This window comes from Sminthopsis crassicaudata, chromosome 2, assembly GCF_048593235.1.
Source record: "Sminthopsis crassicaudata isolate SCR6 chromosome 2, ASM4859323v1, whole genome shotgun sequence".
NCBI classification, from domain to species: Eukaryota; Metazoa; Chordata; class Mammalia; order Dasyuromorphia; family Dasyuridae; genus Sminthopsis; species Sminthopsis crassicaudata.
The window spans coordinates 206,947,286-207,091,464 of record NC_133618.1 but is presented as its reverse complement, the minus strand read 5'-3'; the positions used below and the strand labels follow the sequence as shown (position 1 = coordinate 207,091,464).

Here is a 144,179-nt window from a genome sequence, read left to right as displayed (position 1 = left end):
CCGAATAACGTGAGCTGCTAGCTCCCAGACTTCCTCCGTGAAGTTCACTTTCATTTATCTACGCAACCCAACACAGATGCCTGTTCCTTTCATCCACCAGGCCCCCAGGTGATTCTCCCCTATTTCTCAAAGAAAGACTCCACCTTTCCCAGAAACTCCAATACTTGCCGTCATTAGGGGTCTTATCTATATCCATAAAGAAAACTGGTTGGATTCCCAGTTACTTTACCTCTCGCAACATCTAACCTCACCCCCACTCTAGTTATACCTCACATTTCTTCAGGATCCTTTCCCTTTCTGATTGGGCCCTTTGACTAAAAGGCAGGGCCTTGGACTTTTATTTAGAGAGGGTCTCCCGCAGCCCCATTTCCTTTGAGCTGAGCTGCTTCTTCATTTCTCTGGCACTCCCTCTCACGCCTCCAAGCTAAGCACCTAACCCCACTGACTTTTCAGCTTCCTTTTGTGTGTAGTCTTTCCCCATTAGCTTGTAAACGCCTTCAAGTCTGGACTGTCTGTTTTTATGTGGTTTCATATCTTGTTTTTGCTCCTGGTTTATTGTAAGCGCTTTATAAATGTTTATTGTCTGACCTCCCTTCTATAGGTTCCCATAGGAATGATCACTGGGAGGAGCATCTCTCCAAGCTGATGCTCCTTCACAACCAAATTCTCCTGTTCTTTCAGCTTTTCTCTCTGATCTCTCTCTATCTGATCCCTTTCTAATGTGAAACCAAGTTTCTTTAAAAAAAAAAAAAAAAAGATTGCATTTTTTCCTAGTTGTACATATATAATAGCTTTTAAAATACACATTTCTTTTCGAATCATGTGGGGGGGAAATCAGAACAAAGGGGGAAAAAAAAACCACAAGAGAGAAAAAAACAAAAACAAAATGAACATGGCCTGTGTTGATTTCCATTCAGTCTCCATAATTCTCTTTGGCAAAATGCCGATGGCATTTCTATGCAAAGTTTAACAGTATGAAGAGCACACAGATTTAGAACATGTTAGAGAGGAAGAAACTGAGGCTCTGAGAGAGGGGAAATGAATAGTCCAAGATTATGGGGATCACGGGGCAGAGTCAAAGATGCAGGTCCAATGCCTTAGATCACTGACCAGCTGGAAAGAGTCATGCCTTTCATAATTGATCATCACGCAATCTTGCTGTTGCTATGTACAATATATTCCTAGTTCTGCTCGTTTCACTAAGCATCAGTTCATGTAAATCTTTCCAGGCCTTTTAAAAATCAACTTGTTCATCATTTTTAATAGAATAATATTTCATTACTTTCATATACCATAACTTATCAGCCATTTCCCAATTGATGGGCATCCACTCATTTTCCAACTCTTTGCCACGACAAAAAGCTGCTACAAACATTTTTGCACATATGGGTCCTTTTCCCATCTTCATGATTTCCTTGGGATGTAGACTCAGTAATGGCCCTGCTGAGTCAAAGGGCATGCACAGTTTTATAGCCCTTTGGGCGAAGTTACAAATTGCTCTCCAGAATGGCTGGATCATTTCACAACTCTACCAAGAATGCATTAATGTCCCAGTTTTCCCACATCCCCGCCAATATTTATCATTATCTTTTTCTGTCATTTTAGCCAATCTGACAGGTGTGAGGTGGTATTTCAGAGTTGCTTTAATTTGCTTTTCTCTGATCAATAGTGATTTAGAGCTTTTTTTATATGAGTATAGGTGGTTTTAATTTCATCATCTGAAAATTGTTCATATCCTTTGACCATCTATCAAATGGGGAATGACTGAACAAGTTTCTTCTTGATTAAATTAGCTGGGATTTATCTGGTGGCCCCTATATTTACAGTCAAACAATTCCTGATCTGACTTTATGTTGTTTCCAGAAGGTGTGCACCCTGAGGTCAAGGATTATTTTGTTTTTATTTTTGGATCCAGAGCTGCTGGTGTTACAGCTGGCGGCTAGCTCTGGTAAAATAGGCAATTACTAAATGCTTCCAGAATTGAAAGGAAAAGTGACAAGATTAAGGTTATAAAGTAAAGTATAAATTTGAAGCCAGATCTCCCAACTCTGCCCAGGACTCTTCAAAGTAAGGATACTTGTGAGCTCTTCTTTTAACACCTAGAAATATTCATCTGGGGCAGCTATAGGTGACACAGGGAATAGTACCTGGCCTGGACTCAGCAAAGCTCATTGTGAGTTCAAATTTGGCCTCAGACACTTACTAGCTGTGTCATCCTGGGCAAGTCATTAGCCCTTTTGGCTCAGTTTCTTCATCTGTAAAATAAGCTGGAGAAGGAAATGGCAAACTACTCTGGGATCTTTGTTAAGAGAACTCCAACTGGGGTCATGAGGAATGGGACATTGACTAAACAACACTCATTTACCCAAAAGCTTTTCATGCAAAGGAAAAGAACCTTGTATTAGGAGTCAGGAGTTAATGAATTCCAGTTCTGCCTTTGCCATTTATTGACTTGGACAAGTCAATTACCCTCTTTTTGCCTCAGTTTATTCACTTATTAGATGAAGAAAGGAAGAGATTGGATCAGATCTTCCTAGAAGCTTACTGTACATTCTGCAATCAAAAATGTGTTGTATCTAATCATTCCCCAAGGAAGAATTGTAAAATTATTTCCTCTTCAGACACATTTTTTTTTCCCTGTGGTAGCATATATAGGATTGGCAGAAACAACCACAGTAGAAACCTTTCTGAACACTTGGTAAGAGCTATTAAAGAAATGTAAATCACTTCAGATGCTGAAAGTGAAAGGAAGACTTTCAGAATTCCTAACACTAATTCATTGCTCAGTACAAGCCTCCAGAGACTCTGAGATGGGAGAAATTATAAGAGTCCAGATTCAGTAATTTTGGACTTGGAATCATTTTTCTGGACCTAATCCAAACAAAATCTGCCACAGAAATTCTCTTTCCTTCCCTGGAGCAGAGTTTTTAAAACCATCTGTAGAATAGGAGGTAGCAGAACTGCTGTGGATCTGAGCTTCATAAAAAGCATGCTCACCCAGTTAATAGGAGTAGCCAAGAGATATCAATTCCCCTTAACTAAATGCCCTTCCACCCAACCTTCCCTATATTTTCCTTTTATCCTGTTATTGGTAATAAGTATTTGCCAAAAAAGGAGAATTGTATACACAATTGTAATTGCATAATTTCGTAATCATACTGATTTAGATCTGGAAGGAATCTTAAGAAATCATCTTGTCTAACCCTATAAGTATACAGATGATGAAATTGAGGTATAAAGTTGAAAGTAATTTGTCTGTAGTCATCACTGCCTCCATCTGCTGCTGTCTCTGGGGCATGTGGAACCATTCTCTAGGAACTTCTTGGACATTCCTTTTATATACCTGACATCACAGGTGCTGAGAGGTGCTGGGAGGGCTGCATAAATGTGCCAGTTTCACATCTCTGCCTAGGACCAGAATTTGTCCTCTCTGTATGTCTTCCTGACTCCATGCTCAGCAGTTCATCCATCGGGCCACCCAGGTGTGTATGTGTGTATGTGTGTGTGTGTGTGTAGGATTTCACAAAATATTTACAAACAGTATGTAATCTATTTCGAGTAATCCTGAGTCTCATTGAGGGGGCCTTTTAGTAATCTGCAGAATAATGTAATCAGTCCTTAGTTGCAGGGAGGAAACTCTAGAGAACCTCCCCCCATAAGTGTTTCTTAAGGTAGGGCTCCCAAACTCCAAAAAGTCCATGAACAGGTTTCAGGGTGTCCTTTATTTTCACTAGCCTTTAACTAAAACTTAGCATTTCCTTAATTATGAACATTTTAAAAAGATTATCCTGAGAAGAGATCTGTTCACCAGACTGCCAAAAGTATACACAAAAAAATTAAGAAACCCTGCCTTATGGGACATCCCTATTCTGTTTGGATTTTTACTGAGCCTTTCTTTTTCACAGTATTTAACTGAAAACCTTGGTGAGTATCTATCTTCCAGTTTTATGCTATTATTGATATTTATAATCAAAAAGCATTAAATAAAGTTGCCTCTCTGGTTGCATTGATCCTACTATCTTATATGAGATAGTAGTAATATATGTATGGAAGAAGACATTTTGTTATATAAGAGCCGTTAAAGCTGTATTTTGTTCTACTGAGTCAATAGATTTTTAAAAAAATATTTATTTACATAATCAACAAAAAATAAACACAATGAGCTCTTGCATTCCTTATATCTCTCAGTCATTAGGTTATGATTATGCAGATGTATATGTAGAAAGATGTCTGTAAAAGCTCACCCATTGTTGTCTCATATTTTTGTTAAAATGTCTTTAAATTCCCTCTTTATAGAAAATAGCAGCTATAACATAAAAATGTAATAAAAAATGCCCATCAATACACAAAAAGCCCAAGAAAAACAGGCAGTATTTGGAAGAAAATCTGTGACCTCATATATACCTAAATACAAATATACAAAATATAGATAAATAAGCAAAATTAACTCAACACTCTAATGTTCTGGAGTAAATCTGACACTAGGTATCAAACACTGAGACAAAGTGGTTCAGTGGAAGGGGCACTGAACATGACATTGTGGGAACTGAATTTGAATCCTAAAGGCTCTTTGTTGTGGAAGAACCATGAATTCAGGACACTGCCTGTTTTTAATCCTGATTCTGACACTAGCTACGTGATTTGGAGTTTGTGGGGTATTCAGGGAGAACTAGCGCCTTTCATGTAAGGACTTGCCAAGACTTTGAAAATGAAGGGCAAATAACTGCATTTTTCTGGGTCTCAGTTTCCTCATTTGCAAAATCAGAAGATTGAACTAATAATTATACAGTGTTTACTATGTGCTAAGCATTGTACACTTATCTTCTTTGATGCTCAAAACAAAATAGACTTAAGTGCTATCATTATTTTCTTTTACAAATGAAGAAAGTGACTTTGCCACAACTAAATGACATCTCAGGTCTGTTCCAGTTCTAGATTTATCATCCTAAGAATGTGCCCCTATTCAAAAGGAACAAAATAGATAAAAGGAAGGGAAATGCTGCATTGCATACAGTAGTGATAAGATTTTCATGAGGAAATTCAAGAGAACATCTGGGCAAAGATCAGAAGGAGAGACAGAAGCAATGTTGTCATGGAGTATACTACAGGTTACCTGGACAGAAAATAAATGAGGCATTCAAGAAACACATCATAATTGTGGCAAGGAGACATAATATGGAGATCTTTAACCATCTAGCCATCTGCTAGAACATTCTGTGTACCAAAAGTAGAACAGCTAATGGTCTTGGATAACCTCAGGATAATTTCATTCTTCAGAAGATAAAAGAATCAAGTAAGGAAGCTACTATTCTAAGTTGATTCTTACTGGGGCAGCTAGGTGGCACACCAGCCCTGAAGTCAGGAAGATCTGAGTTCGAATCTGTTTCGGACATTTAACACTTCCTGGCTGTGTGACCCTGGGCAAGTCACTTAACCCCAATTGCCTCAGGAAAAAATAAATTGATTCTGGCATATTACCTAGAGCTAGAGAGAACAAATTTTAAAAGGTTCCTAAGAAGACGAGGTGATATGTCAGACCCCAAAATTCAACAAAATAATTTAATATAAGCAAGAAATAGCATGAGGCATTCTCAAAAATTATCTGAAGATACACAGTGAAGTATTTCCGATGAGTGAGTCTATTGTCTTACAGAGATTAATGTGGATGTTCAGGGAAATCATCAATGAACTTAGATTTATTTATTTATTTATTTTTGAGGCTGGGGTTAAGTGACTTGCCCAGGGTCACACAGCTAGGAAATATTAAGTGTCTGAGATTAGATTTGAACTCAGGTCCTCCTGAATTCAGGGCTGGTGCTCTATCCACTGCGCCACCTAGCTGCCCCTATTTTTATATTTTAACTTATTTACTTTGTCCCCCCAAATCAAAGAATAAACAAAATAAAACAAAAAGCAACCCCAAAACATACCAACACTTAAGCCCAAGTCCAACCTTTCACTGTAAACTATTGAGCAAAAAATATTTTTAAAATTGGTTTCAAATGATTTTTCCTGAGATTATAGTAACCTTTTGTCATTTACTGGTGAATTACAAAATTGAAGACTGTATCCATTAATTTTAATATGATAGTGAATGAGATGAGGTGAGATCTTTCAAGACAGTTGTGAAAATTGAGTAAGGCTTCATCTACTTCAGAGTTCGAGTAGGCCTGAAGGACTCTGAAGGGCATTGCCTTCCCCTCCTATGACATCTCCCTATTTCATCCAAATATGGGCAACTATGTACTTATTGGTCAAGTTCAATTTCATGGATAGATCTCGCGTTTAGAATGTAAGACTCTCAGCCAATGAGGATGAGGGTCAGTGGTGGGAGGGGGCGTTTTGCGTTAGGGATTAAAGGTGCTGTCCTGCCCACAGGAGGCGCTTCCTCTCTTCGATAGTCTACTCGAAGAGTGGGACACCCTTCTCGTGAGAATGTACAATAAACTTTGCTTTTCTCTAGAGCTCTCTCCAGCTTTTTTATTAAATGGTGTTCCCTCACCATTTCCGTACCACACAATAGCACTAACATGATCCATTCTGGCGTAGATTTTTGAAAGGTGTGTACAGATTCTTGAAGCAGAATTGGACAGGAAACAGGCAGTAAAGTCGAAGGAGGTGAAGGGATAGGGGGAAAGGTGTTTAACAGAAACCAGGTTAAAAAGCATAGTATAGTCCCATACTATATACACTAATAGTGTCCAGAGTCTTAAAAGTCAGAATGAGCTGAGGGTAAAAAAAAATGTGCAACTTTTTTTTTTTTTTTTTTGTCTTTTTAAAAGATATACTAGAGAAACAAGATGGAGCAAAGTAAGGAAAGGACCCATTATTCAGTGCAAATGGAATAATTATGAATGATAGAGAAAAGGCAAGCTGACTCAAATCTGATTTCATTTGTTTTCTTTGCCAAGGAGAGTGATCTTTGGACTGAAAATCGACCTTTTCCCTTTCCTCTCAGATGTCTTAACTCTCTACAATCTAGTTTCCTGTATCTCAGCATCCAAATTGCTCACTCCAGAATTACCAAAGATCTCTTAATTATAACTCTAACGGTCTTTTATGAACCCTCATTCTTCTTGACTACATACAACTTTTGACACTGATTACTCTCATTCTGTGTCCCCTTCACCCTAGGTTTCCATGTTACTACTCTGTCCTTGTTCTCCTCAACTTGTCTGACTACTCCTGTCTCCCTTGCTGGATCTTCTGGCTCTGTCCAGTTGGGATTGCTAAGCCAGTCAATAATCTATGGAAGAGATGGGGTAGAAATGGAGAAAGGCAATTGTCCTGATTTCCTCTCTTTCCCCCCCCCCAAACTTTCCCACAAAAAGGGTTCCTAAACTAAAGGTTGTTGAGATTGATTTTGAATCTTGGCACAATTCTAAGGCATATTATTAAAGGAATGATCTGGAGAACAACAAAGGCTTTAAAACTATGTTTACCCTTTGATACAGCATACCACTACTAAGTCTGCATACCAAAGAGATCATTAAAAAAAAGAAAATGATATGTACAAAAATATTTATAGCTGCTCTTCTTATGGTGAGAGAGAATTGGACATTGAGGGGAGTTCCCATGTGGTATATGAATGTAATGGAATATTATTGAGCTATAAAAAACAACCAGCAGGATGGTTTCAGAAAAATCTGGAGAGACTTAATGAACTGATGCTGAGTGAAATGAGCAGAACCAGGAAAATATTGTACACAGTAACAGCAACATTGTGTGATGATCAAAGATTGTAGACTTATTTCTTTTGAGCAAGACAATTCCAAGGGACTTGTGATGGAAAATACTGACCACATCTAAAGAAATAATTATGGAATCTGAATAAAAGTCAAAGCATACTATTTTTGCTTTTTTTCTTTCTCATGTTTTTTCCATTTTGTTCTGTGTCTTCTTTTACAATATGGTTAGTGTAGAAATATATTTAACATGATTGTATATGTATAACTGTATAACCTATATCAGATTGCTTGCTTTCTTAGAGAGGAGAGAAAAATTTGGAGCTCCAACTCTTACAAAGACCGATATCTTTATAAGTAATTGAAAAGAACAAAATTATCTTAAGTTTAAAAAGGGGGTTGCATACGGTCATTGCACATCTGGAAAAGGAAGCAATGAGCACAAAGAACCTGTAGGGTTTCATTAAAATAGTTTACACAAAACTAACCTCATTTCCACTTTTGAGAAAAGGTTACGTGATCTGTAAGTCATGGGAATGTCATAGATGTAGTTTAATTAGTTTTCATCAAAGTCTTTGACAGTATCTCTAGTTCTCTTAATGGACAAAATGAGAGATTCGGGTAGGTAGTAGTATATATAACCAGATAGATCTGAAATTAGCATAAAGTGTGGTTACAAAATGTAACCTAAAGGGCCAAAGGTGGGAAAAGTGTCAATAAAGAGCTCTAGAATTAAAATTAGGGCTGGGATTGTGTTTTTTAACATTTTTAGAAAAAACTTGGTTAGATAGATGAGGCCATTTTCAACAATGAGATGAACCAAATCAGTTCCAACAGAGCAGTAATGAACTGAACCAACTACACCCAGGGAAAGAACTCTGGGAGACGACTATGAACCCAATTCCCCTATTTTTGTCCCTGCATTTTTGATTTCCTTCACAGGTTAATTGCACACTATTTCAAAGTCTGATTCTTTTTGTACAGCAAAACAACTGTTTGGACATGTATACATATATTGTATTTAACTTATTCTTTAACATATTTAACATGTATTGGTCAACTTACCATGGGGGGGAGGGGAAAATTGGAACAAAAGGTTTGGCAATTGTCAATGTTGTAAAATTACCCATGCATATATCTGGTAAATAAAAACTATTAATTAATTAAAGAAAAAACTTGGTTAAAAGTCTGGATGACATGCTGTGAAGTTTTGGGATGATATAAATTTGAGAGAGTAACTATCTACTGCATGAGAGAATCAAGACTGAAAAGATTAGCCAGGATAGAATTATGACTAAAGCTAATGAGATGAAATAACAGGGATAACATTTAAAGATTGGGTTTAAAAATTAACTTCCCAAGGATAACAAAAGGAAAACATGATGAAACAGCATTTGTTCTGAGGTTTAATCATTTTAGAAGACAATAAGTTAATATGAGTCCATATTACTGTACCTTCATGGTACTCATTTCTTTAAAATAGAACAATTAAAAGGCATTCAGTAATTTAACTTATAACTATAATTACCCTCATCTGGAAAGCTGGCATTTAAGGCAGTTAGGTTGTGCAGGGGAGAGAGTACCAGGCCTGGAATCGGAAAGACCTTGGTTCAAATTCTGACCAAAATACTGACATATGAACCTGAGCAAGTCCCTTAACCTATCTTCCTCAGCTGTTAAATGGGGACAAGAATAGCATTTACCTCCCAAAGTTGTTGTGAGGATAAAATGAAATAATATTTGTAAAGTGCTTGGCACAGCACCCGGCATATAGTGGGCACTTAATGAATGCTTGTTCTCTTCCCCTCTCTCTTTTTAACAAAACATAACTGCTTGAAAGGTGGCCAATTAGCTGATTAACATTTCATTTCAGTGGCATTTTCTGATTAGCTCCTGGGATTAGCCTGTATTGGTGAAACAGCCAAGCGGGCTGGTTCCCTTTCCAGTTGACTCTCCAACATATTCACAATCTTTGCTGCCATTGCCATGCTTTTGGATACGCTGCACCATCATGCAGAGGGATCAGGCCATTCCTGCCACTGCAGACCTCCACAGGCACCTACTTAGGAGAGAAGGGAGACGGGCTGCCAAGATCCAGGTGCAAACTCTCCTAATTGTGGGTGCATACAGACTGTTCCAGTGGGCAGAACTCTCATGACATTGAAGATAAAATACCTCCTCCTTCCTCATTTCTGATTAGAGTCACCTCTTGTCACCTTGGGAGATGAATCCTAGAGGCCCCAGCCAGAAACTGCCTCTTGTTCCAAAAGGTGCCCTGGCTCATCCGTTCTTCTGACTCAGCAAGTGATCCAGCATCGACCTGCATGCCCCCCTGAGTTCGCTGGGGGCCGGAGTGGCACAAGGGGATCTGTGCATGCTCCCCTTAAGCATCGTTACATCCAATCCCAGCACGTTTCACACCTGTTACACTGGCCAAAGACCTTCTCTCTCACAGCCACCAGCTGAGACAGGTAGTGTAAATTTTATTCTCACATCTATAAAGGAGGCACAGATAGGACCTTACGGCTCCTATGAGAGTGTTGGCTCTAGGAGCCAGGGCATCTACTTTTGAGTCTCCCAATTCTTTCCATTACAGCTTGCTTCTTCTCAGATAAAATCAATGTTAATTGATCAGCTAATCAAACATTATTTGAACCCTTTGTTAAGTGTTGAGGACTCTGCAAATCATTAAACTGCCTTCTAAGAGTTTATAATCCCCTTAGGAAGGAAACAAGCATTTATTAAGTGCCTACTATGCGCTATATACCATGCTTAGTGTTTTACAAACATTTTCTCATTTGATCCTCACATCAACCCTGGGAGGTAAATGTTATTGTCCTCATTTATAGATGAGGGAAATAAGTGCCTTGCCTAGGGTCACACATTGCACTAAAATCAGGGTAGAATTTGAACTCAGGTCATTCTGAATCCAACCACTGTGCTACCTAGCTGCCTCAGGGAAACTCAGCAGCTATCAATAAAATATGAAAAGCAACAACAGAGTGTAGTGGAAAGTGATAGATTTGGATTCAGAAGACCTGGATTTCAGTGTACTTTCTGATACTTGCTTTGCTGTAGTTCACTCATTCTTCAGTCCCTCTAACTCTCCATGACCCCCACCCCCACCCCCTTGGAGTTTTCTTGGCAAAGATACTGGACTGGCTTGCCATTTCCTTCTCCAGCTCATTTTACAGATGAGGAAATTGAGGCACACAGGGTTAAGTGACTTGCTCAATAACCCAACTATTAAGTGTTTTAGGAGGGACTTGAACTCAGGCCTGGCACTCTATCCACTTTAACATGTAGCTGTGGTAAATCTCTTAATATTAGCTGCCTTTATAGGAAATATTTTAAGAGTTACAAAATGCTTTATAAATTGTTGGATACAACTCCTTGAAGTAGGTACTTCATGTATAATTATCACCTTTTTACAGGAGAGAAAATTGAGGCACCCAGAAATCAAGTGCCTCAGGTCATACAACTAATAAATGTTAGACAGGATGTGACATAAGGTCTTCCTACCTCTATACCTAGTACTTGGGCTACATGGCCACACATGTGACCGACCCCTCTAACTTTAAATTTCTTCAAATATAAATTAAATTATAGTTCTTCAAATGAAAGAACTGGACTATGTTTGTTGATCCATTCCAATTCAGAATCCAATGATCCTGTCTATGAACTTCACTACATCTCCTTCTTATTCATTCAGCTCCTACTGAGTCTGAAGAGTTCCCATAGTTTCCATCTGTTCATTTACTCTTCTTAGATCAGTTATCATCCTCCATTTTCCAGATTTCTTTTTCACCACAAATACTGGGGAATTCCAAGGACTTAGAGAAGGCCACAAGTGTCCTTGGTCAAGTTGTTCTTGCACTATGTCTAATAAGGCCTGAATTTTATCACTTCTTAAGGGCCACTGTTCTACCCACACTGGTGAATCAGTCTTCCACTGAATAGGAACCAGTGAAAGTGCAGGTAGGCCTTCAACAGCAGCCCTGCCTAAAAAGCCGAAGTGCTTATTTGTAATCCTATCTGCTGTAAAATGTCTCTTCCCCACAGATTGATGGGGATTTTTTCAACCACAAAAGGAGTAAAAGCTCCTGTTTCTCCTTCAAATACCCATCTCAAAGGCCTAGCACTAACTTCTGCTGCTATTGATCCTCCCATCCCAGACATATAGGTGTCTGCTTTAATCTTTGGCCAGTGACTGGGCCAGTTGGCACCTCTAATAACTGTACGATCTGCACCCGTGTCTACCAATCCTTCAAATGGTATTCCGTTTATATAAATAGTAAGCATAGGTCGGTCAGCTGTCACAGCTGCTGTCCAATATATTCCTGGATTTTGTTCATTGGAGTCAAAATCTAGGCGACTATCACGAGGTTGCTTATTAGGGGTACGTAACAATAAGCCTGATGCTACTACTTCTCCTGGTTGATAAAAAAAAAATCTGTTGGAGAGATTTGAGTAGAAGACACAGCAGATCTCTTCCCAGAGAGTGATCCGGCAGCTTCTAGAGACGACAGCTCGCTACAATTGGCGACAATTACTCACCTAGTAATCCCAACATCAGTCCACTCCAGCTTGCTCCCTTCTTGAAGTAGTTTGTACAACTCTGCAACTTGATCCCCTTTGGCAAAGTGCCCTGATGCTAGAGTCCCTAGAAAACCGCTTGGAGGATGAGGAATTTAGGGGCCATAAAGGCACAATGCAGCCTGAACGGAGTTGGAATCTTTGCTATCTGTCTGGGGACAGTGACCTTGGGACTAGTTTTCCTACCCAAATGCCTGAGCTAAGCAGTTCTGCTCACTTTCCAGGAAGATTTCCCTGGGTGACCCAGCCAAGGTGGCTGGCACCAAGCCCTGGAGAAACTGTGAATTAAATACGCAAATAGATTTGTGAGCATGAGTAGGAGGAAATCACTGTGTAAACCTGGAACCATTGTATAAAAATTGTTGTTATAACAAGCCTTCACCCATTCATAGACAGGCTTCATGAATTTCTGTGGTCCCCAAATATGTCCTCTGGTTGCCAACCCTTCAGGATTCATCTCTCTGTACTGAAGCAGGCTATCAATAGCTGAGGCATGCTATCACCATGTCCAATCTTGAAGCTGGATGGCACAATACAGCGTGGGCCAAAGTCATGAAGACATGTTCAAACCCAGCCTCGGATACTTAATAGCTGTGTGGCCCTAGCAAGTCATTTAATTTCTTGGTTTCTTTGTTTTCTCCTCTGTAAAATAACTATGACCTTTGCAAAGGAGCAAGAGGAGATGTTTTCAAATATTTCTTCTTTAGTTGAGAGCAGGGACTGCTTCTTTACCTGTATTTATCATGTTCATCATTTCCTATAACATAGTAACATCTCATCATATTCACGTTTAGCCTTTCCCCAAACAATGAGCAGCTATCAGCAATGAACACTCCCTTTTCTTTTTCAGAGTACCTCGGCAGTTCGCTTTAATTTACCATGCTGTTCGCCCTTTGTACTCAGAGGACCAATATCATCACGATGTCAGGGTCAAGGTACAGTGTGTTCAACTGCAGTTTATTGGCCCATTACAAGCTCAGGAAGCTTTATTACAGGTCAGGCACAAATTACACATTTGAATATTTGGGATGTAGACGTCCCTGGATTTGCTCATCTCACAGTTCCTCTGTGCTGCTACTATACTGAGGTATGTGGAGTTTTCAGGGAGGACCAACATCTCTGGACTTGCCAAGGGCTGCTCATCCTCCTGAGGTGTTCACTTGATTTATAGACTCTCACCTGTGGCTGCACAGAAGCTGCAGCAGCCACACCCCTGTAAATGAATGTAAATACAAATGAATGTAAAACATTCATGCAGCATGTGAAAACTTCCTCTGCTGGACTAGAAGGATGAAAGAGATTTGTTCCATTGGCCACAGAGGTACCTGAAGCAGGTATCATGGAGTATTTAGAGCTTGATCAGAAATCTAAGATGCCAAAGTCTCCCACTGTATCCTCGACCCATACCCCATCATCCTGACATTTGTTTTGCTACTGGACTTCTTGACTCTAGAAGAAAGAATGAGACTGAGGACTTGAACATCTTAAATGCCTCTCTTAAAACTAATTCACAGCAAGTCAAGACATTATCCATCATCCACCATGCAACTACCACTTAAAAGGAAATTCTGTTTGGAGGCTCAGTCTGGCATGGATATCTCCCTCTGAACAGTTTGGCTAAAGCCACAGCATTTTCACAGTCCTTATCATTCTTGATGTCTTTAAGGTATTCAACACTGCTGACCAGCACATTCTTTTGTTGTTATTTGTTTGTTTGTTTAGGGATTTATTTTGGGTGTGTTTTTTTTTAAGTTTTTTATTTTTCAAAACATATGCATGGACAATTCTCCAATATTAGCCCTTGCAAAACCCTGTGTTCCAATTTTCCTCCCTTCCCCCTGCCCTCCCCTAGATGCCAAGTAGTCCAATATATGTTAAACATGGTAGAAGTATTAAATCCAATATTTGTATACATATTTATATAATTATCTTGCTTCACAAGAAAAAAAGAAAAGCAAAATAAGATGCAAGGAAACAAGAAGAAGAGTGAAAATGCTATGTTGTGAACCACACACACTTCCCACAGTCCTCTCTCTGGGTGTAGCTGGTTCTGTTCATTATTGATCAGATGGAACTGATTTGGATCCTCTCATTGTTGTAGAGAGCCGTGTCCATTAGAATTGATCATTTAGTCTTCTTGTTGCCGTGTATCATGATCTCCTGGTCCTGCCCATTTCACTTAGCATCAGTTCATGTAAGTCTCTCCAGGCCTCTCTGAAATATCCTGCTGGTCATTTCTTATAGAACAGTAATATTCCATAATTTTCATATAACCACAATTTATTCAGCCATTATCCAATTGATGGGCATTCACTCAGTTTCCAGTTTCTGGCCACTACAAAGAGGCTGCCACAAACATTCTTGCACATACAGGTCCCTTTCCCCTCTTTAGTATTTCTTTGGGATATAAGCCCAGTAGTAGCGCTGCTGGATCAAAGGGTATGCACAGTTTAATAACTCTTTGAGCATAGTTCCAAATTGCTCTCCAGAATGGCTGGATATATTCACAATTCCACCAACAATGTATCAGTGTACCTGTTTTCCCACATCCCTCCAACATTCTGCATTACGTTTCCCTGTCATTTTAGCCAATCTGACAGGTGTAGTCATATCTCAGAGTTGTCTTAATTTGCATCTCTGATTAATAATGACTTGGAGCATCTTTTCATATGTCTAGAAATAGTTTCAATTTCTTCATCTGAAAATAGTCTGTTCCTATCCTTTGACCATTAATCAATTGGAGAATGGCTTGATTTCTTATAGAGTCAATTCTCTGTATATTTTGGAGATGAGGCCTTTATCAGAACTTTTGACTGTAAAAATGTTTTCCCAATTTGGTCCTTCCCTTCTAATCTTGTCTGCATTAGTTTTGTTTGTACAAAAACTTTTTAACTTAATATAATCAAAGTTTTCTATTTTATGATCTGTAAAGGGCTAGAACTGAGCAAATGCATTTGGATAATGGAGCAAGTGAGACTAATTGCCAATCGGACAATTCTCTTTTAATAAGTTTGAAGGATGACCCTCCCCAACTATTGGGTGCTGGCTGGCTGGATGGGTGTGGACAAAGAAGGGGAAGTGACATGAGTGGGTGGAGTAGGAGGAGGGGATTGATTCATTCTCCTGCTGGTGGGGAGAGAGGAAGGAGGTGTGGAGATTGCTGGATCTGATCCCCTGACCTCGACTGCAAAAGACCAAGAATAAAGACTTAATTATCCTGACTCTGGCTGATTCTAAGAGATCCAGGGTCCCAACAATGATAAGTAATAATCTCTAGTTCTTCTTTGGTTACAAATTCCTTCCTCTTCCCCAAGTCTGAGAGGTAAACTGTCTTATGTTCTTCTAATTTGTTTGTAATATCATTCTTTATGTCTGGATCATGAACCCATTTCTACCTGATGTTGGTGTACGGTATTAGGTGTGTGATCAGCACCTTCCTTGGTGGGTTTCTGCAACACAGTTCTCTCTTGATTTTCCTCCTATCCATCTGACCATTTCATCTAAGTCAACTTTTCTGACTCTAATGGCTGTGTGTGGATGGACCCGGGGCTCTGTTTGGGGCAGCACTAATTATTAGAAAAGCTTTCCTGACGCCAAGCCTACATCTGCTTCTTTGTAACTTCTACTCTGATTGTCTCTAGATCAAAACAGATCTACTCCTGCTGCTGTTGTAGCCTTTAAAAGTTTGGACTGCTTTTGAGAGAATTCTCTTGGAGTTCAATATGCTCAGTTCTTTTAATCATTCCTTATATTATCATCACCATCATCCTGGCTGCCCTACTCTGGACACTTTCCAGGTTATCTGTGTCTTTCTTAAACCCCAAACTGAACACGTCCCGTGAAGAGGACAGAGCACATTACCTGCCAGTCCCTAGAAAGATCAGTGAGGTAACACAGTGGGTAGAATTGGGGGCCCCAGATACCAGCTATACAACACTGGGCAAGTCATAACTCAGTTTGCCTCAGTTTTTCTCATCTGTCAAATGAACCATAGAAGGAAATGACAAATCACTCCAGTGTCTGTGCAGGACAACTCCCTAAAAGGGGTCATGAGTCAGACATGACCCCCAAAAAACTAAACAACAATTCTTAGAAGCTATACTTCTAACATTGTTCCAAATCATGTTAACTTTGTTTAGCTGCTGTCTTCCACATTGTTGACTTGTATTGGGCTTTGCAATTCACTCATTTTCCAGAATAGCTGCAAACTACCATGCCTCTGCCACCTTGTATTTGGTAAGTTGATCCAAGTACTAGACTTTACATTTATTCCTACTGAGTTGCACCATAGTAGAAGGCAACTAGGTGACCCAGTGAATTGAGGATAGGGCTTGGGAGTCCCTGAGATGGGGGCTTTTCGTAAATGCTGTCTGTTAGTATCATTGTATCAGATTCAGATCAATAATCTACCTTTTCAGCATTCTTTGTCATCTAGTATGTTTGCTATCCCTCTCAGCGTGGTGGTTTCTGAGAAGTCAGGGGATGCACCACTTATACCTTTATCCGATTCATTGATAAAAATATTAAACATCAAAGGGCAGAGAAGAGATTCTTAGGATACTATAATGCCGGAGAAACTGAGGCAAGATGGAGATTAGAGAGTTTTAATGTTTTGTTTGAAAGGGAGAGATTTGCTGGGACCAAATGGATCCATGGTTTGTCCCAGGTCGGAATGAGTTCTCAATAGATACACACACATGTGTCTCCCAGCTCCCGGGGGGTAGACTGAGGCAGGGGCGGAGAGCAGGAAGGGGTGGGGGAGGCTCGGGGACATCTGATAAATTGGGATTACAGAATGGGGAGACACCCAGCATTCGGATGGTGTCCGGGAGAGAAGGTCTTTCTCCTTATCTGGATCATCCTGATTAGGAGGGAGGGGTGGTGTTGCAGGGTGGAGCAGAACAATTAGGAACTGAGGCAAACAATTCCGGGAAACTGAACCAGGACAATAAAAGGGAGCTTGGTACAGAGACGCTATAAAGATTTTTAGCTTTACTAGGACTTTAACTCCTTCTCTTTGCATCTAGATATCGAACTGATCCATCTAATGTTGTAATTTTCTAATCCACAAGTCCCACAAGAATAATTTGAGAAATTTCCTCAAATCTAAGTGAATGCTATCTATAGCACTCTCATCTCTTATTTCAGGAATTCTTTAAAAAAGGAAATGACATTAGTCTACACTGGCCCTTTCTTGAAGAAAGCCTGTGAAGCATCTGATGCTCTGGCTGTTTACTAAGCATCTCTTTGATTGAATGAGCCATTCTAGAATTTCCCCAGGAATTGATGTCAAGTTCATTCACCAATAGTTTGCAGACTCTTTTCTCTTTCCTTTTTTTTTTTGAAAACTGAGGTGATGTTTGCCCTTCTCCAATCTTGTGGCCCTCTTACGTTTTCCAGGACCTTCCAAAGATCATTGCCAACAGCTCTGCAGTTACATCTGCCCATTCTTGTAGGTCTCAACAATTGCTACTGAGCTTCAGTCCCTGAATGGGTGCAGCCTCCCTCAAACTGAGGCCTGTTGAAGGGCTCAGGAAGGCCAAGTTCTCCCCCTGCTTCCAGGCCGCCTCCAGCCCGCCTGATCTGTACCTGGCCACTGGGCCCAGGTGGCTCCGAGGCCTTGCACAGCCTCCCTCCCTTAATCCAATCCCCTTGCCGGTCAGGGCACCACCTCCCCGGTACAGGATTCTGCAGTGGAGCTGCTCTGGACCTAGTGACTTGATTTCATCAAGAGCAGTTGGGTAGTCTCTCAAGATCTCCTAGTTTATTTTATCAATTTCCGGATAGGCTTTTTTTTTTTTTCTACTCTCATTTTCAGGGCAAAGGTCATTCTCTAGGGCAGGAAAAAAGCAGAAAAGAGAGAATTAAGCAATTTTGACTTGTCTCTTTTTTATATAGATGACACACACATATATATGAATATGCATTTGTGTGCATACATACATACACATACTAATATATATAAATGTTTATACATTTGTATAAAGCACTTGGCAAACCTTAGAGTACAGTGTCGTCATCATCATCATCACTGATAGGGTGAACAAGGCCCCAGTAAAAGGCCAGAGGGAGGGGCATTGACAGGATTATCTTGACACCCCTCCCCCTAGTTACTGTATCCAATCAGAAGGCCAAGCTACAGCTGTCAATACCCAGGGTTATTTCTACTGCATAAGGCCCTCTCCTCCCCCTTCTTAATTGGAAGATCATTAGGAAACTAGCCTGCCTTATGGCATCTTTCCCTTTGTTAATTTAGCGCTCCTGTAGGGAACTTAGCCCACTAACAACATGTGATAAAATCTTTGTCTCTTGATTTGGAGATGGTCTAACTCACTCTAAACCTACAAGTTATTTTGATACAGCCCCTTTGGGGGTTCAACACCTGCCTCATCATCATTAACAAAAGATATCACCATCATCATCGTCTTCTTCAATTGTCAACTTTCCCCCCTTTATCCAAATGGCTGCCCCTTACAGTTAAATCCAGCCCCACAGCTTCTGGCCCCTGCTCTTCCTTCTCAGGGCCATTACCTTTAGTTCACCTTTGACATGGAATAATTAATGTAGGATCTCCTAATTGACATCCACATCCTTTCTCTAATCTAGTATTCATAGAGTTTCCAAACTGATGTTAAAATTATAGATATGAACATGTCACTTCTCTGCTCAAGAAGTATCGATGCACCCTCTTGCTTCTAGGAAAAAATTAAAACTCCTCTATTTGATATTTAAAACCCTGAATATCTGGTTCCAGTCCATCTTTCCAGGCTTATTGCATATTACTTCCTGGCCCTCCATTTACATTTTAACCAAACTGACCTGCCAGCTGTTCCCCTCTTGCTTCTCTGCCTCTGTAGGCACTGATCTCCATACCTGGAATGCTTTCTCTCCTTACATTTTCTTTGAATTCCCAAGGCTCAGCTCCAAGCCCTCTCCTTCAAAAGGACTTTCTTCATCTCTCCAGTTTGGAGCACCCTCCTCCCCTGAATATTTTGTAAATACTTTGCTGTGTCCGTGTAGTTTTTCCATAGTGGGACAGAGGTGCTCTTCACATAATGACTATCTTAACATATCTGGAGAACTATCCTGTGGAAGAAGAATCAGGTGCGGCCATAGAGAGCAGAATTGGGAATATTGGCAATCATTGCAGAGAAGATTTTTGCATCCATGTAATGAAGGATCCATTCTAATTGTCTACACAATTGCCCCCATTCTAATGAGCTGTTTTAGCCATGGAACTTTCTGTTTAATACCTGATTTAATTTATAAGTTTGTGTTGGTTTTTTGTTGTTGTTGTTTGTTTGTTTGTTTTAATTTAAATGAATGACTGAGGTGGGATTAGGTTCCAGGGCTCTCCCGAAAGGGAACTGTTTTTGTTTATTCGTTCAATTATTCTTCAATGACTTTCAAGAATTACAGAATCTCTTGGCTTGAAGATTTAACTGAAGCCAACGGATCCAACCTTCACTTGATAAAAAAAATTCCCTCATTACCTCCAACAAATGGCCACCTGGATTTGCCTTGAAGAGTTCTTGAAAAGGGAAGTCCCTGCCTCCCCAAAAAGCCTATTTCACTTTTTGATAGCCCTAATTTTTAGAGTCTTTGCATAAAGAGATTAGATCTGCCTCTTTATAATTTATATCTATTACTCCTACTTCTATCTGGGAGCTAAGGAGAATATATTTGATCTGTTTTAATGAAAAACTTTCAAATGCTTGAGGATAATCTTTATATCCATCTTAAGTCTTCTTTTATCAGGTCCAAACATCCTCAGTTTCCTCAAATGATTTCCATATTTAATAATCTCAGGGCCTTCAACATTCAGGTGGCTATTCCTGGACTCTCGATTTATGAGTGTCCTTCCTAAAACATTACCCAGAACTAAACACAATACAACAGACATGGTCTGACTAGGGCAAAGTACACCGGAACTATCACCCCAGTGACATGTAAGATTACAGTAATTTAAAGATTACTAAATGAAACCAAATAACTGAAAAGCTAGTAATGATCCTAGAGATAATTAAACACTTCCCTTGCTAGGGGATTATAGGAGCAGAATGGCGCCCATGTTATCAAAATTAGCCACTGTGTGGGTTGTTTATTTAGCTGTATTTCTTTGTTACTGAAAGTTTCAATCTGAGTAGGGGAATATTCAGAATGTGACTTAAAAACAAAAAGTTAAAGAAGAAGGAAAGGAAGAAAGGAAGGAAGGGAAGAAGGAAAAAGAAAGGAAGGAAGGGAAGGAAAGAGTAAGAAAGGAAGAATTGAAGAAAATAAGGGAGATACAGAGAAAGAAGGAAAGGAGGAAGGGAGAAAAAGAAAAGATGAGGAAGAAGGGAGGGAAAGAAGGAGGGAGAAAGGGAAAGGAGAAAGGGAACCAGGGAGAGAGGAAGAAAAGGAGGGAAAGAAAGAAGTAAAGAAGAAAGGACGGAAGCTAAATTTGTAAATAGCATCAAAATAATAGACATTGTTTCCTCAGATTAAAACAACAAAAACCAGTGTAACATAAGGTGGGAGGCCCATCGTGCCAGGATGCTCAAGAGTTAATCTCAAAGCAAAGATACCCAGAGCAGGAAGGGCAGAGATATCATTATTTTGGCCTTGCACTAAAGGGAATCACAGACATTGCTTCCGAGTTTCAGAACTCCCAGCTACAAAAGCCCTGTCCCGTCTTAACGACAAACATAAGAACATTTACCGCTTTTCTAGAAAGGTAGCCAGAAAATGAGGGACTGTATAGGCAAAAAGATAAAATGTCGTGTCAGAGAGAGAGCAAGGCGCATGCATACTGATTCTTGGCTAGTAGTCTTTCCATAATGATTTCCGAGTTAACAACTATCGATCTTCTGGTTCTGCTCACTCAGCATCAGTTGATGTAAGTCTTTCCTAGCTTCTCTATATTCCTCCTGCTGGTCATTTCTTACAGAGCAATAATATTCCATAACCTTCATATACCATAATTCACCCAACCATTCTCCATTTGATGGACATCCATTCCACTTCCAGTTTCTGGCCACCACAAAAAGGGCTGCCACAAACATTTGCACATATGGGTCCCTTTCCCTTCTTTAATAACTCTTTGAAATATAAGCCCAGTAGTAACACCGCTTGGTCAAAGGGTATGCACAGTTTGATAGCCCTTTGGGTATAGTTCCAAATTGTTTTTCATAATTGTTGGATCAGTTCACAACTCCATCAACAATGTATTAGTGTTCCAATTTTCCCACATCTCCTCCAACATTTATTATTACTTTTTCCTGTCATTTTAGCCTAACCGAGGTGTGTGATGCTACATCAGAGTTGTGTTACTTTGCATTCTAAGAACTTTTAACCCACTGGAAAAAAGAAGAATGTAACCACGGGGGTAACTGCCATTGACCCCTGAGGCAAGAGGTCACCAATGTTCCCATTTTTCCAAGAAAGAAGAGAATAGATCTCAGATGTCAGGGCCTCTCAGTGACTGACGTGTTGACTGCTCTTTTTGGACCTGGTTTGATTTCTAAGTTCCCCAAAACCAATCTGGTTTTGTTTGTTGTTATTTTTAAAACCAGAACATTGCTGGACTCTACCTGACATTTTTCTGCCCTCATTTCTGCCTTCACATACTTCAATTTTTCCTAAATGTACAGAACCCAGGAACCAGATAGTCCTGATTTTGCTCTCTTCCCTTCCTTTTCCTTTTCTTTCTTCCATTTCTTTGGTGCCCCTTTCCTTCTTCCTCCCTCCCTTCTTCCTTTCACAGAAATAATTTATTAAATGCTTTTCTGTGCAGAACACAGTTCCAAAGAGACAAAGTATGAGGCACGTTTCTTGTTTTTAGGGTCAAGTTGAGGAAACCAAACATTCACAATTAATTTTAAAAATAAGGCAATATCCTACGTCCCACAGGAGTAGAAGAGGATAATCAGAAGCGATAGAAATTCACAGAAGGAATAGATTTTTTTGCAGATTTAAAATTCTATAATGAGGAAAGGCTTCAGGTAAGAAGCACTTAGCACCTCAGTTTCTGTATAGGAAGTGTGCTCCTGGTAAAGGAAATGGTAGAGACCTGGAAGTGAGAATGTTCTAAGAGTGTCCTGTGGAATGAGGGAACCAGTTTAATTGACAAAAGGATATAAGTAGGGGAATGAGGAGACTTAAGTCTGAAAAGGTATGTGTGGGCAGATTATGGAAAGCCTTCAAGAATGTCTAAGAATTTGGACTTTTTTCTGTAAGCAACAGGGAACTATTTTTGGTCCAGGAAACCATCTAATCTCGCAGAGTATAAATACTGAAAGCGGGACACTGGCATGGGAAAGGAGATGCCTGTTGAGATATGAGAAGAGTTGTGAATAATCCCACACATACGTGGATTCTCAAATGCCCTCTGGATTCTGCGTGAGTACTGCTCTCAGCACTCTGCGAATACATACACAAAGCAAGGAGTACAAGGGCGGAGTTTGTGAAAGAATGGACAAAACCATGTGTAGAGAGCATATAATAAGGGAGGTAGGAGCAGGACTCAGGAAGACAGGACCATCCTCTTGATTTGTTAAAAAAAGAAAACACAGATAAACTGCAAAATGTTTTGATTGGGAAAATTGCCACAGACCAGTTAGACAGGGAGAGGAAATAAGCCTTTGTTAAGTGCTTATTATGTGCCAAGCGTTGTAGGGTCTTACAAGTATATCTCATTTGATTCTCATTATAATCCTATGTAATAGTTGCAGTTATCTTTTTTTTTTTTTTTTTTTTTTTAAGATGAGAAAACCGAGGCTGAAAGAATAGATGAAGTGACTTTTCCAGGCCCTCGCAGCTAGTGAGTGTCTCAACCAGACACGGATTCAGATCTTCCTAACGCCAGATGTAGCCCCTCTAGTGCTCCAGCTAGCTACTTCTAGGTGGATTCCTGGAGTGATTTTACACAAAAACATCTTTTAGAAGGGTAGAATTATCCTGGAAGCTTTAAAAACCCTTTATGCTCTCTTGGTATTAGAAAGAAAGTGGGAGTGTCGGGGATCACCCCCAAGCAGAGGGATTGTTAGGACTTGTCCTCTGTTTCCCAGAGGATCTTGAGCGGGGTGGGATTTAAGTGAGGGAGAAGTGCATAGTCTTCAGCCTCCCTCTGAGGTCCGGTGGCAGGACGCGAGTCTAGATGGCTGGTGATGGCTCACCACCCAGTGGACGACTTTAGTGTCTCAGAAGCCTGGCCAGGCTCCAAAGCACCTTCACAGAACAAACTGTCCTCATCCACCCGTCCTACCAGGGGAAGTCTTCACTTGCTCCAGTAGTCACTTCCTAGCTCCTCAGGGGTTTGAGTCCTGTCTGTGCCCCACCTGCCTTAGCTCACCTGCTGAGGTGGTTTGTGGGGCTGTGACTTGTGTATTCTACAGCTTCCTGGAGCCAAAGTTTGGGGTGAATCAGGTGGACACCAAAGGTGGGCAGTCGTGTGGAAAGCACGGGCTTATTTTTTGCAGCTCTGATGGGCAGAGCTAGTCCCAGTAGATGGAGGTGTCCACCTGAATTAATGAGAAGACAGCCAATATAGCAAAAGTCACCATCTTTTATCTGGGCAAGAAATTGCAATAGGGGTTCCGTGAAGCAGCAAGTGTTAGGAAGCCCAACAGGGGAGCTGCACATATTTGGGCATAGTACAGGTGCCAGGGCGTTGGAACATTCTAGGTTTTACTAAGTTTTGTTTTGCATGACTGCTGAAAAAGAAAGGGAAAGCTAGGGAATTCTGGAGGGGAGAGTTTAGGGCTTTCACAAAATTGTCTGGGAGTGAGGAAGTCTTGTCTGCCTCAGGCAGTCCATGGGTCTGGGGCGGAGGACAAGGTCAGCTTTAGTTAGTAGCATTGGAGGGGGGATGGGGCGACAGACTGAAAAACTTTCTGATCTTAATTAAACTTGCCAAAGGTAAGGGAGCCAGCCCTCTGTTACTGGCATTAGGAAAGCAGGGACTGACTAGACGCCGGGGATCGGGGATGCTGTGGAGGAGGTTTCTGCAGTAAGAGGGGGTATCTGGGCTTCTTTCAGACTCTGGAACGCTATGGTTCTGGGACTCTTAAAGGGCATAGAGAGGTCCCAATCTACTAACGTGCTATATATATTATGCAGTCTGCGTTTGAAGCCCGGAATCCAGGATTCCAAATCCTCCCCGAGCTTCCTCTACACTTTCTTCGTATGTGAAATGGAGGTAACACGCTGGTTACTCGTAATACTTTTTAGACCAGTACTCCCAAGAGGAACATTCAAAATGCATCTTAAACCTTAAAGCCCTTAGGTGAATGTGTAACAAATTTCTGCACTCATTTGGGGGTGGGAAGGAACCAGGAAGATATTTAAAATTTAAATTTGTGTCGCTTAGCCTGAGGTCTGGAAGAGCTGAGTGTAAATCTCTTTTACTTAGGAGGCGTATGTAAAATTTTTTTTAACCTCCAACCAAGTTCACCTCTGCCTCAGTTTACTTGTAACGTTCTCTTCTCCAAATTGTAACCGCGCTCTGGGAGCAGATTTCTTGGGGAGCTTACTGTCTCTTCCCAAATCTCCTCTCCTCCCCTCGGGGCTCGGCTGGCTTTCTGGAGCCTTCCGGATCTTGGTTTCAGAGTTCTCCACAGGGCAGCCGCCACCACTTCTCTGTCTTCTGTTCTTCCCCACTTGTGAATCTTCCTGACCCTGAATCTCCCGAAGCCCTCCTTGGCCCTGAGAGCTTCTTGCTTACATGCTGCACACTGAGCACCCACCAGTCATCACATCTCTAGGAGACGTTATCTGTTGTAGGATTAAATCGGTGCCTTAACCGCTGTCTCCTCAGTTCCACTCAGTACCTTGTCTCAAGTTCTGGCCCATAGCATCTCCTTGTAGGGTCAGAGCAATCATACTGAGCCTCGCTAAACTAGATAATTATTGTCTCCCCATTCCAGTGACAGCTGTAAAACTAGGATGATAACAGTACCTACTTCTCTGGGTTTATTGTGAGGATGATAACGCTTCATGAGCCTTAAAGTGTTATATTTTTGTTCTGTAGTTTGTGTTTTTTTTCCAGTTGTGCCTGCCACATTTGGGTTTTTCTTGGCAAAGATAATGGAGTAGTTTGCCATTTCCTTTTCCATTTCATTTTACAGATGAGGAAACTGAGGCAAATAGGGTTAAAGTGACTTCTTTAGGGTCACACAATTAGTGTCTGAAGCCATGTTTGACTCTGGAAGACAGACCCAGCATTGCATCCGCTGAGCCACACCACTGCTCCAAAGTGCTTTTGGAGACAGACAGCCATTCTGCCTACATCCATTACACGTTTATGTTATACAGCCACAAATGCATCCTCACTGTTGCAAAGCAATCCTTTTACACCTCCCACCCATCACAGCAGCTCTTCCAGATTCTTTCATCTCTCGGCTGAAAAGTTTGCCTCTTATTTTATAGGAAAAAATGGAGTTCACTTACTGACCTCATCTGACACCACCCAGATGCCCTTCCACTACTGCCTCCTCCTTCATCCCTGGGGCTCACGAAGAGGTGACTGTCTTGCCAAGCAAGGAGCCTATTCCCTCTCATCTTTTCCGGCAGACTGCCTCCTGGTTAATCTCACCTGTCTGCTGGTTGCTCTTCTAGCACCTTCAGAAGGGCCTCTCTCCCCCATTCTCAGAAAACTCTCACTGGATCCATGTGTCTCTGATAAACCCGTCCCAGCGTCCCAGAGGTCTCTCGTCTTATGTGGAGAAAGCTATAACTTTCTACTGCCTGCCTTCTAACATCATTACCTGAAATTGCCCTCTCCAAAATATTAATGATCTCTTAGTTGCCCGATATGGGAGCCATCTTTGGTCAGTTCTCGTCCTTCTTGACTCGGCAATCACCCTCTTCTCTCTAGGTTTTCATTGTTTTGCCCTCTCTTGGTCCCCTCCTATCCAGGTCCCCAAGACTCTTTTCTGGGCCTTCTTTTCTCACTCTATGACTGCACTCGGTGAATCTCATAGATTCACTTATCTTTATTCTGATAATTCTCAGACCTCCTAACCTCTCTGTTGATCTCCAAACTCTTACTCCCATTAGACTTGTATAACTGGATACTCCTGTGCATGTCCTAAATTAAAGATGTCTAAAACTCAATTCTCTCTAGTTTCTTCTAGACCTTCCCTGCTGCCAAACTTCTGCTTTACTGCCAGACACCCCTCTGCACCCAGTCACCAGCAGCGTCTTTGCCCCCTCATTGTCTCATATTCCTCTGTCCCCCCACCCCCCACCAATCTGTTGCCATGTCTTACCAATTTTACCTTTGTGAACAGCTGTCATCACATCCCCTTCTTCCCTCTGGCGCAGCCGCCGTCCGGATGCAGGACCCCTTCCCACTATCACAGCAGCCTCCTTATTGATCTGCATGCTACAGTCTCTCTCCACTCCAGGCCATCCCCGCTCAGCTGGCAAAGACCTTCCTAAAGCACAAATCTGTGTCACCTTTATATGCAACACACTCCAGCGGTTCTCTGTTACCTCCGGGATCAAACGGAAAACAGAGCATAGAAAGCCCTTTATAACACACCCTACCTCCCCCTTTGCAATCTTCACCTTAGGCTCCCCACCCCTGCCTAGACTTCTGGGATCCTGAGGAACTAACCTACTTGTTCTTCCTCAAACAAAGCATTGTGAGAAGCACTTGGGCATTTTCACTGACCGAGGCCCCTCCCTGCCATTCTCTGCTTATCTCTGCTTGCCTGCTCCGGCTCCTTCAGTGCCAGCTAAAACCCCACCTTCTAAAAGAACTCTTTTCCAATTCCTGCCAATTCCAGTCCTTTCCCTCTGCTGATTATGTCTAGTTTATCCTGTACGCAGTCTGTATGCAGTTGTTTGCAGGCTGCTTTCCCCATCAGACTTCCAGCTCCTTAGGAAGAGGGACCTTCACCTTTCTTTGTATTCCTGGTGCTCCACACGGTTCCTTAATATCTACTGGCTTACTGACTTTTTTGTCCAGTGTAACAGCAATGAAATGTAACAGAAAGATCCCTGGATGTATTTAGGGGCCACAACTCAGCGTGGTTTGAATCTTGGCTCGCACATACTGCCTGTGTGGGTGGCCTGGAAGAAATCTCTTAATCTGGTCTGCAGTTTTCTCATCAATAAAATGGATTGAACTAAATGATCTTTAAGGTACCTTACAGCCACGAGTCCTGGGTTTTACTGATGCTCTCACATCTTTTTTCATGCATAAATTACCCTCAGAGACTTGCATAGTCAGGGAGAGCATAAGGCAAACTTCAAATATCAAACCTGAAAAAATAACTGGAAACAAAGAAACCCTTTTTAAACCAAGACGAGGCGGTCATTTTCTTGAGAACAGACCAATGCAGAACAGTCAGAATGCCTCACAAAAATTAAACCTGAGACCTGAGAACTCTCAATTTAGTACATTTTTTGGAAAGGATGCCTCATGCACAGTGACAGTCCCACCTGGAGTTGGAGGGTGCGGGAGCTGCGGTTGGAAGCCATTCAAATTCCTAAGCTTCACTGGGCTCCCACCCCCTCGCTTACAAGTGCCGGGAATTGTATTTGTAGCTAGGCAGCACCACCCAGATTGCACGATGTGGGCCCCTGGCCTTCAAAGAGCCCATTGTCTCTTGTCCCCAGTGATTCTCCTAGGTATGTTTTCTGGGGCTGAAAATCGCCTCTCTCCCACCTTCGCTATGGGCATGCCACGGCTTGACTGAAGAAAGCCTGCTGGATGTGCACAGCAATTTCTGGGGCCACCCCGTCCTTTCCCTGGTTTTACAGAGGAGGAAGCTGAGGACATGCAGCTGGTAACTCAAGGTCCTCTGATTCTAAAGCCTCTCCTGACATTGACCCTTAGGAGGAATTCTCTACTCTCACCACTTAAACTCTCTGCGTCTCAGTTTTCTCATCTTCAAAATGGGGATAATTGTAATATTTACATCATAGAGATCCTCTGAGAACGCAGTGAGTTAATGCACTTGAAAATGCCGGGAAGTTGGAAAGCATTGTGTGGCTCAGAAATGGTGAGGGGTCACCATTTAATAAAAAAGCTGCAGAGATCTCTAGAAGCAAAGCAAAGTTTATTATACTTTCTCTCCAGAAGGGCATCCCACCTGGGAGCAGACAATGGAAGGGAGGAAGCACATCCTGGAGGCAGGGTTAACACTTTAATCCCTAACGCAAATGCCCCCTCCCACCACTGACCCTCATCCTCATTGGCTGAGGGTCTCACATTCTAAATTCGAGATCTACCCACGAAATTGAACTTGACCAAAAAGTACATAGTTGCCCGTATTCGACTGAAATAGGGAGGAAATTGTGTCATGGGAGGATAGCAGGAATTATGCCCTTGAATCAATGCTCAAAGTCCTTCAGGCCTACTCCAACTCTGAAGTAGATGAAGCCTTCCTCGATTTTCACAACTGTCTCACTTCATCTCGTTCAGCATTCTGAGAGTTAAATACTCCAGTGCATCTGTGATCTCACCTATGCCGATAACACAGTGATGGAGACTGTAAGGCAGAGATGCCTGTTCATCCTATATAACCTACTGTAAGATCTCTATCAAGGACCCATCCTACAAAGTTATAATTATAAAATTAATTTAAAAAAATATATATATGTATATTTAAATATAATAGAAAAAAAAAAAAGGATCCATCCAAAGTTATGGGGCTTATCTCTCCACTTTCTCCCCTTCCATTCCTTGTTCAGTACTATCAATCAAATCCGTACTACCAGTATTCCTCCCATGGCCTACTGATTGACCTATGGATCAATTTTCCTTCCATTGATTCCCCAGACATTCCCTTCCTGAGTCATCCCCACATAAGGATCATTTCTCTCCGAAGTGTAATCTTCTTTAAGGCAAGGATTAATTAGATTTTTTTGTCCTCAGAATATAGCATCTAATTAATAAATGCTTTTTTGTTCATTCATACATTCTTTATGCTACAAAGATACTAATGGACTACACAGGCTATCTACTGTTAGATCTTGCCAGCGATCAGCCCATTTTCAATGTTCATACTCTTTTTTTTTTTTTTTTTTTTTGATAACATCCTTTATTCTGCTTTTCCTTTAGAATTTCCTTACATAAATCATTGTTATTGTTATTAGAGAGGTTTATCCCATTCATCTTGATAGGAAGGCCTTCAAAAAGGATCTCAGGGGAGTACAAGTTCTGGGAGATCCTGTCAAGGTGAAACACATTTAAGTGCGTCTCCAGTGACTAGCTGTATGTCTGCTGGCCAAGAACTACCCTGATTACATATAATAGGTACATCAAAAACTGGCCACCGGAGAGTTGGATGTTTTTGTTTTTATTTTTAATGGCCACTAGGACTCAATTCAAAAAGGCTCAGTAATCTGATGCTACATTATGAGTGTTCACTACCTTTTCCCCAAACTCCCTGCTTCACCAGGACCCAGAACTGTGGTCCAAAAGCTATCCCAGATGCACAGCCTCCTAAAAAAGCAAGGCAGGGTTAATTAATATTAGCACATGTCTGCTATTCTCTGGGGGTGTTACTATCAAGCAGCTTCTTGATGTAGGAACTTAGGATTGTAGCAGCTTGTTTAAGAAATTTGCTAATCAATTATCTGATGTTACAGGGGCATATGAGTCGATCACAAGAAGGACTTAACTAAGGCCAGTTCCCTGCTTGTTGTTCAATCATTGAAGTCATGTTCCAACTCTCCAAAACTCCCAGCTGTCTTATTGACAAAGATACTAGAGCAGTTTGCCATTTCCTTTTCCAGCTCATTTTGCAGATGAGGAAACTGAGGCAGAATTAAGTGACTTGCCCAGGATGACAATTTATAAGTATCTGAGGCCAGATTTGAACTTGGGAAGATTCAGCTTCCTGAATTCAGACCAGGTACTCTATCCTCCATGTCACCTGCTCCAAGGGCAATGTTCTTTGCCACTATTCCATGTTATCTCATGCAACCACATTAGTTGGAAAATATAATAGGCAGACATGGGTTTCGGGGTTCAGGGTCTTGTCAGCCAGAAGTACCTGGTATTGAATATCTGTCACTTGCAATAAGCCTGAAGCCTATGGCCTGTGGATCCTACGGCTTCATTCTTGACAATAAAGTCAGCTTTACTGGGGACTTCTCATTCCTGGGCAAGCCTCAGGAGAAGCTGCAGCACTTGTAAGAGGAGGAGCTTGCAGCTTTCTGCCATTGAGGGCTGATCCCGCATCTCTGGCCCACCTTCACCAGCTTGGTCCATCAAGCTGCTCTCTCTGTTTCCAGAGAGATTAAAATTCTTTTAATTTTTCACTGTTCTCACCAACCAGCTTCAACTTCTCATATGCCATGTACATCCAGTCAGTTGCCAAAACTTGTCATTTCTAACTATACTGTGTCACCCTTTCTACTTTCACAACTAACCACCCAGACTGAGGATGTCGTTAGCTCTTGCCTCCACTGTCTCTTACCTGGTCTGTTTACCTCAAGCCCCTCTCTAGTCCATCCATTCTTCACACAGCCGTAAAAATGATTTTCCTAAATGTGAGTCTCCGCCATGTTGCTCTACTATCCAATTTACTCCATTACCTCTTGTTCAGTTGTGTCTCAGCTCTTCGTGACTCTGATGGGGTTTTCTTGGCAAAGATACCGGAGTGGCTCGCCATTTTCTCCTCCAACTCATTTCGCAAGATTAAGTGACTTATTTAGGGTCACACAGCTAGTAAGTCTCTGAGGTCAGACTTGCATGCAGATGAATCTTTCCGACTCCAGGTGCTCTACTCACTCTGCCACCTAGCTGCCTCTAGGATCAAGTAACCGGACTCAACCTACCTTTCCAGTCTTGGTATCTGTCACTCCCCTTCATGGACACCGGCCTTCCTAATGCTTCGAATTTCACTCTATCTTCCATCTGAGTGTCTTCACACTGTCTGTCCCCACCTCTACCTCTTAGAATTCCTAATTTCTTTCAATACTAAGCTCAATTACCACTTTCTAAATGAAACCTTTCCCATTTCCCAGACTATTTTCCCTGTTATTATAATATTTGTATACCAAGCACTGGGCTAAATGTTTTACAATTAATATCTCATTTGATCCTCACAACAACCCTGGGAAGTAAGTGCTATTTAGTCAATTGTATAGACAAGGAAACTGAGGCAGACATGGGTGAAATAATTTGTTTAGGGTCACACATCTAGTAGGTGTCTGAGACACAATTTGAATTCAGGTCTTCCTGACTTCAGGCCTAGCATTCTATTCACTGTGGCCCCTGGATAACTGTTGGAATCCCCGGGAGCCACCTGACAGTGGCTGCTGGAGAACCCAGACCTGCAGAATGGATCTGCTCTTGTGAGAGGATGATACAAGGAGACTGAGAGGCAGGTGCTGTTCTCTGACCTCTTCCCTCTGCCTCCAGTTTATCTCATTCCCAGTCCCCAACACGTGTGTCAGCAAAGGCTGCCCTGCAGCTCCTTCAGATGCTGTGATCCACAGCTGTGGAGGCTCTCAGAGAATTGACCTGTCCCTTAACAGATAACCTTACATCCATTTATAAGCTATGAATATTCGATATGAGGCAGCTACTAACTACTCCCAAGGTAGTTGTACGGAGCAAATGAGATATTTGGGCTTAGCCCCAAGGTGGCACATGGTAGGTGCTGAATAAATGTCAGTTTCTTTCCATCTTATATTCTGTCTCCCCCAGTTGGATTGTAAGTTCCTTCAGGTTAAGTACTATTTCCCCTGTGCATTACATAGTACCCTAACAGACTAATGAGTACTTAATAAATAAGTATTTGTGAATTGATTGTCTTTTACCTCCTTGCCCACCGAGACATCTGGGTCAAAAGATAAGATCACTTTAGTGGCTTTTCTCACATAGTTCCAAATTGTTTTTCAGAATGGTTGGATTGATTTACCTGACCTTCAACCGGTGCTATATTAGTATGTACCTCTTTTTCTGTAATCTTTCAAACCCTGCCTTATTTAGCAGATGAGGATCATGTGAGCGACTTTTCCAGTCACACAGACAGTAAATGGGTAAGCTGGGATTCAAACTCAAATTTCCTGAATGAGTCGTCTTCTGTGAGACTTTGGAAAAACTTCCCTCCTCCTCTTTGAGCTTGTTTCTTCATCTGTTAAAAGAAAGGGTAATGATATCTTTATTACGTACTTCCAGTGACCAAAGTGAGAATCAGTCATGAGTATCTGAAGTGCTTAATTTAATTTAATTTAATTTAATAGCAGGGGGATGTGAATGAATGTGAACTGTGATGCTCTACTTCCACTTCAGTCATCCCTCATAGTAGCATGGAGGTGGCCCTGAGTAATACCAGTAGAGGCCAAGTTCTGGTAGGACCTGTCAAGATGAACCGCCTATGGTTTGTTTTTTTTTTTAATATTTTTTTTTATTTTATAATTATAACTTTTTTTTGACAGTACATATGCCTGGGTAATTTTTTTTTTTTTTTTACAACATTATCCCTTGCATTCATTTCTGTTCTGATTTTTCCCTTCCCTCCCACATTTAAGTAAAAGCCAGAGAAGACTCGAGTTCTGACTCAAATAAGGAGATGCTCAGCATCAGAAGATCCTCATCAGAAGGTCCAGCAGCTCACAAAGATTGTCAGGTAAGGCCTGGAAGATGTTATTACTCCACACTGATGGAGTCCTGCTGAGCACTTTGGATAAGTTTACATCTAAGAGTTGTTTCACCTCTGCCAGACCCCGTTGCACCACAACGAGCAGCTATGGTCAATCCAGCCCTCTTCCTCCCGGCCGTGACTGCCATCGAGCACAAGAGGGTGCTCTGAGGTAACAGTTAAGCTCTCTCTGGCTCTCGGGCTGCTGACTGTCTCTTCCCCTTTAATCACTACCAACATTTTCCTTCAGAGTTGCCTCTTCCATTCCCTCCCATACAAAAGTTTTAGGGTGCAAAGTTGGCAGAAGAAGTGTCAACACACTGGCCGACGTCTGTTAGTTAAAGAATGTGAGTTCTGGCTCTGTTTATAGACACCCGGGGACAAAATGTTCAGTGTGTGGTCAGCACAGAGGCACAGGTAATCCCACTGATGACTTTCGCACAGATAAGGAAGCGCCGGGACTGTTTCAGGAGTGCCGTTGTTACCCATGTGGGGGCCTCCTCGTGAGGGGCCAGCGCTGCTCACCGAGAGGTCATTTTGTGCAAGGCCACTGCTCTGCCGCTAAACACAGTCAGCCAGGAACTTTAGGGAAAGATATTTGTGAGGGCCAGACGCTGCAGCCCAGGGTCTTACCGATGGACGGCATGCAACAATTGCATGTTTTTAGTGGAAGGAAGACTAGTCAAAGGACCTGGGTTTAAATCATAGCTTCTGGCCAGACATTCGATTTCTTCTGGATTTAGCTTCCTCATGTGTTAAATAAAAAGTATAAAGTGCTTCTAGAATGAACAGAATATTTAGAGCAGAGTTCTTAACAGAGGGTCCGTGAACTTGTATTTTTAAAATAGATATAGGTATAGATAACTGTATTATTACATAACTGATTTCCTTTGTGACCCTCTGTATTTTATCTTATGAATTTAAAACATTCTTCTGAGAGCTGATAGGCTGTACAAAAGCATCACAGTAGTCCTTAATTCCAAAAACATGAAGAACCCTTAATTCTGAGGTGTAAGAAAGCCTGTTTGTTCCATATTTCCCTTTAAAACAGTAGAAGCCCAAAGAGAAAAGAGGCTGAGAAACTGGAAGTATAATTATGTTTTCAGAAGACTAACAATTAAATAAATGAGCAAACAAACTAAGAGTACATTATGAATAAACGTTGAGGATTAAAATAAACGGAAGCCAAAATGCCAGAACTGAAAGTGTACACAAATTAACACCAATTGTATCACTGGAAATAGCCTTGGAATTATTAGAGGATGATCAAAGTAAAGATTAGTAAACAAATTCTAGCAAAAAAGGAGGGGGGTGGTGGTGGGATTTTTTTGTTAATTGGATTTTTGCAGGTGCAGTGGTGGGTTTGATAAACTATAGAGTCAGAAAACATGACTTTGAATGGAATCTCTGCTGTTTATTTCCTGGATAAGCTCTCTAAATCTCATTTGTAAAATCAGTAAGTTGATAAACTTTGATTAAGCTTCTATCCAATAGCTAAGACGGTGCAGCAGATAGAGCTCTGGACCTGGAGTCAGGAAGCCTGGAGTCAGGAAGCCCGGAGTTCAGTCACCTCAGAGACTTAGCACTTGTGTGACTCTGGTAAATCCTTTAACCTCTGTTGGCCTCAGTTTCCTCAACTGGAAAATGGAGATAATCAAAGTTTATGAGAATCAAATGAAATGTGTTGGTTTTTTAAAAAGCATTTAATTCAGTGGCTAGCATATTGTAGGTGCTAGGTACTTTTTTCTTTCCCCTGTGATATGCCAGGCTCTGGGCTAAGTGCTAAAAATATCAACAGAGGCTTGCATTAAATGGTTTCTAAGTTCTCTTCCAGCATAAATCCCACGATTTTGTGAACAGAGAGGACATTTAAAAATTGAGATTCTAAAAATAATGCATGTCAGATGGAAGAACTCTTCACAGAACTTTTATTTCAATCAAATCGGTTTTGCAACTTTCTGATGTGACGTTTCATATCAGAAAAATCAGCTCCTTTTTGATGAAAAGCTATAGTGAACAGGTTACGGGAATGTTCTGCCAAACTGGAAAGACATCTTTAGAAATGCCCCTGTGGGCCTAAAATAAACAATGAGATTTCACCGGCTTATGCGAAGCCTCCAGGGAAGGGATTAAATAAAACTGGAGAAGGAGAACAATAGGCTAAGGATGATGTGGCACCAGACTGGCCTGCTGGGTAGACTTATTCCCTTCCAACATGGTTTGTTGCTTGATGCTAGAAGGAACTCAGTGAGGATTATCACAGTATCATAGATTGAGATCTGGAAGGGAACATAGAATTGAACATGTCCAACCCCCTCCCTCTAGAGTTCTATTGATGCTAAATTGATGTGTCATTTACTATTCAGGTATTAGAACCTGCATCCTCTAACTGCAAGTCTGCTTGCACCATGCTGACTTGCTTCCATGTAAAGTGACCCCCAATTAGCATTTCACATTAACATGAGGAATATATAATACCGAATGTGCTAAGTCCCTTCTGCTTCTTCTTACAGTGACTGGATGGAGTCGTTTTTGTTCTCTTGTTTCAGTTGTGTCCTTCATGATGCCATCCGAGGTTTTCTTGGCAAAGATACTGGGGTGGTTTGCCATTTCCTTCTCCAGCTTGCCAGGGTCACACAGCTAGTAAATGTCTGAGGCCAGATTTGAACTCAGGAAAAAAAAAGTCTTCCTGACTCCAGGCCCAGCGCTCTATTCACCGTGTCCCTTCTCTGCCCTAACTGGATGAAGGTACTAAGGAAAGGGGAGGGGAGTGGGAGAAAGTCTCGGAGACCATCCTTGGCACTTCAGACAGGAGTAACAAGACCAGGCTTAGCTGCCCATGGTGATTTCAAGTCCCCCAATCCAAACTCTACCCTAGGGTGCTCAGTACTTTAAGATTTAGTAGATTTGCAAATGGTGAATTGGCCAGACCCCAAAGTAGTCATTAATGTAATTTCAAAAGAGATCTCCCAGAGAAGGTCTCTGGCATCTTTCTATCTGAGTTCCTGGGCTATTCTGCTTTCTGGGGCCAAGTAAAACTTCTCCAACTCCCATTTCCTTTGAAAAATTGAAGACAGTTATTAATCTTTCCTAAATTCAATTATTCTTAGTTTCTTTAATCTTCATAAAGCATCTTCAAGTACAGCTTCAACTCCTTCCAGTCCTGAGTGATTCTGAGCTAAATTACTCAAGACCCTGGCTAAGGCAGCTAACTGCTTGAACCCTATTTTTCATCTATAAAATAAATATAATAATACTTAAATGATTTATTTTGAAGGAGCATATCAACAACCTGTTAGCTCTCTCTGAAAAGTGATCATTTGTTCCCATTTCTGTGCCTTTGCACAGATTTCCCCAGGAATGCATCCTGGATATCATAAAATGAAGACTATGATCTTATGATTTCCAGGATCTACCAGTCATCAGTGTGGGGCTTTCTCCATTGATTACAGTCACAATCCTTCTGTGTCTTTAGTAGGCCATGTTAGAATTATCTGTAAAATGAAAGAATTAGATTAATAACATGTCCCTTTTCCTTCTGAGATTCCTTAGTTCTAATGCTATGATTCCATGATTGTACTATTTTGTGATTTTAAGGTTGTAGAATGACTGAGAGAGAGGCTGTTAGGAGCGTCCTGAAGACTTGGGAAAAGTTGCCAAGCTGCCAAGAATGGCATAAAACTAGTTAGCTAAACAGAATGTCTCCCCTACAATGAGATTTGTATGGCCCCTTACTAGAGATAAATACTATTTCTCCCTATTCCCTGATTCTTTCTTCACCCAAGGAAAAGTTAGCCTAGAGACAGCTAACCAAAGTGACAATGGAATTAAAAACATAAGGGAAAAGAAGATGAAACAAAGCACAATGCTTGCAAAAATCAAGTCTGGCTACACTATCCCCGCTCACAGTGAATTCACAGGTCAGGGTGCTGTAGTTCTCCTGTCCCTGTGATTTGAAAGTTCTGTAGTCAAAGTTTCACCATCATACCAGGCTCTCAACAATACATCCTTTTATTATGGACCACTCAGCAGCAACCTGTTAGCTTTCCCTGAGAAGTGATCATTTATTTCCCATCTCTGTGCCTTTGCTAGATGTTCCCCATCCTGGGGGAAAGCATTCCCTCATTCCTTCTTAAAATTACGCATTTTACTCAGAGCTCTCCCCAAATGGTATTTCATAGGCTTCTACGGATTGTACTACGAATTTTCTCTATAATGCCCAGAAGCCCCTCCGTTACAGAAGCAGAAACTGGACTTAGAATTAACACAATGGAAATATCCCCTGTCCCTCGTCTTTTCCAAATAACTGGGTGACTTCTCACAAAACCATTCCTCTCCAGCTTTATGTCTCTGTCATGTCCCTATATGAGATGCCTTCATCCCAGTTCTCCCTCTTTAAAAGCTCCCTGTTATGTGCTGTCTTTTTCCATTAGAATGTGATCTCAAACACTTAACACTTCCTGGCTGTGTGACTCTGCTGAGTCACTTAACCCCAACTGGCTTAGCAAAAAAAAAATACAGATTGGAAGAGGGGTCTAGACTGCTACTGCTGATCTTCTTAGATCCATCACTTGGTCTATGTCTAAGGACATCTTGTAGGATCATTTAAGGGAGTCATATGATATGGGGAATGTACATTATAAATCCTGAAGTGCTATAGGGTCAGATCATGAGATTGTTGAACAGTAGTGTTCCTTAGAGATCATCTAGACCAACCCTTTCCATTATCAGAAGAAAACCTGAGGCACAAAGTGGCTTGTTTCAGGTCACAAAGGTACTAAGGCAAAACGAGGATGGAAACTATTGCTCCGAATCCCAGGGCCCCTATTCCATATGAGCTCTTATCAGCACAATTCTCCATTGCCATGGCACCCTCTCAACCCCCACTTCCCCCCCCCCATCTTCCCCTTGTCTCCCATTTGCACCAACCTCCACCATGCAAATCCTGAGAGAGAAACACCATTAATTCTCCCCAGTCATGGAGATGACTCTTGAGAATTCTTTTCTCTCCAGCTGATCTCTCAGGAGCATTTGTCTCTCTTCACCAAGTCTTCTTTCCTCCAAGAATCTCCAGGAGGGAAGCTATTGCTTCTTGCCAAGGGTGTTATGAGGTCCAAATGAGATAAATGGATGTAAAGCCTTTTACACATTACAAAGTGCTATATAAATATTTATTGTTATTATGATGATAGTGGTAGTGTTGGTGGTTGTCATTAGCCTACCCTAGCCAGACAGACTGTTAGCACCTTAGTTTTGTTTAACTATTTATTATCAATTACTTTAATAAAGAGATAGTTATTTACTTTGAAGATATAGTAAAAATAGGAATATGAGCATTTACCCCCAATCCCACAGGAGCATACTTTTCTCTATCCCCCCTGGTCCCTGGGGGGAATATTCAGACTTAACATGATTTCCACATAGCATTGGTTCTACCAAGTTCATATTAAAATGCAGAATCTGGGATTGAGTCCGTTTTAGCTATCACTTGACTGAGTCCAGAATGCTTTTAGGGCATCAGTGCTGAGATGGCTCCAGCTTAACATGGACTTGGGTCATGAACTCCCGGACCCATCAGTTCTGATGTCTAATATTCCTGACCTTTGAAACTCCCAAGTTTGTAGCCCTTAGCATCCTTCACCTAAATATCAAAGAATAAACACTAAGACAAAGAATTGAAGCCCATATTCATGGATTCAGACTCAGAGGCCTTTCTTCTTATCACATTGTCTCTTAATGGATTCTGCCATGCCAGCAAAGAAGTCAAACTAACAATTTGAACTTGACTAAAACAGCTGAACAAGGACAACAAAAGAGGGGATAGGGAGCCATCGACTTTATTGAGTACTAATGGAGTCAGACTGCCCTTTAGGAAGATCTCTTTGGCAGCTGGGTAAGGATAGAGTGGAGTACGGTAGAGATCTCTAACAGGCAGACTGGCCAGCAGGCTTTTGCAGTAATCCGGGTATGAGATGATAAGGGCCAGTATCAGGGCGGTAACAGTGTCAAGGAGGCACATGTGAGAGATAGCATGGCAAACAGACTGGATGTGGTGGGGTGAGAGAGGGAGGAATCAATGGTGACAGGTAGGTTTCAATCCTGGTTGAATGGGAGATTAGTAGTTCCCTTAAACAATGTAATAGAAGTTAGGAAGAGGAAAGAATTAAACAGGGATCACCAATATCTTCTTCCAAATCCTTATTGACTTGTCTAACTTTTTTTTAACCTATATACCTGGAGTTCCATAAACATTTATTGGGAGAAAAGGAGTTGCAAGTGCAAAAAACTTAAGAAGTTCTGGAATACAAGATCTGAAAGGTCCTACCAAAGTTTTAAGTACCAGTTTAGCAGTGGTCTCTTTTATAGATCAACCTTGCTAATGAGAGAAAGGCTTATGACAGGAAAGTTGTCCACTGGGTGATATATTTTTCTGGCTAGAGAAACTTAGGAAGATTTTCTACATATATGTGGAGAGTTGCTATTCACATTGATGGAACATAGAGCTATACCAATAAAACCATAGATCTTTTGAAATATTCACTAAAGAGTGAATGAATGAATGAATTCTTTCATCTCCTGATCAGATATAGCAGTGTTCTAATTATAGGACCCCATCATTCATTATGTAAATTCATTAAATAAAACTGGACACTAAAGTCTCTCCTCTTTCTACCAACATCATTATTTTTAAAAAATCTACCCATGAAGAATAAAAATATTACTTTCATTATGTAGATCTGACTTCATTTGTATAAAAAGTGTTTTATGTTTATGTTCATATACTTCCTATATCTGTTTAGGCAGGTAACCTCTCAAATATTTTATATTGTCTAGTTATTTTAGATGGTCAAAGACAATATTGAATAATATTGTTAACACATAGTATAGTTTCTCTTTTCTCTTTTCCTACTTTTCTCTTTTGATTAGATCTCTTTCAGCTTTAACTTTGAGATTATGATTACTATTCCTGCTTTTAATGCATTCAGCTCCTCACCTTTATCTTTGGTGTGTAACTCATTTTTTAGTGTTTCCTGAAAGCACCATATTGTTGAATTCAAATCCAGAAATGGATAGTCTGGTTTCGGGTAAATTCATCTCATCCACATTGTAAGCTATAATTACTGGTTTATCTTCCTCCTTCCTGTTTTTCCTCACTATCCTTTTCATCCTTTTCCTATTTCTCTTCACTCCTCTGCTTTATTTTTACTATGCTGAAAGATCATAGACTTAGTGTTATAAAGCAAAACAGGTGGGGTTAGAACCAAGGGAACTTACCCAGAAAAGTTAAGTATAATCCTGGATGGGAAAAAAAAAAAAAAGGACATTTAATGAAGCTACAATAAGGATTACTCACATGACCTCGTAACTATCATAGTAGTTGTTAGGATGTGTGTGTAATCCTTATTGTATCTCCATGATATTTAAAATTTTTTATTATTGTTTCCAATATTTTCTCCTTAACCCAGAAGCTTGAAACTTAACTATGATATTCCTCCAAATTTTTTTCCTGTGATCTCTTTCAGGGTTAGTGGATAATTTTTTTCCTATTTCCTATTCCGTATTTCTGCTTTGCCTTCTTGTAATAGAACTTCCGGGCAATTTTCCTTGTTATTTTCTTATAATATGTATTATAATTCTTTTTTTTAATTTGAATTTTCAGCTAGAGTATTTTATATTATTTCTTTTTGATCTGTTCTTCAGACTGGATCTTTTTCTGAGATGATTCACATTCTGTTCTATTTGTTCATTATTTGAATTTGCTTTATTATATCTTGGTATCTTATGTGTGGGATGGGTACCAGACCCCCTTACCCAAATTGATTACTCAGAGGCCTCTTCAGATACAAAGAGGAAACATGTATTCAGTCCTTGCAAGGAGAAGCCCAAGCACATCTGAGCAGACCTAGAGACCTTCAATTCCCATCTCCCAGCACCATCCATGCCTGGCCTAGTGAACCAGCAATAGTGAATTTAGTTAAATAGCAAAAGACTTGTGTTAAGTGGATGGATTGAAAAGGAAGTAATTATTGACCAATGGTCAGCAATGCTGTCTACTTCCTGTGGGACGTGACTTCCCGAAACTTAGGCCTAGGGTCTGACTTTCCTGCCCTGCAGACCCCTGAGAACAATGATCATGTGACTTCCTGCAATTTAGGCCCACAATCTGACCTTGGTTTCATTCACTTAGAATGTCACTACTTCCCTTTGCCCAATTCTAGTTTTCACAGAATTATTTTCTTCCTTAAGTTTTTGATTCTTATTTCAAGTTAGTTGACTTTTCATAATTTTCTTGATTTTCTTGTTTTGCTTTTACTTTTTCTAATTTTTTTCTTGCTCTCCCTTATTTGATTTTTACAGTTTTTTCAAAGTTCTTCCAAGAACTCTGTGCTTGGGGCCATTTATTTGTTCCTCATTGAAGGAGGAGTGTTGTGGATTGTTTTTTTTAGCTCTATTATCTTCCTTCTGAATATGAACTACCTCTTAAGTAACCCAGAAGAGATATGGACTCCATCCTCTGATTTCTTATACTGAATCATATTATAGAATTAGCATAGAAAAGGACCTTGAACACTAGTCATTTATGAATAAGGATTTTGTTGTTTGGTTTCAGATTCTTCATAACTCCATTTTGGATTTTCTGGGCAAAGATATTGGATTAGTTTGCCATTTCCTTTCCTGGCTCAAGATAGAGTATAAATCAGGATAGATGAGGAAACTGAGGTAAACAGGATTAAGTGATTTGCCCAGGGTCACACAGCTGGTCAGTGTGTGAGGCCAGATTTTTAACACAGGAACATGACTCCACCTGTCACTCTCTCTGCTGACCATCTAGCTGTCCTATGTGCATAAAAGTATATGCAAAATATCTATAAGGTAAGGTGATGAGAGGGAGGGAATAGTAGAATGGGAAGATTCTCTAAGGACCAGTGGTGAGGAGGGAGTTCCTTCCAGGCACGAGGGAGGATGCACACAAAGGGGCAGAGATGGGGGTTAAGGGGAAATGTGGAATGTGGAGTGCTAGGAACAGCAAATAGGCCATTTTGATCATAAATTTCTCTTCTCATCTCTATCCCATGACCTGTTGGTTATGGGTGCACAAATCTCTCTCTTCTGCTATTTCAGAATATTGGTCAATGAATAGCTGAGGGTTCCCACTGAAACCTTAACATGACTGTGGTAAACCCTAGTGAAGTAAATACCGGAACAGCAGCCTTCTGGAGTTGTTAAGCCAGGTGACCCCAGCAGAGCCCTTGAGCCATACATCTCCTAGGCCTTGTGAGTGGTTCCAGCACATTAGTGTGAAGTACCTGTTCTCACGTTCTTGACCCTGAATGGCATGAATGCCAGCCAAGGAACATCAGCACCAACCAGAACCACCTCCCCAGCAGCAGCAGAACAGTAGTAACATTCATTTCTGTAGCATTTTGAAGGTCTGAAGGGGGAAAAAGGCCCTCTGTAATCATCAGTCTTCTAGAAACTGCCCAGAGTGGTATAGACCACGGGGCAGGCAGCAGGAAGCAAGGGGCAAAAAACAACAGCCCTGATGACTTTGGAGCTAGCCCCATCAAGTTAGCACAGGGCTTAGGGGGCCTCTTTCTTCCGCATCAGAAACGTCTGGTGCTGGAGTGGGGAGGGGATTGAGGCGCCAGAAGGGATGGCAGCTTACGGAGGCACTGTTTTGCCAAGGGCCCTTCCGTCAAATCAGGACTTGGCTTGAAAACCGAGCCTATTAAATTTACAAAAAGCATTGAACCTGAGCACCGGCGCTTGAGAATGGGAAGAGAAAGCTACATTTGCTTGCCCTGCAGTCACAGGTGTCATTTCAACCCTAGCCAAGGAAAGCATAGAAATTAAAAAGAAAAAAAGAAGAAAAACCTTTCCAGTTAATTACAATACTATTATTATTACCAATAAAATAGCTCTTAGTCTCTCATGTTATTTTTTATGATTTTCTTCTCCTACACCATGATAATAATAATAGTTCCCAATTCTATTGTGCTCAAAAATTGACAAATTATTTCCTCACCACAATTCTATATAATGATCCAAGTTTTGTCATCCATCTCTCCTCCTTTAACACCTTGGGATATCCCTCAGCTTCTAGAGTGGGTCTTCCAAACAAGGCTCCTCAGATGGCGGGTACCCAGTGGATCCCCATCTACTCAAAACCATCTGTCGTAAGCCCCCCTTTAATATATTTATCTTTAATAACCAGAGAATATACTGTTCAAAGCAAAAGCATTTAAAAATAGCATAATATTAAATATGTGATATATATGTGAGATATGAAATATGTGAGATGAGCTTTTCTACTAACACACACACCACTGGTGGTAAGAATGGCATGTACAAAATAACTATGGTCCAATGCTGTAGGACCACTTATTTTTCACTCTGCTTATTTCTCATTCTGCTAAGTACCTGGTTACCACTAAACAATTCTCCGCTGCCCAACTGGCTGTCTCTGCAGACCAGTCCTGACCAGTCTTAATAACAATGAGCACTTATCAAGCGCTTCCAGGTTTGAAGACAGTTTTACAATATCTCATTTGATCTTCATAATTCCTCTGGCAGGTAGGTGCTATTATTATCTCCATTTCACAGATGAGGAAACTGAGGCAGAAAGAAGTTAATCGACATGCCAGGGATCACACAGCTAAGAAGTGTCTGAAGCCAGATTTTATTCATGTCTTCCTCACTCCAAGTTCAAGACTATTTACTGAAGCTCCTAGCTGCCTCAGGCTTTGCTGGGTATTCTTCACTGGGCGCATGACCATGGAACATGATCTTTGTTTAGTTTCAGCTTCAGTAAAATTCTTTGGTTATAGAGCTACCTCTTCCTCATGAGAACTGTGGACACTACTGTGCCTTTAAAGTCAAAACCGGAGGTTTTTATAGCTCTTTCAGAGACCTATGCTTAAGCACCAGTCTATCTAAATCCAATAAGAAAAATCTTTCTTTTCTACATTTTTTTCTCCTTTCCCTCAAAGAGCTTCTGTTCTTTCCTCATAGTTTCATCTACATTCAATGTTTCTATCCATTCTTTGTGCATTCGGCAGAATGAGAGCTCGGGTTGGAAGAATAAAGCTTATAAATGAATGGGTAAACAAGAGCCAAACTCTGTTCCTTTGCTCCTCTATGCCCTCAAGCACTAACGCTCCTCTCTGCCTCAGACCAAGAACTGAGTGCGGTCAGCAGACTTGCTAGTCAGTACTAGTTGAACCCGGTGCTAGCAAAGGAATCGCTTTCTGACCAGTTCTCCAATCTCCTGCCTCTCTCTGGGCTGAGCACTCCCCACACCGCTGTTGCTGCCGCCGTTGGAACCATCCAAGGCCCACTGCTGGTGCTGATGTCACATGTGCTCCAGGCCAGCCTCCACCATGTGTCACTTATCTCTGCTATTGACCTCCTAAATTGTCTTAGTCTGGGAAAAATATTGTTCTGACATCTTGTTGGCCCTAGTGCTTTAAAATTCAACTTGAGGCATTATTTTTAATTAAAGTTTTTTATTTTCAAAACACATGCATGGATAATTTTTCAACATTGACCCTTGCAATGTGTTCCAAATTTCTTCCCCCTTTCCCCCACCCCTTCCCCTAGATGGCAAATCATTCAGTATGTTAAACATGTTAAACCCAATATATGTATACATATTTATACAATTCTCCTGCTGCATAAGAAAAATCAGGTCAAAAAGAAAAAAGAAAAGAAAACAGAATGCAAGCAAACAACAAAAACAGTGCGAATGCCATGTTGTGGTCCACTCTCACTTCCCACAGTCCTCTCTCTGGGTGCAGATGGCTCTCTTCATCACAAGATTACTGGAACTGGTTGAAGTATTGTTTCTAAGGTGTTGCAAGGAGAATGTTGAGATTACCTGGGTTCCTACCTCTAATCTACCATCTTGGCTTCCAGTCTCCAGAGGAGATATTAGTAAAGCACTTAGTACAATGCATGGCATAGATGCTGAAATTAAATCCATGTAGGAAAAAAAAAAAACATATGTTCTCCCCAGTAGAAAAGTTCAACCTCAATCCAAGGTATTTCAGTATTTGAAAGTCAAAGGATTTATAGCATACAAAAATCTGCTGAAGGTAATGTTAATGTAGATGAAATCCTGCTCTTGCCTGCAGTTCCGTGGCTACTTGAGCCAAAAGAAGAAAAATATAATGGCTATTTTTCTTTGGAGATCCTGAAAACTGAGGCTCAGGCTGCTTTTCTCCTGTTACAACAGTAATAGTAACACTAACAATACATATAAAGTGGAACAGTGAATAGAATGCTGGGCTTGGAGTCAAGAAAACTTGAGTTCAAATTTAGTTTCAGACACTTTGTGACCCTAGACAAGTCGATTAACCCTGTTTACCTCATCATTTGCAAAATGAGATAGAGAAGGAAATAGGTAACCATTCTAATATCTTTGCCAAGAAAACTCCAAATGGGATCATGAAAAATTGAACACGGCTGAACAACCACAAAACAACAATTTTCCATGCATTTCTATTGGCGTTTTGTTTTGTTCTGCCTCACAATAGTCTTATAACTGAGGAAGCTGAGTGACATCCCATGTCATGCTGCTAGGAAATGGAGGAGCTGGAACTAGAACACTGGTCTGCTTTTTCCTCTACCAGGATTTCCACCCTGGAGTACATGTATGCTCAGGGTGTTACACTGAAATATATGCAAAGTAATAGCATTAGTGGAGCAAAAATGATGTATTAGTTATAGAGAACAATGAGGTGAAATGGAAAAAGGAGGAAGTGTTACAGTATATTTGAATAATTTGAAAAAGACAGTTGAAAGAATAATTCCTAATGAACAAAACCAAATCAATGACATTGGAATACAAAACTCTTTTCATATTCAACTAAAAATGATATCAGAAACAATGACCCAATGAAAGATAAAACTCATGGATCTGCTCCCAAACCAGAAATTATAAACTGATTTCTGATCAGTGAAATAACAAAACATTGTTGTACCTTTGGAGAAGCCTGTCATTCTTTCTAAATGTGTTCAGATGACTTTAATTTTGTTTTTTAAACAACTTATCTTTGTGAATCAGGATTCCCAGTTCTCTTCTCAATTAAACTGAGCATGCCATGGGGGCATCTCTCCCCAAAACTATGCTGAAGATAAAACTGTTAGTTGAAAAGAAATAAATAGCATTCAGGGGCTCACTAATGTATTTGTGTTGTAATGAACACTTAACAAACTTTATGATACTAAAAGTATTGTAGGTCAAATTAAGTTTTCTTTATCAAAATTAGTCTCTATTTTATTTCTGTTGTCCATATAATTTTTTGTCATTCAATTATGTGTGACTCTTTGTGACCCTGGTTGAGATTTTCTTAGTAAAGATACTGGTTTGCCATTTCCTTCTCCAAATGAGGTAATTGAGGCAAACAGGATTGGCTCAGTGACTTGCCTAGGTCACAGCCAGTATATGTCTGAAGCCAAATTTGTCAGGTCTTCCTGATTCTAGGCTTGGCTCATCATTCACTGTACCACCTGTCTCTTCTCTGCATATGAATAGTGATCTCCCAAATTTATTTTATTTCCTACTTAAGAAGGATATGGGAAAGTTTACTGAAAGCCAATGGACCCATGGGATGACAAAAGGTTGGGAACTTGCTCTACATTAGGCTGCTTTCCCACCCTTGGATCCTTTTGTAAAACTCTTAGAATGAAAAAGTCAACATATCTTTCATGTGCAAGCAGCCAGAGGCACTGGGAGATGTTCCTTTTAGTAAACTTTGGCAGCTGAAAGATGCCAGATTCAGGATTAGTTCTGGACATCATCTACAGTATAAATTCAATGTATTCTTTACTAAACATATATTTATATTGTCTTTCATAGCCTTCACAAATACACAGCTTTAACAAAGTGAACAAACCCATGCTGCAAATAAATGTTTCCCTGTTGTTTCATGAATGATGCAACAATATGGTATAAATAAACTCCACTTTAAGGCCGCAAAGTCCTAACTTCACTGATCACCCATTAATCACATTATTTCCATGTATTGTCTATCCCGTGTAATGTTGTTTCCCTTATTGTGGTATTTTTCTAGAACTCTCTAACAATGCTAGGGAGAGTATACATAAATTTAAACTATCCTTCCCTTCATTAATTATGGAAAACAATATCTACAATCTAAAAATCATTTGATAAAAAAATTAGGACTAATAAAATAACAAGTCACATACCTGTAGTATCTTCCTAAATCTATCTAACAAGGTTATGAGGGATATCCTTATATTTAAGCTAATTTGCTCTTTAATAACCATGAAAAAAGATATTTACAATAGAGATAGTCATTTATCAAATAATTGAGGAACAGTAAGATAACTCACATAGGCATAGCACTTTAAGGTTTGAAAGATCCTTTTGATTATGTATATTTGTATAGCAGCTGTGCAAATTAAATTGCTTTTTGGCCTGGTAAACTTAATTTTGATTTTTTCCTCAATAGTATTTTATTTTTTCAAATATATGTAAAGATAGTTTTCAACATTTATTTTTGTACAACTTTGTATTCCAAATTTTTTCCCCTCCCTTCCTTACCTCCCTCATCCTCAAGGTAGCAAGCAATTTGATATGGGTTAAACATGTGTAATCCTTTTAAACATATTTATTTCCATATTTGCCATGTTGTACAAGAAAAGTCAGACCAACAGGGGAAAAAAACCATAAGAGAAAAAAAGGAAGCAAACGAATAAAAAAAGTGAAAATACTATGTTTTGATCTGCATTTGATCCACATAGTTCTTTCTCTGGATGTGAATAGCATTTTCCATCTCAAGTCTATTGGAATTGTCTTGAATCACCACATTGCTGACAAGAGTCGAGTCCATCACAGTTGATCATCACATAATCTTGCTGTTACTTGATATAATATTCTCTTGTTTCTGCTCATGTCCAGCATCAATTCATGTAAGTCTTTCCAGGTTTTTCTGAAAGCAGTCTGCTCATAATTCCTTCTAGAACAAGAATATTCCATTACCTTCATATACTATAACTTATTCAGCCAACTCATGAGCATCCATACCAGTTCCTTGCTGGAACTGGTATAAAAAGAGCTACTACAAATATTTTTCACATGTGCATCCTTTCTCCTTTTATGATCTCTTTGGGATATAAACCTAATAGTTAATACTGCTGGATCAAAGGGTGCTGTGCAAATTAAATGAATCCACTTGTCCATCTAGAAAGGAATTAGAACTTAAAAGAAACCAGACTGAGGACAGGCAAGCAAATATTTAATAAAAACAGAAAATGATAGACAATAGCCTAGAAAGGGTATATTTTGCATTCAGTTCCCTGAATAACAGTTCTTCCTTAAATGACTCTGGAAGGGAAGGTATAATATCTCTCTTTACAGATGAGGGATGGATGGATTGATTGACTTCATAGATGTCCCTGTTTCAGGGAACTCCTAAGCATAACCTTATATGCTCCATTTTCTTAGGAGATTGAGAAGCCCAAGACTTTAGGGGAAATTGATTAAATTGCAAAGTCTTCATTTGACTATCTGAGAAATGCCTTGAAGAGTGATGAGCAGTATTGCAATGTCATTAAGTTTTAGAACCAGAATTGGCTTTGAATTACATTTTAAGAGGGATATATCTAATGGAAGAGACTTCAGAATATTAAACATAGAATATTAGAACTGCAAATGACTTAGAAAAGATAACACAGAGAATTAGAATTGGAAGGGATCTTAAAGGTCATTTTGTTCAACTTCATTTTATAGATGAGGGAAGAAAAATAGTGCAAAGAGTGAGTGGCAAAATCCAGATACAAATCCAAGTCCCATGATATGGCTGGGGTCTTGTCTGGCTTATTGACTTGCTCAAGGAATAATCTTCTTGGAGAGAATTTGAAAACCATCATGGGGATCAGGTGAATTGCATTCAAAGCTCCAATCCAGAGTCTTCAGACTTTTCCATTTCCTTACTAAAAGCTTTCTTAATGGAGATACCTCTGCCATTCTTCCTGTTCTTCTGATTAATGAGTCCTTGGCCTGGGCCACCATTTCATGGGTGTTCAGGCTATACTTGCATTACTCCCAAGTCTGTTCATTTTTTTGCACTTCTTCCAGAGCCTCACCTCCTTCCACCTTTCTTTGCCTTTTTTATTTGCTTTATGTAAGACACTCTGCTCTCATGGAGTTTATAGTGAGTGTGGGGCTTAAGACAAAAATATGAGCCCACCTTTGACACATACTCTGACGCTATATCACCTCACTAGGGCAAATCACTTGTGTCCACATGACTACAAATTGCAGAACAGATTCTCCACAATAGAACTTTTTCCACTAGTGATGCATTTTATGCTTGATAAATATTTATGATCAAACATTTACTGATAATTTTGCAACCCCCATATTCAGTTATGTACCCCCATATGGGATTGTGACCCACAGTTAATGCAACTTTAAAGTCTATACCAATGAAGTCATAGATCCAAAATGACAAAAATATAATCATAAGCATATTAAAAAGCTGTGTGGCAGTGTTAGGGGAGATCTAAAGGCAGTTTCCTTTAGCGCAGGTGGGTGGGGAATTGGGACAACAAAAAGATGGGATTGTTGAGTTGATCTAGGCTACAGGAGCAGGAAGAATGAAGTATATTTTCTAGTAATATATACCAAAAACAGTGATGAAATATGTAGGAATCTTTGGCAAAATGGTGCCCAGGATATGTCCAGGCCTGCTTTTTTACCCTATAGGAGTCTTAATGGTGGGAATTTCACATACTATGGTAGGGGACAATATTGGAGGTGGGGAAAGGGGGGAGATGGTTGGTTTTAAAACCCCCTCAAGTCACAGGCACAAGCCCACTTAATTTGCTACCACTGTCGCATCAGCCACTGCCCTTTGTGACCTGGGAGTTCGGGAGTTTGACTATAATATTCCTGAGAGTTCACATTTTGGAATATTTTTCAGGAAGTGATTCATAGTTTCTTTCAATTTCTATTTTATCCTCTAGTTCTAGAATATCAGAATAGTTTTCCTTGATAATTTTTTGAAAAATGCTAATTTTTTCTTTGATTGTGACTTTCAGATATTCTGCTAATTCTTAAATTATTTCATCAGAATCAGTTTTCTAGGTCATTTGCTTTTCCAGTGAGGTATTTCACATTTTCTTTTAGTTCTTCATTCCTCTATTTTGTTTTATTGCATCTCTGTCTCATAGTGTCATTAGCTTCTACTTTTTCAATTTTTAAAGAATTACTTTCTTCAATGAGTTTTGGTACCTCCTTTTTCATTTGGCCAATTCTACTTGTTTTTTATTGTCAAAATTTATTTTTTTTTTATTAAAGCTTTTTATTTACAAAACATATGCATGGGTGATCTTTCTATTTCTTTTTTCTCTTTTTTCTTTCTTTCTTTCTTTCTTTCTTTCTTTCTTTCTTTCTTTCTTTCTTTCTTTCTTTCTTTCTTTCTTTCTTTCTTTCTTTCTTTCTTTCTTTCTTTCTTTCTTTCTTTCTTTCTTTCTTTCTTTCTTTCTTTCTTTCTTTCTTTCTTTCTTTCTTTCTTTCTATATTAGCCATGTTGCTTTTATTCTTCAACAGAAGCTTCAGGACAGCTAATTCTCACTCATACTTTAACTCCATCTCTCCCCTTCAAAAGCTACAATGAGATCTAAAAGCGATCTAAAGGTGTTCACCATGATGTTCTATCTCATTTTTGCCCATTATCCTCCCATGAGATCTTTCCCTCTGCCCCTTAATAGTATAAGTTGCTTTCCCCAAAGGGACATAGCCTTATCTGGCCGTCAAAGTATCCATGTCAAACACTTGAAGGGAAACACAGGATACTACCATATATGGCATCATATATCAGCCTGCCATGCTCTTCTTTCTCTCGCAGGGTTCTCTTACAAAAGCTTCCCATAAGATGAACATCCCCATTTGGGGATATAATATATCCTCAGGGACATGTCAGTTATGGTAAATTTAACAACAGGAGCAGTGGCCAAGAACTCCAAATGAGAATTCTTTGCTTCTTTTCACTGGTTAAACGCATGGGTAACTCTTGCAAAACCTTGTGTTCCAAATTCTCCCTTCCTTCACCCCCACCCCCTCTCCTAGATGACAGCTAATCCAATATATGTTAAATATTAATGTTAAATAAATATTAAATAAAATATTAAAATATATATTAAATCCAATATATATATACATACTCATACTGTTATCTTGCTGTATAAGAAAAATCAGATTAAGAAGGAAAAAAAACTGAGAAAGAAAACAAAATGCAAGCAAATAACAACAGAAAGAGTGAAAATGCTATGTTGTGGTCCAAACTCAAATCCCACTGTCCTCTCTCTGGGTGTAGATGGCTCTCTTCACAAGATTGTCAGAACTGACCTGAATCATCTCATTGTTGGAAAGAGCCCTGTCCATCAGAATACATCCTCATACAGTATTGTTGCCGCCGTGTATAATGATCTTCTGGCTCTGCTCATTTCATTTAGCATCAGTTCATGAAAGTCTCCCCAGGCCTCTAAAATCATCCTGCTGATTAGTCAACTCTACTTTTAAAGAGATCTTTTCTTCAGTGCATTTTTATTTATCTTCTCATTTGGTCAATTCTGGTTTTTTTTTTTTTTTTTTCCTCTTTTTTTTAGGGAGTTCTCTTCAGTAACTTTTTGTATATTTTTTCTTTGGTCACTTCTGCTTGTTATAGCATTCTTTTCTTTGTGTGTGTGTTTCCTTCACTAAACTATTCTTTTTTCATAATTTTCTTGTGTCACTGTCATTTCTTTTTTCAAATTTTCCTCTACTTCTCTTTTTTAAAATTTTGCTTTTTTTTGATTGCTTTTTTTGAGCTATTCCAGGAATTCTTTTTGGGCTTGAGACCAATTTACATTTTTCTTTGAGTCTTTCAATACAGCAATTTTGACTGTCTTCTTCTGAATGTGTTTTGATATTTTTCCTTACCAGAGTAACTTTTTATTATCTGGTTCTTTTTGTTTGCCCATTTCCCAGCCTATTAACTTTTGAGTCTACATAAAAGTGAGATTCTGCTGGCAGAGTGAAGGAGACAGTGACCTTCAGGCCTTTCTTGCTGCTGCTCTCAAGAGCTGGTTCTAAAGGTCTGTAAGTTTCCAGAGGTGTGGTTCCTGCTCTCCTGGCTTATGTTCTGGTTTATAAGTGTCCACCCTGGCACTGTAACCAAGGTCCTTGTTCCCTCGCTGTCACAGGTCCCCATGTGCTAGCGCTCCATCTTGTCCTGGGACTGAAGCCCAGGGCAGCAACACCCGATGGTGACCCAGATCTGCTCCTGGCAATGCAAAAGACCGTTATAATCTTTTTCTCACAGTTGACTTTTTCAATCGGAAAGGAAGGGGGCCTAGTAAAAATTGCAAATTTTTGCAAATTGAAGTTCAAAGCAGAAATTAAAAAAGTTTTTTGATTATATTCATACAGAGAGTGTGGTGGCAGGCTGACTGCCATTTTAAAAATACATGCTATAGTTATTTCAAATTGAATTTCTCTCTCTTCTTGGTGGATTTTGTTGGTTTGTACAAAAATGATAATTTATGTGGATTTTATATGCTACAAATTTGCTGAAGTTATTTCAATTAAATTTTAGTTGATTCTCTAAGTAAATTATCATATCATCTATAAAAAGGCAATGATTTAATTTCTTCTTTGCCTTTGCTATTTTTACAATTTCTTCCTTGTCTAATTGTTATAACTAAACATTTCTAACATTTTATCCAATAATAGTGATGATAATGGATATCCTTGTTTTACTCCCGATCTTATTAGAAAAAAAAAAAAAAAACAAAACTCTTTCCATTACATATAACTTTGCCTTTTATTTTTAGATAAATAATACTTAGTAAAGAAAGAATCATTTATTACTATGTTTCCTAATGTTTATGTTGTTTTTGCTTTTTTCACAGAAATGGGTGTTATATCTTATCAAAAAGGTTTTTTTTTTTTTTGTGTGTGTGTGTGTGTGTGTGTACATCTATGGAAGAATCATTTTTTGGTTTGTTTTAGTTTTCTTAATATTGAACTAATACTACTATTCCTCATATAAATCTATCCACTTCATAATATATACTTCGTACTATGTTACTGCAATCCCCTTACTAATAATTTACTTAAAGTGTTTCAGGTACGTTCTTTATGAATGCTGGTCTATTGTTTTCTTTCTTCATTTTGACTATTATTTAGATGTATTTTATTGTAGAAGGAATTTGGCAGGGCCCTTCATTTCCTTCTCCCTCCCCCCCCCAAAAAAAAACCCAGCTTCTACAAATTAATCATTGAGTATTTGGTAGAATTCATTTTAAAATTCAATTGGTCCCAGGTTTTTTTATTTTGGTAAGAATTCATTTATGGCTTGTTTAGTTTCTTTTTATGAGGTTAGGTTAAGTCCTCTATATCTTGTTCTATCGATCTGAGCAGTTTACATTTTTTTTGGTAAATATCCATTTCATTTAGATTCAGTGTTATTGGCATGTAATTGAACAAAATTTTAAAATAATTTTCTTTATTTCTTTTTCATTTATGGTGAATTCATCTTTTTGGTGATCTTTTCTTTCTCTTTTTTATCCATCAAGTTAGGTAATAGATTATTTTGTGGTTTTAAAAAACAGGTACTACTTTAAAATTTCAATTCATAAGGACCAAATTGATAGGTATGAGATAGAACCTCAGAATTGCTTTAATTTGCATTTCTCCATTAAAGATTTGGGATATTTTTTTCATTTATTTTTATAATTAATTTTTTTCCTTTGAAAACTTCCTGTTCTTATTCTTTTACCATTTATCTATTAGGGATTGTTTCTTAAATCTTATAAATTTAAAATAGTTCCTTATATGTCCTGGAAATGAGACTTTTATTGCAAAGTTTTGCCCTACTCCAGTTAATTGTTGCATTTCTAATTTTAAACTGCATTATTTAAAAATATATGCAAAATTTATACATTTAATATAACCAAAATTTTCCATTTTTTCCTTTTTAAATTTTACATAATCATAATTGTTCATTTTATCTTCTGTGACGCTCTACCTTTTTTTGTAGTCATGAATTCTTCCCCAATTGATGGATATGAAAGATAAAAATTTTTTTATTCCTATAACTTATTATTTAACCTTTAAGTCCACGTAATGTATTCATTCAGAGCTTATCTTGGCAGGTGGTATGACTTGCTTCTGTCATAATGCTTTTAATTTTTTTTTAGTTAACTATATTAATATAATCGAGTACTTTTTATCCTTTTTATTACTGATATGGCCAATCATGTTTTTAATTTTCCTTTTACTGAACCAATCCTATATTCATAGCATAAATCCAACCTGGTCATCACATATAATCTTTTTAATAACTAATTGTAGTCTATCTGTGAATATTTTATTTAAAATATTATAAACATTGTTACTGGTCTGCAGATGTTTTCATTTTTCTCTTCTATTTAGGGTATCAAGACCATATCTATGTCATGCAGAGTGAAAAGATTATTTTTTTTACTATTTTTACAAGCAGTTCATATAATATTAGAATTATTATTTAAATGTTGAGAGAGTTTACTTATAAATATCTCTGTTCCTAAAGTGTTTTCCCTTTGAGAATTCATTTATGGCTTGTTCAATATCTTGTCCTGGTACTGGGTTATTTAAATAATCCATTCTATTAAAATAGTTGTTTTATATTTTTGGAAGTATCTATTTCATATATTACTGGGTTTTTTGTTGATATAGAATTCAGCAAAATTAAATCAAATAGTTGCCTGTATTTTTTATTGTTGTGAAATGTTTTCATTTTTGATGCCAGCAGTTTGTTTTTCTAAGATTAGCAGTTTTATTAATTTAAAAAAATACTTCGATAGTGTTTACCTTTATCTGACAAGTTTTGGTATGTTGTATCATTATATTCATATTCATATTCTTTGGTGAAATTTTCTATTTCTGCTATAATTTTTGACCTATAAATTATTTAGGATTAATTTATATAATCTCTAAATTTAATTATTTATATAAAGGCCCACTATTGAATATAATCTTTATTGCATTATTGCCAGTCGTTGTGGTATTTCTGCTTTGCAATATTTGTTTATAAAGTTTTTATTTCCTTATTACATGATCAGTTTTTGTAAATGTCATGCATGGTTGACAAACATATAAGGTGCTGTATGTTCCTATTTAATGAACACCAGACATTTATATGCTCTATTTTTTCTAAAGTTCTATTAAGCTCCTTAACTCCTAATTTTTTTTTGGGGGGGTTATTTATCTAGATCTGAGAAAAATACATTGAAATCCTCAGCTATTATCTTTTACTATTCAGTTCTATAAATCTATTAACTTTTCCTTTAACTATTTAATATGCTCTAGTATTTGGTACATCTATCTATGAAGATATAGTGTGGTTGTGTATATATCTGTATAGACATAGATACACAGATAGATGATATTGATTCATTATTTATGATAACTTTAAGCTTATTCCATTTCCCTATTTCTTTTTTGTCATATCTATTTTACTTTAGCTTTATGTGAATAGTTGCTATGTATGTTTTTTTATTCATCTGAAGCATAATATTCTGCTCCAAATCTCTACTTACACTATGTAAAACTTTGTTTCCATAGTATCTATTAAACAATATATTATTTTATTGTTTTTTAACATAATCTCCTATCATGTTTTTATAGATCAGTTCATCTCAATCATGTTCTTAGCTGTGACTAATTGTGTATTTCTCTGTATTCTCCATTTTTCCCTTTCTTTGGTACTGCTTTACTATTGTAAAGGTGCTGAAACAAGAATTTACCTAACACTTATCTCTAATTGACACAATCACTTTCTGCTCCATTACTTTCTTTTTACCGCATCTTTGATCACAGATTTTTATTTTCTTCCTTTCCTTTTAGCTTCTCCTTTATGTTCCACGTCTCTTACCTCTTCTCCAACTCTGTCTATCAATTACCTCTCTCTTTTGTCCTTCTCCCTATCTACTTCTCTATTGCTTAATGTATTCTGCATGTCACTTGGTGTATGTTCAACATTCCTTTCTCTAGTTCAGATAAATGAGGTTCCTTCCCACTTCTTTCACATTTATATACTCATCTGATGCACCTCAATTATATGAGATATTGAATTTCCTCCTCAGATATTAGATTTCCTTCTCCTAATATCACCAAAACAAAACAAAACCTATTCCAAAGAAGACAATGCTTCCCTTCTACTAGTTTTATTTAATTCCTTTCCCTTATTTCCTTTTATTTCCATTTCGAGGTTATACTCAGCTCTGGATTTATCAACAGGTATGCTTGAAATTTCAGGAGCCAAGATGGTAGATTAAAATCAGGCAGTCTACAGGGTTCTCCTCCAAATCCTTCCAAATGCTTTTAAATAATGATTCTAGAGCATCAGAACCCACAAAAAGATGGTATAAAGCAATCTTTTAGCTAAGACAACTTAAAAGGTAGGCAAGAATGGTCTGTCATTCCCGAGTGCAGGCTGCATCAGTGCAGTTCTAGCAAACTAGAAGTCATCGGAAACTGCATCAGTGACAGCAGTGACTCAACCAGACTTCTCACCCATAGACACCAAATATAACTGAGGGTATCAGAAAAGGTTTGAATCACTAGGGTGAGAGTGGACATCTGTCTAGGACAGGCAAATCCTTGGGAGCCTCTGAATCAGCAGCACTACTTTCAGAGGTTTCAGCCCATAGACTGTAAAGGACTTGAACATCTGGTCAGAAAGAGATTGCAAGGGCTCTCATTGCTAGCACTGAAACAGAGCCCTTTAACATAGAATTAAAAGTCAAGTAATAGGCGGGGGAAATGAGCAAATAACAAAAAAAGATTGACTATAGAAAGTTACTATAGTGATAAGGAAGATCAAAACAGACACTTGGAAGAAAACAAAGCTAAAGCACCTACATCCAAAGCCTCCAAGAAAAATATGAACTAGTCTCAGGTCATGGGAACTCAACAGAGATTTTGAAAATCAAGGAATAGAGATAGAAGAAAAAATGGGAAGAGAAATGAGAGAAATGCAAAAGAAAACACAAAAAGCTAATGAGGAGAAGAATGACTTACAAAGCAAAATTGGCCAAATGGAAAAAATATCAAAAACTCACTAAAGAAAATAATTCCTTAAAAATCAGAATTTAGCAAAAATGGAAGATAATGACTTTATAAGAAATCAAGGAATAGTAAAACAAAACCAAAAGAATGAAAATATAGAAAATAATGTTTTCTTTTGAAAAAATAAGTGATTTGGAAAATAGATCCAGAAGAGATAATTTTAAAATTATTGGATTACCTGAAAGTTATGATAAAAAAAGAGCTTAGACATCATATTTAAAGAAATTATCAAAGAAAATTGTTCTGATATTCTAGAACCAGAGGGTAAAATAGAAATTAAAAGTACCTACTGATCGATCACCTCCTGAAAGAGATCCTAAGATAAAAACTGTGGAATATTATAGCCAAACTCCAGAACTCCCAAATCAAGGAGAAAATATTGCAAATATCCAGAAGAAAACAATTCAAACTGTGAAGCCACAGTCAGGATCACACAAGGTTTATCAGCTTCTCCATTAAAAGATCAGAATATTCCAGAGAACAAATGAACTAAAATTACAACCAAAAATCATCTATCTAGCAAAAGTGAATATAATTCTTTCCAGAGGAAAGGTTGTTTAATGAAATAAAGGACTTTAAAACATTTATGGTGAAAAGAAAATTTGATTTTCAAATATAACTCATGAGAAGCATAAAAAGGTTATCAGGAAAGGAACTTAATAAGGCTAATCTGTTTACATTCCTACATGGGAAAATGATACTTGAAACTCCAGAAAATCTTTTTATTTTTAGGGCACTTAGAAAGACTATATATACTTTGATGCAAGTTTCTCTGAAAGAAGCCTCATTTCTCAAACAGTTAAAGTGAATTAAATTTATAAAAAATTAGAGCCATTCCCCAACTGATAAATGATCAAAAGATATGAAGTTTTCCAGTGAAGTAATCAAAGCTATTTATAGCCATATTAAAAAAATATAACTATTGATTGGAGAAATGCAAATTAGAATAATTCTGAGGTACTATCTCATACCTATTAGATTGGCTAATAGGTCAGTATAGGAAAATGACAACTGTTGGAGAGAATATGGGAAAAATGATACATTGATGCATTGTTAGTGGAATTATGAACTGATTCAGCCACTCTGGAGGGCAATTTGGAACTATGTACAAAGGGTTATATAAAACTACACATATCCTTTAACCTCACAGTACCACTAGGCATGAATCTCAAAAGTGATAAAAAAAGGAAAAGGATATATAAGTATAAAATATTTATAGCAGCACTTTTCTCAGAGCAAAGAATTGGAAATTGAGGGAATGCCCATCAATTGGGAAATGGCTGAACAAACATGGTATACGATTGTGTTGGAATACTATTATGCTATAAGAAATGATGAGCAGTTTTTGATTTCCTTCACAGGTTAATTGTCCATTATTTCAAAGTCTGATTCTTCTTGTGGAGCAAAATAACTATGGATATGTATACATATATTATATTTGCCATATACTTTAACATATTTAACATGTATTGGTCTACCTGTCATCTGGGGGAGTGGGTGGGAGGAAGGAAGGGAAAAATTGAAACAAAAGGTTTTGCAGTTGTCAATGCTAAAAAATTACCCATGCATATATTTTGTAAATAAAAAGCTATTAAAAAAAAAACCAACATGTATTGGACTACTTGCCAGTTAGGGGAGGGACTGGGAGGAAGAAGGGGAAAATTTGGAACAAAAGGTTTTGCAAGGGTCAATCAATGTTGGAAAAATTGCCCATTCATATGCTTTGTAAATAGAAATGAGCAGGATGTTATCAGAAAACCTGGAAAGACTTCCATAAACTCATGCAAAGTGAAATGTACTGTGTACAAAATAACAGCAATACTGTAAAATGTTTAGCTGTGCATTCACAATTATGCAATACAATTATGCAAGACAATTTTGAAGGACTTATGATGAAAAATGTTAAACATACCCAGAAAACAACTATGTCTGAGTCATATTGAAGAATATTTTTTTTCTTTAGGTTTTTTTGGAAGGGGGGAAATCTGTGTTTCCTTTGATGAAAATGTTTTGCATGACTTCACATGTACAGTCTCAATGGGGAAGATGCCTGTGGAAGAAGAAGAAGAAGGGAATCGGGAACTCAAAATTTTTAAAACAAATGTTAAAAATTGTTTTAAATGTAACTGAGGGAAAATAATATTAAATAATGAAAGAAAAAAGAATATTTGAATAATAAATAGAAATGTATGTCAAAGATTAAAATTTTTTTCAAAAGCAAAAAGAATCATGTATTTCATTAAACATCCACTTTTTTCTCATGTAGAATTATATTCAGTCTTGTCAAATAAGTTATTCTTGGTTGTAAACCTTTTTTTTTTTTGAATATATTTAAAGTCCCCCCCCCTTTTTTTTAATAGTGGCAATTGCCAAATCTTGTATAGTTCTTATTCTTATTTTATCTTTGACATAAAAACTCTGGATTTTGGCTAAGATTCTTTCTAACTTTCATTTTGGGAGTTTCTTTCATATGGAAACCTGATGTATAATTTTATTTCAGTAAACTATTAGGCTCTTTAGACAGTTTCCTTTATTTCTTACATCAGACTAGAAAAAGAGTATATAAAGAATTGAAAACCCAAAATGCCACAATTAGTAAAGTTTTTTTTTTTTTTTTAACATCTGAAAAAGCAAAACTGGCAGCAACTATGGTGAGATCTTGAATTTCTTTTTTTTTTAATTTTTTTTTATTTTATTATTTAACATTTTATTTTAAAATTTTGTATTTTAGAAAATATTCATGAATCATGATAAAACAAGAAGATTTATATAGTCTTACATTTTGTGGTCCTACTTTCCCTAATTCTCAAATTTCTGTAGCTGATAATATGTTTGCAAAGTTTAGTTATGAATCTGCTTTTAATCAATAAACCACCATTTTCTAAGCTCTTGGTCCCTTATTTTAAATTTGAGCTCATAAGAATGTTTATTGGGCCTTGATTCCATATGTGATGTAACAACTCTTTCAGTCTTCCTGAATCATTGTATCATTGTCTTGTTTTCTAGGGCTCAGCTGTCAGTCATATAAGCCCATCAAAAAAACCCCAAATAGAGGTCTATTGGAATGCACCAGACACTGCTAATCACTCTATACAATTTCAGTAAGTAAAAGAATTGATGACTTTTTATGAGGTCCTTCATGTGTACTCTTTACAGAACATGGGCATTGATGTAGAATTCTAGTGCATTATCAATTTTCCTGGAGATCTTGAATTTCTACTAATTCCTGTTTTCTAAGTTCCCCTTTCTATGGTCCCACTCCCATCATTTCTTTTCATAACTAGTTATTTCGTCCTTCCATCTTTAAGAGATTCCCATTTCATTTTACCAACAAAAATGTGTCCTTGCTAGGGGATAGGTATCTTCACTGGCCACATGTTGAGACAGCTGCCAGGCCACTGAAAGCCTTGGAGCCTAAGAGGTGAATCTTGCACATCAACAATACTTTGTCATTTGTTGGTCTGGCCAAGATCCATAGCCAGAAGCATTCTGGCTATGTGAAGCCATAAGGCAGTAGAAGGATTGGAGCCAAGCTAGAAGACAACATCCTACATGACCTTATCCAGTAATTTCAGTTCTCTTTCTTGCATTTCCTTTGTAAATTGAGGGAGGTGGATTAGATAATTTTTAAGGTTCTTTACAGCTCAAGATCTTATCATCATATAAACTATGTTTTATAGGTAAAGGTTCTTGGCTTTTAAGTAAAAGATATAAAAAAAGAGGAGTATACTAGGAATCTATCTATATTACGGGCAATATGGACAACAGTTTACTCAAATGAACAAATATTTGTTGAATATCTAGTATGTGACAAATATTAATTTACTTGCATATTCTCAGAAAACATTTGGTTTCAACAAAACTGTAAGCTTAAGCACAATTCTGACCTAAAATTCCTTTTCAACTAAGCTATAAAAAGAAAGGGAAGGAGAAGATTAGAAATTTGTATCTGAAGGGCATTTAATGACCATATTTTATTAGTATTTCACTCAAAAATATAATTTACTTCTGTCCCATTTTCATGACATTTAAGATAGCTATGCATATGTTTGGGGGAGGGGAAGGGAAGCAAATACTTATTAAGTGTCACATATGCCAATCATCATGCTAAGTGCTTTACAGCTAATTTCATTTGATCCTCACAATATTCCTATTAAGTCATTGCAATTAAGATATCCATTATACAGCTGAGAAAACTGAGGCACACAGAACTTCAGTGTTTTAGTTTAAAAGTGTCTAAGGTTAGATGTGAACTTGCTCAGGACTCTTATCTATTGTACCCACCTGGCTGTGGCAAGGAATTATTTAGGAAGACAACATCCTTTTCTGGCTCATGACAAGACAAAGTCAAATTGAGAGACCATATAAGAGAAAGTCATTTAAGAAATAGACATATAAAATTTAATCTCTTTGGCTTAAAATACATCTTCAATGATACAATTAAAAACAACACACAAGGCAAAAATCAGTTTCATAAAACAAAATATAAAACATTGTAATATGACCCGTGTCCCATGGTACCTTATATTAGAAAACAAATCATCAATTTAGTTCACATACTTCATTAAAATATTTGAAACATAAACATATTGCTATCAATTCTACTTGTACAAAGGGTCTATGCTATATTCCCTGAACCTAAGAAATACCCGTGATTGTATTTGTGTTATAAATTTACACTTTTCAGTAGTTGGATATATTTATATGTATACAAAATTTCCCATGCTATAGTAACGTAAGTCATAAATTTGTGAATGTTTCCCAAAATTGTAATAGAGGAAAACCAAAGCCTGAGGCTTCTAACAATTTAAAATAAAACCTCTCTCATCTTCAATGCAGTAGATTAAGAGGAACTCTTTTGAGTTATAAATTTTATCACTTAGTGCATATTAACCATAGCCTATTCATTCATTTTTGTTCCCTTTATAGAGACAGATTTGTCTGGTATGTATAGAACATATTTGATCATAAGAGTGTTTAGTTTTTAAATTTCATCTATTAATGTAGTGCAGAAACCCAAACATAGACACTTCATTCAGAATACTAGAAGGTATTACTATGTTATGGAATAAATACATGTGTTTGGGAAAACATTATCAAAGAAATATTTCAATGCTATATTTGATCATCTTAGTGTATGCCAGAAAAATAATTTTATCTTGGTTTATGGAATTTCTTTGAGATAGCTTTCATTACATTTTATCATTATATGTACATGGATACCATATTTATATATTATATATTTATGTGACATATATATATATACACACATTTACACAATCTTCAAAAATATATTGCACTTATATACAATACAGCTTTATCTAAAATGATTTTATACTATAACCCATTTCAGTTCTTCATAAGGCCATTATTATATGTCTAACAAAGTTACAAAGAAGGATTTCAGTATCATACCTATTTAGTAAACACTTACTGAGGATAAGAGATTACAGAATAATGGCTTTCCAGTCTAAGTCTCACAAGCATGAGACAATCTCACAGGACACTCAAGACAGCTGAAGGTAAGAAAAGCTTAAGCTCAAATCTATTGCTCTTTGTTTAAATTTCCATAAGTAAGTAGGCAGAACAGATAAGAAACTGGTAAATGGCAGTCTATTGATTCAGTAAGCCATGGGATAAATATTCTTTTAGTACTAATTTTAGCTGTGGTATTGCAAAATGAGAAGGGCAGTAGACTTAAAATAAAGGTTTAAATGTAGGTTTTACCATGTACTATGTGATTTTGGGGTAAATGACTTACTGTCTCTGAATTTTAATTTTCTCATCTATAAAACTGGGATAATAGCACTTGCTGTTATCTGCCTCAGAGTTATCAGGAGGCTCAGATGAAACAATGTGTATAAAGTACTTTGTAGTTATAATATGCTTTATAAATGTAAACTATTATACATTTCACATACTGATTCTGTCATCTGCAGATGACCAATGCAAAATATATCAATATTATCACTTTCAATCCAAATGTTCTTCTGTCCCTTCAAGAAATCAACTGAATCACTTCCACTAGTTTCCCTCTTTGGGAAGTGGTTCATTGTTGTACTCTGCAATTTGACAAAAAGGTCCATTTAACACCTTCATTTAACCCATTTTGAGTTCTGGGTCTGCTTGCCTTTAGATCTCAGTAAGAGTAAGTTTGTATGATCCCCCTGCTTCTTCAATCTGCAACTGGAAAGTATCTTCATTAGAATAGTGCTTCACTATATTATCATCCATGTTCACCAGGATTCTAAGTGTGGAAGAAAAGTCAAGGTTATTTACTGCTGCATAAGACACAATTTTAAGAACCAACAGAATAAGATGCTATAATTTAGATTATATGAAATTACATTAACTTTTGCATGAACAAAATGAATGCAAAGCAGGAGAAACCTGGAGAAAAAAAAATCTTTGTATCAAAAATCTCTAACAGGATCCTGATTTTAAACATATATGACAACAGAAATATATGTATATATGTATATATATTTCAAATGACTTGAAAATTTTTTTCAAAATAATTGCAAATTATTAACCACTATATGAAAGAATTCTCTGAATTATTAATACTAAGAAATAGGCAAATTCTAAAATTTTTAAGGTTTCACCTAAGAACCAAGAAAATTGACAAAGTTGGGAAAAAAGATAAGAATAGTCAATGTTGGAGGAGTTGTGAAAAGACAGCAACATGCATACTTGGTTTTAGTTGTGAATTAGTCCAATTATTCTGAAAAGTAATTTGGAATCATGTAAAGAAAATGACTAAAACATCGACGCCCTTTGATCCTCAGATACCAGATATCCTCAGACATATGCTCAGAGGATAAAAAGAAAAACTCCACATACACCAAAATATTTGTAGCAGAGCATTTAGTAGTAGCAAAGAACAAGGAGCAAAGTAGATATCCATTGACTGTGTAAGGATTTTACAAATTATACTACATGAATGTAATGAAATATTATTGTGCTATAAAAATGATGAATATAGAGAAGCATGGGAAGACACATGAACTATTATAAAGTGAAGTAGACAGAATCAGGAAAACAACATATATGATGACTACAACAATATAAATAAAAAGAATAAGAACAATAAAACAAATGAAACTGAATGATACAAAATTATAATGATTTTTAATACTCATTAATTATCATTATAGCTGACATTTATTTAACAGGCTTATTATATAAAGTTTGGCAATAGTTTGACATGCACTGTTTCACTTGGATAAATATACAAGTATTAATTTTTTTCCTGTATGTCATGATGTAATTAATATTTTTTAAAAACCCTTTAACAAAGGTATCCTAGTAATAACCACATAGAAAATGTTTAAATTCCTTATAAAAATATAGCCAAGAGTATTAATATTTCCTTATGTGTGTCTGATACAAACATTTACAATATTAATGTTATGAAAGAGGCCAGTCAATACTTACCCTTTTTTACATTTCTTGAAGATTTTTCCAATTTTATCATAAGGGACATCATATTTATCTGATATCTAAGACAGAACAAAATACTGTCAATTACAAAGCACTATTGTAATTTTATATCATTAGTTTGTAAAATAGTTTATACTATCTATCTTGATCTTCCTAAACAAGCCTACGCTATGAAAACAATTTTCTTCATTGGACAGATGACAAAACAGAAAATCAGAGGAGTTAACTGATTTGTCCACAGATATAATGCAGTATATATCTGGGGGACAGAATTTGAACTCCAAGTCCAGCACTTTATGCATTATCCAGATGATTAATATGTTTGAGACATCTATATGCATATATACTACTTATACATATGAGAAACACATATATACACACATATATGCAAATATACTCATAATCAAATATACATATATTATTAATTATATACAACATAATTAACGTATATTATTAATATTATATGTATACTATATATGATTATATAATAATATGCCAAAGCATATTACAAGAAATAATTTTTATATGACAAAAGGAAAAAAAAACACAAATCAAGGAAATGTATATTTAGAAAAGGGGAGGGCTGGCCATCTACCAAAAATTAAAGACAACAGTTGAACAACCTGAGTCCCACAATGCTGAGACATTAGAAGAAGGAAAGGAATACCTTCAACATATTGAGTAAAGATCCTTTATAAAAATTAAAATACATTAATAAGAATCAAATAGGTTAAAAATGAACAGAAAGATGCAATTGAATCAGGGAATGAAATCAAAGTCAGTCAGTCAGTTATCTAGCATGAGTGATTGGCCAGACACTACACTAAGTGCTGGGGATACCAGCCCCTACTCTGAATATCACAGTGTAATGGAAGAGACACAAAGAAAACAGATCGGAGATAAATTGGAGACAGGGAGAGAGAGATGAGGAGGGCAAGGGGCTCAGGGCGAGGGGTGTGTGGAGCTGAGCTTGTTCACCAGTGGGTCAGGCAAGAAGGGAGGAGAGTGGCCAGTGCCAGGAGATGGCTGGGGAGAGAACTGAAGGCAAGGAGAAGTTGAGGGTTGGAGGTCACAGTGAGGACAAAGAATAGGATTTGCTGTGGAAAGGGGGAGGGAATCCCCCTTGTGATCATATAAAGGGATTTCAGAGTTGGTGAACAAGGGAATGGCATTTACAAAAATACCCCTTCTGATTATAAAGAAATACTGAGTGTCTAACGAGGCCCTGTGATGGATAGCATGGAGAACATGATATGGTGCCAGACCATGTTGATTATAATCTAACTGGAGAAAGAAGGTCGAGCCATGAAATTATTCCTAAGTTATATAGATCAGAAAGTCATGTCGATTATTTTTAAAGTTGGCATTAACAAAATATCCTTTGTCTAGGTAAGTATTGGATAGATACTATTATCTTTACTAAATAACTTTCCTACGTGTTTAAGGAAAATCAGTCAACACTTATTTAATAAGCTTTTATGTACTAAGCACTGTTGTAGCTTTTGGAGAAACAAAAGACAAAAATGAAATATCCTTGTTCTCAAGTAGTTTACCTCTTGTGGGCTATGGAGGGGGAAAGAAGGCATGAACTCAGTGCAAACTATATACAAAGTAGATACAAGTTATTTTCAGGTTAAGGAAGTCAGGAATAGGGGCTGATAAAAGAATCATGTCACTCCTCTCTCTCCAATAAATTCCAGTGGCTCTGGAGCACCTCCCAGATCCAATACAAAACCTGTTTGGCAACCAGAGCCTTCCATAAGCTAGCCCTCTTCTGCTTTCTGCTTCTTACACCTTCCTTCCTAACACATACTCTTTGATCCATTGGCACTGGCTTTCTTGCTGTTCTCCAAACAAGACACATTTGTCAGCTCCACACATTTTCTCTGCTGTCCCCCACGCCTGGGAGACTTCCCCTTTGTCTCTGGCTTCCCTGGCTTTCTTCAAATTCTAACTAAAATGCTGCTTTCTATGGTAAGGCTTTCCCAATCCCTCTTAAATCCTTCTCTTAATTATTTCCTACTTATCTCATGCACAGCTGTTTGCACATATTTGTTTGCCTTTTGTCTCCATAGAGTTGTAACCTCCTGGAGGACAGGAGCTATCTTTTGTCTCTTTTTGTATCAGGTACACATTTTTTGTGTGTGCCAGGTACATAATATTTATTAACTATTGATTGACTGTTGATTACCGAGAAAGACCTCATAGAACATTTGTCAATTGATCTGAGAATTCAAGGAAACAAGAACTCTGAAGCAAAAGTAGAAAAAGGCATGAGGAATAGTTTATGAAAAAGGTATAGGGAATGGAGATAGAATCTCATTTAGAGGGACCAATTTGGCTGGATTAGAGTGATATTCAATAAAGCTAGAAAATTAGATTGGGGCAAGATTGCAAGGGCTTTCAATGACAAAGGCAAAGGGGATGCTTACTTGATCCTACAAGTACTGAAGCTTTTTGAGCAAGGAAATGTCATATCACACCTGTGCTTTAGGAATATCACTGGAGAGCTATGGGGAAGATGGACTGGAGAGGGGACCAATGGGAACCAAGGAAACCAATTAGTAGCTAGTATTTATATTGTGCCAGGCACTGTGCTAAGCACATTACAAATATTATCTAACTTGATTCTGACAACAACCCTGGGAGATACTGTTACCCTCAATTTTAATTGAGGAAACTGAGGCACATAGAGGTTCAGTGACCGTTCTATTGTCACCCAGCTAGGAAGTGTCCATGGTCACATTTGAACTCAGGTCTTCTGACTCTGGGCAGCTAGCTGGCCCACTGAACCTAGAGTCAGGAAGAATCATCTTCACCAGTTCAAATCTGGCCTCAGACACTCCTGCTTGTACAACCCTCAACAAGTCACTTAACTTTGCCTCAGTTTCCTCATCTGTAAAATGAGCTAGAGAAGGAAATGGCAAATGGTGCCAGTGACTTTGCAAAGAAAATCCCAAATAGGGTCATTGAGAATCAGGTACAGCAGTAAAACAACTAAACAACAGCTTCTGACCATAGGTTCTCTGTCACCTCACCACCTAAATTAAGAAGCTATTATAGTCACTTAGACAAAAGTGATAAAAGACTGAACTATAGTGATGGCTGTGTGAGTATAAAGACAAGGATGACAGATACACAAAATGTCATGAGGTAAACATCAACAAACCTGGGCAACTGATTATGAGCAATGAGATAGAGCCAAAAAGGTCATTGCTTGCTATCAACTAGAACTGTTTTCTACATTCTTTCCCCAAAGTTCAGAAGCTGTGTTGTTCCAATGTAAACTCAAGAAATCAGATCCACAGAAACATTTTTTCCATAGTTTCTGTAATGTTCTGATGGTTTGAAAATCTGTGGCTTTGAAAATACTTAGCATTTGGTCTGTGCTCACTCCCTCTATTTCTTTTCTTTTTTTTTAAAGAAAAATCAAAAAGGATGTCTCGTGACAAAGGGCATCTCCCATCTGACAAGATGTTTGTCAGTAAAAGGTCACTCCCTCTATTTCTATAAGCCACTGAGTGGATGTAGTAAGATCACAACAGGACAAACTATTAATTTTCCTTTTAGGGCCTCAGCTCACTTTGTGTTTAAAAGAGAGGAACTAAATGTTACTCCAAAGTCAAAGACAATTCTTTTAGAGTTGGATATCTTAGTTCAAATATTTTATATGTGATTGTTCCTCAAACAATCCCGAGGTGTCTATCCCCACAGCATTGGTGAAAAATATGGTAGGAACATATGGATGGATATACACTCAAACTTACACAATTCCTTATTTGTTCTTTTAATATAACAAAAATATAAAAATTTCTAAAAAAGTATAACTTTAATGGTGAAATTGTACTGGGCAAAGAGTTCTGACTCTGGAGCCAGGAGTCCTAGGTTCAAATCTCTTTTACTATTTATCCCCTTTCACGCTTACACCCTTGGGCCTCATCCATAAAATGAGAGAGTTAGAACTAGATTTATGATCCTAATTTTTTTTCCCTCTTATTTAAAATGAATAATACTACATTTGTAAAATGCCCACTTCTGGGTTGTTTTAAGAAACTTTTATAACTTTATTGTGAATGGGAGAGAATGAGGTTTCAAAGAAAGAGAATCTCAATTGTTTTCATCCCAGCTCCCCTTCTTGCTGATAACAAGGCTTTCTGGACTCTGTCCTAGGTTAAGTCTCTCTACTTTTTAAGGAGAGTAGGGTTCTCGATCTGGAGCTAGGAGGGACATAGTACTTGAATTAAATTTAAAGTTGAACTTAAAATTCGTTTTTTGGACAACCAGCTATCATTAAGTTTGACTAGGCTTTTCACCCCTATTGCAAAATCATCTCACTATTTTGCTACATAGACGAGTTCGTTCTGTCAACTGCTCTACAATAGCTCACTTAATTTCAGGAAGTCAGGCTTTAATTCTTTTTGTCCTATTTGACTAGCTAAATCATTATGCAAAAGGAATAAGGTTTAATCTTTGCTTTTTAGCAAAGACCCACCTCTAATCTGTGGGTGATTGATGAGCCCCATTATTAACAATTCAGTGTGGTGATAGTGGTGGTGGTTTGTGTGCATGAGTGCATGCATGTGTATGTGTATGTGTGTATGTGTGTGTGTGTGTGTGTGTGTGTGTGTGTCTGCTTGACTATTTTCCATTAACTAATTTAATCTGGACTTGATAAAAGATTAGTGACAAATGCTGTATGTCTGAAGCTCAACACAGTATAAAAACAAGGTGGGCAATTATCAGCGTAGTTTTCCTTGTGCTATAAATATGACACAAATAGAATACTATCCTACAAAGATAAAGTATGATCAGTTGAGTCTTTGGCTTTTTCTACTGAGGCCATATAAAAAAAAAAACACAACTCTAATAGCAACAGAAAATTTTATGAGACATTGCTATTGTCTTATGGAACTAGCTTTTTGTTGTTGGGTTATTTCAATCATATTTGATTCTTCACAACCCCATTTGGGTTTTCTTAGCAAAGATATTACAGTGGTTTGCCTTTTCCTTCCCCAGCTCATTTTACAGATGAGGAAACTGAGGCAAACAGAATTGATTACGTGATCTGCCCACAGTCACAAAGCTTGTTACTGTCTGAAGCCAGATTTAGGGATTAATTTAACATCTCTAAACTTTTTTTTTTTCAAACATAAGTATGTATCATCTTGGCATAAATTCAAAGAAAATTAGAGAATCCACTGCAAATATTCATATGGACTATTTGTGCATGATCTGTGTCAGTGCATTCTAAACTCTTATTGGTCTGATCAGGCACAGTCAGACACACTGTAACTTGACTAATAGAGCATTGTGATTTTGGTCCTTTTCGAGGACGAACAACAATAATTAATCAAATTCAGCAATTCCCTGATTAGAAATTTTCATATACTCAAATTCTTGGTTAAAATAACTTGTTGGTTTTTCTATTGAATTTTTAATTCAATCAAATACATAAATTCCAAGGAATTTTGTAGTACATCATATAGCACACATCAATACAATATAGGACTAATGATCCAAATAAAAAACAAGTTTAATCTTGGTAGGTTTTAATAAAAATTCTTTTGAATATGAACTAAAAAAGTCTACTTATATACATGGCTACTTAAGAATTATTACAATAAAACATAAATTCTTATATAATTAGAAATTCAAATAATTTCTTAAAATCTTATTAAGTTAAATGAGTACTACTAAGTGAAAAAATGTAAAAAATGGTTTGTTTTTAGAAAGTCTGATAATCTATGCATATCTGTTACAAAGGAGTGCTTCTATTTGGAAGTGGATGATAATTTGGGGGAAGTGATAGGCAAGAAGAATAAATCAATAAAACTTTTTTAAATGCAAAGAACAATATTTAAAAATGTACAAAAGGAAATAAGCAAAAAGCAATTTTGTTACTGTCTTCTAAAAATGTTTATACATTATGAAAAAGACACACACACTACATGTAACAAAAGTTCAAAATGTTTTATATAATCATCTTTCTTGTTCTTTCTATATTGAAATGTTTATGATTCTTGATTATAACAGTCCAAAATCTAAAAAAGAAAATTAAAAAATATTATATACAATATTACTTACAGCTTCCATTAGACCCTTCAAAGTTGGTGTCTTGAGCATCAGTGCATCAAAAACCTCCTCTGACTCCTTTCGAACATAGAGCAGAACTAAAAGTCAACATGGAGAAGGAATGGAGAGAAAAATGAACTTCATTGACATTTTCCACCCTCCATAAATACAGATGAAAGTAACAAATGTTTATGAGCTAAAACTAAAATAAAAAAAAAAAGTTCACTACTATAATTAATGCTCATTAGCCAACACAAAATACACCTTAATTTATTTAATTTTCAACTTCTTGTTATTTCAACTTTCTTACCAGTTGAAGAAAAAAATTTCCAACCATGGAACAGATATGGAAAACCTTTATTCCTAGGTTTTCATTATGGAAAATCAGTCACTCATTCAACAAACATCTATAACATATACCAGGTGCTGTGCTAAGCACTGAGTTACAAAGACAAAAATGAATTGGTCCTTGTCTTTAAGGAACATATATTTTATGGGAGAAAAAATATGTACACATAAGTATATGTAAAAGAAATAAAAGGTAATTTTGGGAGAAAGACACTAACATCTGCAGAGAGGGAAAGATCCAGGATTCCATATTGAAGGAGGAGCTTTATTTTTGAAGAAAAGGATTCTAAAATGCAGAAGTCAGGGAATAATAACTTCTGACTGTATGGGACAGCTTTACTAAGGCACAGAGATGAGATTTAATAAACTTAAATCTCACTGGGAACTTATCAGTATGAGTTTTTCTGGAAAAGGTAAGAGTAAAAGCCTGATAATAAACTAGAAAAAAACCCTCAAATCCATAGGTGGCTATTTATAGCCTCTAAATTACAGGATTATAAAGAATGCTTATAATAAGGCCCTTTCTCCAGGTGCTTGACTGAATATGAATTTAGATTAATAAATCTTTTATCATTTGTTATAGAGATAAGAGGAACAAATATTTACAAGGAAATACAAATTGATTAATGATATAAATTTGAAATTCTTCTCTTCCCTCAAGATTCAAATGCCATGTAAACCTTCCCTCATCCTCTTCAAATGTTATCCTCTTTCCTTAAATATTTCTAGATCACTTTGTCTTGATTTCTCACTTGCTTCCATCCCATCTCTTTATTATTTTATTTTTAATTAATTAATTAGTTTGTTTATTTATTTATTATTTTTTATCACTTATGATTCTTCACGATCTCACCTGAGGTTTTCTTTCCAAAGATAATGGAGTGGTTTGCCATTTCTTCTGTAACTTATTTTACAGATTAGGATCTGAGGCAGAAAAGGATAAGTGACTTGCCCAGGATCACACATAAGTGTCTGAGGCCAGTGTTGAACTCAGGCAGATGAGTTGTTCTGGCCAGGTTTAGTGCTCTATCCTCTGCACCACTTAGCAAACTCCACCTTCTATTATATTATTATATATGTTTCATTTCCTCTAACAGACTATAAACCCCTTAAGAGCAGGGCTTTGCTTTTTTTTTTTTTTCTTTTTGTTTTTGTTTTTACCTCTAGGGTGTACCTAGTGTCTTACATAAAGAAAGAAACTAACTTTGTTGAATGAATAATTCAAACAGGTAGTTTGAATTTGAGGCTACTGAGCTAGTTGATTCTCTTTAAGTTCCTTTTAGCTCTGAGTTTGCATAATTCTCCATTTTCATATCTTACATATATAACATTCCTAAGCCTTTCAGTTTTTTCTTCTTTAATGTATGTTGGTTGTAGTAGTGAATATGTTCTGTTTTAATTTTAGCCCATAAATTATTCTTTTCACTCTTCTTATCCACTGTTTTGCCTTAGAATTATACAGTAAGTTTTTTATGTTTTTCCCACAAAAATTATTTTTAAAAAGAGAAAAGTGTCACTATTTAAGGATTAAAAATATAAAGTGTGCGTACATTCATGGATGCCCTTTCCTGTAATCACACATAAAACTTCTGAAAGATGGGGAGAGAGGGGAAAAGAAAGTGCTAATAAATGTAGGGAAATTTCTAATCTTGGCATTCCCTTTTTCCCTAATTAACCTAAAATGATAAAGCATTGAAATAAGTGTCCCAGTCCTGTGATTATCCCCTACTGGAATTACAGCAGTGGAACAGCTAAGCTAGTTCCACCACACTTGCATAATCAGATGGATCTGAAGCAAAAATTTAATTACTGTTGGCTAATCTCACTATCAACATTTCACCTGAATGAAGAATAACATTCTTCTCTGCAGGGCTTTAACTTAACTAATATTTTATAACACCCCTTCCCATGACTGTGTCAGCAGAGGCAATGATTTAGTATCTTTGGAGCTCTCACAGTGCTCAATCTTGTTTTGTGCAGGCCATCTGGCTTGTTAAGCTTATGCTTTACTATAAAATGTTCATTCTTAAATATCAATGGAACTTGTAGAAAAAACAAGGTTATGACTTAATGTCTGCCTTCAGGGAGACCTCTTTTCTTCTCAGTAATAAATCCACTGCTGCACTACAAGATATTTTGGCTAGCAAGCCAAATTTCAGTTTGATATGCTCAGAAGAATCTATAAAGGACAGCTCCAGGTTCAAGGAGATGGAAAGTGTGGTAAATGTTCCTATTGTGTCTGTGGCATTCTTTGTTATTATTATAATTCAAACATCAATGGGATCTTCAAGTCACATGCTAAGACTTAAGGTACCATAAAAATTCAAGCTATCATTCTCCTCAGAGAATGACAAAAGGGATCTATAACATTAACATATAAATCAGTTGGCTAAATCTCTCTTCTGAAATAAAATATCTACCACACAAATAGAGCAAACAAACCTCTCTTTGGTTCCTCTATCCTGGTCAGTTTAGCAGGAGGTGTATTAGTAAAGTCATCTTCAGTTCCATATGGTCCCCTTTTCATGTTAGATCTGAAATTAAACCAAATTATATTGTTAATGGTCTTATCAATAAAACAATTATCAATAACGAATACTTAGCTTGTGCAAAGCATTGTAGCAAGAAATTTGGTTCCTGAATTCAATGATCTTAGGAAAATAAGATTTATATATGTAGAAAGATAACCAATATCAGAGAATAAATGATGAGTGCCAAATGAGTTGTATAGAAAAATATTAACACAATAATAAAAATTTAGATCTGGAAGAGATTGTAAAGTCTCTTGAAGTTTTACCCCAGATGAATCTAGTCTTTTCCTCCATTTTACAGATCAGAAAACTGAGGCAGAACACCCAAATTCATTCAGTTGTTTAGTGACAATGCTGGGGCTAGATCCCATATACCCAGACAATGAGCCCAAAGCCTTTTATTATAACAAAGCACGCACTTCCCTAAAAGAAACAGATAACTTCTATGTGCAATGGTCAGTGGAGATTTCTTAGAGAAGGCAGAATTTCAGTTGGACTTTGAAAGATAGACATTTACCTAGGAGGAAAAGCCATTGTAGGCAAGGGAAAGGGCAAAAAGAAAGGCTAAGGTGCCAGGTGCTTGGGCAGGAGGGAGTGACACAACACTACTGGAACAGAGAGTTCAGATTGGGTTAGAACCAGTTTCAATAGAGAGCACGGGGTTTGGAGTCAGAGGACCTAAGATCACATAGCCTAGCTCGACCTCCTGTGTGACTTCAGGGTCATTCAGCTTCTCAGGGCTCAACTCTTCAACTATAAAATATCAGGGTTGGACCAGATAACCGCTAAGATCTCTTCCATCTCTAAATCTATGATTCTATGAGTTTAAAGCTAGAAATATAGGTGGAGGATAGACCGTAAGGAGCCTTGAGTGGCAAATTAGAAAATTTGGCTTTTATCCTCTTAATGGAGAGCCCTTGAAGGTTTTCAAAAAAGAGTAGTCATCAGAGTATCCAAGGCCAGGAGACAGAATGGGATGCTCTGAGGTGCTAAGGCTACACTAAGATGGCAGCAAAGGGGAAAGGAAGGTAGGGAAGGGATACAGCAAAAATATACTAGATGATCACGTACAGGTAGTGAGAAGGAAGAAGACAAAAAAACCCTCAAGTTTTGGGTTTGGGAAACAGATAAAGACTGCCGCTTTTAGGGATAGGAGGGAAGTACGTTTCATCTAGACTCAAACTCATCCAAAGAACTGGAGACAGGAGAAACTTGAAGTAGGGAGATCAATTAACAGAACATTGAAATTTCAAAAGAGAGGTAATGACAAGTTGAACCAGAGTAGTGGCTATGTGAACAGAGAAAAAGTGATAGATTTAAAAGTTGCAAACTAAGTAACTAAAAGGATGGCTGAGCCCTGGCAGAGGTAGAGAAATTCAGAAGTAGGGTAGATCTGAAGGGAGAGAGAGAGAGAGAGTTTTTAGATATTTAGAGCTTGAAATATTTACTTTAGAATGTCCCATAGACAGTTGTAATGAGAGACTGGAGCACAAGAAAAATGAGGGCTGGAAATATCAATCTAAGAGTCATCAGCAAAGGGGATAATTAAATCCATATGGGTTGATAAGGTTATCAAGTAAGACAATGTAGAACAAAGAGAAGAGAAATAGGACTAGTATACCCACAATTAGGATTTATGATACGGATGATAATCCATAGAAAAAGACCAAGAAGAAGCAGTAAGAAGGCAGGAGAAGAGCCAAGAAAAAGCAATGTTTTAAAACCTAAAGAGAAGAAAGCATGTGGAAGAAAGTGGTCCAAAGTACAGCTGTATGGAGGCCTTCAACATTTCTGTGTGAGGCCTGAACCAAACTAATTTGGAAATAAATTCACAAAATAAATAAAAATACAATAAAATATTTTTAATGTGACATTTAAAAAGTAAGTCACTATGCAGTCTACATACATCTGCAAGAAAATTATGTACACATTAGTGGACCCTACTTCTTTTTGAGTTAGACATCAATGATCTAGTATGTCCAACATTGTAGATAGGTGAAAAAAAAGATAAAAATGGAGAAAATGCTCTAAGGTTTGGCAATTAATAGGTCATTGATGATTTTTGGAAAAGGCTGTTTCCATGGGGTGATAATGTTGGTGTTTAGAAACAACTGAGAGAAAGTACAGACAATGAATTGTATATATAATTATTTTAAGGAGAGTTTGCCAAGAAATGGAGGAACAACTAGGCATAACAGCATGGTAGAATATAATGAAGCGTTTAAGGATTGGGGAGAATTATATGTGCTTGCAGGCACCAGGGAGAGATAAAGAGATCGAGATGATGGCTGAAGTCACAGGAGATGAACTAGAGCTCAAAATAACCTTAGAAGCCATCTAATCCAATTCCTTTTTTGTTATATATGAGCAAACAGACTCAGAGAGATGAAATGACGTTTCTGAAGTCACACAACTAATTAGCCATCATACTTGAAAATCAAACCCACATTTTTGACTTCTTAGTGTCTATGCCTTCTAAATGAAGAAAGAAAAATGGGGAGCCAAAAATTGATGATTAGAAAAAATCCATGTTGATAAGAGTATAAGAAGGAAGAAATACCAGTAAAGGAAACAAGATTTGAGAGAAAAAGGAAAACCTGAATAATGTGCATTGTGGAAGCCAAGAAAGGGATCTGAACAAAAGGGTAGTCAACAACATTGAATGTTGCCAAGATGTTAAGGAGAATCACGACTAAGAAAGAGCCCTACTAATTTATAAAATTTTTATTTTACAAATAAAATTGGTTTATTTTGGCTTCAGTTAAGTAAATCAGAAGAGCAATGGAAGACGGGCACTGAAGAATCAAGTTTTGGATAATAAACTCATTAGGGAAAAGTTTGGCAATGAAAGGAAAGAGGAAAAAACACAATAGAAAGAGAAACATGGAATGAATATTCTACTGTACTCCATCCCCAATAGCACATTTTCTCTACCAAAGAATAATAGATTTTAAAAAGTTCAGAGAAAGTCTAATGTTCTAATCCAACTGTGCAGTTGTTATTCCAGTAATAAAGACATCATATTCTTTACAATAATAATTTTTAAAATCACTAAAACTTTTTTGTATTTGTATAATAACCTATGCTATATGCTTTCATTTCTTCCCAGCATCAGAACATTTAAATTACAATTGTGTGTATCATGTGTGTTTTTTTGTGTTTTTTTTGTTTTTGTTTTTTTTTGTAAATAGTGCTGGTCAAAAGGGCATTCATTATAACTGGGCTCATTGAGTAGGGTGGCAAGGAGCAGATGCATTGGAAAAAATTAAGCTCAAGTCCAAAGGCAGAAGTTTGTTTGGGAAGAGCAAGGGAAAAACCAGGAGAAAGGGAACAATTCCCAAATGTTCTAGACTTGGCTCCACAGAACCAGAAAGTATTGATTGCTCAGCAATAAATGGTGTCAGAAGTTTCTGGTTCTCCAGTTTTCCTTATAGATTAGCCATTTCAGGAATGAAGAGTACTTGAGGTATAAAATTCTGGTTAAAAATAACTTTTCTATTATATTGGGGGAAAATCAAATGTAGCCTGAGACTTAAAGCTTATATGCCTATGATTAGATAATTAGCAACAAGAAAGGCTATCATCTTGGATATCTGTATGTTCTGCATTCTCAAAGTTGTTTGTATTCAAAATGGTAGGATAAAGCTGTTCATAGACAGTAGAAAGAGCACTGAATTTGGAATCAAAAGATTTGAGTAAATCGCTTTGCCTTTCTGGGACTTGATTTCCTCATCTATAAAATGAGGAGACTGAAATAAATAATCTCAATGATACTAATTCTAAAGTATATAATCTTAATAATATTGAAAAACAAAGCTTACCCTTCACCTTCCATCTCCTCTGAGGCAATAGGAAGAACCTTTAGAAAAAATAAAATAGGTTGTTTTAAAATACTCTCAAAATATGCATTTTAAATGGAGTTTTATTAAACCAAAATGTAAATAGTTCTGGATTTCTGACCCAATGGAATCAAATTTCATTTGATCTGCTCTCTCCAAACCATATGCTTATGGACCTCATCTCCATTTGCAGCCTTTTCCAAATATTTAATTAGAAACCAAATGTGATGATATATGATCATTTAAAATTAAGCTAGACACAAATCAAATGAAATGCACCCTGACTTTCTAAGAAAGATTATTTTTGAGGATGTCATATTAGTTCTATTTAACATTTTTGAAGGTCTAACTCTTAAAAAGGAGTCAAATTCCTTTTAGTTTCAGTTTCTACTTAAATATGAATATAATGGACTAGAAAATTACTGTACAACTTATAACAACATTGAAAGCATAAATAACAGAATTAAACAACATCCTAAGGCCCCTAGAAGACTTGTTACCCACATGAGCCCCACGTTGAAGGTTGGCAAAGTGCACATCAGGAATAAAGAGAACAGGCTGAGTGTCAAGGTCAATAAAGGGCTTGAAGATTGTGATGTCCATTCTTTTGTGGGATGGAAGCAGAGGCACTTTAACATCAAGACCTGAAGTAGAATAGGTGGAAGAAACAAATTTTAATAGAAAATGTCGTACCAGGATGTACACTATATAATATTCTGTATCACTTATAAGAAAAAAAGAGTTATGTTATCCCACTTTTCATATTTAACTTGTGGCATAAGTTTTAGTTTTGAGGACTAAGACAAAGCGGTTTATATATAAGGGAATGTACCATATCTAAAATCTAAACCAAAAATGTAACTTTTATCAAAGTTAAAAGAAAAAAAATAGAAACAACAAAAGAAAACACAGACTAAGCATCCTTCCTTATTTCTGATCTGAAAGTTAATTAAAAATTGTTATAAATTTCTGAAAATAAGACAGAAAAAGCCTTTAACCTCAGCTGGCCTGTGGCTCTGCACCTTAAAAATAAACCAAATGCAAAAAAGAGCAACAAGTTTTTCTTCCTGCTTCAAAAATGTTAAAAATAGACTAACCACTGCTACAATCCTAGCCACCCACAAAGGCATTCTCTAAAGTTCTATTAGGAACCTTCAATGAGGAGTGGTAATTAGAAAATCTTCAAGTAATGACTGCTCAAAATAAAAATACTTAAATGCTTAAAAACACACACACTGGCATGGAAAACAACAATGAGAAAGCAACCCCTTCCCATAGGTAGATAAAAAGTTGTGTGAAATTAAAAACTAGTTGTATAAAACAAATGGAAGAGAAAGCATAAAGTCCTATCCCACTCTCCAGAGGCTCTTCCAAATTTTTGCATTCTTTTTCAAAACTCTCATGGCTTCCAGCCTCCCAACTTCTGAGCTAAGAACTCGACACTCTGTGGTCCTGACACTATAGATCACACTCTAGTCTTTGATATTCTCCTATCTCTCACTTTTCCAAACACTCCTCTTTTCTGATTTTCCTACCTATCCCTCCATCATGTCTTTGCTGGATCTTCAGTCAGTTCACAAAGTTCTGTCCTGGGCCCTCTTCTCTTCTCCTGCTATGTTACTTCAAAGGATTAAATTATCATCTCAATACTGATAATTCTCAAATCTGTGTATCCTCCCCTCCTCACTCCCTACAATCTCTCTGGCAAACCTCTAGTTTCACATCTCCAATTGCTTATTGGACATCTTAATCTGGATGTCCTGTACACATTTTAAGCTCAACATGTCCAAAAATGAACTCATTCTTTCCCTAAAACTTCTCTTCCAAACTTCCTTGTTACTATTGAAGACACTCCCTTTCTCCCAGTACCTTAGGCTCATAATAACCTAGATGCCATCCTCAATTCCTCCTTCTTTCTCAAACCCTAAATCTCATATGTTGCCAAGATCTGTTCATTTCACTATTGAAACATCTCTTAAATGTATCCCTTTCTCTCTTGCCATACTGCCACCATCCTACTATAAAGTCTCATCTTCTGATTCTTGGACTATAACTTAGTATTTGTTCTGCTTGTTGCAAATCTCTCCCCACTCAAGTCCATCCTTCATTCAGCTATCAAAGAGATTTTTGTAAAACATAAGTCCCACAGCACACAGACACAGACACATACACCCCTCCAATGGTTTTCTATCACCTCCAAGACAAAATATAAAATCCTTTATAATCTAGCTCTCACTACCTTTCTAGCCTTATACTTAATACCAGCCTCTCTCTACCATGTACTATTTGATCCATTGTAAGTGACTTCCTTGATGTTCTCCAAACAAGACGCTTCATCTTTCAGCTCCAGACATTATCCCCCATACCTAGAATGCTCTCCCTCCTCATCTCTATCTAATGGCCTCCTTCAAATACCAATTAAATTCCACCTTTTTACAGGAAGCCTTTCCCCATCCTTCTTACTTCCAGTGACTTCCTGGTGTTAATTATTTTCTATGGATCCTCTATAAAACTTTTTCATACATACTTGCCAGCATATTGTCTTCCCCACCAGATTGTGAGCTCTGCAAGAGCAGAGCTGTCTTTTGTATCTGTATCTCCAATACTTACCTTAAAATAGTGCCTAGTACATAGTATTCTCTTAATAAATGTTCTATTTGTGACTGATGTGAATCAGAATAGCTAAGCTTTAGCCTTGACACTAACTTTGTGACTCCAGCAATTGAATAAGCACTTGGGCTTCAGTTGTTTAATTTTGGAAATGGGATAACAGCACATGAATTATTACTGTTGTAAGAAAAGTGTTTTGTGAAACATTAAAATACTACTTAAAATGAGCTAATAATATTGCTATCATTATTATTACCTATGAAATGCCCAAGCAGAACAACTGTGGAACCTACAGGTGTCAGCACATAAAAATTTCTATGAAGAGTTAAGAAACTTTTTAAAGTTGTTTAAAAAATAAAAATATGTGCATATGCTGAAAAAAAAAAACAACTATGCACACATCTGTATGTATGTAGCTTTTCTGTGTTTCCCAGTCAAGTTGCTGATGCCTCAGTTTCCTAATCTGGAAAAGGAAGCAGTTTACAACATCACTTGTTTCTTGACCAGAAAAACCACCCACAATTGTGTTGTCATTTGTTTTTGAGGGGCTGATAACTGTAGCCACGGTTCTGCCTGGGAAATGAAGTCTTAAACTTTTAGTGGAAACGTTTCTACTTACAGGCATTCAACTGGGAGCTGGGGTCAGTACACTTGCCTTTTCTTTTGCTTTGTTTTCGCTCTTCATCCCTGATCTTCCGTTCAGCTCCCTGTCAGAGAAGATAAAAGATGTTATTGTCTGTCTAGTCTTCTCAAAAAAGATCTAACTTTATTTTTAACAAAGGAAAATGCAATTCCCTCTTCGAAGAGTAGTGTCACCATGTGACCTATTCTTGGAACCTAAAAATTTATTTTATTAGAAAATAGTCCATTAAAGCTTTCAAATTTGTTTATAAAGAAAACAATACTTCTGATCAACAGTAGATCTTCCAATATTATCACATTCAGTCAAAATTAGAGACTTCAAAGCCATTTATATTGATCTGAAATCTGCCATCTAGTAATCCATGGACTTTGATTCAGCTCTCTGAGCTGGTTTCTATAAAATGAAGGGAGCAGAACATATACAAGATAATCTTTTTTACTTCTTAATCATATGATCCTAAACCCAGAATAAATATAGTCCCTTCCACATGAGAATCCATTAAGTTTTGAAGACAGTTATTTCTTTCTTTATTCTTTTGAAGCCTCCTAACTTCTAGTCAATGTCTTTCTCAAATTTTTCCCACTTTCTTCGATTGTATGGCATTTACAGATCCCTCATCATCCTGGTGATTTTCTTTAATCCTATTTAGTTTTTTAGGATAACTCTTTAAAGGATACCTAGACCTGATTGTGATTCTCAAAATATAATATGATTTTTTGAAAAGAACAGTGAGATTTCCCTCCTTGTCCTTTATATGTATATCTTTTCATCTCTGCCTACTTGTTCACTTTCTAAACATTTAAAGTGACTGTTACCCAAGAGATTGTTATGCAGTGACTTTGCCAGTATCACTGAGGCTTGGTATGACTACAGTATGGCAGAGTAAAAGTATTATTTTCAAAAGGAACAGATTACATAAAAAAGGGTAATGGAATAGCATCAAGAAATGGTAGTGATCTGACAATATTTAGTAAGAGTTATAATTAATAGCTATGTCCTTGACAAAACAATTTCATTATTGTTAATGTACCTGATAGTATTATTAAAATAGTATAGCTAAAAACAAAAAAAAAAAGAGCTGTCTCTTCAAAGACCATAATTTGATCATATTTACTTTCATAAAGCTAGAAGCACCCCAAATATGTTCATCAATAAGTGAATGGTTAAGTAAACTATGGTACATGTGTGTAATGGAATACTATAAAAGAAATTAAAATTGACAAATATGACAAATCCAAAAGAAATCTGAAAAGATAAAATAATGCCAAGTGAAAAACAAAGTAGAACCAGAAGAATACAGCATACATTATAATCATCTGAGGAAAAATGAAAAGATCAAATAATGCAAAGTGGGAGGAAAAAAGTTACATCAAAAGAATGGAACATACACTATTATCACTGAGGAAAAGTAAATGAAATGAATGAACAAAGAATGCTGATAAAGTCTTCGAAGGAAAACTAAAAAGTATCACAATATGTTGTATGTTGAAATTAATTTAAATGTAAATGTAGTTTTTAAATTGATGTTTAGTGTTGTTTTTAATTAATTATTTAATATTTTAAAAAAGAATTTATACTACCCTGAGAATATCCACAAACAAAAGAGGAACATTTATATAGTAAAGTCAGAAAAGACAGACGAGACATTGATATAGGTGTATACTGTCTTATTAGGAGGAGTATATTTAAGAGCACTTGACCACAAAGAGGAAATGAATTCCTGAAGAAGATCATAAGGCAGGTAAAAAAGTACATGATAGAAATGGAAAACTGATGGAGCTTTTTTTTTCCCCACAAAAAAACAAAACAAACAAACAAAACCACCAGAAGAAATGTACAGAAAACAATGAGAAGTGCCATTCTAGATAAGATTCTGACCAAGAACCTAAAAACACAATTGGTATCTGAAGGGAAAAATGGTCATTATGTCTTAACCCAGAAATGATCTTAAATGCTAGATTCGGGAGAGAAAGAATTTCAAGGAGGTTAAAAAAAAGATAAATAGAATCATATTTTCGAAGATGCTATAAAAGTCTGCTTGTGGGGTAGTTAGGTGATACAGTGGATAGAACACCAGTCCTGGAATCAGAAGAACCTGAGTTCAAATCTGGCCTCAGATACTTACTAGCTGTGTGACTCTGGACAAGTCATTTATTCCTGATTGCCTAAAAAAATAAAATAAAAGTCTGCTCAAGAAGGGATAGAATATTCCCCAGAAACAGAAACACATAACAAAGAAAGAAAAGGTGAAATGAGTAGGATTAAATAATTCCTAATGTCCTACAATGCTGTGATTCTGATATGATTAAAATTCCTTATTCAATACTTCCCCTTTCATTTAAATAACATCTTTTTCTCCTTCTCTAGCCTTCTCTTGGAGAAAATAAAGGAGAGATATACACAAGTTTGCACTTTCATCACATGTTCCTATACCCATATTATAAGTTTATTGTTATTATTTTCCCATAGGAGTTAAATTTATAATTGGAGATTGTATTCCTAATCAAAAATATGGCATCAAATAGATCACAGAAATAATGTGTCTTGAAAACAGATAAACCCCTGTAATTATTTAGAATAGTAAAATTATAAACTAAGCTCTACAGGATGGTTATAAATGTACAGAATCTGATTATCAAAGGTAGAAAGGAAACTTAGAAAACTATCTCATCCAACATTTTTATTTTACAGAATTAGAAAAGGAAGTAGTATAGAGAACAACTTGTCTAAGAAAGTTAGTATCACAGCTACTATATGTATACACACATTCACAATCTTTTCCTCCCAAATTTTTTTCTTTAATGATAAATCTGATCTATAATTAATATGTTCTTCAAGATACTTAAAAATAGTGCTTGTCCTTTTGGAATTTATTTTTAAATAACATTATTTTAAACTTCTATTTTAGGTTTTTTTGCACCACAGGAAATCCTACATAACAAATACATTTTTTGGCAAAATAATTGGGGTTAAATAATTTGCTCGGGATCATACAGCCAATAAATATTAAGTGTCTTAGGTAGGATTTGAATTCAGGTCCTCCTGATTCTAGGGCTGGTTATGCATCTATTGTACCAGCTAGCTGCTCTATAAACACTATTTTTTTTTTCCCCCCTGAGGCTGGGGTTAAGTGACTTGCCCAGGGTCACACAGCTAGGAAGTGTTAAGTGTCTGAGACCAGATTTGAACTCCGGTCCTCTTGAATTCTATCCACTGTACCACCTAGCTGCCCCTATAAACACTATTTTTAAAAGAAAAAAAAAGAAAAAATTTGAAAAGGTCTGAAAACAGCAACTTATGCTGCACAAAAAAAAAAAAAAAAAAAAAAAAAATCTTTTCAAAAGGGAGAAAATGGAGAGAAAAAACAAGCTAACAAACACAACAACAAAATATGTGGAAATACCATGTTGTGATACACATTTAGTTCCTATAGTCTGCTCTCTGGATGCAGATAGTTCTCTTTATCACAAGTCTATTGGAATTGGCCTGAATCACCTCATTGTGGAAAAGAGCTAAGTCTATCAGAGTTGATCATCACATAATCTTATTGTTGCCATGTACAATGTTCTATTGTTTACTTTAAACATAAGCAATTTAAAGGGACTCAAATTTTCTTTCTCAAAAAAAAATTTGTGAATTTTAAATTAATTTCTTCTTTTTGTCTAGATAAATTTCCCTGAACTAATCAGCTTCATTAGAAACTATCAAACTGACCTAACAATTGCTCTCAACAACTAAAAAATAGCTTGTGTTTTCCTACTTGGCCACTAGATTCCACATTAGCAAATGAGTCAAGTGTTTTGAAGAGCAGATTAAAAGTAGTGAAAATTCAAATGCAGGTAAATCTGTATTTGATATTTGGAGTTCTAAGACAAACATCTAGTGAAATTGAAAAAAAAAGATAAGGGCTTTAATAAGTGTGATAAAATAGAAAGAAACCATTATGAAAGCTTTTTCAAAATAAAAGGTCTTCTAGGCTATGATTGTAATGGGCTATCAATGAACTGAAGAGCAATTTTTTTTTAGCCTCAGATTGGTCATGTTAAACCCAAGTCTTCCTCTTGTGACATAAAGTTAGTGTGTAAGTGATCAACAATATACTTAATGGAGGGTATGAGATCTTGAGTTCCTACTATGGGAGCTCTTATCAGGGATGCTTTGAGACAGGATTCTTGATTAGATATCAGTTGTCCTAGATGACCTTTGCATAGCTTCTGGTCCAGAGATTTTATGATAGGAGACCCCAGACTTAAAAAGTCATAGATATTATCTCTTTCAAACCATTTTGCCCAAGGTCATACAAGTAGTGAAAGGAGACTAAGCCAGGACTTGATTAATTATACCCTCCAAAAAAGGCAGTTCACCTTAGGACATTTTCATACCCACATTTAATTATCATACTGTCTAGAGAGACAGTCAATGTCTGAAATCAGTTTTAACTAATTAGACCATGTACTTAATTAGAATGGAGACAGGAGTGCTAAAAGGACTTCTAAAGCAAAAGGTGTATGTATATATATATATATATATATATATATATATATATATATATATATATGCAGAAATTAAATTCATGAATGGCCAAGTAATGAATAGAAAGAAAACAACTTCAAAAATCCAAACTACTTTGACATTTAAAGTTAAGAAAACCAAATATATTTTTAGGTAATTACTTCAGTTACCTAAAATGGCATGGCTCAAGTAATCAATGTGAGGGTCATTTTATATGCTTACAAATGAATTTTACATTAATTCAATTCAATTTTGACTCCAGGGAAAGTTCCCTGTGGTAAATGGGCTTCATTAAACATTTTCTCCCTTATGGAAGGCCAGAGAAACATATAAGCAGGGATTGCTCCTGTCAAATCTCCACTTGTTAAGGGTCCAAATTTTCTTTAGTTTCCTTTGAAATATTCATTTCTTCTCATGCAAGAACAGATTTATAATAATGATGCTCCATCCAATCAAAGTACTACATAGCTAAAAGGAATATTTTCAAAGACATAGTTTCTCTTTTTTGACTTACTAATCATCAATGAAGTAGTCTACATTAAAAAGTATATAGATATTTTAATACTACAAGAAAAACAAAATAACTCTAGAGGATGACAGAGACTCCACGTCTTCTTTGTTATTGAACACAGAGGCAGAAGACCTAAAATGTGTATTGAGTCAGCATGAACATGGGAACATGGAGAAATGGGATAATAAGCATGCACTATGAAATGAATTTATTTTCAAGAGAAGAATAAGGAGGCAGAGTGTTTCATAGAAGAAATGAGGTATAATAAAATTAACCTAAAGTAAAAAAAATTTAATTATCAATTAATGTTTACAGAGAAAATATAATGAATATTTGTTCAGTTTCTATAGGATATGAATTACATAGGAACTAAAACCAGAGCACAAAGAAATCAGAAAGGCATCTTTAAGACCGTAGAGAATATTTTCAAATTCTGTATGTGTTAACACTGGGAAAAGCATGGAAAATATAATATTTTCATTTTCATTAAGGATTTTACCTAAGACTAAAAAATTGGCATGAAACTTCTGAGAATATGATTTCATTTTTATGTTCCCTGAGTGGCTTGTAATTTCAAAGATATATTACTCTCCTTGTATAACATAAAATAGGGCATTAGGAGAGTTCCTTCCTTCCCATCCCCCCCCCACCTATCCAGTATAGTTCTCTTGATACAAATGGATCTGAGTTTCCATGAGAGATGTAAGAAAGAAAAAAAAATTTTTTTTGAAAAGTAGTTTTTACTCTTTGGGGGAAATGACACACAAAAAAAATTAAATCAATTTTGATTTAAGTCTTTTGAATGATTATTTGGCATCTTTGAGGCTGCACCTTGAATCCAGCTATTGACAAAGGACAAAATGTGAGGATTGTCAGTGTGGAAAAGGTTATGGAAAAACAAGCACACTACTGTCTTGTTATTAGAGATTTAATTAATTCCAACCATTCTGGGAAGCATTTTGGAATTAGACTAGGGAAAAACCACTATATTTTTTACCCAGGAATCCTATTTCTATTTAAGTACTTAGCAAAATGTCAAAGATAAAATAAAGGATCCCACATATATCAAAATATTTGTAGAGGCAGTTTTTGTAGTTTCAAGGAACTGAAAAATCAATTGAGAGATGGCTAAAAAATTTTGGTGTGTAAAAGAATTTTACTGTAGTTTAAGAAATAATGAAATTTAAGAATGAAAAGAAATATAAAAAATGTATGCAGTGTATGCAAATGAAGTCAGCTGAACCAAATAAACAGTATGCACAATGATTTAGTCAGTCATTTTTTACTTCTCTTGAACCTATTTGAAGATTTCTTAATACAGATACTAAAGTGATTTGCCACTTCCTTCTCCAGCTCCTTCTAGAAATGAAGAACTAAGGCAAACTAATTCAGGGTTAAGTGACTTGCCCAAAGTGACACGAGCACCTGAGGCCATATTCCAACTCAGGAAGATGAATCACCCTGACTCCAGAGCCAGCACTCTATCCACTGCACCACCTAGCGGCCCATACACAATGCCTACAATACTGTAAGGGAAAGGACAACCAAAAAAGCGAACCAGAATGCCATGTAAGTATAATGGTCAAGATCAGCTCAAAAGGAGAGAGGAAACACATCTCTCTGACTTCTCATTGGCAGTGGGGTGACGCCCCAGTGCACACTGGGCCAGGCCTGGAGTCAGCAAGAGCTGAGTTCAGATGTGACCTCAGACACTCACTGGTTGTATGACCTTGGGCAAATTGCTTAGCTTCCATTAGTGCAAATAATAACAGCATGTATCTCAAAGGGCTGTTGTGAGGAACAAATAAATATATATTTGAAAAGCCCACAGCTCAGTGCCGGGAACATAGCAAGTATTAAATAAATATTATTCTTTGCAGATATAAAGGACCATGTGCAACACCATATACATATATTGTAGACTTGGTTGATATGTTGACCTGATTTTTCCTCCCTCTTTTTAAATTCTTTCTCTCTCTCTCTGTCTCTCTCTCTCTGTTTCTCTCTCTCTGTTTCTCTCTCTCTGTCTCTGTCTCTCTGTCTCTCTCTGTCTCTCTGTCTCTCTGTCTCTCTCTCTCTCTCTCTCTCTCTCTGTCTCTCTCTCTGTCTCTCTCTCTCTCTCTCTCTCTGTCTCTCTCTCTCTCTGTGTGTCTCTCTCTCTCTGTCTCTCTGTGTGTGTCTCTCTCTGTCTCTCTCTCTGTCTCTCTCTCTCTCTGTCTCTCTCTCTCTCTGTCTCTGTCTCTGTCTCTGTCTCTCTCTCTCTCTCTCTCTCTCTCTGTCTCTCTCTGTCTCTCTCTCTCTGTTTCTCTCTCTCTGTTTCTCTCTCTCTGTCTCTGTCTCTCTCTGTCTCTCTCTGTCTCTCTCTCTCTCTGTCTCTCTCTCTCTCTGTCTCTCTCTCTCTCTCTCTCTCTCTCTGTCTCTCTCAGAAAGGGAGACAAAAGTTTTAAAAAATAAATAAATTGATAGTTGTAACAAGAAACCCAGGAGCATTGGCCATAAGGCATCACTAGAAGTAAGCCACACATTTTCTTGCATATAAAATCATCTGCAGTTTTCTTCAATAACTATAATAATTCAGTCTTAGTTAAATATCGGTAATGCTTTTTATGATTTGGGATATTGTCAAGTTCTTATTACATATGATTAAAATAAACAAATGGATTGGAAAGCAGTAAGTCTGCAATAAAACCATGTCAGTGTTCCCAAAGCCATGGGATGGTTAGGATATCTTTTTTCGCATTCCAGAATCACTATCCTCGTATTTCCAGAATAACATACACAATGAACAAAAATGCTTTCTAAATCTTGTGACTAACGTTCACTTAGAAAACTAAATTAAATTTAAAAATTAAATTTTCTTCTGTTCATTTCAATCCCTCATTCGAGCAGTATTTAGCACCTGCAAGTACAGAACACTCTGCTAGGGGCTGGAGCCATAAAAACAAAAGGAGAACAATTCTTTCTGTCAAGAATCTTTTGGTCAAACGAAGAAGACAGTATGTTCCCTTTACTGAACGTGTCTAAGACTTTACAGGGAGGAACAAAATGAATCATAGGGACTTTTGAGCAGCAGAGCACGAGCAGATAGGAGAACTCAGATGGGAGGAAAGGAGGGAAACCCCCCAGGAGCTGGGGGAAGAAGGAGACCCAAGAGAAACAGAGGTCATCCCATGCAAAGGCTGGGAGAGGGGAACCGGCCAGAGCGACTGCACCAAGGAATGTGTGGGAATGAGAGCAGCATGTGAGGGGAGCGGACAGCTGGGCAAGGATGGGGCTCAGGGAACTGTAAATGAGGCCCCTGGAGTTCACGGAGACAGATGCTCTTTAGGAAACGGGCTTTGGAAAAATGAGGAAAAGAGACTGGCCTAGGGAAGAGAACAAAATAGTTCCTGCCTTCCAAGATTATCCTTCACTAAATAAGTAAGCGGGGCAACTTGGTGGTTGGAGTCAGGAAGCTCTGCATACAATCCAGCCTCAGACACTGCTGTGTGAGCCTGGGCAGGTCATTTACCTTGTCTGCCATTGGAGAAGGAAATAGCAGACCAGTCGAGTATCTCTGCCAAGAAAACCCACGGGCCATGTGATCCACAGGGATATGCAGTCTGGCTGTGACTGGACAACCAAACACACAGAAATTAATAGAATCAAACGCATCCTGATACAATTAGAGAATGCACTCCTGTAATCACAATTGATCACACAATCACAGCATGCCACTGGGGGGAGAAAGCTGCCCCCAGGGTCAGGTAGAACTGAGGTCACTTAAGGCGGTGAGTTCTGGGCATAGACCTTGGCTTCTTATCATTCCAAGTAACTCTTTTGATTTTCTTTTGGTGAGACAATTGGGATTAAGTGACTTGCCCAGAGTCACACAGCTAGGAAGAATTAAGTGTCTGAGACCAGATTTGAGGCCAGTGCCCTAACCATTACACCATCTTGCTGACTCTCAGGTGAGTCTTTAAGATTATAAGCTGCAGAGCCCATACTCATCTACAGTAGCAGAGGGAATTTCATCACTCAGCGTTCCCTATCCTTATAAGTTTATAGGTCTGTTGCAAAATAAATATATATAGTTGTATTAGATGAGTTACAAAACAAAATACTCTCTAAGGAATGAGAAAGTAATAGAAGCATTCCCCTAATAATGATTTTGCACATCTTTTTATATGACTCTTAACAGCTTGGATTTCTGACCAAAATGCAAACTTTTAGGTGTCCACTAGAATGTAAAGTCTTTATGGGCTGGGACTTTATCACATACTTTGTATGTTCCCAGTGCTTAGCACAAAGCCTAGTATTTAGAAAGCTCTTAATAAATGCTTGTTAATTGATGGATCAATCTTTTTTACCCCTCTGAAACATCTTATATGAGGAGATTTTATCAAAAGAGAACTGCCAAAATGCCTTATAATTTTAAAACCTGGTATTTGAGATCACTTAGCCATCTAATTGTACCTCTTGAACTATTTCTTGATTAATATCTTGTAGTCTTTGAAGCAAAAACTGACGCAATTATTACACCAAATGGCAAATACTTGTTGAGAACTACAACATGCTTTTTGCTAGGCACTGTATATTTTTCCAACTTTGTAGATGGGGAAAATTGTGCTCCTCTGATTACCAGTAGGTAGGGTAAATCATTACTTTCATTATGACATTGCACACATACTATCTATGCTTCAAAAACCAGCTAAAATCTCTTGCTCCATGAAATGTTATACTTCTTTATATATCCTTATAGCACCCAGTATAATCATTTGCATATAATAGACATATACATATTTTTAAATTACTGTAATTTCACTTCTTTGTTATAGTGGTAAAAAGTATCTGGGGAAGGGAAAGTTTTTAAAGTAGGGAAAAATATTGATTTATTGAAGTAAATAATAGTAGTCTGTCTAAGAGTCCTCAAAGCATTCACTTAAATATTATTAACTCAGTCCTCAGATGTCTTTTTAAGATTGTTTTTTTAAAAGTATGCAAATAAAAAGGATTTTTGATAGCTTAGTTTCAAAAGGAAGCTCAAGAGGTACTGTTAAGTACTCCTACATCTGATCTTACCTTATCACAGAAGACTTTAATCTGGCAATAGGCTCTGTGAACAGGTTTGTTGCTTCGGTTATTGTAGCTGTATGTATCAATTTGAATGTTAAGGGGCAGTCCCTTCACACCCTTCTGAGAGGAGAAATCTGTGCTTAAGCAATTCACAGAAATGAAAACCTACAAAAAGAAGGAAAAGTTCCATAAACAACAAGTCATATACAAAGTCACATAATCACAATTAGAACAATTTACTGAAGTACCATAGTTCGTCTCATCAGAACTCATTTCTCACTGACCTAGGAATGTTGATTTTAAATTAAAGGACTGTTCCTCATTAACTTTCTACAAAGCATCTTTAAAAATATAGGAGAGGAAATTTTTAAAATTAGCATTAATACATTCATTGGTCAAAGGAATGATAGAATAGAAAAGGAAAAATTCATCACTATTTTTATTCTTCCCACCACATATTAATGTTGATTAGGTCAGTTGGATTAAACTTTTTTCATTACCTGGTGAGTCTTCAATAGGATAATCTTTATAAATGTCCCCAGCTGAAGGTACACGCGAATTCTAATAGTAACTTAAATAGCTATCTTTTGGGCATCCATCACTATTTTTTTCTATGTCTAACTTCCTTTTTTAAAAAACAATGGTAGCAATAGCACTTTCCACCTTATTTCAAACTAGCAAAAAGTCCCATGGGACTGCTATTTTCATGTCATTCCTGTGGTGAATGAAAAATGAGGTCTTAAATATCAGTGGAAATTAGGCATAATCAATATTATCTAAGAGTGTTCTTGTCATTAAGGGCAGCTAGGTGGTGCAATGGATACAGTTCCAAATCTAGTGTCAAGAAGATTTACTTTCTGAATTCAAATCTGGCCTCAAACACTTACTAGCTAGGCAAGTCACTTAATCCTATTTGCCTCAGTTTTCTCATAGGTAAAATGGGCTAGAGAAGGAAAGAGCAGACCACTCCACCCCAAATGCAATCATGAAGAGTTGGAAATGACTGAAACAACAGTACTTGCCCTTTCTTCTGTTTTCACTTTAGCAGAAATAAGTTCCAAAGAATTCTTAAAGAAGTAAAATCCATAGTTCACTTAAATTCATTATCTCATTACTAAAATATGCTTATGAAGACATATTTGATATTTATAGGTTGATCATAAAGATGTGTCCAACTTTTTTTGTAAAGATTCATTTATATTTTATTCACTTATCAGTTTGGGGATGAGGGATAGGAGAGAAGCAGGATAATGAATTCTGTAAAGTATATTCTGTGGTATCATGTATCACTTTCTTTTATTTGTTCTAAATTTATGCCATTTGATTTTTAAGGGGTGCTTCCTTGTCACAATACTTTGGAATTTGTGAATAATACCTATATTTACCTTACCTATGTTATTTGAGGGCTTTTATTATGACCCACTTTGCTTTTGCTTTTCCAGACCAGACTGAAAAAAACTTCCCTCCTTCTTCCCTTCCCTTGGAAAAAAAATCCCTTTCTAGATTTTTTCTAATTCTAAGATATTCTTGAGGAATAACAAATAATTTTTAAAAGTAGGATAAGGCTTTTCAGTTTTGTTATCAATACTCCTTTGATGATAGCAAATACCCTCCAGAAGTTGGGTTATACAACCCAACTTCTTATACAACCAAGTCCTTAAGGAACAATCTATTAAGAATTTCAGGTCTTTTCCTCAAAGCTTTTGTGTATATAATATATAACATATAGAGATACATTTAAAGTCTGGTCCTTGACAAAAAAAACAAAAACAACAAAAACAAAAACTACTTCTCTGTTGATGTTATGGGGCTAGGAATAATAAACAACAACAATCTCAAAAGAATCAAAAACACAATAAACCAAAATGCAACAGAAACATGCATGCTAGATATAAGGAAACTGTAGTATATTTCCAATGATAACTTATTCACAAGAACTGACATGAAAGATGTTATTAAGATAGTTAATGGTGAACCTGAAAAGACAACATATGTACCTCTTGATTTTCATAATGACACTCTAAAGACACCAAAACAACAAGACTTTTTATGCAAATTCTATGGAGGATTTTTTGGGAAAAAATTTTTTAAATCATTTGAATTCCTATCACTTTGCATTCGCTGGCATGGAAACTCAGGTGAAGAGTAACAATAGTCTGTTAACATCATGAGGCCATGAAATTAATGGCACCTCATAGATTAAACCAAATACTTCCCTAGCATGGTAATCCTACCAACATGGATATGAAATCTTCTAGACTGGTGAATGGCAGTGAGTCTTGTACTTATTTGTGTCAAAGACTATGAAACAAAGAAAAGAAAATTCAAAACATCTGATATGTCGAAGGAATATTGATACATGCTATTTATAACTAAACTTTAATGAGTTGTGGGAAAGTTTTCCAATCTATGGTGTAAACTCTGATGGGGGCATGCAGAGTAAAATAGCCAAAAGTATTACAATAACAATTCCCATATAAATAGATCACCCTTTTTTAATGAAGAAATTAAAATCAAAGTCAACAAAAGCAAGACTTACATGAAGAATGGAACCTTAAATCTTAATGGGAACTAATTACCACCACTATTAACAAACCAGTGTACTTACAATTTCTTTTGTTTTCACTTTAGGAGACATGAACCAAAGGAATTACCATGTTAAATCAAATTCACTATATAAATGATTATTACACAGATAATTTAATATGATATGCACAAATTCACGGTATTGTATATACTATCATGATCCATTTTATGGTTTTTATTTTGTTGTTTATATGAATTTATGAGGTGTAAAAGGATATATTTGCTTCTTAAGATTCTGTAACTATAAGTTCTATCCATACACATTAATACATGGCTTTATTAATAACTAAGGTCTTTTTCCCTTTTGTTAATATCTTTCCTTCCTTATAGAATATGAATTATCATTCATGTGCCAAGTTAGCATAGAATGCCAGAGGAAAAAAGTTATAAATGATCCTGTCAGAGGGCTTTAGATCCTCACTTGAAAGGATGTTCCAAAACCACACTCTTAGCAATGACCAAAAAATTTAAAAGAAAATCTTTTGGGGGAAGATCCTTGTCCATTTTGACTAATATACTATATTCCTATGTAATTGTAATTGCATCTCTTTTTTTTTTTTTTTTTGTTTTCAGCCTAATCAAGAAATTTTCACTCCAATTTCTTCCATTATTACTTCATTGACAAGAGTCCCCAGGGCCCAAATATCTTTGTAGTACCTCAGATTACAAATGAGATTGCTGATTGCTGGATTGGAAAACATTCCATTTTTACATCCTCATCTCCCAAAGATAATTCTGAAAGGGGAGGTAACAGATAAAACCTTGCTCCATGCTAATCATCATCTTAGCACCCCCTAAAATAGGAGAATATCCCTAAAACATGCCTAAAACTTTTCCTATACAAATAGGGGAAGCTGAGAAGTCATCCATGGGAGCTGCCACATCATCTCCTGCCCCACTCTGGTTGCAGATTGGAAGGGCCACAGCCGCCTTCACTGCTCCAGTGCTCCAGATAACATTAAAATTCATTTTCACATTTAAGGCTTTTCTATCAGTCTTCTTCTTTTCCCTTTGGAAGTAAAGAAACTGACTTACTACATGACCCCTCACTCTGAAAGGCACTTACTGCTAAATATAGGAATTAAAATATATAGGAAATATCAAATATCCTACTTAGAAAATTTCTCAAATTCACATATAAAGTCCACATTCAAACTGCTAAACTGAGTGGCCCTAATACTTTTCATGAATACAATCTGCCACCATCAGCTGACTTAGGTTCATGACAAATGGGCTGTGTCATCATGGTGTTTGCTACATTTTCATATTAAGTGTTTAAGCAAGCACAAAGAATCTTTGTGCAGAAATGAAAAACACAAAAAATTGTTATATTTTACCACATATGTGGTATATGCCATATATTCTAGTAAGAACAATAAGCTGTATTTTTTTTAAACTACCATTTTAAAAAATGAAAATCATGCTAGAATGGTTATAGAAATTACCTTCTTCAGAGTAAGATGAATATATGTGCAGAATATGTTGGCAAAAGAAAAACTTTTTCAGAAATATTTTTAGTAAGTAAAAACAAGTTTTTCTCACAAAAAAAAACACATCTGGGGTACCAAAGGATTACTTATATCATATAAAGTTGCTTATAGAATTATAGAAGGCCTCTTTCAATAGGAGAAACAGTAGTGCTATCTGCAGCAACTGATATGAACAAAATGACACCCAGTGAAATGTGGGTAAAGCAACTTTAAATGGGCAGTGACAGAGAAAACAGTGGGAAGAATAGTCTATGTGCCTGAAGTACCAGTTACCTGAGAAATTGAAATATTTCTATTTCACAATGAAAAAAATGATTGCAGCAACAGCTGTGGTTAGAACTGCTCATTTGATTATATATGTACAACATGTTGAGGCTGTTAGGAAGGTGTTACTTTGTGAGCCTATTGCTTACTATGTCACATGAGGAGAAATTTTCAAAATGACCAATGGGTTTCTTAATGAATAATATACTGGAATGACATAGATAGAGCTCATTTCATCTCAGGGCAAATTAGAAGCCTACAAGTACTAGTTAAACTATGATTTCTTACAAAATATGGATAAATTGCATATTTCACAATCACTTGCATTTAGAATATGAATAAGGTGTTATAAAATTTTCAACTTGTTGCAAGAGGCATTCCATTAAAAATATGACCTATGCAAAATTGTGTATAGGAATTGTTGTTCAGTCATTTTCAGTCTTGTCCAAATCTATGAATCCATTTGGGCTTTTCTTGGCCAAGATTCACCATTTCCTTCTCCAATTCATTTTACAGATGAGGAACTGAGGCAAACAGAGTTAAAGGACTAGCTCAGAGTCACACAACTAGTTAAATGTCTGAGGCCAGACTTGAACTCAAGAAGTGATGATACAGTAACAGAAAATAGGAACCTATTATTTCAAAACATACTGGCTTTCTTCTGCGAAAGTACTCTGAAGAATATGTGAGCAAAAAAGAAGAAATCACTAAATTTCTTAGTGATCATAAACATGAAACAAATTCATTTTGTAATATAAGTTTCTTCTTCCAAAAGTTGTATATTGTATATTTTTTGGGGGAATAAACCAACTCCTCTAAATAAATCAATATAAGTTAAATATATAAATAAAATAAACCTAAATAAATCAGACATACTTTTATGATATAAAGTAATTAAATTTGTGAAAAATTTAAAGTTATGATTAATACATTTATAAAGTAATATTTATGTTTACCAACTTTAAAAAATGACCATCTTAAAATCAAATGGAAGAAAGTAAAGATCTATTTATTAATTACTTAATTATTAATACTCAATGTAAGGAAATAAAAAGAGAGCATCTAGCTGTTCTTGATTTATTCAAATTACCTGGCTCATATGAACAATATACTCAGATCCTTATAGAGCTGTCAGACATGACTATTGAACTACTGTCAATTATACTCAAAAGATCATGGAAAATGAGAGAGGTTAACAGACTGGAGAAGAGCAAATATCCTAATTTTTTTTTAAAGAGCAGAAAGTCTGCAAATGATAAGGTAAAAGCTTTACTTTGATTCCTAAGATAAATTCTAGAAAAGTTTATTAGTTGTTGAACATTTACAAAGGGAAGCAATAATTACAAAAAAAAAAAAAAAAAAGCTTTGTCAGGAAAGACTAATCTTATTTCCTTCTTCTATAAGATTTCTAAACTAGTAATGGGGAGAATACTATGGATATGGTTTATGTAGATTTTTAACAAAATTTTTCATAAATTATCTCATAACATTTTTGAAAAGATGGAGAAATACAGATTAGACACAATATGATCAGAGAATGCAGAGTACAGAATGTAGATGGCCAGTTTCTAAGTTGTGGTTCAATGTCAAAGTGGCAAGATGTTTCTCGTGCAATATCCCTGACATCTTCACCTGGTTTTGTGCTGCAAAGGCTTGAATAAAAGCATGAGGAGCATGTTTATCCATTTGCAACACAAAACTGAGAGGGACAGCTAAGACAACAGAAGAAAGAGTTGGAATCCAAAAGAATTCTGAAAGGGTAATTCAAAAATTCAAAAAGGATAAATGTAGTATTGCTCTTAGATAGGAAAAATTCAGCTTTATAAGACTAAGATGGGGAAGGCACAATTATATGCAATAGTTGTTTTGAAAAAGATCTGGGTATTTTAATGGACTGTGAGTGCAAGATGAACCAGCAGAGTGATGTGGCAACCCAAAAAAGCTAATGCAATCTTGGGATACAGTGAGGCACAGTTTCCAGGAACAGGGAAGAGACAAAAAAAAAAAAAGTCTGCCCTCATTAGACTTCACTGAGAATACTGGGTTAAGTCCTGTGCAAAGACAAGTTAGAGTGTGTCCAGAGGAGGGCAACCAAAGCACTGATAGGCTTTGAGTCTATGAACCTTGAGGACTGCTTGAAGAATTGGGCATGGTCTAATCCGAGGAAAAAAATAATCATGGGAAACTATTCATGTATGTAAAGGTTTGGTTTTTTTACTCTGCCTAAGAAAAAGGGATTGGACTTGTTCTGTTTGGCTCCAAAAACAATGGTTAGACTCAAAGTTTATGGCCAACATGCTGGAAAACAGTTGGGATTCAAAAGAATATTGAAAGGATAGGGAATTGGGCTGAATTTAATAAGATGAAATTAATAAGGATTAATGTAAAGTTGCAAAGTTTCAGAAGTTGCAAAGGCAAATTTAGGATTGATGTTAAGAAAAAAGTTTAAGAATTCAAGCTGTCCAAAAAATGGAATGTTTGAGATAAACTGCCACAAGAGATAATGGAATGCTTCCTCCTCTGTAGAAGTCTGCTTAAAGACTGAATAACTGCTTGTCAGAGGGTGTTCCTTTTATGGATTTAGCTGGATTATATAGTTCCTGAGGTTTCTTTGATCTCTCAGATTCTGCTATTCTGTGAGTAGTGCATAGAAACAATTTTATTTTACTTTAAAGATTCTGATATTCTAAATGTTAATAAACAAGAAATCTACTTGTCATGGATAAGAACTATATATCTGAATAGACATGATACATTGAAACAAGCATTTGTATGTGGAAAAATAATTATATTTTGGCTGTTAAAACAATTTGTTTTTTACTATTAGTAACAACTTTATATGAATTTAATGCTTATAGCTGTTGAAAAGACAAAGAACTTATTTTTGATTAATAAAGATCATTATGAGTTGAAATTACAATGATGTTCTTCCTATTTTGAGAAACTTTGTGCCAAAAAAGAGACCATCTATCAAATTATTTTATAAAGGCAATGTTTAAAGGTATAAATATTAATATGGTTAAAGAATTCATAAATATGTTATATTATTTTATTGTATTGTATTGTAAATGTAATTTATTTTATTGTATTTTGTTTATGACTTATGTATCATAAAAAGTGTAATAAATTATTAACTTTATTTGAATAGAATCTGAGCTAAGAAAATTATTTCTACAGATTATTTTATTTTTCAAAAATGTGGACATAGGCATGAGTTTTGTATTTTTAAAGATGATATGGCAATATTTTCACATAAAATTGCAAACTACTAAATTGGAAGTTACTTCAAAAATGTCCTAAAAGCTTTTTATCTTTTAGGAATCCCTCTAAAAATGTATTAAATAATTCTTAAATAGTACTTCTGTACTAATAGTACAGTAGTTCTACAATAGTAGTAGCAACTAAATCTTAGTGACAAATGATCTAAAAAGTCACACCAAGTTATTAGGATTCTCCTACCCAAGTGAAATTCCTTCTGTTTCATTAAAAGTAATATAAGATGTCCTATCACCATGCTACATTTTTACTATGTACACATATACATGTGTCTACATGCACACTCTTCCTAAACAATTGTTATTGTATATTGAACCATATTTTATTTTTTGGATTACATTAAGTTATTATTTTTTATTATAGCTTTTTATTTACAAGATATAAGCATGGGTAATTTCTCAGCATTGACAATTGCAAAACCTTTTGTTCCAACTTTTCCCCTCCTTCCCCCCACTCCTTCTCCCAGATGACAGATTGACCAATACATGTTAAATATGTTAAAGTATAAGTCAAATACAATATGTGTATACATGTCCAAACAGTCGTTTTGCTGTACAAAAAGAATCGGACTTTGAAACAGTGTACAATTAGCCTGCAAAGGAAATCAAAAATGCAGGCGGACAAAAACAGAGGTGATTGGAAATTCTATGTAGTGTTGAGCCATATATTTTAAATGCCCTGAAAGAGCTTAATCATTAAAGAAACCCTGAGGTGAATATTTTAGAAAGAAAATCATTGCCTAATTTTATTCTTTCTTTTCTTTCTTTCTTTCTTTTTTTTTTTTGGTGATTTTTCTTTTTTCTCCTCTCTGAATTTAAATGCAATGCTTCGAAGCCTATCAAACTGCCAATTTCATCTAATTAGCTTTAGTTTGGGATTAATCTACAGCAAAGGAGCACCACCCAGCGGATATTAATGGCATTAATGCTTTCTAATTGCCATGAAGTTTTATGTTCCAGGTTCAGGGAACCCTAAGTTTACTGTATTTTCTACCTGTAATTTCTAATTTGTGGCCCTGAGATGCCATGAAGAAAGTGGGGAGGAAGAAGAATGGTTCACTTGACCAATATTGCTTAAAGTGCCTCAATAGAATAGGCTTTTCAATCACATCTGCACTCTGATATTCAAAAATTACAGAACTGGAGGGATGTGATTTAATTTCTTCATTTTACAAATTAGAAAACTACAGCTACCAAAATCATTTTGGGGAAAGGGATGTGTTTCTCAGTGTTTATAGTGTTTAAATCCTAATTTAGAATAAGTATTATTAACTTTCTTGCCACCATTCCCCAACCCTTCTGTGCCAAATGGACCAGCTTAAAAATTCCTCCCCTATGCTTCATGCAGTCCTGCCTTTGCTTATAATATTCCCCTTATCTACAGTGCTTTCCTCTTCCCCCCATTCAATACCCTGATATAGTACTCACTTTCTTAATGTATTTCCTGATCACCCCAGACAATAGTAATCTTAACGCCTGTACCACTGCTTCTCTGTATCATTCGTTTGTACTTCACTTGTACTTGGTGCTGTTCTTTATTCTTGTATGTAAATATGTCTTGTATCCCAACTTAGACTAAAATGGAGATGTCTCTCTCTCTATAGATATAGATATATCATATTTATAGATTTAGACTTGTCTCCTATAAAGGGAAGGGGTTATACTATATATGTGTGTCTGTATGTGTGATATAGGATATGGAGATTACACATATATCACTATATCTTACAGATCACATATGTAGATCCCACATATCAACTCTAGGATATAGCCTACAAATATATCCCATATAGGTCACATATATAGGATATAATCTATGTGTGTTCATACACACACACACACACACAACATGATATAGAATATGGAGATCATGTAGTCCTTTCACTTTATAGGTAAGAAAATCAAGAATCAAAGAAATGACAGTATTAAAGGCCTTGGAAACAAGAGAGCCAGGATTCAAAAGCTCAGTTCTTCTGACTCTGAATACATGTTCTTTATAGCGTGCTACTGCTAAGAGGCCTAGTAGGTCTTATCTTACATTGCATAGTAAGTTTTCTGAAATCCCTTGCAGTATTACTAGCAAGATCCCTTGAAAATAGCAAAGGCTCAGTCAACAGTATTGGACTCTAACACTCATCTCTAACACTTTCTAGATCTAAAATTTTGCCATTTGTTGGTGTTTATCGTGACTCTCCTACCACATTATTTCCTGGTTTCTAGGTGATGGTTAAGCAATTTCAAATAACAGGCTATAGGAATAAATACTGGTATATAATAACCTTAAAATTACTCTGGCAGTTTATATTGAATGCATTTGCTTCTTATTTTACATAAAAATGTACTGCCTACAATATTATACTTGAATGGGACTGACTGGATGAAGTATTTCTCAGTATTGTCACATGATCCCTGTTCCCAGAACTTTGGACCTTGACAGGTCATTTGTTCTCTGGAGGAATGGACTTTGAACCTGAGATACAGGAAGTTGTAGGAAGTGACATGACCTGTAGGAGGCAGCCGGCATTAGTGATCATTGGTCAAGGATGGTTACATCCTTTTAGGCTATCCAATGAGAAGGCACGAGTTTTTTGCTTTTAAACCCTGGACAAGCCAGAAGTGGGTCAGATTCCAGGAGCATATGGCGGGAGCATGGGAAGCCTAGGTGTGTGTCTGGGCCTCTCCTTGTACCTGATGAACCTGTCCCATACAAACCATTATCAATAAAATACAAAATTTGAATTGTTTTGTCCATATTTATAATATCTGTCCTGAGGCATTCCTCTCACCAATTATCTTTTGTAATCAGCAGGCTCACATCTGCAAACCAGAGTTAACATGTGAGGTTATAACTGAAGATCAGAGTTAGAAAAAAAAGCAGGGTGGGGACCAGGTAGGGAAGAGAGACCTGATTTGTGCAGACCATTCTTTGGCATTACTTAACAGGTACTCATTAAAAGAAGATTCAAGACAGAGTTCTGTAGTAAGAAACAACTGAACTACCTTCTCTCAATACAGATTGTGTACTTCACTTCCCAAACAGAAGGGATTTTGCTTGGTAAAGTGAATCTTAGTGACATCATTTACAGAAGCATATGATCCTCAGTGTTATTCCTATGAGAATTTTGGGGCAATCCAACACAAAGTACAGTCCTGCCCTCCCTCCCATTTTAGAACTTCTGTCCAAAATAAAAGAAACAAACTTTGGTCAAATTTTAAGAGAAGAAAAAAGACACTTCAGAAACCCCTTATTCTCACCATTATTCATAATTATTTGTTATCCATCTAGATATAAACTTTTTGCTCTTATAACTTACATAAATTTATTTCCAAGTTGGTACATTTCTAATCATTTCATATGAAGATTGTGGTAATTATGATGTAATAGCCTAGTGTACTAGGCAGGATAGGGAGAAGGCATTAAATGAGGAAAATGGAGAAAGAAAGAATTTTCTGGGCATGGGCCAGAAGTATTAATGCACTCCTTGAACTTTCTCACAACTGCCTAGCTACTTCCTTACGGAAGGCAAAGGCAGGTGGATAAACCATGGAAAGAAATACTAGCAATAGAAAAGATGTGAAGGTAATTTGCTCGAGGCTCTTTTGAAGGTTGGCACTGTAAATGAAGTGATTTGACATGTCACTTATCAAAACTGCTAAAAACCAAATAGTCCCTACTGAACTACTATGTGGTATTTAATGGCATAAATTTCACTCTATGCAATAAACGTATAAAATGATTTTGTAAAAATAATTATTCTGACTGTAGCATGAGAGTTTATAATTTAAGGGAAATTTTGGCAAATCCTTTTGTAAAACTAAATCCCACAAGTGACATAAGCATATAGAAAATAGAGTGGATGTCTATCAGTTGAAGAATGGCTGAATAAATTATGGTATATAAATGTTATGGAATAATATTGGTCTGTAAGAAACAATCAGGAAGATGATTTTAGAGAGGCCTGGAGAAACATATATGAACTGATGCTAAGTGAAGTGAGCAGAACCAAGAGAACATTATCTACAGCAACAGCAAGATTATATGAGGATCAATTCTGATGGATTTGGCTCTTTTCAAGAATGAGGTGATTCAAGCCAATTCCAATATACTTGTGATGAAGAGAGCCATCTGCATTGATGATTGAAGAGAGCAGAGGACTTTGGGGGACTGAATGTGGATCAAACAAAATATTTTTTACCTTTTTTCTTGTTGTTTGATTGCTTTTTTTTTCTTTCCCATTTTTTTTCTTTTTTGATCTGATTTTTTTTTTGTATAACATTGTATATAACATGTGGAAATATGTATAGAAGAATTGCATATGTTGTTTTTTTTTTTTTTAATTTTGTTTTGTTTTTTTTTGCTGAGGCAATTGGGGTTAAGTGACTTGCCCAAGCTCACACAGGTAGGAAGTGTTAAGTGTCTGAGGCCGCATTTGAACTCAGGTCTTCCTGACTTCAGGGCTAGTACTCTATCCACTGTACCACTTAGCTGCTCCTGCACATGTTTAACATATATTGGATTACTTGCTGTATAGGGGAGGGGGTTGGGAGAAGGAAGGGAGAAAAATTTGGAACATAAAATTTTGCAGGTTTGAATATTGAAAACTTTCTGCATACATTTTGGAAAAAAAAACTATTACTTCAAAATATACAGAAAATATAGAATCCCATTGTGCTAACTGTTGACTGAAAAAGAATATACTCAAATAAAACCAAATGTCATTTTAACAGCTCTCCAACATGGGACCTCCCATATTATTTGCTTGAATAATAGACATAAAAAACGGAAGTCTGGTAATCCTCTGTTTAAATTTCTGTGGCTTATTTAACCATAAAAACGGAGAAGATGTATGCTTATCACTGAGCACTGAGCTCAATAGTGCAAAACTGTCACTGAGGATGCCCCTTGCAGATTACCAATGAAGAGGGATTATTAACTCTAGATAATGAGGATCTTCAGCTACTACTATTGGGATGATACTTTGTTAATTTCGCCAATTCCCAAAACACTTCAAAGCTGTCTACACAATTTCCATAATAATTCAGGAGAATTTTGTTTAAATACCTATTAATGAAAAATAGCTATAGTCCAGAAGACAACATAGAGTTAAATGAATGTCTTAGAGAGTTGGTAAATCAGCATACAAATCTTGAACAGAATACAAATAAGGACCAAGAATAGGAGCCAAAGAATCTAACCAGAATGGATTGCCTTTGGAAAATCATGCAATGTTTTCAAAACATATTTTTCCCTAAAATAAAGGCTCATCTTTTGACTATCAGTATTCTTCTGGGGATTCTGCATAGCTGTGAACCCAAATCTCCCAAAATAAAATTACATGTAACTAAAACAACAATAAAAAAGCATAAGATGCATGTAATAAAGGGACTGCAACTTGTTACTGTGAAAAAATGAAGAGAAGAAGAGCATGGAGGATGTCACAAAACATTCAGCTATATGATCAGAAAAAGATGCGAGCAGGTAATGTAGCATAGGAAGACACAGAGCTAAGTAAGTACTAAAGTTCTTTAAAATCACTCAAAACTCAGGGGCTACGGAAAAATAGGTTCATTGATACATTGTTAGTGGAGCTGTGAATGAGTCCACCTATTCTGTAAAGCAATCAGAAATTATCTCTCCCACTCCCTACCCTAATTTACTAATCAAAGTATATTTTTTGTTGCTTTGGCGGGGAATCAAACCTTTTCCTGCTCCTGCATGGCAGGTAAGAATTCTACCACTGAACTATGAAGAACTCACACAGGGCAATTGCTTTTAAGGTGGTCAGAAAAAGCAATACAAGGACACAGTCAAGGTCTCTCTTAAGAACTTTAGAATAGATTGTATGACATGGGAAACACTGACATAGGATCACCCAGCATGGGATGCCCTCATCAGAGAAGGGGCTGTGTTCTATGAGGAAAGCAGAATTGAATCAGCCCAAAAGGAATACAAGATGCACAAAATAAGAGAAGCCACCCCAAATATTCCAACATGTGGCAGAGCACTACGAGCTCATATTGGCCTGATAGAGTCTGTCACACTCTAATGTGGTGATGACATTTTGGTCCTCTTTGAGTAAGAACAATAACCAACCAATCAGTTAATCACCCTTCCATTTGTACTCTTAAAGTCCAGCTATACCATTACCCATCTCTTGAGATAAAGGTGATAAACTAAATATTCAAAATGAAATGCATTTGGGGATGGAAAGTGTGGGAATGTTTTCCTTTATGTGGCATTTTAAAATAAAATTTTGTGAATTTTATTGAAAATTTATAAAAATTACGGTTTTTGCATTAGGGAAAAGAGGTAGAATGGAGAGAAATAAGTGCTCATTAATTGGAAAAAATTAAAATCTCTTTTAACTCTAAAATTCTTAAATTCTATTATACTTGTGTTTAAAACTGGGTGGGTATCCATAAATATAGTGCCTTCCCCCCCCTCCCCCCCGAGGCTGGGGTTAAGTGACTTGCCCAGGGTCACACAGCTAGGAAGTGTTAAGTGTCTGAGACTGATTTGAACTCGGGTCCTCCTGAATTCAGGGCTGGTGCCCTATCCACTGCGCCACCTAGCTGCCTCCCCCCCCTTTTTTTTTTCAAAATGCTCAAGTATTCTTTTTTAACATTTGGCTATTATACAATATGTTGGGAGATAAATTAAATTCAAAGATCATCAGTAAAGAAGGGTTACTTTAGAGAAAGGCTGATCTATTGGAAAAATAAACAACCTTGTCATAATAGAGTTAACAACAGCAAAAAATCACTTCATAGTTTTAGGGTAAATCCTAATATATATATTTGCTGAGGCCATTAGGATTAAGTGACTTGCCCAGGGTCACACAGATAGGAAGAGTTAAGTGTCTGAGACCAGATTTGAACTTAGGTCCTCCTACAGGATTGGTGCTCTATCAACTGCACCACCTAGCTGCCCCCCTAAATCCTAATATTTCAAAGAGAATTACCATTAAGAATGAAAAACATTACATGATTAGATATGATTAACATAGGCTCCAATCTCTCCTTTTCATACTGAAATACCTGTTCTCTGTTCTCTGAACTCAGCACTTCACCTCTTGCCTCCCCATCTTCTGAACAGGTTGTCTCTGGGCTTATAATAATTCCTTCTCCTCCATCTTTGCATCTTATAATGAATGCCTAGCTTCAAGGCTCAGCTCATGGACCATTCCCTTTGAGAAACTTTCCTCATCCTCTTAGTTTGTTTTTTTCTTAGCTAGTTTTGAGATCTAGAAACTCCCTCAGTTCTTCCAAGGTGGGATGATCTAACTCTACACAACATACTCTATTAAATCTATTAGTTGTAGAAACCACTGGGATTAGCACTGAAGCTGAATCCATCTGGTAGCCAGGGTTTTGTATTTAGGAAGATGGTATTCTTCTGGCAAAAGCACCACATGCAACAGAAGGCATAAAAGGGATCATAAATGTAAGCTTAGATTCATTTGAGAAGCTATAGGAATTAGTTTTCTTTTAGCTTCTCTCAGTAGGCAGTTACTTAATATACTTTGAAAAGGTATGCCACATCCCCAAGAGGACAAAATCTTACACAAAGTCATCCAGCGTCCCCAAGCTATAAAATGGAGACATTAAACCCATTTCTCATATTTTAGAGAAACAGTTTCTGTAGATTTAAGTATAAACAAACAAAAATACCACCAGTCTTTCTTACAAAGTATTAGAATGATAGGAATGATAGAATGGAGGAATGGTAGAATTTTAAAAGGAAGATGAATATGTTTGTCTCTTTATTCATTTCTCCCTTCTCCTGCAAGAAAAATTTCTTATTTTTTTTAATCTGAGAACTAACTTAGTGATAATTGGCCAATGTAAAGAAATGTTTCAGACATATATAGGAACAGTACAATGAGCTGATTCTCACTCTTTTCTGTAGAGGTTTGAGTCTTATATCTTTTGTTTCTAGTCTCTATTTTAACTTGAAGTATTTTTTAACTTAAGGGTACTAGTCTTTTCCTGACCTGCTGAGCTAGCTAGATTTATCCAGTTTTCTTGGTCCAGGCAAAAATAGAAAACAAAAATAAATCCTTTCTTCCCTTAATTCCACCATTGTTAATCACTTGTAAGTAACACTACAGATGACCAAGGAAGAACAGATGACAGCTAAAAGTAGAGTTGGCAGCCCACCAGATTTGTGGTTTGGCTTATTAGGCCATTATTAGAGTAAAGAAACCCTATAGGAAAGGGGTCTAAGGCTTAACTATAAGTGCTGTGCCCCTAGCCAAATGGGATGGCTTTTTTTAACTCCTTCTTCCCCTATATTCTATAAAAATGAAAAATAACTATTTAAGTGTGCTCAATGTTTCTTTTTTAAGTGTTATAAGATTTCTTGACATTTGACAGCAACCCTGAATCAAGTCATTAATGTACCCAGATTTAAAATCACATAAGGTGAGCAAGCAATCCATTTAATCCCCACCCCTAAAATTACTAGAAGAAAAAAAAAAAAACTAACCACAAAAAATAGCTGCTAAACAGGACAAAGATGCTCTGCTGGATTCCTCTTCAAAAGTCCAACCCATTTTTCTAAGTCTAGTTCCTCATTCTTGAACATGAATTAATGTGCTCATTATTTTTCAAAAGATTTAATTTTATTTCTTGAATCTCATTTTGAAAAAGAGAAGAAAATTTAAAAGATATGTAAATGTGGTTTACTTTTTTCATAGGATTAACTTTTATAAAATTTATGATACCAAGTGCTTGCTAACCCTAAAACCAACAAGAAATAAGATCTTGAACTAATTTATAATGATTGTTCCAGGAAGCATTACAAAAGCCACACAATAGGTTGTATTCTCAATGCTATTTCTCAAAAAGGAAAGGAAGAATAGGGGAAAGGGAGAAGGAAGAATTATATCTAAAACATATATCAGAGCTACAATCTTATTTCCCTGAAAATAAAGTAAAAATTTCTAAGTATGTCTTATGTACTCAATTCAGTCTTTTAAATAATTATCTTTAATTCCATAAATGATAGCATAAGAGCCTTTTTCATCCTAGTCTAAGTTTGGTCAAATTTGTGAATTTAAACATATCAGTTTTTTTTTCTGTGCCTCAATTTACCCATAGGGAAAATTACAGAAATACTTTCCACCCACCTAATTCACAGAGAGAAAGCATGCAATACTTTAGAGTTCTTCAGAAGAAAGGTACTATGTAAACATCACGTAGCATCATTAGTAGTTGAGTCAGAAGCCTAAAAGCTTCTTGATGAACACACTATAATCAGCATTTTCATATCCCATGCCTTTCAGATTAAATACAATTTTAAAAAGACCAGTATTTTTTTTAATTCATTCACATTCTGTGTAAAACTCAATCTAACACATCCCTATTTCAATAGCTTCTTGATATGTCTTCTGATGGAAAAGATATAGGTCAGCTTGTATTGGGGATTGGGAATTATATTGTATAGCTGGGTAAAGTATTCACTTGATTGTTTGGACAAGAAATTTAAAAACTAAATTCACACAAAGAAAAATTAACAAAATAAATATTCTACATATGAGAACAAGTGAGAAAGCATAAGATTTGATTTAATAAGAACATAAACAAAACTAAGAGCTGAGGATAGGGAACTTATAAGCCTGCTAGTTTCTATCTGTGTGACTCTGGGTAAGTAATTTACCTTTCTGGGATGCAGTTTTTTCATCTATATAATGAGAAGAGATAAAACTTTATTTCTCAAATATATAAAAAATGAAGTCAAATTTATTGAAATAAGAACCATTCCTCAATTGATAAGTATTCAAAGGATATAAACAGGATGTGATCATTTTTCAGACAAGGTAATCAAAGTTATCTACAATCATATGAAAAAAAATGTTCTACATCACTATTAATAAAAGAAATATGACAACTCTGAGATATTACTTCACACCTTTCAGATTGGCTAATATGACCAAAAAGGAAAATAACAAATGTTGGAGGGGATGTGGGAAAATTAAAACACTAATATATCACTGATGTATACTGATTGAACCATTTTGGAGAACAATTTGAAACTACACCCAAAAGACTATAAAACCATGTATACTCTTTGACCAAGCAATACTATTACTAGGTCAAAATGCCAAAGAGATTTTTTAAAAAGGAAAAAGATCTATATGTACAAAAATATTTATAGTTGCTTTTTTGGTGGCAAAGAAGTAGAAGTTGAGAGGATGTCCATCAATTGGAGAATGGCTAAACAAGTTATGGCATATGATTATGGTGAATTACTACTGTGCTTTCAAAAATGATGAGTAGGATTCTCTCAGAAAAATATGGACTTACATAAACTGATGCAAAGCGAAATGAACACAACCAGGAAAACACTGCACACAATAACAGTAATATTGTATGATGATCTACAATGAATAACTTGGCTATTCTCAGCAATAGAATGATTCAAGATAATGCTGTAGGACTTATGATGAAAGGTACCATCCAACTCCAGGGAAAGAACTGGTAAACCTTGAATATAGATCAAAGATACTTTTTCTTTACTTTTTTTTGGGGGGTGGGGGTGGGGAAGGGATTTGTCTGTATTTTCTTTCATAGAATGATTTACATGGACATTTACATGACTGTATAACCTATATCAAATTGCTCAGGGATAGGGAAAGGAAGGAGAAAGTTTGGAACTAAAAATTTGGAAGAAAAAAGAATGTTAAAATTGTTTTTAGATATAACTTTGTCTATAATATCCTGCTTAATCCTTAGAAAAACTCATGAAGTAGAGACTACAGACTTTATTATCCTGATTTTACAGATTGGTAACCTAAGGTTCAGTTAAATGACTTGCCCATGGTGATGCAGATAGTAAGATAGTAATCTCCTTAATACTAGTCCATAATTCATTCCTATAATCCTGTATTGCCATTATAGCAGCCACTTTAAGCAGACACAAAATAGTTGTTAAATGAATTATTTGTTTATACTCAAACAGCTTGGAAAAGATTCTGAAACCTTTTGAAAAACTTCAGTGTAACTTCTGAGACAATTGTGGTAGGGGGTCATGGTTAATGTTGGCCTTTTAGGCTTGCCATGTTATAGCAAAAGTATTAATGTAGATTAAAAAAAAAACACATTTCATGAAACATGGCTTGACTTGTTCATGCTAAGGCCAAATCTAGGATGGTAATTTCTATGCTAGTTACAAGATTTTTGTGATAGGAATAGTTGCAATTTATTATAGCATTTTCAATATAAAAAGTGTTAGCTGCTATTGTCTCTCTATTTGGAGAGTCTCAAGCTTACATAATCTCAAGGACCATGCCCTCAACGAGCTTATGGTGTAATAATTGAGAAAATCATGTACATACCTAGAGTTAACAAGGAAGAATGTGCTAAGTATCTTAAGAAGGGTATTGTCATTGAGCTAAAGGAGTTTCAAGCAGAAGGACATCACTTCTCCTCAGAGTGTTTGATATTCTCTTTGTTCTCCATCAGTTTATAGAGGTCTTACTAAACTCCCTCTAAAAATATTCATTTCATCATTTCTCATGGCACTATAATATTCTATCACATTCATATGCCACAATTTCTTTATTCATTTCTCCAATAATTACCTCTTTGCTTCTAATTTTTGTCCAAAATAAAACAAAACTGATGTAGGTATTTTGGAAATATAAAAGTTTCCTTTTTCTTTGTGCCATATGCCTAGTAGTAGTATAGCTGGGTCAAAGATTAGGCAGAGTTTCTGAGCATAATTCACATTCTATTCCAGAGTGTCTGGACCAATTTACAATTCTACCTACTATGTATTAGTGTATTTGTTTGCCCACCACCCCTTTCAAATTTTGTCCTTTCTTCTTTTGTCATCATTACTATCCCAATTACTTTCCAAGATTCACCAGAAAGTTAACTATTCTTCATTTACTTGAAAAGATAGGTGTATGATCAATGAACTCTATGAATTTGGAAAGATAGTCTCTTGCTTATAGCTTCAACTGAGTTTTACAAATACATTACTACCTGTGATTGCCTCTTAAGAGTCACAGTTTCTTCTTCTTGCTGAAGACAAATCACCTTATTTCTGAAAACTCCAATTTTGTTGGTCTGTGTGCCACTCTTTTTTTCTCATAATTCCTGAGTTTCAGTAGATCAAAGTGTTTTTGCTGACCAGCCTCCTTATATAAATGTCCCATTTTACCTCACTTTTAAAATGAAGAAAAAAAAATTACAAAAAAGAAATATCTAAACAAAAGCATTTCAGCAATGAATAGAACTATCAGAATAACCACATATTATGACTTCATTTCTGATCAACATTTCAATCATTTAACTTCATGGAATAAAGCTGTTTGCACCATATCAGGAAAGTTAATTCTGCAATACAGCTTCAACCACATTAGTTACAAAGAGAATCAGCTTGCATAAATTTTCCTGGATGTATGCTAGAAATAAGTTAAAGTAGACAACATTTTCAAGAAAATCTCAAAGGAGAGGAGGATGCTTTGTTTCTAACTCTCCAGATTGCATATATTCCATCATTTTACAAATTGTAGCCTACTGAGTTGAGTAGCATATATACCTACCTCTGAGACATACTGTGCAGAATGCGCAGGACATACTTTGGATACAGTTTTAAAGGAAACCTCAGAACAACCATCTATCAAAAAATCCTTGTAATTTCACTTCCTCTGATGCAAATCACAACCTATTTTTAATTTAGAAACTCTTAAAGTTGACTAAAGCTCAGAAAGATTAAGTGACTTGCTCAAATGTTTGTATATTTAATAAGCTTCAGAGGCAAGATTTCAATTCAGCCATTCCTAACTTCAAGTTCAGCTCTCTGTCCAGTTTGTTGTCATTGTTCAGTTATTTCAATTATATTTGACTCTGTGTGACCCTATTTTGGGTTTTCTTGGCAGAAGTACTAGAGTGGTTTGCCATTTCCTTCTCCAGCTCATTTTACAGATGAGGAAATTGAGACAAGTCTGATTAAATGACTTGCCCAGGTCACATAGCTAGTAAGTGTCTGATTCTATCCACTGTGCCACCTGTCCACTATACTGCATTGCCTCTTTCACTGAAAATACCACAAAGTTATCACTACTAAATTTATATGTAGTGCTTTAAGGTTTACAAGTGCTTCCCTCACAATACCAATTTCAAGTAAGCATCAGATTCACCAGATTCCTGGTAAATGCAATAATAACAAGGACACAAAACATTTTGAGAGAAGGAATAAAACAAATTAGCTTGAAGTGATTAAGAAAGATGCTTTGGGAAAGTGGTAGCTATTAACATTCTTACAAAGAGAAGCCAAGAAGAAATTTTAAAATAAACTTAACTCTATTTACCCTAAAAAAAAGTGTTCTATCTTTGGAATGCATATTATGTAAATATTTTTGCCATTTACATATCTGTTTTATGTCCTTTCTCATTATATCTTCTACTATATCAGTACTACCTATCTATCTTGTTATCTGGTAAGTAACTAGACAGGGAAGCCTATATATCTAAACAGCTTGTTTAGCACCAGATAAAAATGATCAAACTGTATTCTTTTGAAAATAATGATGACTATTATAAATATTGTTATAAATTTATTGTTATAAAACTAAGGCTATTGCAGAGTTCTAAAAGTTAAATGCCTGATTTTTGAGATTAGGAAAATGGAGCCAATATTAACTTATAGGATAGTGCTTAGCTCATTTCTCAGTTCACAAAATTCTTTTATGTGGATACAACAATTTTGTGAGAAGGAACACAGACAAAACAGGCGTCCAGATAAAAAACAAACAGGTAGCAAGGTAAGAATTAGAACTCAGGTCATCTGATTCCTAATCCATTGCTCTTGACCAATAAATCATGCTGCTATCATAAAGAACATAAAGAAGAGCCTTAATGGAAAATCATTGCTCAAGAGAGTAGGAAAAGCTATTTTAAAAGTGACCTCATTTAGTTGTGAGCCAAAAGAATTTTTCCCATCATTGGGCAATCTTCTAATAAACTAAAAACCTGCAAAGTGAAAATAAGGTAATTGCTCATTTCTGGACCAATGTCAACTTGCTTCTTCAGTTACTTTATACCAAGATTATACTTTAGTTCACCCAGACACGTGCTATTCATCCAACCAAATAGGTGCTTTTATAGCCATCTTGTATAGTCTTAGCAACTTCTAAGAGTCCTTATTTTAAATCTCTGTAGTGAAATTCAACAGAGCCAAATATATATGTACCACAATGTTACAGATTAACAAGTTAAAATTCAGGTCTCAAAAGGATGAAGAGCAATTTTGCCTTCAGTGGACACTCTTCTTTCTCTTCAGTCTTCCTGCCAAACTGTCCTACCACGAATGCTCTAGTCACCCAACCTTGTTTCACTACCATCTTACTACTTTTTAAAGAGCTAATTCTGGGGGGAAGAGGGAAGGTCTGCAAGCACTCATTCCTTCCCATGCAGCATGGTCTAAGGAGAGCTAGACTTCACTGACTGGAGAAGAGAGTGAGCTTGACAACTGGGTAGAGCTCTCCTTCATTTAAATCCAATTCACACACAAGTCATTATCCTCCTTTTGTCAGTAGTCCTCTTAGAGAAAGAAGGACAAACAACAATTATCATGCTGCCAGACTCCTACACTACTCTTTTTCCACCTCTTGCTACAAGAACAGTAAACAAATACCATTGCTTCTGGAAAGGGAATGTCAATTGATTGGTGATCAGAAACATTGCTTGGTTTCCCCTTTTAAACTGCAAGCTCCTTGAGGACTAGGACTGTCTTTTTTGTTTGTGTATACCCAAGGCTAGCACACAGAAAACATGTAATATGTATGTGTGTGTGTGTGTGTGTGTGTGTGTGTGTGTGTGTTTATTTCCTTATTTCACTAAAAAATTCTTAACCAGCTATTCCAAGACAGGTATTTCTTGACTACAAACTCTATAAGTGGTTCATTCCCAACTTCTATAATCCTAGATGGAAGGACCTATTTACAGATTATCTTCATTTAAAATTTTTCCAATGTGTTATATAAAATTGCTTAGAGGAAATATACTCATGATTTTGAAAACCTCATTCCACAGGAGCCAACATACTAAGAGAGCTTAGTTTAATTCATGGAATAACAATCTACTTTTCATTTTAGTTCAGAATTTTTCTTCAGTATATTCACAATTCTATGTTACAACTGTTTCTGGGCTATAACAATGCAAAATTTATGGACTGACTCTGGGGTTATAAGATCATCAGTTAAGGGGTAGCTAGGTGGTGCAGTGGATAGAGTACCAGCCTTGAAAACAGGAGGACCTGAGTTCAAATCTGACCTCCGACACTTAAGACTTTCTAGCTGTGTGACCCTACACAAGTCACTTAACCCCAACTGCCTCAGCAAAAAAAAAAAAAAATCATCAGTTAAAAAAAAAAAAAAGATCATCAATTATTAATATGACCTGTCCAAATATATGTACATTTAATCAATATATGCGATCTAATTAGTTGATTAACTAGTTAATAAATATGTGCATATTTGATTAGTGATTAGATGTTTATGGATTAATGATGATTGATCAAGAATAAGAAAATTCTCTGACATCTGAATTGAGAATTAAAGGTGATCTCTGGCTCTATCTCTATTTCATTAAGCAGTACTAGATAAGATTTAAGTTAAATTATTGCACTACCACTGATACCATTATTGAATGACATGAATACAAATTACAAAGTGCTGTGATCATGGAAATTTGCTCTTCAAATGATCATAAAGAAGTGAGGGTGAAAGATGATAGAAGGGAAAGAAGGAAGACTGACTCTAACTCTAAATGGGGCGTTTCCCTGAAGGAATAACAAGTATCTAGTCATCACCCTTGATGTTGCCATAGTACTCTCTTCCCACACCTCCCACACTTCATCTTAAGTTTCTATATAGATTGAAGAGAGCCAGGGGAAAAGTTACACAGGCTGAAATAGAAAAAAGAAACCATACAAAGGAGTATCTTCATCCTGTCATTCTGTCAGATTCTACAAATTGGAAGTGACCTGGTGAACTGTAATCACTTGGGAATAGAGTCCTGGCATCTATGTGTCCCAAATAAATAGAATATGTTTGCTCTTAAATTTGCAGAACTAGATGCAGGTGTGACCCAAGGCAAACATAAACTGCATTCCATCCCCACCACCAAATATGGAATAAGTAAAGGTAAATTTGTAGGCTAATAAGGGCAAAAAATTAAGAGACATGTCAACACCCAACTAAGAAAGATGTATTGATATAGGGCTTTCTCCTTCAATTAAGAAAATCAAAACTAAAAAATTCTGAGGATGAATTACTTATAAAAATTAAATAAGGTTGAGAATTTAATACTTTGTCCTGAGAGACTTACATATTTTGGCTGCAGAGAAACTGTCTTTCTTGCTGCTATTCCCTTCTTACTCTGGGAAAAATCAGGAAAAAACAGCCATTTGAATTATTAATGGTTCCATGACACATTCAACTTTCCATTTTTTAGTTTTCCAGTTTTTAGGTGACAAAACTTATTGAAATGATAAATTAAGAAAATCACATTGGGACAGAATTTCCTGGAATGACTTGGAGAAAGAAAGGTAATAAACTTTCAAAGAAAAATGTCCCATAGAGGACTGAGTGTTGCTTGAGAGTAAAGAGGTAGAAGTAATGAAAAGAAGATAAACCAGCTCAAGAATGGGTCAACAAGTCATACGTAAACCAAAATGGCTTTTGCTAATCTGTTTCATGAGATACAACTTTTGCCACCAACAGAAGCTTTTTGATTTTTGTTTTTGTTTTTCATGTGCCAAATATCTTGCCTAGCCAATCGAAGACCTTAAAACATCTGGCCTTTACCCTAAACCCAGCTTCTTAAACTGTGGATCCTTACTTCATATGGAATCTTATAACTGAAGTCACAAAACTATGATTTGTTCTCAGTAAATGTTTGATTTGTATGCCTATTTTATAAACCTATGTACTTGGGGTCCCCTAAAAATTTCTTAGGCAAAAAGGAGTCATGAGAAGAAAAAGTTTAAGAAGCCCTGCCCTAAGGTATTTGTTTTAAGGCAAGCTATTGTAAGTTGGAAATATAAAGCTTTAGCTGCTCAACTAGCAATGATATATGGACTCAGAATTCTCTATTCCAGGAAAGATCTTGCTGATTAGAATCCCCTAAAATTCACCCTTTAAAATGAAAATTGAAAATAGTTTTTTTTTTTTTTAAGAGAAAACTCTACATAAACACATCCAGAATACTTGGTTTAAAAAAACTCCTCCAACTGTGAAGTAGCTTATACCATATCAATGAAGGAATAAACATGACATTTTCCATAAATTTTTTATCAAGAAAAATCCCTGCTGCTTCCAAATCTAATCCTCTAGTTCTGAAAACTATTCAATTTCCGCAGGAGAGTTCTAACTGTGATGCTTAATCTCAATCATCATCTTTTCTCTAGTTCCTAAAGTTTTTCCACTCTATTGTTTTTCTTTAAATGGCATTAAAAAAAAACACAAAACATTCATTTCCATTGAGTAGTTTTCATACTTCAAGCTTGAACTTTTCCTAAGTTACTTTGATAGAAAAGTTTCAACCTAGTTATAATTCCCCAAATCTAGTCAAATCTATTCTCTACAATCTAAAAGTCTCCCACCTATCAATTTTCTCTTGATCACTTGTCAAACACTCAAGTGTTAAAGATTGCTTCTTTCTGGTACTCCTCCTAAGCCAAAACTGTATTTAGGCCAGAGAGCATATACATTATCTGTAGTTCTGCAACTTAACCTCCTGCCTTCATTTTATTGCAAATACAAGTAGACGTTTGACTCACCTCTCTTCCCTCCCTCTCGTTCACACTGGGAAATTTAAAGTTGTGAAACAAACCAAACCTGCCCCTGCTTAATGCAACCAAACATGGCAACACCTTATTTTAATGGAACACTTGATTGATGTTTCACTAGAATGGAATTCCTGTAAATGCAAGCAATAGGCTCAAGCCAAACAAATTAAAAATTACTCTCACAGTGAATTCCAAATATTGTGCTTAGACACAACAAACTTATTAGAATTATAAACCTGCATCACATAAGCACATACACAAGTCTTAAGTTCAAATTACCAGAATGGTCCCTCCCCTCTTTTGAAAATGAACTTTGCAAGCCACAATAATCCCTCACTGGGAACTCCATATACTTTTGCTGAGACAAGGAGACAAAGGGGAAAAGATACCAATACTCCATCTAAACACCAGGATCCCTCCCGTTAAAGCTCCCTGGTACTCTAGTCTGGCTCCAAAACTCTACTTTAATCCCCTCTCTTTTGTAACATGAGCTTTTCCGTGACACACAAAACATTTGGCTCTGAAGGACAGCTTTTTAGAGTACCTGGGAGTTCCTTCTTATAGTCGGTAGATTACGATTAAGAGCAAAAACACAAGGTATTTTTCTTTGATAGTTTTTTCCCTGGGGAACAGGATGCTAGGATCTCATCTCTTGACTCCCACTTTCCCTATCTCCAAAGACTATTCTATACAGGTATTTGCAGAAGGAAAAAAAAAATTAAAAAGGAATTGAAGTATGGAAAAAAGAAAAAAGTTTGTTGAAATTAGCTATGTTACCTGAGAGATAAGATCATATCATCTAGAAAGAGGTGCAGTTCCATCTGTGAGTAATATGATCATTGAGTGTTTTCTCTTGAAGTTTTGATAGATACCTGGGAACAAGTAACCAGGTTCCCAGCAGAAGAGTGAAGTAGAACAAACCAAATCTCAATGTTGTTTTAAAGTCTTAGAATTCCAGGTAGAGGAAAACAAATTAGATCTTAGGCTAAGATGTCCAGCCTTTCTCTCATCCTTTTTGGGGACATGCTCAGGTAGCTATTAAATGCACTTCAAATGCTCAGCTTTTCATTGTCAACATTAGAGGAGACCCAAATCCAATGACAAATCTAGTGATTTAGCTTTATTGGAAAAAAAAAAAAAAGACCAGAGAGGCTTTTGCTACCTCTGGTTTATTACTAAAAGGGTTTGCTTTGTTAAAGATTGATAAAAGACACAAGTGACTACTTTTCCAAGATGTTTTTTGTCTTTGAACTCTGATTTTTCAGTAAGCCTATTCAGTTGTTTTTCAACAAAGCAAAGCAGGATTCCTTTCTTGTCAAATATTTCCTTGGGTTATCTGACTACATTGAATAAACTACTTAATCCTCGAATTATTTTATCTTTAGATGCTGCTGCTTTCATTTTTAAACTCAACAGTTTTACTGCTTCTGGAATCATACAGATAATAAGTATCATAAAAATTTTGCCTAGTAGAAGTTGCCTAAATTTGTGAATCTATTAAGAATGCAAATATCAAAGTATATTAATTCATTTACTTCCACAAACTATTTTTCATTTCTGAAGCTATTATCCCAAGGATAGGAAAGAACACACAAAGGCGAAGGTTGAATCTCTATTAGTTTTGACAAATCAGCTCTTAAGGCTCTGGGGCCTTATTTTATATGCCTATAAGAGTCCAGAATTAGTCATCTAGTTTGGGAAACATTGTAGACTGATTGAAGTTAGTAGCACCTACCTTTTAAACAAGTTACATTTAGGAAATTTGATTCTCAGTTTTTAGAACTTCAATTTTTTTCCCATACAATGATATTTATGGTAGTTAAGCTTCTCAGATTAGCCTACAAGATGTTAAATAACCCATAATTTAGCTAAATTAAGGGCTATTTGTACTAGCCTAAGTTCTGGGTCCTGGAAATGGGGCCAGAAAGTGCAGAAGGAAAAGGAAGAAAGTTTCCTTCTCTTTTTCAGTTTACACGGAAGATCCTAGGAAAAAAAAAATCAAATTTGTTTTTGGCATCCTCAAACCTTTTTTTGTAAACAAGTCTCTCCCCAAACTCCTAGGTCTTCCACATTGCTGGAAGTCTCCACTGTAGCACTCCATCCAGGCCTGCTTATCCACAAAAGTTTTTTGTACTTTATAATTACATAAATCACCTCCCTACCTACTCCCATTCTCTCAGAGGATTTCAGAATAACTCATTCACTTTAGGAAGTGGAAGTATAACCTAGAAGAGATATAACTGAAAGAGCAGCAGAATTATCATAGAAGACCGGGGTTCAAGAGCTAATTCCAACAGTTAGTTCCTTCAATAGTAAATTACTTCAACAGTAAATGTAACTTTCACACCTACAGGAGATCAGTCTTACAGGTATCATCATCCCTATTTTGAACTACCTGTTTTTGTTGTGAAGAAAGCCATTTATAAACCATAAAAGCTTTTAAAAATTTATTTTTACTAATATTATTAAAAATAATGACTGAACTAATGCAAATCCTAGAGGCATTTAAACTTTTAAAAAAAGGATATTTACAAACTCAAATATCAAGTCAATGTGATTTGAGACAATGCAAGAAAGTTAGATAAAAAGATTCAATCTAAGATGGGAGAGATGGCTGAGAAGGAAGATGACATCAGGTAAATAGATTTGTATTGCCACGGGAGTTACCTCTAGCACTTTCAATTCATCAAAGATCTTTCTGCTGCTTCCAGGTTCCTTAACTTTGGAAGCCTACAGATGGTCTAAAAACTTCGAGTTGTTTTTTTCCCCCCACATTGTTTTCCATAGAAAAGATAGTTGAAAGTGAGGGAAGAGGGGTAATATATGAATGGCTTTAAGTCAGAGACTGTATTTGTTGATGAATCCCTCCCCATTCTTCCACCTGAATATTCACATTAGCTGGGGGGGAAATGGATTTTATCTCATCTGACCCTGAAATACAACCATTTCCAGAGTGGGAGGCAGAAATTAAAATGTGGCTTAATGAGTTGGCATTTGGCCAAGAGCCTAATTTTACTCATCCTATTAGGCTCAAAACCCCAAAACAACAAAGCAACAGCTATGAGAGCTTTAGATCTCTGGAGAAAATTGCTAGTCTGCTTACTTCCAGCAGCAGAATATGTCTCTCACATCCTCTAAGGTAAAGGAGCTGGGATGGGGCCAGTGAACACAGGCAAGGTATGATATACTGGAAGTCTCTGAACTACCTGTTATCTATCCTGACAGTACTAAAGTTATGAACCACCTAGTTTTCACAAAATGAATATGATAAAGTTGTTGAAAGAAATCTGAATAAAAAGGATAAGTAATTTGGTCCATGGAGAGGGTATTTGGGGGAAAATATTACTACAGGATCATGCATGTAGAATTTGTGGTCTCCTCATGCCCAGGGGCATTAATTACTTCAATAGTAAAAAGAGAAATCAACTTGGCTGAAGAAAGCTAAAAGTCTGGATGCTTAATTTCAACACATTTAAGGCTGATATATGAGATCTGTTTCAAAAGGTGGCAGCCTAATTAGATGATGGCATAATGCTTTTCTCCTAAAAGACTTAAGAACCAAATCAGCTTTGGGGGTCTGGAAAGATAAATGAATTTCGTTTACCCACAACACTTATTGATGCTTGCAGAGCCATGTAGACCGCTCTGCTTCCCACCCCACCCCCTGCTCACATATTCTTCTCCAACAGTAATATGTTATAGACCTTCAAAGTGAATCTTTTGATAATTATGATTCCTTTCTGTCATCTTGGCTTTCATTACTTTCACCCTCAAAAGTAACACAGTAAACAGAGTTTGAAAATACACATACACAGCGACCTTCAGACAAAATATCAAAGCACTCCAACAAATGCTTATCAGCCCTGAGGACAGCTCATTGAGAGTAGCTGGTTGATGTTTGTCCCTTTTTTTCTAGAGGCATATGGGGGAAAGAAATGAGCCAGCGGACAAAGGGACCTATCCAAGGTTGCAGATGAGTCCATTGAAGTCAGGCCTAAGAATCCTCCTACCCAGAATCTTTGTTAAAAGTTTCTTAATCAGTCCTAATGGTGCAAAGAAAATATGAATACCATTTACTTTGGGAATAGGAGCTTCCTGAGGGCATAGGTCAAAATTTTGTTTTTTTTATCAGCAATGTTGAGGCCAGCAAACTCAGTGCCATTAAATATTATTGGTTAAAATAAGAGAAAAAATTATTATACAAAGTGAAACTTTCCTTTTCTTCCTAAAAGTCTCACTACACTTATCTCATAGTCCTTGCTAAATTACCATTAATCATAAAGTAATAGGAAACAATACTGATCCTCATGAATTAACTACTAAAAGTAAATTTTAAAGTACTAAATAAGGGCAAATAAGGAGGGACAAAAGCCACCATTACTTGCTTTCCCTTTCTACTCTTATATAAACAATATGAAACATTTAGGGGCTTCCCATTTTCTTTTGTGTAAAATACAAACTCTTTTTTTTTTTTTTTTTTGGCATGTAAAGAAAGACCTTCCCTACAGCTCCACCCCATCTTTGCAGACGATGCCTTGTCAACTCTTTGCCCCACCATCTACCATCTATGTTCCAGTCCAAGCGGTCTCCTTGGGGTGCCCCACAAATGACACTCTCTCTGCGCCTCTGTACAGGCTGTCCACTCCATGTCATCTTCCTTACTTCTAACCCACAGAATTCCTCAATTCTCGCAAAACAAGGAGTAACTGGCACCTCCTACAAAAGGCTTTGACGATTACTTGGCAGTTACTAACATTATTCTTTTCCCTTCACGTTTATTCTGCAAATATTTTGTCCCGGTGCTATTCACTCTTAAGCTCCTTTAAGGCAAGGACTACTGCACTATTTCATTTGGGTCTTTGTCTCCCCGAGTGCTTCCCAGGGCTTGATACTCTTGTTGAATTGTGCATTCAGATTCCCTTCAGGTTTGGAGTGGGCACTTAACCAAAGGAGACAACGCTAAAGCTCTCGAAGAAGCACCTGTTGATATCACACACATACTGCGGGGTGGTCCGAAAAAGGAGTGTGCCATTTACCAGTGCTGGGAAACCCCCTAAGACGGGAGGGCTGACTGATATGCTGGAATCTGCAGCCTCAACAGTCGTTCTTGTGCCTTGAAGGAGCCTGTGACAAGAGGTGAGGGCAACGCTCACAGGCCTGTCTTAATTCAAAGGCGGCCTCACTGGCAGAACTTCTCATGCGCTAATACTGCGGGGTCTCAGCTCTGCAGCGGCTAGTCCACCTCTGAATGCCTCTCCTCGCAGGGGGCCTTTTCTGCTCCGAGCTTGCATGCACCAGCCTCTGCCGCTCCTGCACTGGGGCCCATGCCATTGAAGGAGCTCCAGACCCGTGATGAGTGGACGGTGTCTGCCCTCAGCAGGCTTCCTTCCAGCCACGCAGCCCTTTTACTCCTCCCCATTCCACTGCCCGCAGAGGACGAGTCAGATCTTATCTTCTCTCCCAAACCCTTCCTTGTCTTTTCTTCTTCTCACCCTCTCTCCAACTGAGGCACTCTTTGGGACTTTAATGCAAAATGGAAGTCACTTGCCACAACATGAACTTCCTCTTCATCCCCAAACTCCTTGTCATTCCCCATTATCTTCTCTTGTATTCCAAATTCCAGTAATGTAGCGCCTTCACCAACACTGATTGCTCTACATGAGTCCTTTTGCTCTTCTTCAGCAGATTGCCTGGCAATTGTCATTTTTCTTTTTAATCTTCAGTCTCTTTCCAGAACCCACCCTTTCATCAACTGCTTCCTTCCATGCTGCCCTAGCAACATGTCCAAGTCTCCCCTATCCTAAAAAAACAAAAAACAAAAACCTGCCATCCTTTCAAACTATCATGTCCCTTTCTTCCCTTTCTCAGGTAAAAATCCTAAAAAAGAAAAAGAAAAAGCTTTCTGCACTCCCTGCCTCGGTTTTCTCTGATCATATCACTTCTTCAAAGTAACAAGATTTCTTAACTGCCAAATTTAATGGCCTTTTCTCAGTCCTTTTTTTCCCCTTATCTGTCTGTAACAGTTGGCACAATTGACCACTTTCACCTTTGGGATAGTCTCTCTCATCTGGATTTTAAGGACATTACTCTCTTCTGGGTCTCCATATAATGCCCCCTAATTTTGAGTTTACTTCAAAGCTTTGTCTCTCCCTATAATCTCTGACTTGATGATCTTGTTGGTTCACATGAGTTTAATTATCATCTATATGCAGAAGACTCCCAAATCTATATATCAAACCTCAACATCTCTCCTGAGCACTCGTCCCACATTACAAACTACTAATTGGACATTTCAAATAGGAAGTCCCAAAGACAACTCAAATTCAATATGTCCAAAATAGAATTCCTTACCTTTTCTCCTAACTCCACACCTTTTTTTGTACTTTACTATTTCTATCAAAGGATCGTTTCCCTTGATAGTTTCCCAAACTTCAACCTCAGGTTTATCTTTGATTCCTTACTCTCTGTCCTCAACAAAGCTGATCAGCTGCAAAATTCTGCCATTTTTACATCCACCACATTTTTTAGATGCATTCCCTTTCTCACTACTCACACAGAAACCACCCTTTTCATCACTTTTTACCTGGTCTCATGCAATGACCTCCCTACCTCAAGTCTATCACCTCTCTCTTTAATCCACCTGCCAAAACGATTTTCCTAAAATGCAGGTCTGACCAAATCACTCCTTCAATAACCACTAATGCTTCTCTATTGGTTTTTGGATAAAACAGGAACTCCTTTTTTGGCTTTTAAAGAGCTTTACAACCTGGTGCCAATCCTTTCCATCTTTATTATGCGTCACTCTCCTTCCTATACTATATCATGTAGTCAAACCTGCCCTTCTTGTTGTTCCTTACACAGAAAATTCTACCTCCCATCTCCCTCTGCACTAGCCATTCCCCATTCCTGGAATGCATTTTTTCCTTTCCTTGCTTCTATCTCCTAGAATCCCTAACCTTCATTAAGTTTAAGAGCCACCCTCTACATGAAACCCTCCTTGATCTCTCTGTTACTAAAAGGGCCTACTTTCATTCCCTAAACTAGTTCATTATTTATTTTGTCATTAGTTGACATATACTGGACATGTGTCTCCCTCAATGAAAACAGATGCTTCTTGAAATATTGCCACAGCAATATTATAACCCAATTACATCCTATCTGAGAAATTGTCTATGAAACTTTCATTCCCCCCAATTTTCTGCATCCATTTTGTTCTTGGCTACAGAGGTTTTATTTACATAAGAAAATTTTAATTTAAAATAATTGAAATTATCCCTTTTGTACATCTACTTTCTTTACATAATTTTCCCCTATTTTCTTTGAAGTTCCTACTCTTTTGTTCTTTCAAATGAACTTTATTATTATTTTTCTAACTCAGAAAAATAATTATTAGTAATTTAATTGGTATGATATTGAATAAAGAGATTATTTAGGTAAAGCTGTCATTTAAAAAACTATACTGACTTTACCTAGCCATGAACAATAAATATTACTTCAATTATTTAGATCTGAGTTTATTTATATAAAAGTGATTTATGTTTATGTTCATATGGCTCCTGTGTTAAACCTGCATTTTCTTAAAGGACACCAGAACTAAATGACCATCCACAGCAGTGATAATTATACAAATACCTCTTTTTTTTTTTTTTTAAAGAATTACTTAGAAAAGGATGAGGTTGATGAGAGAAAATATAATGAAATAAAATAATGATCTGTTGTATGTAAAGCCTTTCTCTAAGAAACCTAATGAACTTTAGAGACATTATCTTATTAATCCTTACAATATCCCTATTAGTAAGGGAGTAGGCAGGTATTACTAATACTACTTTATAGACTGAAAAGTGGAGTCAGAGGGAAGTTGAGTCACAATCAAAGTGAAATGGCGAGTTAGTGATTAAGGATGAAAATTCATGAACTTCTGACTCCAATTCTAATGTTTTCTTTACTGCACTACACATGTGTAAGTATGTCAAGATAAATTATCTTTGCAGAAGAATGGAAAGAAATATCTTTGCTTTGTTTCTTAAAATGTTGGGAAAGTTAAATAGACAAGAGAATCATACTGATTCTTTAAAGAGGAAGGAAAAACCCAATGGCGTAATACTAATTTTCCTCCCTTCCCCATCCCATCTCATTTTCATCAACTTTCATGACTCACAGTAACAGCCTACCTACCTTCTCATCAAACATGATTCAATCTATTGCTCAGTACAAAAATGAAACAGCAAAGAAAATGTCACCTGTCAGGGCACTCCACTCCTGCCCCCTTTATCCTCACAAAACAGAAAGAACAGGAAGCCTTTGGGGCTTTGGTACATACCTTTGCTTCATCATTAATATCCCAAGTGAAAGAAATGGCATTATAGGCAATCTCTTCGATGTTACTGATGGTATTGAAGCTTTCCTTATAGTCAGCTATAAGGGAAACAGTGAAAAAGAGAAAATGAAACTTGTGAATACCCATTTAAGTTAGGTTATATGAAACTTGTGTCAAGATAAGATTCAGTTTTTCACCTTCCCAAGAAATTTGAATCTAATATGTTCTTGGGTTGAAGAGAATATATTAAAAATGAAAAAAAAAATTCTCTAAGGCCCTCTAAGGCCCCATTGAAATCATTTAATCCAACACGCTCTCATCATAAAGGACAAAAGTAATACCTGGAAAGGTAAAACAATTTGCCAAAAATCATAAGGATATTGGTATAATTACAAGACTTCGATCCTATGTCCTTCTCACTCCTAAACTAGGGCTCTAGGGAAAATGAGGAGGGAAATGCTGCTGAGAGTAAAAACCACCATCTATGTTATACCCCAAAAGATCATATAAAGATATAGCTCCTTATAAAGCTACTTCAGAATACATGGATTTGCATGTAAGTTTGCAATTAAGAACCAGATGATTAATTTCTAACTCTAGTCCCAGACATCAAGTGGTTAGTAGGGTAGCCCAGCTTGCAAGTAATTAAGGAAGACTAGAATTAAGCTATATTCCTGTTTTCCTTATTGGCAACTGTAAATCAACAGGATTTTCTCCTTTTCTCCCTCCTATCTAAGTGACAGATATTTGGAATAAACAATATTTTAAAAATCTTTAAATTGTGTGAAGAGATACCTTTGTGTTTACTATATAGTTGGAATCCCCATCTTTAAATAGAACACAGTAATCATTATGGAGGAAGTGAAAGTGGAGACAAAGACAGTTCTGAGAGACCAAGGACAATGTTTAGAAAGGGTCAGTGGCTGGTGAAAAAATAAAAATGGTTTTTTCAGGAAGCTGATCACTGCCAAAAAAAAAATTGGATTTAGGAAAAATGGGTGCTTGCAATTCTAAGAGTAAGAACAGGCTTAGGAGCTGCTTACCTATATCAATGCATCTTTGTTTGGCCGTGTGTTGCCTCGAGTGCCAGTATTTCCAATGCCTTAGTTGATCTTCCCGAGTTTTGTCTTCAGCAAACACCACCATGATCACACTCTGAGAGAAGACAAAAGGTTAAAGAAGTTGAGAAAACAGGGTGAATCTTTTTGAGAAGTGTTACTTGACATTAGGCTTTGCATTTGAAGCCCAAGGCTACACTCTGAGACGTGCAGCCAGTTCTGTTTTAGAAAGAGAACACAGAATCTTTGTCCCTTACTTCCTGGAGAAAAAACTGACCATACACTTACCCGGACTTTGCTGATGGGATGGTGAATTCCTTCATTGCTGCTCACTTCTTTCAAAGTGACGGGGTAAAACTGGCCCTTGTTCAGATACGTCATGGTGCTATCTCCTGGCTTCTGTCGAAGGGATTTTGAGGCTTCTAGAGTATATTCAAAGTTGTTCCTATGTGACAAAAAAGGCATTGAAGACTAAGGTACTCTTCTGGAAGGCTATCAATGTGATTTAGTTTAATTTGGAGAAGGTCCAGTGAATCCATTGATATATTAAATTGCTAAGGAAAACACAATTGGTTCTGCCATGTTAAGAAAGACTTCTTTCTAACTATTTCCATGAGGAAAATAATTTATTGCACAAAAGAACTTAACAACAACAACAACAACAACAAACCCTCAGACTACTTAAGAAGTGGCATGTTGAAGGGAAAGATTCCTGGATTTGGAGTCAGAAGACTTTGCCATTCACAGTCTGTGTGAGTCTTGGGCCACATCACCTACCTCTCTAAAATTTAGTTTTCTTATTTGTTAAACAGGGATGTTATCTACTTCACAGCATTATTGTAAGGGATAATGTATGTAAAGAATTTGTAAACTTTACTATTTAAATGCCAACTATTATCATTATACATAGCATGGTATACTAAAATTTCACTTGAAGACAAAAATCAAGTACATATTAATTAAGGAAGAGAAACAACAAGATAGATATGCCTCTTATTCCAATGTTTAAGCAAAAGGGCAGAGAAATTTTATCATCCAAAAACTTGTTTGCTCTTTAATATTCATTACAATGTTTCAGCCAGTTTCTCAATGCAAGTAACAATTCCAGATAGGGAAATAGTTGACTGTTGTCTACATTTTAAACCTTGCAAATGCCATGGAAGAATATAGATTCATTATAAAAGTGGTTTTCTTTTGTACTTATTTGCAACAATCTGAAAGTGTCAAAGAAAGAATTTTATAGCTAGAAGGAATCCTAGCCTACTCTCTTTCCATTTCTTCTCCTAGACTCCATAACAGCTAACATTTGTGGAGCAATTTAATGTTTGCCAAGTGTTTTATGTATATTACATTATATTACATTAGCTTGCCCCCTAAAAAAATCATAGGAAGAAGAGAGCTGAGGGCGTTTCAATTCTATTATTTAAAGAACTCCACCTAGAAAAACAGTTCCAAGCAAAAGATTTCGCCTTTAAAGATCACAACTACCCCCAAAATCAGTTGTTATCATGGAAATCCTAGCAAAAAAAATAATCAATCTTTGTTGAGTAAGTTTTCTGGCATAATAAAACTGAGAAAAAACTCTTCATCAAGCCATGTAGAAAAATCTCACAAGTTGTAAAGAAAAAAATTACATCATTATTACCCTGAGACACTGTCAAACACATAGTCTTCTGAATTCATGCCAGGCATCCTCAGACTGAGATCCGAAGGAAAGAAAACCTGAAATACAAACAATATAAAAATAAGGCACAATTATTTAACTGGTGATGGTTACAAAAGACAGAAGCAAAGGTTTGGACCTGCAAAAACTCAAAATCCTGTGCAGTATCAAAAGGATGTGTTTTAAGAGTAACCCTATACCCTTCCAATATTAATGTTCACAAATAAAACATATAAATTAAGACTGATTCTGAGCACTTCTACAAAGTATCTGTGATTCATTATTCACCTTGTCCATCTTCTCCATACATCCCAAATTCTGATTTAAGTGTTAGTTTTGCAATTAGAAATTCAATTTACTTATTCCTAACATTTAGTAGTCAAGTATTTCAGAGTGCCAAGTTCAAAATATAGTGTCAAGTACACATTGTAGCTATAAATTTGGAGTATTTCTCAAGCAATGTTCCCATTCAGTTTCTAATCCTTCTAATCTTATCTTTACATTCTCCATTTCTTACCTAATACCAAATCTAGCATTTACCAAGAGAAAATACTTGTAAATCAATGGAGTTATTTGCCAACTTTATACCACAAAGTTGACATCAGAATCCAACTATCTCATAGAGTAACCTCTAAGCAACCTCTAGCAAATGGCTTGTTTAAAATTATGGTAACAACTAAGAGGCACAAAGCATAAATATGATATGAAGCAATTAGTTATATATTAAAGGATCAAATAGTTCTAAAGGGCTTGTAAGTTTTAATAAAGGATGCAATCTAAATTAAGCAAACTATTTGAAGATACTTGTTATCAACGAGACTACAAATGATGTTTTTTTATTTTTGTTTTTGTTTTTTTTTTCTCTATCCTTCAGCAAATTATTTAGCTGAAATCATGATCTTTAAAACCAACTGCTGGTAAGATTAGCCATGCTTTTGATAATTATTTCTGGTTTTATAAGCTTAGTTTGCTCAATTATACCCATGGGCCTTTTCCCTTAAAAAAAAAAATCTTCTATTTCTAATCCATTTCAGACTGAGATTTCAGTCTTATATAACAAGGAAAAGGTAGAACCTGATACTTATGCACAGCCCTATTAGGAAGATTTGTTGTTTCCTGTACCTCTTGTACACCTTCCTTGAAGGTCTCTGAGAAGGTAGAGTCTGGAGTCCGCCTCTGAGCATTTGGGGGCTGAGCACCTGAGTTGAACTGGTCAGGGTTAAGGCTGCGGTCAAACACCACTACACGCTCAGTGGGCTCCGGATGGTAAACTGTTGGGGGAATTCCTACAGCAAAGCTGTGTGGCTGAGATTCTGTCTTGATGGAGTGCGTAGGCATTGTCGCTATGGACACAGTGACTGTGGTGTCCGGAGCAGTTAGATGACCTCTCTTATCGATGCCCAGTTGGTTGCCATGGGGTAGGACAATGTTAAATGGCACATTTTTCAGAACTTGTACTCTATTTTCTCCAGCAGAAATGAGGGGTTGTTCAGTCACATTTGGTATGCTGTTTCTTTAAGAAAAGAGAAGAAAACTGGTTTGAAACTCAATTTTGATACCCCCCCTTTTTTTTTTTGACAGTTTTCTTGGCCAAAAGTATTTAAACATATCATTAGGTCATGTACAATTTACTTGGCAGAAGACCAAATAAACCAAAAAATTTTCAAAACCTATAATCAGAGAGATAAAATCATTCAAAATAGTTGCAAATTAAACCCAAGAATGCTAAATAAAAGTTAGTGTAGGGTACTGCTGATCAATCCCCTTAAACATTTTATTTTGAATCATCTTGATAAAATAATTCTATTTCTACAGGGACATAACTGGGTTAATGACACACATCCCAATAACCATTACTTTTATCAGCAGTACCGCACTAAAAACAAAAAAAGCCAATTCCACTTTGGTTCCTAGTACCTAATAGCTTTTGGCTTTGATGACAGTTTTTTAAAAAATACACTTCTCTTTTGTTTCCAGTAGATAAAATTTAAAAGCAGACTAATGTATAGTAGATTTCAAAAAACTTCAAAACTCTACAGATTAAAACAAAGAGAACTACTTTCAAAAAGGCTCATTGTGGAGTCTCCACAACATTTTCTTTGTTAATGAAATAATACACCTCTATTGGATAGCCTAAAATATCTGAAAACACCCAAATTATTTTTATGGAACTTTGTAACATATAGTATATTTTCTTTTTGTGTTATATTTAGGAAGCTATCAAAATGAATTTTAATTTCATAGAATTTACATTTCATTGGAACTTTAGTCCCATTCTAGTCCAGCTTTCTCATTTCATAAATAAGAAAAATTAAATTTAAAAAATTATTTGCCCAACGTTCTCCAAGGCTTGGATTTGAACCAGAATCTCCGATACTAAAAACAATGTTCCTTTGATATTATGCTGCCTCTCCTCAACTAAGGTTATGGTAAAGACACTTAAGACATGTCATTGAAGTCAACTTTAAATTATATATGCCATAGATAAACCCATGTGCTGATAAACCAAGGGTTGCACAGTCTTGTCTGTCTCTTCATGTTCCATTTGAGGGTTGCTGGTTTTGTTTTTTTTTGACAAAGATACTGTAATAGTTTGACATCCAACTCATTTTACAGATGAGGAAAATGAGACAAAGAATGTTAAGTGATTTGCCCAAAGTTGCACAGATAGTATCTGAGGCTGGATTTGAACTCTGACAGTTGAGTCTTCCTGACTCTATGCCCAGTGCTCTATCCTCTGTGCCACTTGGATGCTCATGTGCTGATAAATCAAGAGTTGATGATATTTCAAGTTTTTATTTTTTAATTTAGTCAGTTCTCCTTAAAGATAAAAATACACATATATATTTCTTGAATTAGTGAAGTTAATTCTGCTAGAGGAATAAGATCTCATTTTAAATATAACAACAGAAACTTTCTCGAACTATAAGCATTCTAGTGAGGATCAATAACAGAAATTAAGCAGTAATTCTTTCATCCATCCAGTTCTCCCCAGTACTCATCTCTTACCTATATCAAATCCAAAACAGATACCTTTAACAAATTGGAATTCTCACAGAAATAGGGCATTTTTCAACTGCCCTATCATATGTTGTTATGAATATAAACAGTACCTTTTGTTGTGATCTGGGTCAGGGTGTTCAACATCTGGCTTTGCTGTGGATAATCTTCTCTCTCTGGGAACCTTATGAATTAAGACACACAAAGAATTCAGATCTTCAATCAATGATGATTCAGCCAAAGATTTCTTTTTCTCCAGATCCATGATTTCACTGGTATGAAGAACCCCAGAGAAACCATGAGTGTTTTACTGTCTTAAGACTTGCAGAGGTGCCATCTTCTACATGGCCACACAACCACATGTGCCAGAGACAGGGCTTGCTCCAGGCTGCCCCTAAGACCACCACTGACTAAAGCTCTACCCACAATGCCGTGTTGTTTCCATCATGCAAAGACTAAACAAGGATAGGGCAGAACCTGTGATTCCATTCCATGAAGAACTCCTAAATGAGGAAAGTCTTTCTACCCATGCAGGTAGCAACCTCTCAGGAACTTCTAGTCCTAGCAAGCCTCCTGAGACAATGAGAGGTACCAGAACTTGCTTAGGATCACATCTCCTGTTTGTATCAGAGACAGAACCTGATCCTGGATCTTTCTGGTCCTAAGGCTGGATTTCTAACCATTATACTTCTCCCAAAGATAGATGAATCACAACCACCACCACAAAAAGAGCTAGCATTTATACAATGTTTACCAGATACTAGGTACTTCACAAATATTCTCTCATTTGCTCTTCACAACAGTTCTGGCAAGTAGGTGGTATTATCCCCAATTTACAGATGAGGAAAGTGAATAAAGGTGACTTGTCCAGGGTCACACAGCTAGTGTCTGGAATTCATTCTAAACTAGTCTTCCTGTCTCCAGGTCTAGCACTCTATCTACCAAGTCACCCTAGCTGCTTAAAATCACTTAGTTTAGGATATAGCTTATTGATTTTTTTTTTACTATATTAGATAATACTTGGCTGAAAAATAAGGAAAAAACAGACGGATAATTATAATCATATCAGTATGCTAGGCCCCTTTTACAAAGAAAATGTACAATGCAAGTATCTATATTCATAAGATCATATGTCCAATAACGTACTAATATATAAATACTACTTATTCTGGGGAGTCCAGTCAATGATGCAGATTTTTTTTCTGGATTGTCAAGTAAACTCAATTCACTAGAACACAGCAAATAATCTATTTTTTCCATTAAAAGAAAGATAATTTATCCAGGAATACCTTCTGCACATAAATGCAAAAGGTATTTAAAAACTTTTATTGACATAATACAGAAAATACAATAAAGTTCTATGAAATGAAAACTTTTCTACACACCAAAGATCTGTCAACTTTTCACTTTTCAGTTAATTTTCTCTAGCACTATTCCTCTAAGAGTAAGTTAAATATAGGGGCAGGCACAGGAGTAGAACCTGTCAGTCAAGTAAACAATTTACTTCTCAAACTTAAATCCTGGCCTTTAAATGATTAATTTCCTTAAATATCCTTGAGAGTCATACAATAACTCAAGATAGGGAAAGCTGCGTTTCTATTTTTTTTCTTTTCCCATTATATAGTTTTAAAAGATTTTCACTGTAAACTATGTGCTAATTCTTAAGTGGGTTCTTCAAATAGCTTTAGTAAAGCTCTGAAAGATATTACATAATAATGATTGATGCTTATTTAGATAACTGAGAACAAATAAAGTTAGGTCATTAAAAGCATCTAGTTTTGAACTTCTTACCTCAAAGGCCTGCCTAGCAAGCAGTGTTAAAGACTTGACCCTTCCCTTGGCTCACAAAATTTTCAAAATTATCTACAGGACTTTTAAACATGCATGCATACCTCCACATACACTCATAGGTTTCATATCATAAATTTTACTTATTAGAAATATGCCACAACTCAAATGCCATCTTTACAACTTGTGGGTTTTTTTTCACAGACTGAATTAATAAATTGGGCATCAAAAAGGTACATAGACTTTAACTTCCATGTCAAAGGAATCCTTCTGGGTTAATCTCCCCAGGCAAAAGCTCTCTAAGAACCATTCCTCAGAAGATTTCTTCTAGATTCACAAAAAATCCAAACTATAACCTCCAACCAGAAAACAAAACAAGAGTCAGCACCTGGTGCCAGGAATGAATTTTATTAAACTACATGTTCAGGTCTCCAACCAAAGAGTCTATTTCTCTTCACTTCCTCATTTTGTATTTCCAAAAGCCTTTCCTGAGTCAAAGTTAGGGAAGAGAATCTTTCTTTACCACTGAAAAGAATGTGGTGCTAGAATCAGATTTTTCACACTAAAACATTCTGTTCCTTGGCTTTCAGCAACTGTCACAAGATGATAAAACTACACCAAGGCTGTGGGGCCACTACATCCACCACAGTAGCTCACCACTCTGCCATGGTGGATAGAATGCTGGATTTCGGGTTCAAAAGACCTAAATTTAAATCTGGCTTCAGATTTAAGGACACTAATTGTGTGACCCTAGGCAAGTCATTTAATCTGTCTGTCTTAATCCACTGGAGAAAAAATTAGCAAACCACTGGAGTGCTATCACCAAGAAAAGTCAGAGTCAAACAGAAATGAACAACAAACCCCAAAGAAGCAATAAAACAAAGCTATTATAGGGAAGAGGAGATAAATTGGATCAGGGTTTTAGTAATGGCTTTGCCTTTATAAATGAAAACAATAGACAATTGGCAAACACTCATTTTTACTCTCCTATGTAACAGGCACTCTACTGGGATAAAGAGAAAAAAAGTGGCTCAAGGGATCATAAATCTAAGGCTAGAAGACACCTCAGAAGTTAAGAATATAATCTACTCTCCCATTCTCAGGGTGAACAAATTGAGACATGAGGAGGTTATATGACTTGCCCAAAGTCAAACAGGGAATAAGCATCCAGAGAGAGATCAGAAATGAAAGAGTCCTTGCCCTGGAGAAGATTACAGTTTTTCAGGCAATCAAAAAGCAGGCACCAAGTGCCCACCTCTATGCTAAGCACTGGAATACAAAGAACAAACACCATTATTCTCAAAGAGCTTATATTTTATTAGAGGAGATAATGTAAGAATATGCAGAATTAGAGGGGACTATATAAGTACATAGAGAATAATACATATGGAATAAGTACAAAATAATGACCAGGTAGTTGGACATAAGGAGTGAGAGATCAAGAAATGCTTCAGGTACAACAATGTTGTCAACCTCAAATAGAAACAGGGGCCTCTACACTGTATTCTTATGGATTCTTATGAATCCTTGCAGGTACATATTGACTTAGACACTTACTAGTATTATCTATGTTTTATTGTGTTTTTATTTATTTTGTTCAGTATTTCCCAATTCTATCTTAATTGGGTTTTGACCACACTTAGGAAATTGGTAGACCATGTTTTTGACATTTTTGATATAGACAAAGTGCTTGAACTGTTTCTTGGATAAAATAAGGAGTTCTGTGAGGCTGTGGTTAAAAGGGAGTATGGAGTCCAAGCATGGGAGACAACCAGTGCTAAAGCCTCGTAAGAGAAAATGTAACCATTTTCGACTGGCATGGGGAAAGGAGGAATATATAACAAGAATAGAAGGCTTCAAATGCCAGAGGAATTTATATTTATTTAATATTGGAAGCAAAAGAAAACCACAGGAGTTTATTAAGTAAAAAACTGACATGGTAAGACCTATGTTTTAAGAAAATAACTTTAGATCCAAGTTAAGGAGCTCAACTAGTAGGCTACTACAATAGTCCAGGCAAGAGGTAATGAAGACTTGAATTAAGATGGTAGCAGTAGACTGTATGAGTAGAGAGGAGAGGAAGGAAGAATTGTGAATATAAAACATTTAGCAGTGGACTGGATATGTAAGGTAAGGAAAAGAGAAGACTCAGAGATTATACATAGGTTTCAAAGTGGAGTATTTGGAAGGAAAAGGGTACATAGGACAGAAATAAGAGACTTCAGAAGATATATTGACTGGAAAAGAAGGATGGTAGAAAGATTATATTGGACATGTTTGAAATGCTCAATAAGTAATTGATGATACAGGACTGGAACTCAGAAGAGAAAATGGGGATAGACATATAGATATGTGAGTCATCAGCATAAAGATGATAATTAAATCCACATGAAATGATGAAGTCACCAAGTAAGAGCATGTAGAGAGAGGAGATGATCCAGGTCAAAGTCCTGAAGCTTAATACTGAACTACTATAATAACGTTTAATTACCACTACAAGAAAAATTATTAAAAATATATACTCTTCTGATGGATGAATAATAGCTTCATTTTTAGATGACAGCAAAAGGAGATCAATATAGAGGCATAGAATTACTGACCTATTAAGCTTAACTCCATATCCTTTATGTTTCTAAATGCAGACAGAATTTGATAAGAATCCACAAAATGGATTAATACTACTTTCACATTTAATGCAGAATACTGATTTGTGATGGTTTTAGACTGGACTTATGATTTCATTTGTATTAGAAACTCCTTCTTTCAATACCCAACAGCAATTTTTATTTTAAGTCATAATTGTAGAGAGTTACCTAGGTGACTGAGAGGGACCTCAATGACTTATTTATTGTCACAAAGGTGCCATGTATCAGAGACAGCATTTGAATTCCAAGGTTCCTTTATCCACAACAAAGGACCTTGAAATGTCATCAAAAAATAAACCCCTTGATTAGAATAACTATACCACATGCAAGAGTTAGAGTCCACATGCCATGCTCAATCCAAAGGGAATCAGTACAATAATTCTTAGGTGCAGTGTAAATTTTATTTGGTCTTTCTATTCCCCATAGTCAGTACAGTCTCTGGTTTATTGTTTATTCAGTACTGTTCTACTCTTTATGACCCCATTTGGGGTTTACTTAATAATACTAACGTGGTTTGCCATTTCCTTTTTCAGTTCATTTGTCATATGAGGAAACTGAGGCAAAGAGAGTTAAATGATTTACCATGCGTCACTGGATTTGAACTCAGGTCCTCCTGACCCAAAGTGGCACTCTATCCCCTTTACCACAAAGTCCCTTCTAGTACATAGTACCTAATAAATGTTTGTTCATTGGTTGATAGTTGTTACCAAAACTAAGACTTTTTGCAGAATATCTATCAATCAATAGGACACATCCACTATCTCTTTGTAACAGCTTCATCTTTCACTTATAAAGATAGGTCCCAGAGCAGCTGGTTACTTCAGAAGTTTTAAAAACAGTCCTTTGATTCTCTGATTGCAGATTTTCAGCTTTGAACCACATTAACTCAAAGTACTCATTAGGTTATTTATAGTCACTACAGAGCAACTTGCATTACATTCTACTAGCAAATTACTGTTTTATGTGCAGTTTAATCGAGTGCATCTTGAGCTGTTGTTAAGCCTTTAACAAGGAGAAAGGGCTGGCTACCTTATAATAGTCATAGAGCAGACCAAGAGCAGCGGCACTGTCCTCATCTCCATTGATACTCATCATAGCTTTGGTGGCCGCAGTAAGAGGGTTTTCCAGGAAAGATTTCCAGGCTTCATCTTCGCTGGTGTAAGAGCGACGCTGTGGATAGAGTGCTTCATTCTGAAGAACCAACACTGGCCTTTTGCTTTAAAAACAAAAATTAGATTAATAAAACCAATGGACATCTTATAAGACATAAAAAGCAACTAAAAATCACTAAGAAAATCTTGAAATTCTTTTGCCCCATAAACCCAGGTGAGTCAATTTAAGGCCAGATATCATCAAACAGAACAGCCCACTTAACTGTAGCCCCAGAGGCCACCCAGTAGAATACAGAGTATTTAGACATCATGGGAACCTGCAGCTAACCTATACTTGGAACCCAACATAAACTGGATAGTTTGCCAAACCATGTAAGAGAATGCCTTACTATTCAAATACTCTATATAAACAGATATAAGGACATGGTATGACAATAGAACATTCATTTTCTTTGGGCACCATCTAGTCACAAATATATTCTCTTAGAATCTGAGTAGTTCTATCAACACACTGCTACAATTTATTTCCTTGCTCTTTACTTTTGGTTTCTATGCCTTCAACAATTTCCTAGCCTCTACTGACAAAAGGTTATTGGAGTAGGAGTGGAAGGGAAAAGAGGTACCTCATTTAATCCTTGGGGGTATGTGAGAAAGTTATAATATGCTGCTGATTCCCCGAAGATTCATCATGGAATGTGGCCAAAGGGGACTGTAAATCAGCAAGGCAGTGTAATTTTCTAGCAAGATAGTTTAACTATTTATCTTTAAGATAAACATTCAATAATCTATAACTATGTTCAAAGCTATTGAGTGATTTTATCAGAAAAATCTCTCTCTTTTTTTTTAAAGTTTTTCCTCACTTATCATTTTGGATAACATTTGTAAGGTTTTGATATTGTAGTAAAATAACCTACACTAAACTCTTCTCCTTAACCTGTGCTTTGATTGAATTGCAGATTAAATTTTATTTTAGCAGATTAAAACAAACACCACTGATTCCAAAAAATCTGAAATGCAAACAGCTCAACTATTATACAGTTGGCATTATTTAATAATGGAAAAAAACTGCAAATATCTAAGAAGTAGAAAATTAAATTCACAGAAGTATAAAGACTCTTAAAGAAGAAAAACAAATTTAAAAGTGAAAATGCTGAGAACTGTACTGAATAATCACTAATCTGAGAACAAGCAAATTTAAGCATTACAGGTGTTTATAAGACTCATTTCTCATTGCAACACTCAAATGAAATGTGTGAATGGCCTAAAGGTAACCTACCTACTTTGAGTGAGTGTAGAAAGATTATCTTTTAAAGCTATCAACAAAGTGTAGGGTTTGGCAGACACCCAAACCCTTTAAAAAAACAGAACTAAAGATTCATTTGGGAAAATGAGACCATCTTTGATTGGGGTTGAAGGTGGAGATAGGATGGGGGTGTGTGTGTGTGTGTGTGTGTGTGTGTGTGTGTGTGTGTGTGTGTGTGTGTGAAAGCAATATGGTGATATGAATAAAGGGCAGACTATGGAGAAGAGCTGGGTTCTAATGCTGCCTTCTGAATCGGGATGAATTACAAATCTCAAAATCACTGTTTTACTTATGTCCAGGCATAAAATACCAGAAACTGGCTTATGAAGGAAGTTTGTGCAGTGCAAATTAGTCTATTTCTAAATAAATTTTATTTAAACACATTGAAAATTAAAAAAAAAAAAAAAACAACTTTTAAATTGTAGAGAGTGGACATTTCCTTGAAAAATAATGGAGCTGATTACAGCTAATGAGCCACATATTACAATGATTATTCTTATATAACTAGGGTATTATTAAAAATCAAAATAACTTTCAAAAATGTTATGACAGCATAGGATTCTTCCATTCCTAATAAGCTAGTTTTTCTATCTTCTTTACTTTCTCTCCCTGTTCTCAATTATTTTTCAATCAGAAAACCAATTTTTTTTTTGCTTTACATATTTTTTCACAAAAATACTTTACATTTAACAATGTGTGTTAAATGACTCAATGGGTACCTTTGTGATTATGATTTAAGACTATAAATCAATAAATAAATGCATAATAGTAAAGATTTTATTCCATATAGTTATTTATTATATCTATTCAACAAAGATTTCATCAACACACTGATATATTTGTTTACCAGTATTTTGATAAATTTTGCAAACTCCATTATAACACTTAGGATTCCTAGTTAGAAAAAAAGCTTTCAAAAATATCCATGCCAAATCTATGTTAGATGGCAATTTTTCAACAGACTATTTGCTTTTTTTTTTTTTTTTTTAGAGAAATTTACTGATTTTTCATGTTTATTTTTTTTGCTGTTTGTTTTTCCAATGGAAATCTAAAGAGATCTCTGGAAATGTGGTACTTTCTAGCTAATTATCCATATTTATAAGTCATGTTCTCGATAGTGTAGATCTGAGTAATATGTAATTACTACCAATGATGCAAGAAACAAAATAAGCTCCATAGCAGTTTGAAAATATTTTTTTAAGCCAAATGCAATTCCCGCCCTTCTCATAAAACCAGGGGATGAGACCACCAAAACGCACAAAAACTAGGTCATTCCCCTTGATATCCATACTCCAGAAAAGTTCTCTATTACCATTCATTTGCGACCATATATTTTAGGCTCATCAGATTACCTGGATAAATCCACTTTTCCAGCTGTGGGGTGCGTCTCAAAGAAATCCATTAGCAGCTACGGAGTACAAGAGGGAAGGAGCACGAGGGGAAAGGATTTTCGGAGTTCCTATGTGCGCATTGATTTAAAAATCACTAAAGGCCCGAGTATAGAATCTCTTTTTCAAATGACACAACACTCAAGCCATTAAGGAATAAAATAAAATAGGTGTGTCTCGTGTGAAGATGCTTCAGTCTTCCAGCTCTTTTCCTATGTCTTAACCTGAACTCTTATTTTAAAAGGAGGTGGGGGGCTTCGAGGGGGTGGCGATGTGGCACCCATCAGAGAGCAATGCTGCAGGATTCTTTTTTTTTTTTTTTTTTTTTAGGACAGCCAGAAGCGGCAAGTGCCAGTCCTCCTGCACCCACAGACTGCTTTTTTTTTTTTTTTTAAATGGGGTGGGGGTGGAGGTGGAAAGAGAAACTTTGGGACTCAGAGACTCCTTCGGACACACAGACTGATTGTTCTCCACACTCAGCATTTAAAGGGAGATGAAGGAGGACTAGACTATAAGGAAGGAGAAGCCGGAGGAGGAGGACCTACGCCTTTCAGGTGTCGAGTTTCCCCAAAGCCAAGACTCTCCTCCCGAGTTGTTTCAATTAAACAAAGAATAAGGAAGGGGGGGGGGGGAGGTTGGAAAGGAGAGAAAGAGAGAGAGACAGAGAGACAGAGAGAGAGAGAGAGAGAATGAGAGAGAGAGAGAGAGAGAGAGAGAGAGAGAGAGAGAGAGAGAGAGAGAGAGAGAGAGAGAGAGAGAGAGAGAGAGAAGTCAAAAAGGTGAAAAGGCATCCAGCACCAATCTAACGCGCGCGCGCGTGCACACATACACACACACATACACACACACACACACACACACACACACACACACGCACACACACCTGGCTTCAGCCACTGAGCCACGGAGCGTGCGCTCGGTCCAGGGCAATCGACCACCAACCCAACTCGGCCCGGGATCAAAGGGCCAGGAGAGCACCTGAGCCTGGGAATTGGGGGAGGAGGATGGAGAGGGAGGTCGGGGGTGCCGAGCCCTCGGGGCAGATGTCTAGACTAGGCTCTTCCCAGACTGGGGGAAACGAGATCGAAGGGCTCATGGGATTGGGGGCTGGAAGGGACTTTAGAGCCCTCTCATCCATCCATGTCCAACCTCCTCATCTTAAGACAAATTGAGGTCCGGGAGAGAATGCCCAAAGTGACCCAAGTGGCTGGTGGCAGGACCAGGACAAGTCCTCGGCGCTGTGCCACAGGGGACCCGCGGGGTGTCATCCACCTCCACCCCCACCCCCCGATCCGGGGCAGAGGGGAAGCTGCCAGGGCAGATAGAGGAAGAGGGAGGTTCGGCGAGAGCAGCCTCCTCCCTCCGCTGGCCAGAGCCTCAACCCCCGCATCCCGCCGATTCACCTGCACTGCCCCGGGGCCGCGAGTGGGAGCCAAGCCGGGCTAAGCTGACAGCAGGAGGAAAAAGAGGAGGAGGAGGAAGAGAAATAAGGAGAACAGGAGGAGGAGGTGAGGCTGCTCCCCGGCTGGGTGTCTTCGCTCTACCTACCTCTCAGGACCAGGGCCACCCCCTCGCCCGACAGGAGACTGTTGGTCACTCAGTCGGTCAGCGCACATTTATTAAGCGCTCACTACGTCCAGGCGCAACACTAAGCGCTGAGGAAACGATGGAAGGCCCTCCTAGGGGGTACATCTTCCTTAGCACAACTGGAAAGAGGGTGCCCCCTCCTCCCGGTAGGGTCTGGCCGTCAGGCTCGCTCCCCCGGCCCCGGCGCGTGCTCCCCTCACCCTCACTCACTTGTCGTACTCCTGGGTCATCTCGTTCTCCCGCTCTCTGGGTCTAGCTCTCTCTCTGCCGCCGCCGCCGCCGGCCCGGTCGCAGAACTGGACTTTCGGGTTGGGACAGTGCACCCGACGGGGGGTGGGGGGACAGAAGAGGAGGCGGCGCGGTTGGCTGTTGGCGGGCGGGCGCGCGGCGTCCGCGTTTTGGCTAGGTCCGGAGCAGCGGCTCAGACGGGTTAGGTTCGCTTTTCTTGCTCTCTGAGCTGGCCCAGGCGCCGGCGGAGCGCATGGGGGGACCCCCCCAATCCCAGGGCACCGGCCTAGCTTCCCATTGGCTGGCGCCGCGTGGGTGGGGCATCTGGGGGTTGGGAAACCTGCGAAGGTCCTTGATTGGGACTCCGAGCATTCACATTAGTAGTGGAAAAGAAGAGTAAAGGTGGGGAAAGAGCCAAGGACGTGGCTTTGGGTGTGGAATCTTGGGGTGCTCTACGTTCGGTAAGGAATCCCGGGGTACGTGCGGCTGGCAAGAGCCGGGCTTGTCACGCACGCACCAAGCGCTCACTGCCTCAGCCCGGATGCTGGCCGGCGGAGCGACAAAGCACCGGTCCGTGCCCTATTCCATCAGTCTCTGAGCATGCAAGACGCCCGCAATCCCCGGTCCTCTTCTACCTCCCTACCAACCCTAACTTAGATCCTCACCTGCGGTGAGCGTCCAGAGTCCCCGGTCTTCCCTTTACCCGGGCACTCCCTTACCGCCTCTGGCTCCATAGCTTTGCAGCTAAGAAAACTGTCGAGGCGGGCACCCTTTGTCCAAACTCCCTGAGGCAGGTGTGACAGAATGTCAGGGCTGGAAGGGGCCTCAGAGAACCAGTGCAACACTCTTAGTTTGTAGATAAGGAAACAGGATAAGACTGGGGACCGAGATATATCCAAAAAACCATGCAATTAGTTGGCAGGACTACGATTAACAAATCCAGATCTTCTGACTCCTAGGAAAAAGACTATAGAAACATAATTTTTTAATATTATACGATTTGGGGAGTATAATTTTAGAGCTGAAAATGGATCGTCTCGTTCTATCTCCTCATTTTTAGAGTTCTGGAGAGGGGGAAAGACCATCCTCACATTTTGGTATCAGTCTGATGATCGTGTTGCTTTGTTGTTGTTGTTTTTTTTTTTAATCTCTGATTTTAGACTGTCTTGGGAGTCCCCGTATGCAAATTTTTCCCATCTATTGGTGCTCATTTGAAATATAATCAAGAGACGTTAAGAGCCTTGCCCGAGATCACACAGCTAGAGTGTATTAGATACACTTGAACCCAGATTTTCCCGATTTTAATTCCTGCACTTTATCACTGCCGTCACACACAGAATCTCGATGCACTCCACCACATCTCTGGCACTCCTCATCTTTTTATTCACACAAATCACCACTCTTCAGGTCCTCTTTGCCTCTCACCTAGTTATAACAATTTCGTCCTAATTGGTCTTTTGGCCTCAAGTCACTCCCTACTCTGATCCTTGCTAAACGTAGCTGACAAAGTGATTTTCCTCAAGTGCAGGAATTACAGAGTTACTCCCTTGCAATAAACTCCAGTGATTCCCCATTACCTTTATGGTCAAGCATCAACTCCTTTATTTGGCTTTGAAAAACCTTCACATCTTGACACTAACCTACTTTTTCAATCTCGCTATATATTCACTACCCTTTACTGCGCTTCAGATTCCAGCCAAACCCCATCTCGGGTTTCATATCTTTGTAATGGTTGTCTAGAATGCAGTCACTTCTCATCTCTATCTCTCAGAATCTTTTCATTCTTTCAAAACCCAAGTGGCACCTTTTCCAGGAATCCTTTCCTTTTCCCCCGTTGTTACCCACTCCCCTCTCCTAAATTAAATTTTAAATTATTTTTATATTCTGGTATACATATATATTACATGTTTATGATCCTCACCCTCAATAGACTATAAGTTCCTTGAGGACAGGGACTTTTGCTTTTGTATCTCTCCCCAGCACCTAGAATAACTCCTGGTACACAATAGTGCTTAATAAATGCTTGTTGATTGATTGAGAAACTAAGAGCTACTTACCTCTCTAAATGATAGTCCTTGCTTCTCTTGGCTCTGCATTTTCTTTCAACTCCTTCCTTCCAAAACCCCCAAAGAAACCTGACATCAAACAAGCCTACATTCAGTGCAGTTTACTCTCAAATCACAGATGGATCTATGATTTTATCTAAGTGAACATTCCCTTCAAAATGCAGATCACAAGCCATCCTTCCATACTTGCCTTTGTGACTCATCTATGTCTACTTATAAATGTGCCATAGAGGATTCATGCAGCATGCTAAGAGCCTGTCTCACTTTCCCCTGATATAAGAATACCAATGGAGCACATGGGTTGCTTATCAGTTAGCTCTGCTCTTATTACATGATTAGTCCATTTTTTCAATCATATGTTGCTTTGATGATATCCACAATCCCAGTTATTCTCATGTTGCTTTTGTTTTGTTACAGCCTACTCATATCCAACTATTTACATCTTTATAGTCCTCTGAATGATTCTCATTTTCTAACTTTTCAGAAACTATGACAGTCATGCAATAACATTGTTATTGGTGTTAAAAAGCAAGGTCTTTGTTTCAGGGAGAAATTTATAAGTTTCATTTCAATACCATCTAGTTTGCTCTTTTTGTTTAATCCTGGACCCAACTCAACGTCCATTTGCAGCATCTGCCCAAGTATATATACACTGCAATTCTGTCTATTTCTCCAATTCTCCTCCTTCAGGATGACTTTGTCTCTCAGACCTTATCCTTTCCAGATCTAGGATTGATACAGAGAAATCAGCAGTGGTGTAGTACAAAGAATCCTGGAGGTGGAATCTAAAGAACTGTTGGGGAGGAGTGAACTTGGTCCTAGAACTAATTGGCCACTTACTTTACCTCTCTATGTCTCAATCTGTAAAATGAGGGAGTTAGAGCAAATATGGGGGGGTGTTAATCTTTTTTTTTTGAGTCATGTACCCTTTTGGAAGTCCTTTCTCAGAATAATGATTATAAATGTGTAAAATAAAATATATAGGATTACAAAGAAAACTAAATATACAGAAATAGGTATCAAAATATTTTTCAAAAACAAGTTCATGAACCCAACATTAAGAATTCAACTAAGTAATCCTTAAGGTCCTTTTTGGCTCTAAATCCGATGAATCATACATAGGATCACTGTGTGATCTCAAAGCTAGAAGAACGAATGCATACATGCATGAATGAAGCATTTATTAAAGGCTTACTATGTGCAAACTACATACAAATAGAAAAATATAACATTGCTTGCTCTTAAGGATCTCTCCTTTAAATGAAAGAAACAACATATAGACAGGTTTCAGCTGCAAATCAGAGGGGAAAATCCCATGAACCTTAGAATGCAGTGGCAAAGTCTATAGTAATTTATCTATAGTATTTCATGTCCTTTCCATTGGAAAAAAAAACATATCATTATCTGATGGTGACATTTGACAATAACAAGAACTTTGATGGCAAGAACTTTCTTTTCTAGGATTTCAGTAGCTGTGGTCATGGCATTGCAGGAGCAGTTTGCCAGTCTATGTTCCCACAGAGGTTGCTTTCCAGGATAGTGGCTTCAGACACTGGGCTAGAAGCATTATTTTCTCCAAGCCTCCTAGAATTGGAATCCTGGCCTGTACTGAGTCTGGGAGGAGAAGGTGGCCAGAGTGGTGGTAGTTATTTGATTTGCCTAGCACATGCTGCTTCCTGCCAGGGTGCCCTGAAGCTTTGGCTAGGTTGGCTGGCCTGCCCTGAGCATGACGGTTGGTAGTGAGAAGTGACCTCAGAGATTACCTAGTCAAGCCCATATTCGTATAGAAATCCTGCCTACAGTATTTCCAAATAGTGGACCTCAAGCTTTCTCTAAAAACTTATAATGAGGAAAAACCTGTTAGATTCCATAGCTGCCTATTTTCCTTTGAGAAAACTCCTAATTGTTGGGAAACTTAAATTTTTCTTACATGTAGTTCTGCTCCTTGGGACAAAACAGAAAAAGCCTAGCCTTTTCCCAGAAGAGAGATCTTCAATTAAATTGTGAAGACAGCATATCTCTCCTAAATCTTCTATAATATATAAATAT

The 144,179-nt window shown here is 36.9% G+C and overlaps 2 protein-coding genes across 7 annotated transcripts in view; both read right to left on the bottom strand.

The window, feature by feature from the left end:
• The window catches only part of KLF11 (KLF transcription factor 11), a 42,429-nt gene extending 15,616 nt beyond the window's left edge, over positions 1-26,813 (bottom strand). Inside the window, exon 1 of one of the 2 annotated variants that reach the window (XM_074288122.1) lies at positions 26,531-26,813. The gene's annotated coding sequence lies outside the window, so the exon portion shown is untranslated. The remainder of the gene's footprint in view (positions 1-26,530) is intronic. The other variant, XM_074288121.1, reaches the window with a different exon arrangement.
• A 34,558-nt stretch (positions 26,814-61,371) lies between these two features.
• Positions 61,372-140,285, bottom strand: GRHL1 (grainyhead like transcription factor 1). 5 transcript variants are annotated; one of them, XM_074288119.1, is made up of 16 exons: positions 140,047-140,285; positions 135,476-135,662; positions 130,127-130,197; positions 128,136-128,526; positions 126,996-127,072; positions 125,639-125,795; positions 125,336-125,447; positions 124,296-124,390; positions 90,564-90,722; positions 80,456-80,543; positions 77,731-77,870; positions 77,209-77,246; positions 73,299-73,390; positions 70,521-70,606; positions 64,431-64,495; positions 61,372-63,240 (listed from the first exon to the last, which is right to left on the bottom strand). In XM_074288119.1, the coding sequence occupies exons 1-16, from the start codon at positions 140,064-140,066 to the stop codon at positions 63,126-63,128; spliced, it is 1,893 nt and encodes a 630-aa protein (XP_074144220.1). In that variant the 5' UTR covers positions 140,067-140,285; the 3' UTR covers positions 61,372-63,125. The 5 variants fall into 5 exon arrangements, with proteins under 5 accessions (XP_074144220.1, XP_074144219.1, XP_074144216.1 ...); XM_074288118.1 differs by having other exon boundaries at positions 80,492-80,543; positions 140,047-140,199; XM_074288115.1 differs by having other exon boundaries at positions 139,798-140,084.
• Between the last annotated feature and the right edge of the window lie 3,894 nt (positions 140,286-144,179).

Bases quoted from the DNA above. Each gene is read 5' to 3' on its own strand.
- GRHL1 (XM_074288115.1), bottom strand. From the start codon at position 139,865: ATGTGCGCTGACCGACTGAGTGACCAACAGTCTCCTGTCGGGCGAGGG. The intron at 73,391-77,208 runs GTAAGCTTTGTT...GTTTAATTTCAG, and splicing joins GAGGAGATGGAAGGTGAAGG to ATCTAACATGAAAAGGGGAC. The intron at 63,241-64,430 runs GTAAGTATTGAC...TTCCACACTTAG, and splicing joins TTCAAGAAATGTAAAAAAGG to AATCCTGGTGAACATGGATG.